The 104,674-nt window shown below is 39.3% G+C and overlaps 1 protein-coding gene across 6 annotated transcripts; it reads right to left on the bottom strand.

Annotated features, from left to right (window-relative positions):
• Nucleotides 1-9,198: 9,198 nt before the first annotated feature.
• Nucleotides 9,199-74,999, bottom strand: ZNF280C (zinc finger protein 280C). Of its 6 annotated transcripts, none has more exons than XM_027534172.1 (20): nt 74,872-74,988; nt 73,968-74,052; nt 66,453-66,498; nt 66,283-66,336; nt 54,543-54,686; nt 51,509-51,663; nt 45,826-45,940; nt 41,852-42,013; nt 41,599-41,708; nt 39,900-40,117; nt 34,153-34,310; nt 33,381-33,481; nt 32,462-32,608; nt 25,341-25,472; nt 20,796-21,109; nt 20,190-20,327; nt 13,514-13,576; nt 9,934-10,052; nt 9,457-9,492; nt 9,199-9,332 (listed from the first exon to the last, which is right to left on the bottom strand). In XM_027534172.1, the coding sequence occupies exons 4-20, from the start codon at nt 66,311-66,313 to the stop codon at nt 9,322-9,324; spliced, it is 2,154 nt and encodes a 717-aa protein (XP_027389973.1). In that variant the 5' UTR covers nt 66,314-66,336; nt 66,453-66,498; nt 73,968-74,052; nt 74,872-74,988; the 3' UTR covers nt 9,199-9,321. The 6 variants fall into 6 exon arrangements, with proteins under 6 accessions (XP_027389973.1, XP_027389975.1, XP_027389972.1 ...); XM_027534174.1 differs by having other exon boundaries at nt 66,283-66,329; XM_027534171.1 differs by lacking the exon at nt 73,968-74,052.
• Between the last annotated feature and the right edge of the window lie 29,675 nt (nt 75,000-104,674).

Genomic DNA, 104,674 nt, shown 5'->3' with positions numbered 1-104,674 from the left:
GGAAACCCTGGGATCCTTACTGGGATCCACCCAATAAGCAGAAACAACACTAACATTCATGGTATTAGGATAAGCAGCTGCGTTTATTGAGGGCCTACTGTTTTCCAGGCCCGTGCCAAATTATTTCTATATATGCCTTGCATATGCACACACACACACACACACACACACACACACACACACACACCTTTCACTGATGAGGAAGCTGAGGCACGACACATTTAGGTAATTCACTGGAGGCCACACAGCTGGCTAGGTTGAAACCCAGGATTTAAATCTAGGACTATCTTATTGCAAGGCTGAACTCCCTTCACACCACCATATAATCCACTGGTATGGATAAATAGATATTTTTCAGTATGAAGGATTAAAAACAGTAGAAGAGGAGCACAGTACGCTCTCCAAGTTGGTTGATGAAAGCAAGACTTTCCAGGTGGTCGAATACCAAAGAGACAGAAGTGAGGTTGTGGAACGACCTCAAAATCAGAGAATCGAGGTGTGTGAGTATGAGTATGAGGAGAACCTTGGTGTGATCAAGTACAAGGCAGTTTAATTTAGGGGAAATGCCCTAATACTATTTATAAAAGACAATTATGACCCAGACCTAGGAGTGTTCATACATGTTCCCTAAAAATAGAAGTCTGGTGTGTTTGAAACACTGAAAGCTAATGGTATGCCTACCTTCAGTACTGTATGCTTGAACAATGATTCTTGAGAAAGAATCATTGGGTACTAGGTTAGGGAAAAAAAGGTACTAGGTTAGGAAAAGGTACTTGGTACTGGATTAGGAAAAAGAAAGTTGACCAAAATGAGTTGCCAGTCCAGGTTCGATGCACAATGCTGGATGCTTGGGGCTGGTGCACTGGGACGACCCGGGGGGATCGTGTGGGGAGGGGGGGGAGGGTTCAGGGTGGGGAGCACATGTGTACCTGTGGTGGATTTGTTTCGGTGTTTGGCAGAACTAATACAATATTATAAAGTTTAGAAGTAGAATAAAATTAAAAATAAATAAATAAAAAAGAAAAAGAAAAAAAAAAGTGGTGTTGGAAGGTGGAAGTGAAAAATAGGGGGGAAGATTAGGGCCGTTCAATCTGAATAAAAGAAGGTAGAAATAAAATCAGGAATGGTAGTAATAGACTAACAATAATAGTAACAATGATGACTTACATTCCTGTATGCCAATCACTACTCTAAGTGCTATATACACATATTAACTCATTTAATTCCCTTAACTCTAGGAGTAGGTAGTGTTACTTGCATTTTACAAATGAAGAAACTGAAGCACAGAGCCCAAAGTAAAAACTAGTCGTTGGCTGGGCAGGAACTCCAATCTAGGCAGTCTGCTGCAGGCCCTGGGCTCTTAGCCACTCCACCAAACTGCCCCTTTAAGCTACAGGGAGGCTTTACTGTGGAGTTTGGGATTGAAGCTTATAATATTAGTATCAAGGAAAATCTCTTGAAGCTGTTTAAATAGGAAGTAAAATTTACAGAACAAGAAACTCAACAGATAAAAATCAGCTGAAGATAGAGTTTCAAGAACACACTTTCTGAATTCACTTTCTTCTAAGAACAAATTATATATAGGTATAACCAAAACAGAATAATAAAACCCAAGAACTTCAGAACAAGTTATTACCCACATTTTACAAATAGTACATCTGAAGTCAGGGATATAGCCATTTCCCTGGTGTCCTCACATCACTAGCCACTCCTCAGTCTCCTCTGCCGATTCCTTCTCATCTCTCTGCTTTATCTGTGGACTCTGTCTGTTCTCTACCTCTACTCTGTCCCTTGGAGATCTCACTCTTGTGACTTGAAAGATTTAAATGTTACTGATAGCCTGGACCTCTCCCCTAAACTCCAAGCTCACAGATGAGAATGTCCATGACCTCCCCAACTGGATATCTAATGGGCATCTCAAATTCAAACATGCCCCAAATCAAAGTCCCTACCTTCCCTCCCAAATCTGCTCCTCTTTCAGCCTTTTCCATTTCAGTTAATATCAACATTCTCTTCCCAGTTGCTTAGGCTACTGATTGTGCTCTTCCCCAAACACTTTCTCTCTCACATCTCACATCCTAAAACCATCAACAAATTCTGTTGGCTCAACTTTCACGATCTAGCCCCAATTGAACCACTTATAAACCTGTACTCTTACCATCCTAACCCAGATCCCTGTTATCTCCCACCTGGATTATTACAGTAGCTTCCAAGCTGATCTCCCTGATTCTGCCCTTGGTCCCCCACGTCCTATTCTCAAATCAGCAGTAGAGTGATCCTGTTGACTGTACTTAAGAATTTTTGTTTTTCATTGAGGTATAAAACACTCCTGTATTCATCTGGAAAGGGTGTGGGAAAGGGGAAGCCCTTCTATGCTGTTGGTAGGAATGTGAACTAACAACCAGTATGGAGATTCCTTAAAAAACTAAAAATAGAGTTACCATATGTTCTAGTAATCCCACTCCAGGGCATATATCTGGAGAAAAGTCTAACTCAAAAAGATACATGAACTTCAATTTTCATAGCAGCACTATTTACAGTAGTCAAGACATGGAAGCAACCTAAATGTCTATTGACAGATGAATGGATAATGTGGGGTACACACCCACACACAGACACAAACTTGGATATGACACAGCCATTAAAAAATTGAAATAATGCCATTTGCAGCAGCATGGATGGACCTAGAGATAACCATACTAAGTGAAGTAAGTTGGACAGAGAAAGACAAATATCATATCACTTATATGTGGAATCTTAAATGATACAAATGAACTTATTTACAAAACAGAAATAGACTCACAGACATAGAAAACAAATTTATGGCTATCAAAGGGGAAAGGAGGAGGGATGAATTTGGAATTTGAGATTACAGATACACACTACCATATATAAAATAGACAAACAAGGATTTACTGTATAGCACAGGAAACTATATTCAATATCCTATAATAACCTATAAAGCAAAAGGATATTAAAAAGAATATACACATAAACATATATGTATATATATAAGTGAATCACCTTGCTGTATCAACTACATTTCTCTGTTCAGTTCAGTTGCTCAGTAGTATCTGACTCTTTGCAACCCCATGGACTGCAGCACGCCAGGCTTCCCTGTCCATCACCAACTCCTGGAGCTTGCTCAAACTCATGTCCATCGAGTCGGTGATTCCATCCACCCATCTCTTCCTCTGTTGTCCCCTTCTCCTCCTGCCTTCAATCTTTCCCAGCATCAGGGTCTTTTCTAATGAGTCATTTCTTCCCATCAGGTGGCCAAGTATTGGAGCTTCAGCCTCAGCATCATTCCTTCCAATGAATATTCAGGACTGATTTCCTTTAGGATTGACTGATTTGATCACCTGGAAGTCCAAGGGACTCTCAAGAGTCTTCTCCAACACCACAGTTCAAAAGCATCAATTCTTTGGCACTCAGCTTTCTTTATGGTCCACCTCTCACATCCATACACGACTACTGGAAAAACCATATCTTTGACTATAATGGACATTTGTTGGCAAAGTAATGTTTCTGCTTTTTAATATGCTAAGTTTGTCATAGCTTTTCTTCCAAGAAGCGTCTTTTAATTTCATGGCTGCAGTCCCCATCTACATTAATTTTGGAGCCCAGAAAATAGTTTGTCACTGTTTCCCAATCTATTTGCCATGAAGTGATGAGCCGAAGAATTGATGCTTTTGAACTGTGGTGTTGGAGAAGACTCTTGAGAGTCCCTTGGACTGCAAGGAGATCCAACCAGTCCATTCTGAAGGAGATCGGTCCTGGGTGTTCTTTGGAAGGAATGATGCTAAAAGCTGAAACTCCAGTACTTTGGTCACCTCATGCAAAAAGTTGACTCATTGGAAAAGACTCTGATGCTGGGAAGGATTGGGGGCAGAAGGGGACGACAGATATTGAGATGGCTGGATGGCATCACTGACTTAGATGGACTTGAGTTTGAGTGAACTCTGGGAGTTGTTGATGGACAGAGAGGCCTGGCGTGCTGCAACTCATGGGGTTGCAGAGTCGGATACAACTGAGCGACTGAACTGAACTGATGAGACTGGATGCCATGATCTGAGTTTTCTGAATGTTGAGTTTTAAGCCAGCTTTTTCATACTTTTTATAAAAAACAAAAAACACAAAACAAAAACATTCCTTTGTTCAAAATCCACTGATGGCTTCCTACCCCAGAATAAAAATCAAATCTTCACAATTGCCTGTAAGGCTCTATAGTGCAACGTCACATCTCGGGCCCCATCTCCTACTACTGTTCTCCCTCCCCTCAACTCTACTGCAGCTCCGTTAGTCTTGCTGCTCTTCCTTGAGCCAGGCGTGATCCCGATTCAGGGCCCTTCTTTTTCTTCTTCTCATCATTATGCTAGCTATGTTTTTACTAGGTATACACTAGGTTAAGGTTTCATTCATATTCCTAGTTTGCTAAGATTTTTTTTAGAAGATTCACATACTGTAGAATTAACCATTCTAAAGTGAACAATTCAGTGGCATTCAGTACACTGACAATGTTGTGCAACCCTCATCTCTCTAGTGCCTGAACACTGTCATCACCCTGAAAAGAAAACCGTTACCATTGAGCAGTTCCTCCTGCTTCCCTCCTCCTCACAGCTCCTGGGAAACACCAATCTGCTGTCTCTCTGGATTTGCCTCTACTGTATGTATTTCATATAATTACATAACCGTCTATTTTTGATTTTTTTCACTTAGCATCATGTGTTTTGATGTAGCATGTATCATTACTTCATTCCTTTTTATGGCTAATAGTCCATTGTGTGAACATACAAAGGCTTCCCTCACAGCTTAGTTGGTAAAGAATCTCTGCCTGCCGTGCAGGAGATCTGGGTTCAATTCCTAGGTCAGGAAGACCCCCTGGAAAAGGAAATGGCAATCCACTCCAGTATTCTTGCCTGGAGAATCCCATGGACAGAGGAGCCTGGTAGGCTACAGCCCATGGGGTTGAAGAGTTGGACAGAACTTAGGGACTAAACCACCACCATGAATATTACCACCATCATGAATATAGAATTTATCCTTTCATCTGATGACATCTGGCCAGTTTCCCTCTTTGGGTTATTGGAAATAGTGCTAGCAACATGCATGTACGACTAAGTCACTGCTTTTGAGTCTTTTGGGTATACACCTAGGAGTGGAATTACTAGGTTGTACAGTAATTCTGTTTAGCTTTTTGAGCAACCACCAAACTGCCCAAACCATCTTGCATTACATCAGCAGTGAGGATTCCAATTTCCCCTTTGCTGTCCTCTCTCTGGAATGCTTTTCTGAGAGATACCCAAGTGGCTCACTTCCTCACCTCCACACCTTTAACTCAGTTGTCACCGTCATGAAGGCCTATCTGGGCCACCGATTTAAAATTGCAACCTCCCAACTACTAATCCTGGAGAAGGCAATGGCACCCCACTCCAGTACTCTTGCCTGGAAAATCCGATGGATGGAGGAGCCTGGTGGGCTGCAGTCCACAGGGTGGCTAGGAGTCGGAGACGACTGAGCAGCTTCACTTTCACTTGCATGCATTGGAGAAAGAAATGCAACCCATTCCAGTGTGCACTGGAGAAGGAAATTGAAACCCATTCCAGTTTTCTTGCCTGGAGAATCCCAGGGACGGGGGAGCCTGGTAGGCTGCAGTCTATGCGGTCACACAGAGTCGGACACAACTGAAGCAACTTAGCAGAAGCAGAAACTACTAATCCATACTATCCTCCTGTTCTTTTCTCAAGAGTACTGTTCATTATCTAACATACTATATACTTCTCTTATTTTCTGTTGTCTTCCAACACTGAAAAACTCCACAGGGGCAGAGATTTCAGTCTGTTTTACCAGCAGCACCTAGAATAGTGTCAGGCACAAAGTAAGTGCTCAGTAAACATTTGCTAAACCAATAAATGAGGCCCAAAGAGGTGTTTTGGCAAAGTTTTGAGGAAACAATAAGAAATTCAGTCTTTGTAGCTAAGTTCATTTTTCTAATAGTGATAAATAGAAACTAAGTCAATTACACCTTTTATTCAGCTGTAACCAAGAAACATTCATGTGTGAGATGGCTATTTCTGAATAAGGTTAAAGAACTATTAATAGCCTGAAAATAAAGGGATCAGACTGTCAAGCTAAAACTCATTAGCATCAATTAAAACCCATCTGACTATAATAAGCAAGCTTAGTACTGAGATATTTAAATGAAGTAAAAAAAAGCTATAGGACACAGAATTTTAAGAGCATTATACTTTTAAGAAAATGAACATATGTTGTGGAAATAGAATCCTATGGAAGAACACAAAGATGCAACCCTGAATAAAATAATTGCTATAGCAAGAATGTGGTTTTCATATTTGTAAACTATGATAGAGGCAGAGAAAATTTATAGAGAACCTACACTAAAACCATGTTATTCCTGGGCCAAAGTTTAAAACTTGGTGTAATTAACACATATATTATGCACTTGAAAATAAACTGGTAAATTTTGTTATATAATTTTACCATGATTTTTGAAAAGTAAAAAAAAAGTAGGTATTAAGATGGTAAGTGAAAACGTATCCTAAGATACAGATATGGAACTAAAGACTAGAATATCACCAAGTCCACTCATAAACAAGCAACTTTTGGAAATTTTGGAAAGTTATTTACAGCGGAAATCAGTCTGGAAAATTAAAAAGTCTTTTGACTATGAGTTACAAGGAGTAGACTACATAAGAAGTGATAATTAAAATTGGCTTTCAAAATGTTTCTGCTGTAGATTGAGTATTTGTGTCCCTTTTCCCAGCCAAATTCATATGTTGAAACCTAATCCCCAGTTGTGATGGTACTGGAGGTGGGGCCTCATTAGGTAATTAGGTCTAGAGGGTAGAGCCCAAGTCAATCAGATTAATGCCCTTGTTAACTGAGGCCCTAGAGAACTCTTGTCCTTTCCACCACGTGAGGACACAGCAAGAAGACAATTGTCTATGAACCAGGAAGGGGTCCTCAACAGACTGAATCTGCCAGCACCTTGTTCACTAACTTCCAACCTCCAGTATAGTGAGAAATAAATAAATTTCTATTGTTTACAAGACACCCAGTCTATGGTATTCTTATAACAGGTTAGTAGTATAGCAGCTCAAACAAAGTTTCAAAGTACAGTTCAAGAAGTTCCAATGTTTAGAGGGAAAAATAAAACTCACTCATGATTGAGTCAAACAACTTCTCAGCCTGTCCACGTGGCTTCATGGTTATTAAAATTATAAAGGGACTCTTGCCAGTCTTCAAAGTTCTCAAAATTACGGAAGTATACATGGATGGATGATGGATGCATGTGGGTGCTTGTGTGTGGCTCTTTGCAATCCCATGGACTGTTGCTCACACCCCACCAGGCTCCTCTGTCCATGGGATTCTCCAGGCAAGAATACTGGAGTGGGTTGCCATTTCCTTTTCCAGGGGGTCTTCCTGACCCAGGAATCGAAACTGCACATCCTGCATTGGCAGGTGGCTTCTTCACCACTAAGCTATCTGGGAATCCCTAAAGTATACATAGTGAGCTTTTAACTGTGCTGAAGGAAAAACTACAAGATAGATTGAATAAAGCACTCAGTCTGTAGGCCAAGTAATCAGGCTTCCATGTAAGAAGCAAAGAAACGCTCCTAGATGTATGGAAATCTACAGCTTTTAGTCGAAGTTCTTTATTAGAAAATAATTCCAGAGGCACTTTAACAATACAAATTTTATTAAAAAAATAAGTAATAACATCAAAACTGTTCAGCAAATCTATATTCAATGTAACCAAAATAAACAAACACCAAATTAAAAAAAATATACATCTATATATATATATGGGCAAGAAACAAGTGCATTTTTTGGTCCCAATACTTTCTGAATATATTATCTTTATCAAAGGAATTACACTAATGGCTAAGAAGATAGTATGCATTAGATGTACAGAAATGCAACGTTAAAACTCCTTTTAAGGTCTGTAGGAAGTGTTCTTTGCCAATTCTTCATGCCTTTGAACCCACAATCACTAAGATAACAATAGTTCCAAGATAGACAGTGGATGTAATAACGTCTAGTGGTCTGAATAATTACCAAATTAAGAAGCTGCCAATAGGTAGCTACATAAAATCTGTAGGGAATTCAAAGGATTTTTTTGAGTTATTAACGAAAGAAAATGAACACAAAACAAGTTTTAAAGAGAAGAAAGAAAAGAGGATATAACAAAACAGACATTAATAAATTTGGCAAAGACAACATAAAACAAAGATAACAAAATTAAATTAGACTAAAAAAATAAAAAAAATTGAATAGTAGTATTGCTGAATAAGTCTAATACTGGAAAAAACTTTAAACAACAACAGTAAAACTAACTGATTTTGGAACTGTAACTTCAGAAACTTCAAGAACATCAAAGTAAAAGTTACCTTGGTTCCCTATATAACCAGTTTTTATATTCCCTGGACTGCATGCACACTAGAGGAAGATAAAAGAGCAGCAGCCAGAATGATCCAACTTCAACTTGGATGTTGAAGCATTGATCTGATGGGCTTTTCTTGGTCAGAATCAACCCATGAGCTTAAGATCAAGAACCAAAGCCCCCAGCAGAAAGTTGTGCTCTATTTGGTGGGCCTTGAGGTCATCTCTGGCCAAATTAGCATCAGTCTTATAGGAGGCCAGTCATGAAGGAAGGGACTCTCCCTAAGATTTGATTTCTTAAGGCCAAAATCTAGAGGAGGTCTCACAGTCAAATAATTCACATTCCTTGGAAAGAGGACAGGCATCAGACGTGTCCATCGAAGGGGGACACGGACCAGGAATACCCTGGACTTTATTTGAAATTTCTGTGTTGCTTCTGCATCTGAAAGATATGAAAAATAGAACAATGACAGACAAGGAATGAAGAAAAAGATAACTATCTGACCTAAAAATGTAATGTAATCTCCTAAGAAACTAACTAAGAAACCAGACAAAACAGACAAAAAAGATGAACAGTCACATCATTTGGAATGCAGTATTCTGAAAGCAAGTATAGCGGAGAAAAACACGAATTATTTTAAGCAAAGCAAGAAAAGACCATAGCAACAAAAGTTATTTCTGAAGAGAGCCAACAGGAAAAAAGTTTATGTTAAGGTATGTTAACCTGACACAAAGATAAGGTGGAATAAGATTCTAGTGCCATCCGACAGCTGAAAAGAGCTGAATAACGAGAACTAGTGTCATGAACTTGGCTGTTTAATTGCTTTTTTATGAGAAAACACATCAGAACTTTGAACTTAGGAAATTCCAACTTTTCTTGCACCAGGTTGCACGAGCTCCATAGAGCAGGAATCTATTTCAACAAGAGGCTTTAAAAACAAAAACAAAAACAAAATATTTAATATTTTTCATTTCTATTAGTGATACATTCAATAAATGCAATACTGCTAAAATCCATCAAAGAAAAATGCACTGAATGAATATTAAACTTACGCAGAAATGGGTTCACAGCTGAGGTACCTTCAGGAACTGAAATTAGAAAAAGTTTTACATTTAAAATAGAATATATGAGGAATGAGAAGGGGAAAGGGAGGGAAAGGATAAATTAGGAGTTCGGGATTAGCAAATATAAACTACCATATACAAAATAGATAAAGAAGAAGGTTCCAACTGTATAGCACTGGGAACTATATTTATATCTTGCAATAAACTGTAATGAAAAGAATCTATTTATGTATAATTAAATCAATTATATATGTGTATGTATAATATATGTGTATATATACATATAATTAAATCACCAGACTAATATAACATTGTAAATTAACTATACTTCAATATAAAATAAAATGTTTTTAAAGAATGTATGAGGAATGAAACTATTAATATCTAAGAGCCTGTTCTGTGGTTGATCAAAACCACTGGAATAAGTATCAGAAATCTAAAGTTAACACAATTATATATACTTACGAGTCTCTATAATAACTTGGCAAGTGTGAGTTTTACGTTGACTTAAGTGTTTAGCCATACGATCCAGAGTAGAAGAATCAGCCAGGAAATCACATTTAAGGCACACTAGAGTAATGCCCCTATTAAAAAAAAAAAAAAGACAGAAAAGGTTTTTGTTTTAAAAAAAAATCCATACACAAATTCAATTATTATTTTTCCACATAATAACTTTTTTGTGTGTGTGTTGTGACCACCATTTCCAAATTTTGTTATATAAGCCCAATATATATGAAAGGGTATAAATATGTCTCTAGAAAATGGCATAGTCATGTCTATATTATGTGAACATTTAATGCTGTATATGCTGTTCCCTCTCCTCGCTGTTGTTTAGTCGCTCTGTTGTGTCCAACTCTTTGCAACCCTATGGACTGTAGCCCGCCAGGCTCCTCTGTCCATGGGATCTCCCAGCCAAGAGTACTGGAGTGGGTTGCCATTTCCTTCTCTAGTTCCCTCTCATGTGGTTTCTAAAAGCTATGAGTGAAGAGAGAACTAAAACCCAGTCAGGACTCCACTAACAACTTGTATAACTTGTGCAAGGCACAATCTTTCTCTGCCTTTGCCCATCAGCAAAGCAAGATTCATCCATTCACTATATTCACTGAGAACCTTCTTTACATACTCTGTACTACTAGAATGTATTTGTGTTACAAGTATAAGAGTGAACAAAAAAGGATACTCTGTGAAGCCTACAATCTAATGTCCTATTTAAATGATGATAAAATCAGAGAAGAAATGAGGTCTTAAAAATAAATTATGTAAACATAAATCATGCAATTATCAGCTTATTAACAAAGCATAAATATACTTTTGCAGTTCATTTTAAAATTAAATACTTTAAATTTTAAATACTTTAAAATTAAGTACTTTACCTGTATAGGAATAAATTCATAGCATAGTTTAGACTAACTTCTCCCTTGCAGCTTTACTCTTAACAGCCTGTTGGATATTTACACTGAGTTGTCACATTAGAAATGATCTTCATGAAACTCAAGTCGTGTACTTTCCTCCTTACCTGGGAAAAGTCATTCCTCCTGACTGGTCTCCTTAACGATGCCATGCCCCTGACATAAATGCTCAGAACTGTAGCTATTTCTGACTCTTTTTCCCTTAAGACAGTCACTATTTGAAAAATTTTATAATATTCAATATTAGCAATTTATTGAGCACTTACTCTGTGTAGGCTGAAGTTTTAGATATATCATCTCACCTATATTGTGTAACAACCCAAAGAGGTAGGTGCTATAATTTTAACTTTTTTTAAGAGAGGACAGGTTCAGGTTTAATAACTTACCAAGGTCAGGACCAGGTCTGAAACTGAACCTTTTGATTCTAGAGCCCATATTCTTAAATGTGGTGTGATACCACTTCAACCCAGATTATCTTATTAAATCAGTCTTAATCAGTCTATGTGCCTCATGTGGGCTTCCCAGGTGGCTTAGTGGTAAAGAATCTGCCTGGAAAGGCAGGAGACACAGGAGACTTGGGTTTGATCCCTGGGTGGGGAAGATCCATGGAGAAGGGAATGGCAACCCACTCCAGTACTCCTGCCTGGAAAATTCCGTGGACAGAGGAGCCTGGCAGGCCAATGGGGTTGTAAAGAGTTGGACATGACTGAGCGACTAAGAATGCACATGCCTCATGTAGCTACAACTCACCTTGTATACCCCTCCAAATTGATCTTCCTTTAGTATCCTTGATTCCACACGAAGCACCAATGGCTTTCCCAACATCTTCAAATTAAGTCCAAATTCCCTAGGCTTTTTCAAGGATTCCACAGTCTGGATCTATTCCCAGACTCTGAACTTAGTACTATGTTATATGAACTTCATGCTTCATCCCAACTGCACTACTTGTCATTCACTGTGCTTATCATTTGCTTTTTTCCTTTCTTAAATCTCATTCATGCTGTTTTTCCAACCAAAACGCCCCTGTGCCTGTTCTTAAAAGTGGAAACGTCTCTTTCTCTTCAAATCAGTAACTCTCATTACACTTATTACAAACCTCCCTGTATTAATTTTTGTAGTTACTTATGTTCACATCTTATAAATTGTACATTCCTTGAAGGTTGGTACCAAGCCTACTTCATCACTGTCATCTTCACAGAATTTGCTACCTTGTGTTATACATGATAGATGTACAATGAATTTAAAAACACACACTGAATTTTAATAAAATAACAATTATAAATTTACTATTCTTAAAATTTTAAGTATGAAAATTTCCATACACAGAAAATCACCAATTTTCTATTTAAATTTGAGACCCACCCTATGTGAGAAAAAAAGTCGTACAATTAAATCTAAGAACCAAGCACACAACTCAGTTTGACAATAGTGAGATAAAAATCAAATTAAATTCTCATCTTTAGAATTAATAAATCCTTTTCATTATTATAAAAATTTTTTAGTAAATGTTAACATCTAGATAAAGTTAATTGGTATTTCCTAATTCCTTGAATTTAGCAATAGTTTTAAAATTTCACTGATATATTTTTAAAAAATGGAATAAAACTTTCCTCTTCCTATGAGCTATTATTGGTCTATCATCTACACACTCCACATATGTCACTTTCAATATTAATTTACTCAGTAAATATTCACAGAAGCCTACCATATGCCAGGCCACTACTGAATGCCCAGCAAATGTCTGGCATAGCCAAATACCCAACTCATACACATTCTAGTGAGAAGATACAGACAGTAAACAAGTGGATGAAATATACAATCTATTGAACAGTAAAAAGTTGCCATGAAGTAAAAACAAAGCAAGAAAGGGAGATAGGGAGTGTCAGGAGTGGGCCTGGGGAAAGGATGGTATTTTAAATGGGGTGGTCAAGGAGAGATCTAAAGGAGGCGACAGAGCTAGCTACCCATGCAGGTATCTGGGGAAGAGCAAATGAGGCAGAAGAGATCAAAATACAAGATCCTGAGTCACAGCATCCCCTCTTCTCCTTTTCCACTAACCCAAAGCATTAAAACAAGTGTTGGCTAAACTTAAGTCTATGTCTTAGCCTGATGCTATCAATATAAAGACCTTGACACTGGTATCTCAAATAGCAATGATAGCAATAACAAAATAATTAACCAAAGGAAAATGGAGTGAAAAGGAATTAGAAGAATGTGAAAAAATGGTCCCTAGTGAATTCTGAGCTAATTGTGTGTAGTAGCACCAACATTAATGATCAATCCTTTCAGAAATGTTCACAATTCCTCGGAATAGTAAACAAGTTGTGTATTTTTATTTCAAAAATAAAAGTGTGTTAGTCACTTTGTCAACTATCTTAAAAGTCTTTTAAATATTCAAATATTGCTGGAGAGCCTTATTTTTAAATCTTATAATGCAAATTCATGAAAGTTTCATCTTAATGCCTAATATCACTGAAACAAAGTTTAGCTGGAGAATATTAGGTAATCCCCTCTTTGATCTAAGGGTATAATGAATAGAACTCTATTATGTCCAGTAGCAATCATTTTCCAAACTAGGCACTCTAGCATCAGGTTAAAAAGTTACTATAGAGAGAATTAAAAAAAAAATTACTTACCTGAGAGTTCTACAACGCTTCTTAAAAATAGAGACTCGTTTAGCTGGCTGGCTGGTATGAGAGCTAGAAAGACAAGAAACAAATGAAATTTTATTATACAGTAAGTCATTAATTAATTTTATGACAATTTTTCAAGCCTATGCTTAGTTTCCTAGTTTTGAATAAAAGACCACAATTTAAATTATAAAATTCTATTAGCATTTGTTTAATTCAAGATTTTTATCTTACATTTCATGTTATCATTGTATTTAAATATTTTTAACATATTTCCCTGAGAATAATCTTAAATTATACTTCCCTACTATAAAAAAAATAACGAGTTAAACATGCAAAGAGCATCAAATTAATTTTTTCACTTAATAAGAGTTGAGAACAATTTAAAAGTTACTTGCTAATGATATATTTTGCTGTAATATAAACTGTTAGGAATAATTATTATTACTTTCTAATCAATATACTTAGCCTGGGGACCCTGGAAGAAACTGTTTCTTAGGCCAAGTGACACTACCATCAGTAAAATTAAACACTTAAAGAATCTTCTGCAATTACTGGAAGAGCTTTTAAAGAACATCAATTAAAGGAAGCAGAACTCGAGTTAAAACAATACTTCCTCTATGCACAGAACAGAAAACCACTAACAAAATTTTGCAGTCAATGTTAACAGCTTCTATATTGCCTTTTAAGTTGATAAGGAAAGCTTTCCTGTATTAGAAAGTCAGGCAGAATTAGCCAGGATCCTTGGTGGCTCAGAAGGCAAAGAATCTGCCTGCAAATGCAGATCTGGGTTCGATCCCTGGGTCGGAAAGATCCCCTGGAGAAGGGAGTGGCTCCCCACCCTAGTATTTTTGCCTGGAGAAGTCCATAGACAGAGCCTGGTGGGCTACAATCCATGGGGTTGCTAAGAGTTGCACATGCCTAAGCGACTAACACTTTCATTTTCTTTTGGCATAGCACAGTATTACTCAAAGTGTGGTCCATAGGACCAGCAGCATCTGCATCACCTGGGAGCTTATTAGAAATACTGAATACAAAGTCTCAGCTCCCACTCCATACCTACTGAATTAATCTCTGGTGCTGGTGCCCAGAAATCAGTTTCAATAAGATTTTCAGATGATTCTTACACAAACTAATCATCTGAAAAACTTACTGAAACTGTACTAACCCTAGTTTGCACCGACAGACCCAAACTAGGCAACACATCAATTCAATGGATATCCTTAAACACATGTTAACTATCCATCAACATACCATGTATACATGGGAAAAGAATGACTACCTATCCCCCCCAAGAAAAAGTCCTCAGAATAGATGCCATGGTGAATACAAAGAACCACTCTCTCAGGTAGGTAAGACAGACACATATTTAATATGAGGCAGAATAGCTGAATAGTACAGAACTTAAAAAATAACAACTGATTCCTATGAGGGACCACAGTGATCAGATACTTCATAGAAAGTAAAATGAGAGGGAAGGAGAGAAGCACGCCAAACAACGAAGAATAAGAAAAAGTCACTCTATGGAATATGGGACAAACTATACACTGGGGAAGATCAATTATTTTGAGGGGCTTGACTTCTGAGGGGGCCCTGTATAAGGGGCCCATACAGAGTTGGTATGGGCTGAGAATAAAGGTACTTGACCTCTGAGAAAACGAAGCTTCTGTATGTACAGGGCTCAATCTTATGACAAAAGTCCACACTGAGTCAGAGTGAGGGTATCCAATTAAGGGGAGGTACTTGAGGCAACCAAGGAAGCAAGGCATGAATGAAGTAGGGGAAACACAGAGAGACTTACAAAGCCCTTAGAAGAGTAGAAGTGGACAATTTCAGTTCTATATGAGCCGAACGATGAGTAAGTGTCCCTGATGATAATGCAGTACAGGCTTGGGGCTCACTGGAAATTAGAAAGTTTATGAAGGAAGCCTAGGGCCAGTTGGGGATATTTTTGGGGTAGAATGGGGCCAGAGGTCCCACAATACAGTTGAGGACCCTATGGCAAATGGGAGAGGACAGAATGATCCATGAACTTAAGGAACACCAAAGGTAATTTTCAATTTAATCTCCTATAAATTCAGGGCAGAATTAAAGCCCTGTTGGAGCAGCCATGTGTTTGGCACAGAGTAAGAGACCAGCATTCCCCTCAGCAGTATACTCAGAGAAAGGGTGGCTGGAGTCTGGTTTGGAACAACTGAGGCATAGGTGCAGAACCACTGCAGTAGTTGTGAGGCAGAGTGGTAAATTACAGAAAGACAGATTTTCAGGAAGCCATGATGAATGGTGCCAGATCAGGAGAACACCATAGGCTTCAGAAACTTAAAAGTGTATTATTTCCAGGTGATGCTCCACATTTATGCAAATGATGCACTGAGACAGACTGAGCTTAAAGGGGAGGAGGTAATAATAGCTTGGATCCTAGACAGACAAAAATGTTTGACCATTTGTGTCCCATGATCTATCCAATAGTTTGAGATGAAGAGTTGGATCTCAGGAAAACTCAGCATTGAAATTGGAGGATTCACAGTTGAAAGGTAAAATATGAAACTCTCAGAGTGGTTAAGGTACCAAGAAAAGAAATGCAAAGAGGCAAGAAGAGCTGAAGAAAGAAAAGGTAATGAAATAGAGGAGCAGCAAAAAAGAAAAAAATTGTGGTAATCGTGTAGGAGAACTTGAGAAGAGTTTCAAAAGTGACTGATGAGAAGTATTAAATACTCAATGAAGTCATAGAAGAGTAAGAATGAAAAGCAGTGAATACATTTAGTGATTAGGACATGATTGATAATCTTGAAAGGGGCAGCTTGAACTGATTAAGATGGGGGTGATATGCAAATTACAAAGGGTAAAGAAATGACAACATAAGATATAAAAGAGTACGTTTTACAAATGTTGACAGTGAAAGGAAGACAAGAAAATATGCAAAATAAAGGCAACTCTCCCTCATACTAAAACAAAAACAAAAACAAAAACCCTGAAAATATTTGTAGGCAGAAGAAATGTGGTACAGAGAAAAAGATTAAATGAGGGTGCATAAGATTATGGAGAAAATGGAGGAGATGAGGGGCAAAACTAACTTTGAAAAAATGGACATGTCTTTTTCTGAGATTAATGTCTGGATGAAAGAGAAAAGATTTGAGGTAGAAAAAGGTTAACCTTGGGAAAAATGAAAAAGATGACCTCTGAGTAATTAGTAATTAAACCACTAGACCATTCAGATATGACCTAAATCAAATCCTTTATGATTATACAGTGGAAGTGAGAAATAGATTTAAGGGTCTAGATCTGATAGATAAGAGTGCCTGATGAACTATGGAATGAGGTTCGTGACATTGTACAGGAGACAGGGATCAAGACCATTCCCATGGAAAAGAGATGCAAAAAAGCAAAATGGCTGTCTGGGGAGGCTTTACAAATAGCTGTGAAAAAAAGAGAAGCAAAAAGCAAAGGAGAAAAGGAAAGATATAAGCATCTGAATGCAGAGTTCCAAAGAATAGCAAGGAGAGATAAGAAAGCCTTCCTCAGCGATCAATGCAAACAAATAGAGAAAAACAGAATGGGAAAGACTAGAGATCTCTTCAAGAAAACTAGAGATACCAAGGGAACATTTCATGCAAAGATGGGCTCGATAAAGGACAGAAATGGTATGGACCTAACAGAAGCAGAAGATATTAAGAAGAGGTGGCAAGAATATACAGAAGAACTGTACAAAAAAGATCTTCACAACCCAGATAATCATGATGGTGTGATCACTGACCTAGAGCCAGACATCCTGGAATGTGAAGTCAAGTGGGCCTTAGAAAACATCACTACTAACAAAGCTAGTGGAGGTGATGGAATTCCAGTTGAGCTATTTCAAATCCTGAAAGATGATGCTGTGAAAGTGCTGCACTCAATATGCCAGCACATTTGGAAAACTCAGCAGTGGCCATAGGACTGGAAAAGGTCAGTTTTCATTCCAATCCCAAAGAAAGGCAATGCCAAAGAATGTTCAAAGTACTGCACAATTGCACTCATCTCACATGCTAGTAATGCTCAAAATTCTCCAAGCCAGGCTTCAGCAATAGTGAACCGTGAACTTCCAGATGTTCAAGCTGGTTTTAGAAAAGGCAGAGGAACCAGAGATCAAATTGCCAACATCTGTTGGATCATGGAAAAAGTAAGAGAGTTCCAGAAAAACATCTATTTCTGCTTTATTGACTATGCCAAAGCCTTTGACTGTGTGGATCACAATAAACTGTGGACAATTCTTCAAGAGATGGGTATACCAGACCACCTGACCTGCCTCTTGAGAAACCTATATGTAGGTCAGGAAGCAACAGTTAGAACTAGACATGGAATAACAGACTGGTTCCAAATAGGAAAAGGAGTACTTAAGGCTGTATATTGTCATCCTGCTTATTTAACTTATATGCAGAGTACATCATGAGAAATGCTGGACTGGAAGCAGCACAAGCTGGAATCAAGATTGCTGGGAGAAATATCAATAACCTCAGATATGCAGATGACACCACCCTTATGGCAGAAAGTGAAAAGGAACTAAAAAGCCTCTTGATGAAAGTGAAAGAGGAGAGTGAAAAAGTTGGCTTAAAGCTCAACATTCAGAAAACGAAGGTCATGGCATCTGGTCCCATCACTTCATGGGAAATAGATGGGGAAACAGTGGAAACAGTGTCAGACTTTATTTTTTCGGCTCCAAAATCACTGCAGATGGTGATTGCAGCCATGAAATTAAAAGACTCTTACTCCTTGGAAGAAAAGTTATGACCAACCTAGACAGCATATTCAAAAGCAGAGACATTACTTTGCCAACAAAGGTCCGTCTAGTCAAGGCTATGGTTTTTCCTGTGGTCATGTATGGATGTGAGAGTTGGGACTGTGAAGGCGGCTGAGTGTTGAAGAATTGATGCTTTTGAACTGTGGTGTTGGAGAAGACTCTTCAGAGAGTCCCTTGAAGACTCCAAGGAGATCCAATCAGTCCATTCTGAAGGAGATCAGCCCTGGGATTTCTTTGGAGGCAATGATGCTAAAGGTGACACTCCAGTACTTTGGCCACCTCATGCCAAGAGTTGACTCATTGGAAAAGACTCTGATGCTGGGAGGTATTGGGGGCAGGAGGAGAAGGGGACGACAGAGGATGAAATGGCTGGATGGCATCACTGACTCGATGGACATGAGTCTGAGTGAACTCTGGGAGTTGGTGATGGACAGGGAGGCCTGGCGTGCTTCAATTCATGGAGTTGCAAAGAGTTGGACACGACTGAGCGACTTAACTGAACTGCACTGAACTGAAGGTTAACAACTGAGAGACTAGAATAAAATCCTGAAGGTACTGAAAAGCATCTACACAGATGTTGTAGACAAAACCAAGTAAGTATTCTTAAAAGAGACGACCACATTAAAATTAAAGGTCATAAATTCAAAGCTGACTAAATCAAGCACAGTCTAGAACTGAGCAAAGATCAAAGAGGGTAAGAGAGTCAAGGATAGCAAGGTAAGCATGGCTGTATATATGAAGGATTCTAGAAGAAAAAACAAAGCAAGATTCACAACAGATGACTTTGAGGCTGAAGTTAACTATAAGATTAGATTTGGTGATACTGGACTGAAAAGTGGAGCCAAGACTAAAAGTCTAGAAGTAATGAGATTTCAAAATGAATGAATATTTTATATGACAAGGTAACATTGGATGGTGGCATTTTTTAATGCCTTACAGGTGGATGTGAAGTGCTGGCATTAAAGTCAAGGTACAATAAAGTCGGGCTGGGGAATCATCAAGGGGAAAAAAACACTGAGAGTTAAGTGCTGAAGGCATTAAAAAATGTGGGCAAATTCTTGAAAGTGGTAGCTGTCTATGACCATAAAGTAAGACAGGCAGAGTAAAGGTACTTGACCTTTATTATAAGCTCCAAGAAACCACTTTTATTGGTTTTATCTTATTTCTGACTGAAAATAAATGGACCTACCTCCATTTGAATAATCAAATTAGCATATTTGTATCTGAACAATTTTTATTTAGAAAAATCCGTACTGAAGGAATAGAGTACCAATAAGATTCAAACGAAAGTAATGTGAGCTTTGAAGTCTTTCTCTAGCATAGAGTACATGGTAGGTGCTCAAATAATGTAAAATAATTGACATATGAAAAAGAATTCCAACAGTAATGTCATGACTGGACTATTCCTACAGTCTCATTTCACATTTCATCAAATGAATGAAAAGATGGAGGCCTTGAAAAACAAATGGACAGAGGGTTAGAGGGAGAATGAGAGATAAAGAACACGAGAGAGTGAGCATGTGAGCACTGATGATGTTCCTAGCATTTTTGACAAAGCTGAAGTCTCTAAAAGAGATTGCTTTGAAGTGGGGAACACCGCACAGTTATAGGCACTTATTTGATAAGATATTTTGGAACATTTGAAATTTTATGGATCACTTTTTGAAAGACTTAGAAAAATAACTTCCCTACCAAACCTATTCTAATTTCATTAGCCTAACTGTTTCTAAAAATTTTGTCCCACTAATTTCATGAGTTATTATGCTGGAAAATAGTATTGGGTAATATCCTAGAAGTTCCCTGTTGCTAGATCTTTTTAGATCCTTGATGTGACAAAGTGGCTTTGTTTTCAAAAACCAAGTTATCTTGAATGGTAGTTTTGACTGGCTGTGTACATGTTTAACTCACCTCAGCATATGATTAACAAAGGCTTTGTTACAGTTAGTGCTGTATTTGCAAAAATTACAGCGCGTAAATAATGAAAAGTGGCTTGCAAAATCTTTTATTTTGGTATGACATTCAATGCACGTGTATACTCCCCGACACCTTATGGAGACAGAAAAAAATGATTAAAATACATTGTAAAACCAAAAAATAAGGTAAAGACTTATTCATGTTGTATTAATTGGAGTCAAGACGTTTAAACTAAGTCTTTAAATACAGACTTGGAATTTGAAAATCTACTTTGAAACAATAAGCTAGAGTAAAAACTCTAATATCAGTTAACGTTTCCTTGGAATAAAAAGGATCACATAAACCAATTCAACTATCATAAGATATAAGCACAAATTATAAGATTAGTGTAGAAGATGGCAATTATAAAATAAGTATAGTAATTCAAGTTCTGTTCAGCACTAGTAAAAAGTATGTTTTTATTTATTTTCTTGGCCTTTATGCCAGATAAGTGATTATCATGTAAATGTGCATTATCTGGTGATATGGTAAGCTATACTAAAATAACCTTGAATATTTAATATTGAAATAGAAATGTATATCAGGAATAGAAGATATTACCTTAAGTTCTTCAAAGCTACGCTGATTTTATTTCTCCTGTTGCGCTTTTTCTTTGGCTTGTAAGAGGTTTTTGCTCTGCATTTAGCTGCACGTTCCTTACTTGTACTAGGCTTACTTTCAGTGGATGTAGTTGCACTAAACTCTCTTGTCTTATATTCATTTGCATTAGATCTTGGAGAACTTCCAGTAGTTGTAGTTTTAGACGTTGAAGGTGAGACCTGAAGACAAGTGCTTGAAGAAGTACTGGAAGATAGAATACTCTTGGAAGTTGATGGTCCTGAATGAAGAGATTCAATTGAAGCTCGGATAGTGACCTATAAAAATAAAGGTAATATATACTTTTAGAAAATTAATCATCACATTAATATTAAAAAATCACACTTTATGCAAAGCATAATTGGTTTTTGACAAGGGTGCCAAAATAATTCAAGGGGAAAACAATAGTCTTACCAACAAATGGTGCTAGGACAGCTGGATATCTACCTGCAAAACAATGAATTTGGACCCTACCTCATACTAAATACAAAAATTAATCCAAAATGTATCAAAGACCAGATGGTAAGAGCTAAAACTGCAAAACTCTTAGAAGAAAACATAGGAGTAAATCTTCATGACCTTGGGTTAGGCAATGATTTCTTAGGTATGATACTAAAAGCACAAGAAACCAAAGAAATAACAGATAAATGGACTTCACAAAAATGAAAACTTTTGTACTTCAAAGGACATTGTTAAGAAAATGAAAAGATGACCACAGAATGAGAGGAAATATTTGCAAATCATATCTCTAATAAGGGACATGTATACAGCATAACTTACAACTCAATAAAAGACAACCCAATTAACAAATGGGCAAATGATCTGAATAGGCATTTCTTCAAAGAAAATATACATATGAAACAAGCATGTGAAAAGATGCTCAACATCATTAGTCAGTAAGGAAATGGAAATCAAAACTCCAGTAATACATCACTTTAGACCAACTAAATGGCTATAATGAAAAAGACAGGTAGCAACATGTGCTGACAGGATGGTGGAGAAATTTCAGCCTTCATATATTGCTGGTGGGAATGTACAATGGTACAGTAGTTTTGGAAAACAGTTTGGCAGTTCTTTAAAAAATGTTAAACATAAGAATCATTATATAACCCTTAGGTATTCCACTCCTAGCAATTTCACTCAAGGGAAATGTCCATACAAAAATTTGCACATGAAATTTCCCGACAGCATTATTCATTATAGCCAAAAAACAGAGACAAGCCAAATGCTCACCAATTGATGAGTGAATAAATAAAATATGGTATATTCATACAATGGAATAATATTCAGCCATAAACGTACTGATACATAAGTACTAATACAGTCTTAAAAGAGAATGAAGCACTGATACAAGCTACAGGATGAACCTCATGGAGGAACCTCAGAAACATTATACTAAGTGAAAGAAATCAGCCATAAAGGATCACATATTGTAGATACTATATGGTTCCATTTATATGAAATGTCTAGAACAGGAAAATTCATAGGGACAGAAAACAGGTTAAAGTTTGTTGTTGTGGAGGGGAAATTGGGAGTGGGTGCTAATGGATATGGGGTGACAAAATGTTCTTAAATATATTGTAGTGATGTTTTCACAACTCTGTGAATATGCTAAAAACCAATGTACTGTATACTTTAAATGGGTAAATTGTATGCAAGGTATATGAATTACATGTTAACAAAGCTGTTACCAGAAAAAAAATCACTGCCATACAAAAAGTTAAATATCTAAGTATAAAGTGAAGTCGCTCAGTCGTGTCTGACTCTTTGCGACCCCATGGACTGTAGCCTACCAGGCTCCTCTCTCTGTCCGTGGGATTTTCCAGGCAATAGTACTAGAGTGGATTGCCATTTCCTTCCCAACCCAGGGATTGAACCCAGATCTCCCACATTGTAGACAGACACTTTACCGTCTGAGCCACCAGGGAAGTCCTATCTAAGTATAAACTACAATCAAAGAAGTCTCCCGTTCACTCTAAATTTTTGTTGTTGTTCAGTCACTGAATCCTGTCTGACTCTCTGCAACCCCATGGACTGCAGGATGCCAGGCTTCCCTGTCCTTCACTTATCTCCTGGAGTTTGCCCAAACTCATGTCCAATGATTTGATGATGTCATTCAACCATCTCCTCCTCTGTAGCCCCCTTCTCCTGCCCTCAATCTTTCCCAGCATCAGAGTCTTTTCCAATGAGTCAGCTCTTATTCTATAAATAGTCATACCAATTAAATGAAATTCACCTCAGTATTTATTTACTGCAGTAATACTGGTTTTGTATTGATGGCATTTATATGTTAACATAAATTTTATAGGTTAAAAGAGCTCATCCTATGGCTATTTTATGTTCTGATATAACTGAATAGCTAGAGGTCAAATTTTAAATCTCAAATCCTGAGATAACTCTGGAAAGGCCTGCATAACTCCTTGGTAACTATAAAACAGATCTCCACAATCACTATGTCACACTCCAAACATATAATATTGTACATCAATTATACTTCAATTAAAAAAAAAGTACCTACACCCCTCTAAAAACAAATGAACAGATCTCCAGTAAATGTGACCTGCTCTCTCTGGGAGTTCATCGAGCAGGATTTATGGTTCCAAAGGTTACTGTGGCAGTTACAGCAATTCATCATACAGCATGGTAATACTCAATTTTCTTAGAGGGAGCTAATAAAAAATTTATCATTTAATATTCAGAAAAATAAATGTTTGATTATACCCATTTGATTAATAGTGAAAAAGTTACCTATTAACATTTTCTTTAATAACTTGATTATACCACTGCCATGTACTTAAGGAACAGCAAATGAGGAAGGCCTATGAAATACTTGTGGCTTAGTATCATACAAAAAGCGCTGAAATAGGAGTCAAAAAACCTGAGCTTAACTTTCAATACTACCTCTTCCTAGCCATGTGACCTTGAGTAAGTAACTTATCCTAAGCCTCCTCATCTGTAATATGGGAATAATACCTGCCTTCTCTACCTCATTGGTTTGTTACAGGGATTAAATCATAGAATGAATGAAAAAGCACACTGAAAACGTAATTCTGAAGTGCTAACAAGTGGGGCACTGAAGAACTGATGCTTTTCATCTGTGGTGTTGGAGAAGACTCCTGAGAGTCCCTTGGACAGCAAGGAGATCCAAGCAGTCCATCCTAAAGGGAATCGGTCCTAAACATTCACTGGAAGGACTGATGCTGAAGCCGAAGCTCCAATACTTTGGCCACCTGATGTGAAGAACTGCCTCACTGAAAAAGACCCTGATGCTGGGAAAGACTGAAGGTGGGAGGAGAAGGAGACAACAGAGGATGAGATGATTGGATGGCATCACCGACTCGATGGACATGAGTTTGAGCAAGCTCCAGGAGTTGGTGATGGACAGGGAGGCCTGGCATGCTATAGTCCATGGGGTCACAAAGACTCGTACACTACTGAGTGACCAAACTGAACAATCATTTTTATTATTATTATACTATACTAATTATTACTATTATTATTAATAAGGGAAGATATGAGAGAGGATTTCACTGCTTATACTAATATTAGAATTCTGCATGTCTTCTTCCAGCATGGAATGAATGGCCTATAGGGAAAGATACTGGATAGCTTCTCTCCCTCTAGAGCTTCAGAGCTCTGCTTTCCATTATTTTAATGAACTCAAATAGCAGACATACTCACATTCAAAGGTTAGTACTCAAAATATGTAAGTGTTTGGGAATTATTTCACTTTGGATTATGTATCTCTCCACTGGAGCAAACAGTCAAAAGCTGACTTTATATAAAGAAGTGAGAGAAAACAGATATACATAAGGCAAATAGGGAAAATGAAATTTGTAGTCAGATGTATGTTTGCTCACTTAACACAGCAATGTTAATCAAGAGAACTTGCTTCTCTAAGAGTAGTTTCAGTAATACTAACTTCAACAAACCATGGCATTCCAGGCATTATAACAGATGTTGGAGACACAAAGATAAATTAAACATGATTCCTCCCCAGCTGAAGCAGACATATAAGCTGCCAACTGGAAAAGCTCAAAAACAGACTATAGAATATTGAAACAACACACTGACTCAGTCTACAGTTCATCTAGTTGCACTCACTACTAATGAATATGCTCCAATATAGCACATTTCAATCAACTCAAAAAACAATGGGTAGAAAATTTTCTAAGCATAAGAATGATAAAACCTAAAAAATTTTTTTCATGACAACCAGAAGTCAATTTTTAATATTATAAGGGGTTTATTTCTATTGTCATATAACGTTAGAATACAACCTATTTAAAATTCACTTTTGGGGGGATGCAGACATAGAGAACAGACTTGCAGACACGGGAGAAAGGAGAGCGTGGGACAAACGGAGAGAGCAGCATCTGTGGCTGATTCATGTTGATGTATGGCAGAAACCCACACAATACTGTAAAGCAATTATCCTTCAATTAAAAATAAAGAAGCCAAAAATAAACATAAAAAAAAGAATACCAGGGGGAAAAAAACACAACTCACTTTTGTACCAGGAGGCAATCCCTCCAGCTCTTTAGGCTTTATAAATGTCCGATGTTCGAGCTTGTGAACCAGTTTCTCCTTGTAGGTCAAAAATTGTAGTCTGCACTGTGAGCAACGATGAATTCCTTTCTTCTGTTTACAGAAAATATTAGAAATAATATTAGAAAGAATAATTTCTACCACCACAAATCCCAGGATCAGAAATTGCTCTTAATTCTAAGAGCTTAAGAATTTAAAAGCCAGAATTTTACCACCTCGTATCATAAATAATACCAAAACATTTCATTTTTAAAAAGTACTTCTTACATTAGTATTTGGGTTTCAAAGTATTTGTTATCATACAGGTAATCAATATAATTATATCAATTAGATTACAGTGGGACAAGTCCTATGCTATTTGTAGTATGAGTTTGTTTAAATATAAATGTGAAGTATAAACTATTCAAACATATGACATGTGAAAATGAGCTAGCTATATTACATTTTGTTTTTGAAAAGATCAATAATGTTATTTCCATTTGTTTTGCAAGTTGGTAAAATAAAGTGAACTTTCCAAAATTAAGCAAATTTAACCAGATAACTCCCCACAAAGTTATGTTATAGAAATGGTTGTATAAAGCAATGTTTGTCCAACAGGACTTTAAACAGTGATGACGTTTTACAGCTGCACTATCTGAAGTGGCATCCACTGCCACATGTGGTTATTGAGCACTTGAAATGTGGCAAGTGCAACAGAGAATGGAGTTTTACATTTTATTAAATTTTAATTTTAAAGTAATTTAAATAGACACATGTGGCTAGTGATATTGGACAGCATGGCTATAGAAGCATAAATCAAAACAACTGATCTGAATCTACTATTTGAGAACTCCTCGACCATGTTCCTTCTCAAAGCTGATCCTTTTATTTTTTTTACCAATAGGAAACAGGACCCGAGAGACATGTAAGACACTTGCTCATAGCTACTTAGTGGTTTTTCTACTACATATCAGCAACTGCAATTTTTATGTACATGCACTTGTCCATTAAAAGATGTATTTTATATTTATTTGTAAATTTGGAACAACCTAAAAATACAAAAGAATGTTTTCTCTAGAAGTGTGTTTCCACAGGCTCATCATTTCCACTTAAAACACAAGTAACCATTTAGGAAAATCCAATGAAATCACATATATGGAACTATCTAGACATTACTGGTGCATAACAGGCATTGGAGAAATGCAAATTCTTTACTAAGTTCAAAGCACTATGTAACTATAATGCATTTGTAGTACTATTTTGGTTTCATCTTATTTAGAAGTAATGTTAATTGGATCATATCACGGGTATAGCCAACATAAATTCACCTGTATGTGCTCAAGAAAGGGGAAAGAGGGAAAAAAAAGTCAAGAAGCAGATGGCAAGACAACATGACAGAAAATTGCTCAGATATAGCTGCCAGAAATCTCTTCTCTGCTTGTACTTATATCTCATCTAATTTCATGATTTCAAATAGCATTCATCCAACTGCCTACTCAACATCACTATTTGGTATCTAGCATGCATTTCATTCACATGGACAAAATTAAACTCCAGATTTTCCCCCATCCACCCTGCAAAAAATCTGTTCCTTCCCTAGTCTCTCCAATATCTCAATATATGGGAACGTCACTCTTTTGCAGCTGCTCAGGATGAAAGAAATTGGTCACTCAACTCTTTCTCTCATGCCCCACACCCACCCCATTGATAAAACCATAGTCTTTCCACTTTTCATCACCTCCTACCACTGCCACCAGATCAGTTCAAGTCACTCACCTGGACTCTCATGGCAGTCTCCTACCTTCTCCTGGTTTCTACTCTTTTCTCCCAACAATCTCTTCTCTCCACGGCTGCCAGAATGGTCTCTCATGTGCTTAAGCACTCTAATGGCTTTCCGTAACACTCCCAAATCCTGACCGTGGCTTCCAAGGACCTACAGTATCTTCCCCACTTTCTCTCGCTACAACCTCAGTTCCTACTACTCTTCCTCTCACTTGTTTACCATGTGCCAGACACACTGGCCTCCTTGTTGCTCCTTGAACATCTAGATATATGCTCACCTCACTGCCGACTGGTTCCTCTGCCTGCAACATTCACTTCCAGATGGCCACATGGCTTACTCCCTTATTTTCTCTGGAGAGACTTCTTTGACCACCCCATATATACATTAAAAAAAAAAAAAACCTGAGAAACTGCTCTTTCACCTCTTAAGCCCTGGCATTCCCTTGCCTCCTGTATTTCCTTCCTATGGTACTTATCACGTGCTTGAATACACATACATTCAGACATAATATGCATTCTCATTCTGTCTCTCTTTCCCCCCCATAATGCAAATTTCAGAAAGCACAAACTGTTTTGGTCACTTGTATAAAACAGTCCCTGGCATGTATTAGGCATTAAATAAATATCTGTTAAATAAACAGTGAGGTAGGCAGCAAGAGAATGACAGTACATATGAGAAGCAGGCACAATTAAACTAGTTTGAAATATCTGCCATTCCATTTATTGAGCATTTACTCAGAGCCCTGAGATGAGGACATTGATGATTCCCTTAGTTGGACTCAAGTCTTTCATATCTCTTATTACATGTATGCTTGTGATGTGCTAAGAATAATACAGTACATTTTTAAAATAACATGATGTTCAACCAAAAAATGGTGACCTATTCCAAGGAATACAGAAAAAACTGTATTGAACTTTTTGACAAAGATATTATATTGTCTGGGTGATCTGAGGGTCTTCAAGGCTAATTGTGGCTATCTGTAATACTTGCCTTTAGATCTAATGCCGGCTGGTGCACTGGGACGACCCAGAGGGATGGTGTGGGGAGGGAGGAGGGAGGAGGGTTCAGGATGGGGAACACATGTATGCCTGTGGCGGATTCATTTTGATATTTGGCAAAACTAATACAATTATGTAAAGTTTAAAAATAAAATAAAATTTAAAAAAAATAAATAAATAAAAAAATAAAAAGCAAAAAAAAGAATGACTCTTCAGTAAAAGTTTGGGACATGGGTCAATTTTTGGCTTTGCCAATTATTAGAGAATGTGACATTGGGCAAATTAACTTACTCTCTATAAAGCTTTGTTTCCTTATATGTGAAATGGAAATGATTACTTACTTGGTTCATAAAGTGGTTGTGAGGATTAAACAAGATAATCCAAGTAAAAGCACTAGTGACTATCGCACAGCAAGTGATATGTTAACTGCAAGTGATATATTAACCGCTTGTTATTACTATAAAGATCTAATGAGGCTATTTAACACAAGTGAAATCCTTCATTATTTCTTAAAAGTTGTACAAACTATTGCTAGCTCTAAAATCACTCAATACGTAACAACATATTAATTTAAGGAAAAGGTTACAACCAAAGTCTTCAAAAAGAACAAAATGACCCACATTTATATAAAGAATTCAACAATTTTTGTCTAAAATTGCCCTAATAGTATCTTAATTACAAGCTTATAAACTTGCTCAGCTATAATTTTCAAGTCCTTCATGAACAATTATACAAACTGCAAATACTTTGAAGGATGTCTGATGATCCTTCTTATTAATACTCTTTCCTCTACTGACTGCTGACCACCTACCTGGTAGGTATGCCAAACTTACAAAACAAATGGGCACCCGTGGTGTGTCAGTACTCCCTGGTTTGATGACTCAGTAGAAGGACTTATAGGGCTTGAAAGTTGTTATACTCACAGCTATGATTTTTTACAGTGACAGGATATAGAACAGGATTAATACACGAAAAAAGTGCATGAGGTGAAATCTGGTGGATACTGATACCAGTTTCCAAGTGCCCTCTCCCAGGAGAGTTGCACAGGACATGCTCATCAATCCCCCAGCAACCAATTGTAGTAACAAGTGTGAATTTTGGGGGGTTTTGTTTTGTTTTCTAAGGAAGATATTTTGAGTCTAAAAGTCCAGGTTTTTTATGAGCTTCAGTCACCAAATCTTCAGATTCCCAGAAGAAAAGCAGGAATTCACCACAATCATATTCTTGCACAAATGATCTAGAAAAGCTGGTACAACATGGCTCAAGGTTTCAGGCATGTAAAACACTTATCAGTTAATAACAAAGGCTCAGTTTCCAGGAGTTAGCCAAGGGCCAGTTATACAAGTAGGCCCTTCTGAAAATGTGCATGATTTGAGCAACTCAGACTTGCTGGATTAACACTTTCCTATTTACGTGGCAAGTTAAGACACACAACTCACACTATGAAGACTGATTACAGATCAGGTTAAACCACTTGGGAGAAATAGTCCACATAGCAGGCCCATCCATCTCTTTACCTTTCTAACTAAGCATCTATTACTCTTTTCACATCCACATCTCACTCTGGAGCTTAGTAAAGCACAAGAAAAAGAGTTATGTTAAAAGTTTTGCAAAAAAATAAAGCTACTGCTTTACATCTCTTTGTTGTTGAGTCTCTAAGTTGTTTTTGACTCCTTGAGACCCCATGGACTGCAGCACCCCAGGCTTTTGTGTCCTTCACTATCTCCCAGAATATGCTCAAACTCATGTTCATTAAGTCTTTCTTTCAAAATCAAAGGTCAAAAGATAAAATAGCACCAAGATCAGTGTTTCACAAGCTCTATTCCTCAAGAGATGTTAAAATGTATTGTGCAAACGAAGGATTTAATGGTTAAATAAGTTTTGGAAACAACATATACCGTATTCTTTGCTTGGAAATTTATGATCTTTTAAGTAGTTTTAGCACGTGAAAAGCTCTGAAAAATTCTATTAAAAATAAAAAGCTATTTTGTAAGTTCAGCCATTTACTGAATTTCTTTTTCCAGGAACAATTTTAGAGTAGACCATCTATCTACTTGGTATCTGATGGAACACTGCTGGGGAAACTTGAATAGAAAGATTTTGCTATAGGTTTGTAACAGTATTGGAATATATGTGTATATTCTATTATTTTAATTATTATTTGTGTGACAGTGTAACTGTCATTTGTCTGGGGTTAACCTTTGGTTTCTCTTTTTTGGATATTTATTTTAATCTAACTTAATGCCATAACAAAGCACCTGTTGTAACACTGTTCCTGGCCAGTGATCCAGCCCTGAGCCTTTCGAGTGGGAGCACTGACTCCAAGACCCTACACAACCAGAGAACTCCTAACCCTGCTGCTGCTGCTACTGCTAAGTCACGTCAGTCGTGTCCGACTCTGTGTGACCCCAGAGACAGTGGCCCACCAGGCTCCCATCCTTGGGATTCTCCAGGCAAGCATACTGGAGTGGGTTGCCATTTCCTTCTCCAGTGCAGGAAAGTGAAAAGTGAAAGTGAAGTCGCTCAGTCATGTCAGACTCTTCGCGACCCCATGGACTGTAGCCTACCAGTCTCCTCTGTCCATGGGATTTCCCAGGCAAGAGTACTGGAGTGGGGTGTCACTGCCTTCTCCACTCCTAACCCTAGGGAGTATCAAATAGTAAGAACTCACTCACACAAAGTAAACCACTTCAATACAAGACCTGGAATCACCCAACCACCAGTCACACCCAGTGTAGGACACCTTATCCAAACAGCAAATAATAGTGAGGTGAAATACCAGGACCAAAAAAAAAAAAAAACACAAAAAACCAAGCGTGTTGACAGAACAAAGGTGATCCTCAATGTATCTGGATACTCTGTTTTTATGATTTTTTTCCAATTAACACCTATAAGTTGATTTCATGATCATCTAATGACTGGAACTGAAAGCAACATTAGCACAAGTGCTGAAAAAAATGACCATGGATAATGCATTTGATAATAAGAAAATGTGATGAAGTGATCAGTGAGAAGACAAAACTTGATTATATTATCAGATTCAGTAAATTCACTGACTTCTGATTTTGGCAAATGTCTGACTGCTCTTTCAAACACTTAAGAATAGGCTCACTGTTTTATCAAAGTTTTCAGCCCACATAAAAGATAGTCTAATTGCGTCAGGAAAAAGAACCAGCAAGCATAAAATGAAAATTTAAGGGAAAGGAGCAAGCACTAGTACCTATATCCCAGAAATTACCCAACAGAAGTGTCCAAAGTCATCCAAGAAACAAGTTACAACCTAAACACAGTTCTTTGTCATAGTTCACATCTACAAATGTGTCACTGCTGTTTCCTTTGTCACTTGCTGCTGCAAGAGACCATTCTGGATCTCTGATGATAACCACATGTTTTCTCGTAATAAAAAATGGGTTAGAAAGTGGAAATGAAGTTTGAAAAGAGGAAAACAAAGTATTATGAATCCTCAATCTTACCTCAGTTAAAAACTTATCCTTTTCCTTGATCTTGATTGTGCTGTGCTTAATCGCTCAGTCATGTCTGACTCTTTGCAACCCCATGGACTATAGGCTGCCAGGCTCCTCTGTCCATGGGGTTCTCCAGTCCAAGAATACTGGAGCAGGTTGCCATGCCCTCCTCCAGGGGATCTTCCCAACCCAGGCATCGAACCCAGGTCTCTCACATTGCAGGTGGTGTCTCTACCATCTGAGCAACCAGGGAAGCCCGTGATCTTGATTAACTACCTTTAAAATAATTCCTATTCTTACTTTTTTTTTTTTTTTATTCTTACCATTCTTAAACCCTTGAAATATCCAACATAAATATTCCATTCATCTTTCCTCTTCCCCTCCACTTTAGGCTGCTTACTTCTACTTACCTTTTATAAATTTCACTATTAGTGAGCCTCATCACCACCAGGAAGCAGACAAGGAAAAGAAGTGGAAGCTTCACAAGTATTTCAGCATAAATTGTAAATTAATTCTGTTATTTGGAACAACTTTGCTTTCCTTCTGTTTCCCTGGTGGCTCAGACAGTAAAGAATCTTCCTGCAATTCAGGAGACCTGAGTTTGATCTCTGGGTTGGGAAGATTCCCTGGCGAAGGGAACCCACTCCAGTATTCTTGCCTGGAGAATCCCATGGACAGAGGAGCCTGGCAGCCTCTACAGTCCATGGGGTCGCAAAGAGTTGCCACCTGAGCGACTAACACTTTCACTTCACTTTCACTTGCTTTCCTTCTAGAATGAATCTAACCAATGTTCTAAGTTTTAGATATATAACCTTTTCACTAAGGCAAAATGAACAAATAAGAACTGCTGCATCTTACCTGATGCTTCATGTAATGATTCATGTAGGGAGTTGCCATCCTACTAACTTTGAGGCAAAATGGACACAGCAAGTTCTTAGTATTTTCATGGGACACTCTAAAATGAGTTTCTACATCAGTAAATGATGATGATCTAAACTGGCAAACCTAGAAATATAAAGAAGAGTTAATTTAACTTGAAAAATTATAAATGATATGCAATTATATAAAAGCAGGAACAATAACTCATTTGTTTAGAATAATATTATGTACTACAAATTCAGCTCTGCTGCTTATACAACCACGGATCCTGATACTACAAGTAATACAGATGATTTCTGAAACAGAAAAATTGTCTTGCAAAGTTTAGGGATATATTTCTAAACATCCATAGCTTCCCTCCTCCTTTTCAAATCTACTGTCCCCAGCTTGACTTGAATTTTCAAGCTCTGATACCCCTTGATCTATAAAGTTTTTCCTGTTAACATGAAATGGAGCACTCTCTTCTTTGGATTTTAAATAGCATACAGATTATAACACAGGCAGTTTATCTTTATCTTGCTATCTTATTGGGAACCACTTCAAATTTTGGAAAAATACTGGCCTAAAAGCCTTTACTTGAGTTTCTCATAACTAACAGTAATTCCTATTTCTCTACCATGTCCATAGTCTTCCCTACAGGGTAAGAAAGCCTATATGTTTGTCTTTCTCCAGCAGGGCTTTTTGTCTGCCTAGTACAGGGGTCAGCAAACTATGGTCCAACGATCAAATCCAACCCACCACCACACATACATGGGTTAAACCAAGAGTTTCAAATACTAAAGAGGTTCTTCATTTTGGTAACTCATTTTTATTTAAATGGTTTAAAAAAATCAAAAGAACAGTACTATTTCATGAAAATTAAACAAATAGCTAGATATACAATAAAATGTCTGTGTACCTGGCAAATATATGGCATTTCACCAGGTTTATGAGTGTCCTTCATATGTTGCAGAAGAATATGTTCAGTGTCAAATGATAATTCACAGATTTTACAAATAGCTGAAAGTGGAAGAACACACATTACACCGTTTTAAAGATGTATATAAATCAAAGATTCAATTTGTACATCCATAGCAACAACAAATAATAATAGTAGCGTTGACGGCGGTTCCAACAATTTTACAGTTGTTAACTTTGTGATGCTGTTCTAAGGACTTTACTTATTATTAGTTTGCTTTATTCTCATACCATCACTGAGAGCAGTACTGTTAACCTTATCCCCTTTTGTCAGATAAGGGACTTGAGGCCCAGAAAGATTAAGTAACTTGCCTGTCATCTCACAGCCGTTTTAAGAGGCAGAGCTGAGATTTGAATTCAATCTAAGTCCAGACTCTGTGATTTTAACTATTGCAATAGGCAGTTACTTTTCTTATTAGAATATAAATGAAAATCACCTATTTCATATCCCCACGAAGTAGGGGATCTGAGTTTTCTAATTTGCCACCTATGTACAATTCATGAGTTATGCCAAGGATATTACAAGTAGGACTTCAACTTCAGTAAGTAATTGTATTGAAAAGTTTTTACAAGTTAAAATATGCTTTCAAGCTTTCCCCAAATTACCAAATCTATTTCTTATTCTTATTTTTCCATCAGAATTCTTAAGGATGCCCGATAGGTTAGCTAATCAAAATCGTTCATGTTCAAGAGTTAATAAAACTGTGACTTACTAGAAAACTCAAGGGGAGTATGTGTACTCTCAATATGACACTGCAGTTGGAATGGCGTTGGGTACTGACGGTAGCAGTGCTGGCAGGTGGTGTGGTTTTCCCAACTCTCAGTGTTTTGCTTCTCAAGTTCCAAATGATGCTTCATGTGGTTCATAAACCTACACATGATAGTCAGCAGGTACAAATATTCAAATGTATAACCAAAGACAAATCTCACAAGTATCTGAACTTACATGCTAAAAATGCAGGTGCATTACTCAAAATAACACCTCCAAAGCCATCAATCCTCTCGATATTTTTTTCACACTTGCTATTCAAATTATTTGCTCTTTTACAATTCATAATTCCAAAAGCTTTACAATCTCACATTTTCTTGTTTTTTGATATAATGCTTTAGCAGTTCAATCAAGAGAGATCACATATGATTCAGCTCTTCCTTGAAGCTGGAACTCAAGCAATTTGTTTCCTCTAGAGCTGCTGGATATTTTCTACCCTTTATAACATCTGACTCCGATCTCTGTTAATTTGTAAGGGACCTTGGTTTTTGATCTCTCTGTTACATTCCACTGATTTGTGAGAGGCTCTCCCGGACTGCAGTCCCTTTGGCTTGGCCATGGTGGGTTTGCTTCGGAGCCTGACACCAGTGCTTTAACAGCCATCCTGTCGTTTATACTGGTAAACTGCAGGGACTCACTCATATTCATCACGAGTTAGTAATAACTTGCACTTGTTTCTGGTGGGCCACTAAGTTGGGGAGGGACAGAGCTCTCAGGTGGTACCCTGATTATCCTTCCAGCCTCGTAGTAAGACCTTCCTTTGGAAGATGTCAGAGGGCTCTGGGGACTCACTTCGAGTCTTCTCAAAAGCGTGCACTTCAAATAATCACTTTCATTAAGTGCATCAGTAAACAGTTTGCATCTTTTGTTTTAAAATAACCCCCTGAAACTCCAATACTTTGGCCATCTCATGCAAAGAGTTGACTCATTGGAAAAGACCCTGATGCTGGGAAGGATTGCGGGCAGGAGGAGAAGGGGACAACAGAGAATGAGATGGCTGGATGGCATCACCGACTCGACGGACGTGAGTTTGAGTGAACTCCGGGAGTTGATGATGGACAGGGAGACCTGGTGTGCTGCGATTCATGGGGTCGCCAAGAGTCGGACACAACTGAGTGACTGAACTGAACTGAACCACTAATTAGCTTCACCATTATTTCAGATTTAAATTTTTTTTGTAAAGAAAAACAGGCCTCTTTTCTGTACATGAAATACTATCTACATTTTAAAATAAATACTTAAAAGACGGAAACTTTACCACCAAAAGCAGCTACAAAATCATGAGATGGCCTCAGCAATATACAATAGCTTTCAGATGCTTAGAAGACAAATTATTAGTATTTTTATTTGTGTCTTGGTTTCTAAATGCATGTTAATAGCGATTTTAACACCTATAATTACAAGAATCTTTTTATTTAATGACACATTTACTGTTAGAACAAATGGTTCTTTCTAACTCGCAGATTGTTCCCTCTGTAGCACCTACTGTGCATTTTTCAGTTCTACATTCTGCTCTGTCAGATTCCCTAAAAGGTTTCTTATGACAACTATGACCTTCAATGGCACAGAGTACAATATAAACAGGCCTATCTATTTCAAAGGGCTTACTGAAATGTTTTGTTGAATTTCAAAGTAAAGTTATTTAATCAAAATTACAATCTTTAGTCTGGGTCAAATATTAACAGCTAGTCACCGAGTCCCCAAAGGAAATAATCATGAAATGAAGTAATGATGTCTGTAACCTAGACAATAATCATTATGGAGGTTTTAACATTTATCTCTTCACATCTATAAAACATCACTTCTGTTTAGAGTTGCTTATGGTTTGCTTTGAAGTATCGTTTAGTCCTCCTTTCATTTTAACATCATCTCTATTTAAATATTTTTAAAAAATCCTAGTCTTGCCTAAGAATTTACATTTAAAGATCATTAGCCATTAACTTTTCAGCTCATAACTTCAGTAAAATTTATTCGTATAAATAATGTTGGGAAGTCTCTGATGGTCCAGTGGTTAGGACTCTGACTTTCACTGCAGGGGGCACAGGTTCAATACTTGGTCAGGGAATTAAGATCTTGTTTCACAGCACACCCAGAAAAATAAATTCTGTTAATCAGTTAGCTATCCCTTAGTTATTACCCTGCCCTTATCAGCAGCTCACACTTCTTAAACCAGCAGGTGGAGATATGAAAAAAAGAAAACCCCTCAGGAGTCTATTCTCAGAATAAAATAGCTCTAGCTGGTTTTGGTGACACTCATTGTAGGAAAAAATATCCTACCATTTTTCGACAGGGCTGAGAAAATCTTGAGCTGTTAGCATCTACCATCTTTTAAAACCATCAATTTGCCATCCTAGTTTTTATCATTAAGGTAAATAATGTTACTTAATACATATAGCATCTTTGGTTATCCAGTGTTTACTGGTTCAGTTTCATTTACTAAAAGTATGTCCAAAATGCCACAACATTCCTAGGTTTTACAAAATATGCTTGGTTTAAAATTTCCAGATATTCTGATAATCTAGAAATCTGTAGTCAGTCTTTTGAAATGAAAATAAAAAAACAAAGCAAACTTCGTGTTAATATTAAATGGGCTAATCTCATTAAAGAAAAGCCAAAAAGCTAACGATGGAAGAACTTCTAATATCAGATACATAATATTTCAGCTTTGCAGGTGGCGCTAGTGATAAAGAATCCACCTGCAGAGCAGGAGGTGCAAGAGACACAGGTTCGATCCCTGGGTTGGAAAGATCCCCTGGAGAAGGAAATGGCAATCTGCTCCAGTATTCTTGCCTGGGAAATCCCATGGACAGAAGAAACTGGCAGGATCCAGGCCATGGGGCTGCAAAGAGCCAGACATGACTGAGTATACACATACACATAACAAGGAACTTAACTAGTGAACCACTTTTCTATGCATTTTGCCAAATCTACTAACATTATTTTCTAATGTATTTTACTATAAGAGTGATAATATGGAAGGAGGTCAGAAAGTTCTATCATAATATTGTTTCAGTGTTATATCTCAAACCACAACTTCTCTTCTATTAAAGCTACTGGGACCCTCAACAACTGACAGCTGGTACAGCTTGATAAAAGGAGGTAAAGAAGTATGAAAACACATATGAATAATATATGTCAAAGGTCTCTCAAAACTATAAAGTGCTATCATAAATGTTGCATTCACAATTGTTTTAGGCTTATATCCTGAAAGATGATGCTGTGAAAGTGCTGCACTCAATATGCCAGCAAATTTGGAAAACTCAGCAGTGGCCACAGGACTGGAAAAGGTCAGTTTTCATTCCAATCCCAAAGAAAGGCAATGCCAAAGAATGCTCAAACTACCACACAATTGCACTCATCTCACACACTAGTAATGCTCAAAATTCTCCAAGCCAGGCTTCAGCAATACGTGAACCGTGAACTTCCTGATGTTCAAGCTGGCTTTAGAAAAGGCAGAGGAAAAAAAAAAAAAAAAGAAAAGGCAAAGGAACCAGAGATCAAATTGCCAACATCCCCGCTGGATCATGGAAAAAGCAAGAGGGTTTCAGAAAAACATCTATTTCTGCTTTACTGACTATGCCAAAGCCTTTGACTGTGTGGATCACAATAAACTGTGGACAATTCTTCAAGAGATGGGAATACCAGACCACCTGACCTGCCTCTTGAGAAATCTGTATGCAGGTCAGGCAGCAAGTTAGAACTGGACATGGAACAACAGACTGGTTCCAAATAGGAAAAGGAGTACATCAAGGCTGTATATTGTCACCCTGCTTATTTAACTTATATGCAGAGTACATCATGAGAAACGCTGGACTGGAAGAAGCACAAGCTGGAATCAAGATTGCCGGGAGAAATATCAATAACCTCAGATATGCAGATGACACCACCCTTATGGCAGAAAGTGAAGAGGAACTCAAAAGCCTCTTGATGAAAGTGAAAGTGGAGAGTGAAAAAGTTGGCTTAAAGCTCAACATTCAGAAAATGAAGATCATGGCATCCGGTCCCATCACTTCATGGGGAATAGATGGGGAAACAGTGGAAACAGTGTCAGACTTTATTTTTCTGGGCTCCAAAATCACTGCAGATGGTGACTGCAGCCATGAAATTAAAAGATGCTTACTCCTTGGAAGGAAAGTTATGACCAACCTAGATAGCACATTCAAAAGCAGAGGCATTACTTTGCCAACAAAGGTCTGTCTAGTCAAGGCTATGGTTTTTCCTGTGGTCATGTATGCATATGAAAGTTGGACTGTGAAGAAGGCTGAGCACCGAAGAATTGATGCTTTTGAACTGTGGTGTTGGAGAAGACTCTTGAGAGTCCCTTGGACTGCAAGGAGATCCAACCAGTCCATTCTGAAGGAGATCAGCCCTGGGATTTCTTTGGAGGCAATGATGCTAAAGCTGAAACTCCAGTACTTTGGCCACCTCATGTGAAGAGTTGACTCATTGGAAAAGACTCTGATGCTGGGAGGGATTTGGGGCAGGAGGAGAAGGGGATGACAGAGGCTGAGATGGCTGGATGGCATCACTGACTCGATGCACGTGAGTCTGAGTGAACTCTGGGAGTTGGTGATGGACAGGGAGGCCTGGCGTGCTGTGATTCATGGGGTTGGAAGAGTCGGGACACAACTTAGCGACTGAACTGAACAGTGTATTCCAGTGTTTTTATAAGTACTTCATTTTGGACCCAAGAATTCAGCAGAAAATAAATGCTAGGCTTAGAAATTACCTACTTATAGAATACTTAGGGATGCTAGTTATAAATTATGGTTTTCAAGGGTAAATATTTTTAAAAGTTTATATGTGTGTGTTTCACAATAGAGGTACAGACATATGTATACATATATGCATCTCACCTAAGGGAAGTGCCTTGATGTCTGCAATTCACTCTGAAAATTATAAAAAATCAGATGGGTCTATGGATAAATAGATATGTAGCAATGTACATATAGTAAAATGTTAATGGCAGAATTGAGTTGGTAAATATACAGGTATGTTCACTAAAATTTTTTCCATTTTGCTATCTGAATTTTTTTATAATATTGGAAAAATGTCAGGATATATAGCCAATTAAAAATGCTAATCAATAAGCCTTGTTACTATCTCACTTAGGATAACAGATATGTAATATGCCATATAACTCAAAGACTGTTAAGTACAAGTTTCTAAAATTTAAAGCAAACATGTATAATTTCAGAATTCCATCCAGAGTTAAATCTCTACTTTTAAAATGTGTTAAATTATAAAATCAAAGCAGACATGCTGCTTAGAACTAGTACTTCTTTAAAGAAGATTTAAAAAAATCACTGTTTCTCAAGGCAAATGTACTAAAAATTATGAATTGTAAAATTAGAATATTAAATAAGACAGACATGGAGAGGTCAAGTTGGATAAAGTAGTTCTTCCTTTGATAGGAAAAGTAAGACCAGAAGCAGTTAAAAAATAAATAGCATTTCCCCTAGCTTAAAATAAATTTTGTCCTTTCTTAAGGTATCTGAAAGAAATACAACTAAATGGATCCAAGTGTCAAACTCCTAAACATGGAAAAAACGATGAGCTTTTCAACATGAAAATCTCCCTTTATTCTTAGTAAAAAGTTAAAATTGCTTTCCTAAGATGGCACAGAAAAGGAAATACAATATTTACATCTGTAGCACTCAATTTTCAAACTGAAATAGAATATTTACATACCTAATATTATTTTTAAGAACTTTCAAGCAACTGAAGCATTTAAAGGTTGTGTAAGTCTTTTCGTCATCATCAAAATTTCCTTCATGTCTTCCATAGTAAAAGTCACTAACTAACATAATCAATTTTCCTGTCTCTGCACCAGTCGTATTTTGTTCAATGTTTGAAAGCTCTACTTTAATCATTTCCATAAATACATCTACCATGTCTGGGCAACAAACCTGAAAGAGAAAAAAAAAAGCCTCATTTATATTTCTTTTAAAAGTGAGATACAGGCTTGCTCATGTGGAAATACAGTCTCCCATAGTTTTAATCATAAACAAACAAACAATAAATAAAAGCTGCAAGTTAGAGAATGTTTGCCACTTTCCCTAGGTGCAGAAGTATATATAATATGCTAGGATTTCTGTATAATAACAAATGAAAAATAAGAACATTCATGTGTGCCTGTATATGCAGAGAAAATCAAAGAAGATACAAAACAAGTTAATATTTCCTTTGTGAGTTGTACTGGGAACTAGGCATACAGGAGTCATGGGTGATGTTTTTCACTGTATTCCCTCTTATGCTTTTTGAATCATGTGACCATATTACTCCCAAATTAAATAAAGATAAAAAACTTCTTTTCTTTTCTCTCTCCATTTATTATGAAAAACATAAAAACACCAAGTGTCTCCACACAATATTGCATAAATAGAAAATCTGAAAACATGTAGAAGTTACTTCTTTACTTAAAATACCAAAGCCCAAAGTCCAGTTAACAAGTCATATTCAGGGAGTTAGAACAGTGGTAGAAACCAAATACAGTTCTGCCCAAGAATAAAGAGACTGTATTTGGAATTCTAGGATGTTTCTTTTCTACATTTTTTTGGCAAAATGTTGAATTTGAATGAAAAAAATGCCAATCTTTGAAATAGTGAGCAACAACTTTTCCTACATAGCTTCCTTTGCCTTACTTTCTTCTCGATTTTCTTTCCTGCATTATTTTCTACACTGCCATTTTTCTTCCTTCCTTTCCCGCTTCCTGCCATTTATACTGGGCATACAAAAAGAATACAGACTATCTTTGCACAGATGCGTAGAATGGTGCAGCATCTACTAAAATATTTAAATATTTTCATTAGCACTTTGAAAATTACCTAAAACTTAATTTCAAGAGCTTCTTACACCAATATAAAGCTAGAATTAATTTATAACACTACACAAACTGTAATCTGTGAGTTAAAGCTATCATTTCATATGAAATGCTCCACCATAAGGAGTTTATGGCTGAGTGCTCAAAGTCATACATATATCACCGTGGACAGAAAATAATGTAAAAAAAAAAAAAAGAATTAAATTACATGGAAGATTGAGCATCAATAAAAAGACTTGTTTTATAAGAAGTTTGAAGAATGGCACGATCTAATCAATAAAATATTCTGATTAATATATCTCATTAAAAATTAAACTATAGTATGTAGTATATATAAATCTAATTTTTAAAATTTAATTATTTGGAAGGATTTTTAAATCTCTTATAAAGGTATCATTATGAATATCAATTTTTACTTAAGTTATATGAAAATACCAGTGAGAAGGTTTCTTATCTAAATATCTGGACAAATTAGCATTTACTATACATCAATTCTTAATATTTTAATACTAAAATTTTCAGACATTTGTTAATATTTTTAAAAATAAAATTTCAAAAATTTTTTACCTTCATGTGGTATTTCAAAGGATCCAAAAGATTGAACTGAACATTGCACTTCGGACAAGCTCTTACAAAAAATGTTCCAGTTCTAGTGGCAGTTGATAAGGTATGTGTACCTAAAATAAAGGAGTTTTATGACTCAAATTCTTCTTTTTTAACCTTAAATCCAACCAATAACAGCAGTTTTAAAATTTATCATCATTTCTGAAATTTATGTATAAATAATACAGCTTCTTTTTTATGCTCGATTCATATTTACCTTTTGACCACATGAGATAAGAAGATGTTGCTGAAGAACAATTAGTTAAAGACAGTGAAGCACAAGGATTTATTTCAGAAACACTTTCGCTGGTCTTTGGATTAACAGTGATTATTTTAATAATGTCAGAATGTTTTATTTTAGGCAGAGTTTCATCTAGACCTATAATGATTAAAATAGTGGGAAAGATATTTGAAATTGGTTTAGAATACTGCTTACAACTACTACTAAAATGGCCTTACACTTAAAATTAAGTAAGAATACTTTGGAAATAAAGGTAATATAATTGAACTACGATATCATACAACTGAAAATAAAGAATGATCAAAATTTGTATGATCAATAGGTAGAAACTGCACAACAGCCATTATGGATTACACAGTTTGAACAATTCATGAGATAAACTTTTTATGCAAAAGAATTCTAAAAATGCTTTCAAATAAACTTATACTCTAATCTAAAAACATACAGAAACTCCTTAAGATACTTAGAAAAAGTCCCAAGATATCTAATGGAAAACGGAGTTGATTCTTTTCCCACTTAACAACCTGATGGGTAGTTTACACTATCTATATAATTCCTATGGGCAAAGTAGAACCAACTAATCTCAAGTATTTTGAATGTCGATACCTCAGTTATTCATATGAAAAGGTTTGGAGTTAGTATGATAGCTTTCAAACTATGTTTCTCTGAGCCTAATGGTTCCATTTTAGGGAATAGAGTGGGCACAGATAGAGACATTGTCCTCGTATTTTTTTTTTTTGTCCTCGTATTTTTTTAAATTAGATTTTTACACAAAAATTTTGTTTGAATAGAGATTTCATTGCTAAGAATAGCTTTGAGTTTGAAAACCATAACCTTAAAGGTTAAAGAATTAGGCGATTGAGGGTATTTGTAAAAGTGGGGCTATTTAGACTGTAACCAGATCCAGAAAAAGTCCCTTTTGAAAATACCACATAATTGGGCTTCCCAGGTGGAGCAGTAGTAAAGAATTCGCCTGCCAATGCAGGAGACACAGGTTCGATCCTTGGGTGGGGAAGATCTCCTGGGGTAGAAAGTGCCAACTCACTCCAGTATTCTTGCCTGGAAAATTCCATGGACAGAGGAGCTGGGTGGGCTACAGTCCATGGGGTCACAAAGAGTCCAACATGACGGAGCATACACAAACGTACTTTGTGATAAAGATTCTAAACCTGCATTTAACTTAATGCTTCCAACTCTATACTAATAACAGAAACAGAATAGATAATATGCAAGGAAAAGAGTATTGCATTAGTGGGTTCCTCTGTCAAAGCTACATTTCATTCTTTGAGATAACACAGAAATGATTCTTTCCCATCTTCAAACACATGATTACTGACGGTTTTATTGCAGGTACTTAGAACTAATTTCTGTGTAATCACACTAGCATTCTTCTCAGATGCTCAGGTTAACTGAACAACCAACGGGCACTGCTATTTGAACTAGGCAACTGTTATCCAACAGGCTGTTTTATATATAATAATTTTTACAGCATGCATAAATCGCCAAGTTAAACAAGATCGCTCTGAGCTCAAGCTTTAAATTCTGATTCAGCTTACTTATCTCTGTTGGCTTTGGCTTGTGCTATTCACTATCTTCAACAGAACCAATAAAAAATACTACTCTCCTCCTTCAAAATCAAGTTCAAATCCAGCCCTCTCCAAGAACGTATGGTCGTCCTAGACAGGGGTCCATTAAGCATGATTCTGAACACATAGTACACATTATCATAATTATCATTCCAAGGCAGGAGACAGATGGGCTCCAGGCTAGGCATTTATAACTGGTCCCCTGTTCACACTTCCTGGGGTGAGAAGATAATGAGCTCCAGGCTGGACATTCATTACTAGCCCTTATTTACATTTCCTGAAGCAAGAGACAAACAGGCTCTGGGACCACATATTTATAACTGGACTTCTATCTATACTTTGAATTCTAAATCATGATGTAAAAACCAGCAACAAGAAGAGGGTAAATAATCAGACACTGGCAGGGACAGAGTGGAACTAAACCCCATTAAAAGATCAGGAGGTCATATATTTCCCATCCTCCGGGCAAGGGAGACATCTCACATGTACAGAAAGGCTCCTTGGGGGTCAAAAAGGAGAGGGCACCACCCCACAGTATGTGATGCTAAGGGCGTCTGGGCCAGAAAGCATCTTGGGAAAAAGTTGCTAATGTACGTTGAGGAGGGCCCTAGGGGGTCAAGTGTGGAAAAAGAAACCAGATAACTGGCTAAAGGTAAACAAAGACCCAGAAGAACTGACCTATATAAATGACTTAACCTCCTCTTTACTGCGGTCCTCCTCCTTAGGGGGACACACTCATACTCTTTCTCTCTGGGTGTGCATCTCTGCCTTGCTTCCATCTCAACTAAACAAACTGTTTATCTATGTGCTCTCTGACTTATTTATGTACTGTCTCTAGTAATAAACTTTGTACCTGCATATTTTTGCCTCTGTCATAATTGCATTTTTCATTGTGGGACAAAGATCCAAGGAAAAATAGCTTCTAGCCTCTAGCCCTTGCTGGTCTGGTGGCTAGGATTCCTGGCTTTCAACCCAGGCTACCCAGGTTCAATTACTGGGCAGGGAATCCCAATCTCACTTCATGCCAACACTCACTGCTGCCTCACTGACATCAATTCTAACAATGTTTACTGTCTTTTAAAGCTTTAATACATTTCTCACTTTTCACTTATCTGAGCCTCAAAAAAGCCCTGAGATAAGTCGAGCAAGAATCAAAATTATATAGCTAAATGGTTGATTTCAGGTCTGGAGAATGAATGCATTATATGAGAAAATAAAAATATCTATTTTAATAATATGAGAGAATTGAGGTGTAAAGAGATTAGTTAGGTTACTTAATAAAGGCTACAAAAATACAGAGGCTCAAGCCTCTATCTTTCTAATCAACTATAACCCATTTACCACCTGGGCTAAGTTTCACTCTTGGAGTATGGTAACAGAGAGAGAGAGTAGAGGCTTTAAGAATTCAGAATTTTTTTTCTATGATTAAAGACTATGGTGCTTCATAAAACCAAATTCAGACATCTATTTCATCTCCTTATTTATTTTGGTCCTTGGCTATTTTACTAACTAGGTAAGTGATGCCTACATAAGTGAATATCAAACCAAGTATTGTCAAGGGAAAATATTTTTGGCACACATATTACTATAAATTCTTTCTATTTTGATTTGGCAAATATATACTAATTTGTTTATAAACAATTTAAACAGTCACAAAAATTTCTGTGTACCTTTCTCCACTTAGTGATATACGTCTAATTTGCTAACATAACTGCTTTGATAACAGGGAATTTTTTGACTAGGTAAAACTCCTTCATGGCATACTATTTCAGGTTAATGAAGAACTTTGTTATCGTATAAATCGAAGAACTGTAATTCTTCTTTAATTGAAATCAACTATAACCATGTGCTTTTTCTCACACTAATGGTCTTCCAAGTAATATATTTGCCAAAGTGCTCAAAGAATATATGTTAGCCGACTTAATAAAAAGAAAGAAAATATTCTATCATTAAATATGATTTTATAGAAAATCACTCAAGAAAGGCATTCAGGAACAGTTAAGAGTCCCTTCTGCATGCATATGTGCTCAGACTGTTTGTGACCCTATGGACTGCAGCCCATCAGGCTCCTCTGTCTATGGGATTCTCCAGGGAAGAATACTGGAGTGGGTTGCCATTTCCTCCTCCAGGGGATCTTCCTGACCCAGGAAGAGAACCCCGTGTCTCTGAACCCGTGTCTCTTGTGTCTCCTGCATTGAAGGAAGATTCTTTACCCACTGAGCCACCTGGGAAGCCCCAGATTCCATTTTACAATATGTGAAAAATGTAACATGAAGATATAGGCTTCAAAATAGAAACTCACTGTGTAGGTATATTCATCAAGTATCTTTTTTACTATGTTTACAAAAAGTGCCAAAACCAAACCTTCTATATAAATTGTTGATCCATCTTGGGACAGTGGTACTGTATTCTGGCTCCAGGAGAATGGTAAGTCTGAAGACTCATCTAACCCAACTTGTGATGAATTCTTTGCAAAATCCTGCAGTAAGTTATAAAGGTAAATTTAACTGTACATCAATACCGTAAATATACACTTAATGATTCAATTACTAATAAGTTATAAAATAAAAATAATTATTACTTGCTGTCACAGCCAGCATCTACTGAGTAAAGAGTACAAGAGAACTCTCTGGATTATATTTGTAATTTTTCTAGAAGTTAAGTTAGTTTTAGATAAACCATTAAAATGAAAAATAATATTACCAACAAAGTAAAGGTTATATATTGGTACAACTTTTCTGCAAGAAAATTTTGGCAGTTATCTACTGAGGGCTTTATAAGAGTTTATATCCTTTGAGCCAATCATTCTAAGTATTTCACTTCCAAGTATTTATACATGCTAAGAAAATGAAAATATTTAGTGGAGAATCATTTATAATTGTAAAAATTGAAAACCTTTATGTCCAACAATGGTGGAATGGTTACATAAATAAACTATCATGCAATATTATGATTTTCAGAAATAGCCAATGACAAAAAGAAATGTTTCCAATATAAAGTTTGGTGAAAAAAAAAGGTACAGATACCTGTATTTAAAATATAGTCCTGATTAACAGACTCTATATATCATACTAACCATCCATAGAAAACAAAATTTTCTTATTTCTTCTGAACCTCCTCCTCCGAACACCAAACCCCATACATATTACACCTTTATCGTGGGAATATAAGGATCTTGCTTGCATGTTTTGTGCTAACAAGTTGAGAGACAAATCAGGTATTAAGAATTTTACTTTGCTACTAAGTTTTCTGTTGACAAAGACTAACTATTAAGAAGTTATGGAGACATATCGAAGTTACATAAACCATTCCATTCCTAGAATTTGAGGCATAACACGCAGATTTCTGCATTTCAGCCTTAAAACCTATTATAGAAAATCAGTAATAGCCATATCACTTAATTGTAACCAAGCACAATCTTACTCCAAGGTATTTTCTCTAAATATTTGGAGAAATATGGAAAATATTCACCAGCAACTCCACAAATAGTTCTTTAATATTTCTTCCAAAGTTCATACTTTAAGTCCTTTCCTAGGTGATAATTCTGGTCAATTAAGCACCACCATTTCAGAGAGCAGATACATTCTTAAACCAACAAATAACTTGTTAAAATAATTCTCAGATTGGGATTTTTTTAACATCTCATAAAGCAGTTCAGAAAGATACCAAATACATCGGTAAGTACAAAACGTGATGGACTGGGATTCAGAAGACCTGTCCATTTATTTGACTGTGGAACCTTTGGCAAGTCACTTTTGAGATTCAAATTATTCTTCTGCAACTGAAATAAAAGTCACCAATTATTGTTAACTTAAAATATACTTGCCTCTTTCACAGTACAGACTGTCCCAGACCTACAATGGTTCAACCTACGATTTTCCGCATTGTGATGCTGTGACAGTGACAAACATTCAGCAGAAACCGTACTTCAAATTTTGATCTTTTCTCAGGCTAGTGACATGTGGTTTAATACTGGGCAGTGACAGCAAGCCACAGCTCCCAGTCAGCCACGTAATCATGAGGGCAAACAACCAATATACTTAAAACCATTTTGTTTTTCACTTTCAGTACAGTACTCAAAAAATTACATCAGATATTTAATACATTATTGCAACAGACTTTGTGTCAGATGATTTTGCCAAGCTGTAGGCAAATGTAAGTGTTCTGAGAAAATTTAACATAGGCTAGGCTTGGTAAGGTTAAGTGTATTAAATGCATTTTCAACTTGTGATGGGTTTATTAGGATGTAACCCCATCATAAGTCAAGGAAGATCTATACAAGTATTCTATTAAGCAGCTGTCATAGCAGTACTAATGAAGACCTAAAATGACCTCCTATATTTATATAAATATTTACATTTATTTATACAAATAAATAGGCAAATTAAAGTTAAGTATGGTTAAGTAAGGTTCCCAATACAACCCAGCTTGTTATTGATGAAGCTGGATTATAGAACCCAAGTTAGCCTTACTACAAAGTCTGTGCCTTTAACAATATCACACTTACTTTCTTTCTTACTTTTTTAATATAGGTAAATATAAAATACTTTTTATTATTTAAAAATTCTTTAAATAATTGGCTTCTGAAAGCAAAAATAATAACAATATATTGAACAGTTTATACTATATCACACTTTTTTTCACACTTACTTTAAAAGGAATAATAGTCTCCCCGCCTGCCCCAAAGAGTTACTGAGGTTAAAGACAGGTTTAAAAATTTCAGAGAAAATTCCCTTACACAGGATTCTCAATTCATTTGAGAATATATGTCATCCTCAACTGTGGCTACATAATCACCTGGAGAGGTTACTTTTTTTTAATCTATTATGCCCAGGTCTCACTCCAGACCAACTGACAAAAAATCTCTATTTCTAAAAAGCTCCCTAGGATTGTGAACCTGATTAAGGAACTCTGATTAAACAACTGTGTCCACAGAAACAAAAAATTCTGAGTTTGGATGAGCTCTAGTTTCTAACTTTTGTAACACAAAAGATACCCATGTCATATTATTCTTCCTCCCTGGGTCCAACAAAGGAATGATTTTCATATAACTGCATTTGTAGTTTTTTTTTTTTTTTTACAGATTTTTTTGGACATTTTTAAAATCTTTATTTAATTTTTTACAAGATTGCTTCTGTTTTATGTTTTGGTTTTTTGGCCTGGAGACATATGGGATCTTAGCTCCCCAACCAGGGATCAATTCAGCACCTTCTGAATTGGAAGGCAAAGTCTCAACCACTGGGCTGCCAGGAAAGTCTCTATCTGTATTTAAATAATAATGTTTCCTTATTTTTGTGTGTGTGTGTGTGGTTTGTTTTTCCTTGTTTTTTTCCTCTTTTTTTTTTTGGCCTTGTGCAGCTTATGGGATCTTAGTTCCCTGACCAGGGATTGAACCCAAGCTCATGGCAGTGAAAGCACCAAGTCCTAACCACTGGACTGCCAAAGAATTCCTTGATTTGTTTTCCCTAAATGCCAAGCTGCTTACTAGAGCATGAGAAAATTACCGAGTTCATCTGATTCTAGCTAAAATAAAATAATTTTTGCATTTCTTGTAGTCTGAAATCTTTAGGTACACCTATTCTTAAGAACAGTCTGTGGAGGGACTTCCCTGGTGGTTCAGTGATTAAGGTATGTCCTTCCAATGAAGGGTGAACGGGTTTGATTCCTGGTCCGGGAGCTAAGATCCCACAGGCCTCTCTGCCAAAACCAAGGCTTTTGCCCAAAATAAAACAAAAACAAATCTGTTAACAAATTCAAATAGTCCACGTTAAAAACAAAACAAAACAAAACAACAGCCTGTGGATACTTAGAGGATCCAAGTTTGAGATCCAGTGGTCTGGGTAAAGGTTCTTATTTTAGAAATGAAGAAAGTGAGGCTCACAGAGGTTGTGACAATGCTCTACTTAGGAACAAAGAATCAGCATTAGAGTTTCATTCTCAATCCAGGTTCCTTGGAATATTAGTCCAGGGCTCATATTATTACTGATGATAATTTCAGAATAAAGATACTAGTTTTCAGAAAATGATTTTTTCTTGCTTGCAAGACCAAATTTAATCACTGGCAAGAATACTATCAGTTTTCTTCCATGAGAGGCAGGTTTTGTGTATTTCTGAGTACTGGAACACCGTGTGTGCCAAACATCTTAAAGGTGGCCTCCATGATTTCCTCCTGATATTTATACACTTGTCTAATTTCCCCTTGAGTGTGGGTAGGACCTGTGGTTGCTTCTCACCAAGAGAATTTGGCCAAAGCAACAGGATGTACATGATTATGTTATAAAGCCCATCTTTGCCTTGCTGGCTTTGAGGAAGCAACCAAGTCATGCTAGGAAGGCTTACACAGCAAGAAACTGAGGACAGTCTCCAGTTGACAGCAGCAAGAATTGATGCCTTCAGTCTGACAACCCACAAAGAACTGGATACTGCCAACAACCATGTGAGCCTGGAAGCAGTATTAAATGATACTCCAGCTCTCTCTACCTGACACACTGATTGCAGCCGGCCCCAGCAGAGGACCCAGTTAGGCCATACCCTAATTACTGACTCACAGAAACCATGAAATAAATATATATCACTTTAAGCTGCTAAGTTTGTGGTGCTATTGTTATGCAGCAGTAACTCACTCCATGGTGCTTTGTCAGTCATCCTTTCAAGTAAAAGTTGAATTCTACTTAAAAAAAAAAACCAGCCAGTTCAGTTTGTGATTCATTCTCACAAGTGCTTTTCCTCAAGGGAAACTTCATACTGCAGATATAGAAATGCTTGATGCATACTACCCATTTCATCACACAGAATATTTAAAAAAGAAGTATATTCAAAGGTCAAAAGTTAATAAAATTAGAAACAATTGATTACTTCTTCAAGGATATTAAGTGAAAGTGAAATTTTTCTATTGTGAGTGCCTGGTGATCACCAATCTGAAAACTACTAGTACCGTTGGGTATCACTGCCTTGATCCATATTAAGCCACCAGCAGTTTCAGGTGCATTGCCTTTACACCACTAGCACAAATGTTGACAGAGTAAAAAGGGCAAAGGTCTTAGTGTTACTAAGACAACGGTTTTGACCTCATAGGCCCCCTGAAAGAGTCCCGGGGAACCCCAGTGGTCTGTGAAATACATCACTGCTCTAAGATGATGCTTCTGTTTTTAAAAGCATATACTTAAATGTACGTATGAAAGTAGAAGTGTTAGTTGCGCAGTTGGGTCTGACCCTCTGTGATCCCGTGGACTGTATCCCACCAGGCTCCTCTGTCCACAGAATTCTCTAGGCAAGAATAGTGGAGTTGGTTGCCATTCCCTTCTCCAGGGGATCTTTCCAACCAAGGGATGGAACTCGGGTCTCCTGCATTACAGGCAGATTCTTTACTGTTTGAGGCACCAGTATATATTTAAATGCATGTATGGATGTGCATATTTTAAAAACTTTGGGTTAACCTGGATTGAAATCCCAGATCCATCATTATCGGCCATGATGCATCATTTAGACTCTCTGAGCCTCAGTTTCAACTATAAAATGGGAGAAATAACTGTGCTTACCTCATAAGGAAGTCGTAAGAATTAAAACAGATTAATTTATATACAGCATTTAGAACTAAGACTTAACCATACTGACAGACTAACAAATGGTAAATATTACCATTATCGATTATTTCAGTTAAAAGTTTAAAAACATATCCAAGTATGTTTTCAAAATAAACAGCAATAACGACCTTGGAAAAATCTTCCCAATTAAGAATACCCAGTTCATCTATCTTAAGAACTTTGCCATTATGCAATATTCATTACTGATTATACTTTTAGATAGCATAGTTTTCAATATTATACCAATTTAAGCATACTATGTGATTTATTGACAGGTTGAATAGTTAGTTCCTGACGCTATTATTTTGGGTATCAGTTGCACTATCATAAAAATGGTGACATTTTCTGACAGTGATTATGTTTCTATTGGGATGATAACTAGCTATGATAGTCCACAATTCTAACTGGGTATTATAACATCTAATGTGTCCCTGTGCTAATTGTGTAGTTTTAAAAACACTTACAGGTTTAGACACGTTCTGAGCCATATCAGAGTTATATGAAGACCTAGACTCAGGATGAAATCTAGGAAAGGCAGCCTCTGGACTTGAAGATTGAGACTCAGGATGAAATCTAGGAAAGGCAGCCTCTGGACTTGAAGAGTCTTCATCGAGTTCACCTAAAGGCATGAAAGCATCAGCAATACCTGTATTTTAAAATTACACAAATACTATTTTTCTACACAACAATTCTACCATGATATTTTACTTTAATTTTAAAGTAATACAACAATACTATACCTTGACTCTGTCTCATTCTTTATTTCCTTTGCAGATGAGCTGGGATTACCCCTGTTCACAATATCTATGACAATTATCTTTATTTAAAAACTTATTTCAGTGAAAGTATATATTATGATAGTAGAAAAACTTTCCCCCCAAAATCTATATATAAGCAATACTTGAAGCATATTGCTTTCTTTTAATGGTTGACAAGGTTGTATACAGACTTGGGTTACTGTGACTTGAAATCAAGCCCTTTCCCAAACTCCATGTCACATTCACACCCCTAAAAGCCTGCAAGTTTCATCATGGGCAAGCTGATGGATTATCTGTACCACTGCTCTTGACTACTGACAGGGATACCATCAGAGACTAAAGTGAATCTAGAGTTTATAAAAGTATCTCATATCTACTCACTACACCAAAAGTCAATTTGAGCCTGACATGATCTTCTGGATCAGTCTAAGATTGCTCACTGTTGTATGCATGTGAACCCATAACTTCTAGGTTATTGAGGAATCAAATGAAAATTTGGAAGAATAGAGATTTACCTAAAATTGCTAGTCAAGAAAAGGTACAAAGCAGAAAAAAAATCCCATTAAGACATCAAAAAATTTCCCTTTTCCACTCCTAGTATAAAATAACTAGATCTCATAAAATAATTGTATAGTCACACCAAAGTAGGGCTGTTTTATCATATGAAGTGCTCTATGAGTAAGCACTACAAAAGTCTTTTAGAAGAAAAATCTGTTCATTCAAATAAGTTGGTATTGTTTTCATTTAGAAATTCAAGATACATGTATTTATCCAAGCCATTAAACAATTTCTATAGTACTTTTTGGTGACTGCAGTCCATCAAACACAAGTTTTTATTCCCCTTTTATAGTAGTTTCTTTTAAAATATTTAGCTCATTTCCATATGCTAAAATATTTTATGACTCACACACAAGACACTAACAGAATCATTTAAATTCTGGGTTATTTAGAAAAGAAATTTCACCAGGGTCAAATTTCTTTTTGACAGAATCACTACTAATACATATTATCTCATACACATTATTCTAGCTGAGTAATAGTTATTTCCAACTGATATATATCCAATGTCAATAAGATGATTTGAATAACTTTTAACTATGGTTAATACTTCAATATAAAAATCATCACAGTGACTATGGAAACATTACGATAATTTAATATTCTGCTCCTCTATCAGCAGCAAATATATCAACATGCCTACTTCACTGAAGTGGCACTCCACTTAGCATCTCTCAGTTTGCCACAGGAAATGATACTAAGAATTAAACTAAATTATTCTACCTTTGATAACTGAATAGAAGTGCTATTCCAAGTTTAGAGACAGGGAAACAAGAACTAGGCTTTCAGAAAATTAATCTTTCTCTAAACCACACTAATATGCACAGCCATAATAAAATATTGGTATGATGGCTACATTCTTCGGTAAATTCTCCTGGCTTAACAGAAATACATATAATGAGAAAGACTCTGTTCCTTCATTTGCCACTAAAACTAAATATGTTGTTCCTCTGAATTTTACACAATCCTAATTGGACTTTTTGTTGTTAGTTTTAGCATTAGCCACTCAGTTGTGTCCTACTCTTTGTGGTGACCCCATGGACTCTGTTTGGACTTCCCTGGTGGCTCAGATGGTAAAGTATCTGCCTACAGTGTGGGAGACCGGGGTTCAATCCCCGGTCAGGAAGATCTCCTGCAGAAGGAAATGGCAACCCACTCCAGTATTCTTGCCTGGAAAATCCCATGGATGAAGGAACCTGGTAGGTTACAGTCCATGGGGTAGCAAAGAGTTGGACAAGACCAACTTCACTCACTCACTCATAGACTGTATCCCACCAGGCTCCTCTTTCCATGGAATTCTCTGGACAGGAATACTGGAGTAGTGGATTGCCATTCCCTTCTCCAGGAGAATCTATCTTCCTAACCCAAGGACCAAATCCAGGTTTCCTGCATTGCAGGCAGATTCTTTACTTTCTGAGCCACCAGGGAATTGATTGGACATTTAACAAGTGTCATTAATATCTTCACTTTTACATTATAACAACATCAAATCTAATTAACAGAAATCCACAAAGGTATCTGACATTCTCCCAGAGCCATGAGGATTAAGTGTGCTAACTGCCTGCATCATCCTAGTATACTGGCTGAAAATCAAGCCACTGTATATTCATGAATATAATCAGAACTTGCTGAAAAGATGGGTGTGGCCAGAAGCTACTACTCATGTTGATATACAAACCAGAGCCTTTATATTTTGTAGACATGAATCAAGAAAACACTGATGAGGCAGTTGACTGGGTGTCAGAAACTCCATCAGAGACTAACACAAACTTATTTAGTAGTCTGATGTTTTAAACAAAGCATTCCAATACTTCCTTTTCTAGGTACATTTAGGCTTAAGGGAAAAAAGAAATATTAACAAATAAACAGGTAAATAGATGACTTGGCTCCAATAAAATTATTATTTCTAATCTCAAAAGGTCTACAATGCTGTTAGGCAATCTTAACGTTTAGGTAACTCAGTTAACATTTTCCTTTTCTCTCACATATTTTTACCTCTCACACCTCCTTTTTTAAGTTCCTAACCATATTCTCCTTCTGATTCTCACAAACTGTTACTGACCACTATACTCTCCTCTCACATCCAGCACCTTATAGTATACCAAGGACATATAAGACAGTCCCACGTTTTCCAGTAGAAACAACATGTTAAAACTTTGCTTCACTGAAAGTAAATGCTTACTTGAAGTGGGTGATTTTGAACCTGGTACCGCTCCAACAAAGATCAGCTCATCATCCTCTTCCTGTGGTGTTTCTACTTTCTTCTGCCACGGTTCCAACTCCTCTTCTTCACATTCCATAAACAGTTCTGCCATTTTGGAACTATCTAATTTTAAAAAAGAGAATCCAATTTTATTTTTCTAAATATTTTCTTGTAATCCATAGTATGATATTTAAGATGTTCTTTACTAAATCTAATAGCAATTATTGAACTGACATTTTAAAAGTCAGAAATGGTAACAAAAGTATGAAACTCAGAACCCAATCTCTAAGATCTAAAACTAGTAAAATTAAGCTAGCTAGGAAGATAATAGATGACAGTAGTTATTTAGTGGCTAATAAATTTTAGAAACAATCAAATCCAGTCAAACTGAGTTTTAATTTTATTGCTAGAATACAATTATATTCACAAAAGAGGGTACCTAACTCTTATCTCAAAAAAAAACCCCAGACACTTCTGTAGGTCTTGGCCCTGTGCCTAGTATCCTTGAATCTGGTTCAGTTTTCCTATTATCTCTCTCACCTGTTGCTGCTGCTTCTCAGTTTATCTCCCTTTTGTTACTATAATACAGAAGACCTACCAGGAGGCACCTTAGTGTCTCATTTTTAAATATTGGACAGACACCCAATAAGCACCAGAAGTATGATTAAAATCTCCAATGTGAAAGACCAAAGCAATAAAACAGATCAAAGGATATTAAAACACAGGTAATACTGAAAACAAAAAATATTAGAGATTATAACTAACATTTTAAAGGTGTAAGACAGGAATGCTATGAAAATTAATAGTCACAAAGCTAAAAGATTAAAAACAAAATAGCCAAAATTCAGTGAAGAAAAATAAAGTGCCAAAATTGAGTAAATATCCCATGCCATCAGCACACGCACACACAGTGCAGTGCTAAATCGCTTCAATCATGTCCGACTCTTTGTGACCCTATGGACAGTAGCCTCCCAGGTTCCTCTGTCCCAGGGATGCTCCCGGCAAGAATACTGGAGGGGGTTGCCTTGCCCTCCTCCAGGGTATCTCTCCAGCGGCTCCCACAGTGTAGGCGGATTCTTCACTGCTGAGCCACCCGGGAAGCCCCAAATATCCCATAAGTGGAACTAAAAGACAACAAATATACCTATACTAAGTAAATAAGAAAAATTGCGATAAATCATTTCAAAACTACAACTCACCTAATAGAAGTCCCAGAAAAGAAAAGAAAAAGGACAGGGAACATAATAAAAGGAAAAATACAAGAAAAAAATTCCCAGTTCTAAAGGACATAAATTCTCCAAATATAAGGACCCACTAGCACCTAGCACAATAATCAAGAAAAAACCTACAGTAGATGGACAAGTCATGAAATTTCAAAATGCTGGAGATAAACAGAATATCCTAAAATCTGAGAGAGGAAAACGTTAGAAAAGTGATTTCAAAAATCTTAGTGAAAATAATTTTTCAATTTAGCATTCTATACCCAGACACAATTTTTGTCAAGCATAAAATTATATACTCTTTCATCAAGAATAAAAAAAAAAAATAAATAAAGATTAGCAACGAGGAGTCGCTCTGCTCCGTCCCGGCAGGAAGCGACATATTGGTGTCTCAGGTCTTGCTGATGCAGCACGAGATTCCCGTGATGAACCTGTTGGACAGCAAGGCCTACTACATCATCCTGTCGCTGTCCGTGTGTAACCTGGTCTCCGACAAACAGGACTCACTGCGCCAGTGCGCAGACTTCAGGAGCTGCCTGCCGGCCCTGGACGCCATGCTGTGCTACCAACCATTAGCCACAGGCCAGGGCCGCGCCTCCACCTGCTGGGGAGTCAGGCGGCCTAGCTCTTCTCCATGCCTTACATGGGGCTTTAAGAGACCACCCTAGCCTACCTGGACAGTCAGGTCACAGGTGCACTAATCCTTTGCTCCACCCATAAGTACCGCCACTAGCTCTGTTAAGCACAGTATGTCCTCTCACGCGGTACCACCTCTACAATTGGTTCCCGCTCTCGCACAGTACGTTCTCTCTCGCGCTACCCCTCCCCCACCTCGTGCTTCCCCCCCACCGCCCCGCAATAGCACCACTGACCTATGCGCACGATGTCCTCACATGGTACTGCCTCTACACGTGGTACCGCTGTCGCGCAGTACATCCTCTCTCGCTATACCTACCTCTCTCACAGTACACCCCTTTTCTGTGGTACCGCCACTGGCCCTGCTATGCGCAGTATGTCCTCTCACGTGGTACCGCCTCTACAATTGGTTCCCGCTCTCGCACGGTACGTTCTCTCGCGATATTTCCTCTCACCACCCCCCCCCATCTCGCGCTACCCCTCCCTGCCTCGTGGTCATCCCCCCACCCCACAATACCGCCACTGACCTATGGGCAGGATGTCCTCACACGGTACTGCCTCTACACGCGGTACCGCTGTCTCGTGGTACATCCTCTTTTGCTATACCCACCTCTCTCACAGTATACCCCTCTTTTGCAGTACCGCCACTGGCCCTGCTATGTGCAGTATGTCCTCTCACGCGGTACCGCCTCTACAATTGGTTCCCGCTCTCGCACGGTACATTCTCTCGCGATATTTCCTCTCACCCCACCCCCCCCCCAATCTCGCGCTACCCCTCCCTGCCTCGTGGTCACCCCCCCACCCCGCAATACCACCACTGACCTATGGGCAGGATGTCCTCACACGGTACTGCCTCTACACGCGGTACCGCTGTCTCGTGGTACATCCTCTTTCGCTATACCCACCTCTCTCACAGTATACCCCTTTTTTGCGGTACCGCCACTGGCCCTGCTATGCGCAGTATGTCCTCTCACGCGGTACCGCCTCTACAATTGGTTCCCGCTCTCGCACGGTACATTCTCTCGCGATATTTCCTCTCACCCCCACCCCCATCTCGCGCTACCCCTCCCTGCCTCGTGGTCCCCCCCCATCCCGCAATACCGCCACTGACCTATGGGCAGGATGTCCTCACACGGTACTGCCTCAACACGCGGTACCGCTGTCTCGTGGTACATCCTCTTTCGCTATACCCACCTCTCTCACAGTATACCCCTTTTTTGCGGTACCGCCACTGGCCCTGCTATGCGCAGTATGTCCTCTCACGCGGTACCGCCTCTACAATTGGTTCCCGCTCTCGCACGGTACATTCTCTCGCGATATTTCCTCTCACCCCCACCCCCATCTCGCGCTACCCCTCCCTGCCTCGTGGTCACCCCCCCCACCCCGCAATACCGCCACTGACCTATGGGCAGGATGTCCTCACACGGTACTGCCTCTACACGTGGTACCGCTGTCTCGTGGTACATCCTCTTTCGCTATACCCACGTCTCTCACAGTATACCCCTCTTTTGCAGTACCGCCACTGGCCCTGCTATGCCCAGTATGTCCTCTCACGCGGTACCGCCTCTACAATTGGTTCCCGCTCTCGCACGGTACGTTCTCTCGCGATGTTTCCTCTCACCCCCCCCCCCCCCATCTCGCGCTACCCCTCCCTGCCTCGTGGTCACCCCCCCACCCCGCAATACCGCCACTGACCTATGGGCAGGATGTCCTCACACGGTACTGCCTCTACACGCGGTACCGCTCTCTCGCGGTACATCCTCTTTCGCTATACCCACCTCTCTCACAGTATACCCCTCTTTTGCGGTACCGCCACTGGCCCTGCTATGCGCAGTATGTCCTCTCACACGGTACCGCCTCTACAATTGGTTCCCGCTCTCGCACGGTACATTCTCTCGCGATATTTCCTCTCACCCCCACCCCCATCTCGCGCTACCCCTCCCTGCCTCGTGGTCATCCCCGCACCCCACAATACCGCCACTGACCTATGGGCAGGATGTCCTCACACGGTACTGCCTCTACACGGGGTACCGCTGTCTCGTGGTACATCCTCTTTTGCTATACCCACCTCTCTCACAGTATACCCCTCTTTTGCGGTACCGCCACTGGCCCTGCTATGTGCAGTATGTCCTCTCACGCGGTACTGCCTCTACAATTGGTTCCCGCTCTCGCACGGTACATTCTCTTGCGATATTTCCTCTCACCCCACCCCCCCAATCTCGCGCTACCCCTCCCTGCCTCGTGGTCACCCCCCCACCCCGCAATACCACCACTGACCTATGGGCAGGATGTCCTCACACGGTACTGCCTCTACACGCGGTACCGCTGTCTCGTGGTACATCCTCTTTCGCTATACCCACCTCTCTCACAGTATACCCCTTTTTTGCGGTACCGCCACTGGCCCTGCTATGCGCAGTATGTCCTCTCACGCGGTACCGCCTCTACAATTGGTTCCCGCTCTCGCACGGTACATTCTCTCGCGGTATTTCCTCTCACCCCCCCCCCCCTCCATCTCACGCTACCCCTCCCTGCCTCGTGGTCCCCCCCATCCCGCAATACCGCCACTGACCTATGGGCAGGATGTCCTCACACGGTACTGCCCCTACACACGGTACCGCTGTCTCGTGGTACATCCTCTTCCACTATACCCACCTCTCTCACAGTATACCCCTCTTTTGAGGTACCGCCACTGGCCCTGCTATGTGCAGTATGTCCGCTCATGCGGTACCGCCTCTACAATTGGTTCCCGCTCTCGCACGGTACGTTCTCTCGTGATATCTCCTCTCACGCTACACCTCCCCCACCTCGTGCTACCCCTCCCTGCCTCGTGGTCCCCCCCCCTCCCCGCCCCGCAATAGCACCACTGACCTATGTGCAGGATGTCCTCTCACACGGTACTGCCTCTACACGCTGTACCGCTGTCGCACAGTACATCCTCTTTCGCTATACCCACCTCTCTCACAGCATACCCCTCTTTTGCGGTACCGCCACTGGCCCTGCTATGCACAGTATGTCCTCTCACGCGGTACCGCCTCTACAATTGGTTCCCGCTCTCGCACGGTACATTCTCTCGCGATATTTCCTCTCACCCCCCCCCCCATCTCGCGCTACCCCTCCCTGCCTCGTGGTCATCCCCCCACCCCACAATACCGCCACTGACCTATGGGCAGGATGTCCTCACACGGTACTGCCTCTACACGCGGTACCGCTGTCTCGTGGTACATCCTCTTTCGCTATACCCACCTCTCTCACAGTATACCCCTCTTTTGCAGTACCGCCACTGGCCCTGCTATGCGCAGTATGTCCTCTCACGCGGTACCGCCTCTACAATTGGTTCCCGCTCTCGCACGGTACGTTCTCTCGCGATGTTTCCTCTCACCCCCCCCCCCATCTCGCGCTACCCCTCCCTGCCTCGTGGTCACCCCCCCACCCCGCAATACCGCCACTGACCTATGGGCAGGATGTCCTCACACGGTACTGCCTCTACACGCGGTACCGCTCTCTCGCGGTACATCCTCTTTCGCTATACCCACCTCTCTCACAGTATACCCCTCTTTTGCGGTACCGCCACTGGCCCTGCTATGCGCAGTATGTCCTCTCACGCGGTACCGCCTCTACAATTGGTTCCCGCTCTCGCACGGTACATTCTCTCGCGATATTTCCTCTCACCCCCACCCCCATCTCGCGCTACCCCTCCCTGCCTCGTGGTCACCGCCCCACCCCACAATACCGCCACTGACCTATGGGCAGGATGTCCTCACACGGTACTGCCTCTACACGCGGTACCGCTGTCTCGTGGTACATCCTCTTTTGCTATACCCACCTCTCTCACAGTATACCCCTCTTTTGCAGTACCGCCACTGGCCCTGCTATGTGCAGTATGTCCTCTCACGCGGTACCGCCTCTACAATTGGTTCCCGCTCTCGCACGGTACATTCTCTCGCGATATTTCCTCTCACCCCACCCCCCCCCCATCTCGCGCTACCCCTCCCTGCCTCGTGGTCACCCCCCCACCCCGCAATACCACCACTGACCTATGGGCAGGATGTCCTCACACGGTACTGCCTCTACACGCGGTACCGCTGTCTCGTGGTACATCCTCTTTCGCTATACCCACCTCTCTCACAGTATACCCCTTTTTTGCGGTACCGCCACTGGCCCTGCTATGCGCAGTATGTCCTCTCACGCGGTACCGCCTCTACAATTGGTTCCCGCTCTCGCACGGTACATTCTCTCGCGATATTTCCTCTCACCCCCCCCCCCCATCTCGCGCTACCCCTCCCTGCCTCGTGGTCACCCCCCCACCCGCAATACCGCCACTGACCTATGGGCAGGATGTCCTCACACGGTACTGCCTCTACACGCGGTACCGCTCTCTCGCGGTACATCCTCTTTCGCTATACCCACCTCTCTCACAGTATACCCCTCTTTTGCGGTACCGCCACTGGCCCTGCTATGCGCAGTATGTCCTCTCACACGGTACCGCCTCTACAATTGGTTCCCGCTCTCGCACGGTACATTCTCTCGCGATATTTCCTCTCACCCCCACCCCCATCTCGCGCTACCCCTCCCTGCCTCGTGGTCATCCCCGCACCCCACAATACCGCCACTGACCTATGGGCAGGATGTCCTCACACGGTACTGCCTCTACACGGGGTACCGCTGTCTCGTGGTACATCCTCTTTTGCTATACCCACCTCTCTCACAGTATACCCCTCTTTTGCGGTACCGCCACTGGCCCTGCTATGTGCAGTATGTCCTCTCACGCGGTACCGCCTCTACAATTGGTTCCCGCTCTCGCACGGTACATTCTCTCGCGATATTTCCTCTCACCCCACCCCCCCCAATCTCGCGCTACCCCTCCCTGCCTCGTGGTCACCCCCCCACCCCGCAATACCACCACTGACCTATGGGCAGGATGTCCTCACACGGTACTGCCTCTACACGCGGTACCGCTGTCTCGTGGTACATCCTCTTTCGCTATACCCACCTCTCTCACAGTATACCCCTTTTTGCGGTACCGCCACTGGCCCTGCTATGCGCAGTATGTCCTCTCACGCGGTACCGCCTCTACAATTGGTTCCCGCTCTCGCACGGTACATTCTCTCGCGATATTTCCTCTCACCCCCCCCCCCCCCCCCTCCATCTCACGCTACCCCTCCCTGCCTCGTGGTCCCCCCCCATCCCGCAATACCGCCACTGACCTATGGGCAGGATGTCCTCACACGGTACTGCCTCTACACACGGTACCGCTGTCTCGTGGTACATCCTCTTCCACTATACCCACCTCTCTCACAGTATACCCCTCTTTTGAGGTACCGCCACTGGCCCTGCTATGTGCAGTATGTCCACTCATGCGGTACCGCCTCTACAATTGGTTCCCGCTCTCGCACGGTACGTTCTCTCGTGATATCTCCTCTCACGCTACCCCTCCCCCACCTCGTGCTACCCCTCCCTGCCTCGTGGTCCCCCCCCCTCCCCGCCCCGCAATAGCACCACTGACCTATGTGCAGGATGTCCTCTCACACGGTACTGCCTCTACACGCTGTACCGCTGTCGCACAGTACATCCTCTTTCGCTATACCTACCTCTCTCACAGTACACCCCTCTAATGTGGTACCGCCACTGGCTCTGCTATGCGCAGTATGTCCTCTCACGCAGTACTGCCTCTACAATTGGTTCCCACTCTCGCACAGTGTGTTCTCTCTCGCGATATCTCCTCTCGCCCTACCCCTCCCCCCGCAATAGCACCACTGGCCTATGCGCAGGATGTCCTCTCACACGGTACTGCCTCTACACGCAGTACCACTGTTGCACAGTACATCCTCTCTCGCTATACCCACCTCTCTCGCAGTACACCCCTCTTTTGCGGTACCGCCACTGGGTCTGCTATGCGCAGTATGTCCTCTCACGCGGTACCACCTCTACAATTGGTTTCCACTCTCGCACGGTGCGTTCTCTCTCGTGATATCTCCTCTCCCCCTCCCCCTCCCCCACCTCACACTACCCCTCCCCCACCTCATGCTTACTCTCTCTCTTGCAGTAGCACCACCGGCCTATGCGCACTATGTCCTCTCACACGGTACTGTCTCTACACGTGGTACCCACTCTTGCGCAGTACATCCTCTCACAGTACCCACCTCTCTCACGGTACCCACCTCTCTCGCAGTACACCCCTCTTATGGTACCGCCACTCGCTCCGCTATGCAGTTATGTCCTCTCATATAGTACCGCCTCTACACGTGGTTCCTGCTCTCGCACCGTACGTTCTCTCTCGTGGTTATCTCCTCTCTCGTGATACCCCTCCCCCCTTCTCGTGGTACCCCCTCTCTCACAGTACCTCCTCTTGTGCACATTACCTCGTGAACAAAGGGTTTGAATACCAACTCCCGGAAATAGTGCAAGGACTTACTGGGGCTGGATCACAGTTCCACTGAAGTCAGTGGGAGTCCACAGAACTTCTGCTTCTAGCACCTGTTCACTGAGTGCCAGGAGAAGCTCAATCTCCTTACGGACAATTAGCCTGCCCACTTCCTCCGTGCACACAGAGGGCAGGGCTGTACTGGCCACCAAGGCCACAGGAGGTGGGCTGTCCTGCACAGAGCCCCTGTCCTAGGCAGCTCTGCTCACAACTCTTCCCTCCTTCCAGGGCTTGGAGTGGAGTTGGGTCTCTACCCTGCTTCCCCCAGACCAGTGATGCATGCCCAGGCCTGCTGTCTTCAGCATGGGCCCAGGCAGACCCAGCCCAGACACCATCAGGGGTGCCAGACTGCTTCAGCTATGATGAATGAGCCATTTGTGAAGAAAAAAAACCCGAGACATTAGGGGATTATGTACACTAACCTGAGGCCTATGTAAGTGAAAGTCAAAGTCGCTCAGTTGTGTCTGACTCTTTGCAACCCCACAGACTGTACAGTCCATGGGATTCTCCAGGCCAGAATACTGGAGTGGGTAGCCTATTCCTTCTCCAGGGGATCTTCCTGACCCAGGAATCTAACCGGTGTCTCCTGCACTGCAGGCAGATTGTTTACCAACTGAGCTATCAGGGAAGTCCCTATGTAAAAGGAAAGCCTATTCCAGCACACAGGCTATTTTTGTACTAGAATTTGCTAACTTGTAATCAGGATTTCCCTATAAGTCACTTGGACATTGGGCTTCCCTGGTGGCTCAGATGCTAAGAATCCACATACAATGTGGGAGGCCCAGGTTCAATCCCTGGGTTGGGAAGATCCCCTGGAGGAGGGCATGGCAACCCACTCCAGTATTCTTGCCTGGAGAATCCTCAGGGACAGAGAAGCCTGGTGGGCTACAGTCCATGGTGTCACAAAGAGTCGGACTGGACTGAGCAACTAAGCACAGCACTTGGACATTGGTCACTTGTAAGAAATTTAAACTCTAATTATGACAGCTTCATTAAAAATAATTGTACTGAAATTAACTTGTCTATCTTCATTTGGTTTTAGTTTTTAAGTGTTTGTAAAAAGAGACTGTTTTGGGGGGATGGGGCAGAGGGTGGGTGATTTCTTTTGTAATTGTAAAATAAATGGATGTGCATTAGATAGCAAAAAAAAAAAAAGAATAAAGGCCAGTAACATAACACAAAATTTACCTCCCATTCACCCTTATTTTCTTAGGAAGACCATATCAAAATATGAGACTTAAGGAGGAAGACAACGGAATGCAGAAAACATGACATTCAACACAATCAAAGACAAAGAAAGTCCCAGGGCAATAGCTTTTTCAAGTGTAGAGAGCAACCAGCCAGAGTAGAATTGAACATTACTCCCAGGAGGAATGTCTCTAGGAGACCAAACACATGCACGCACACACACACACAATCAAATTGTTAGATTATCTGACAAGTTTTACCATGTAGAAAATCAAGAGGTGCCAGAAGGGTGTGAGAGGACTTGGCTATAGATTCTAGTAAAACTTAGTGAATTTTAAAAACCAAAAAAATTTAATTTGGTGGATATATCAGCAAACAATGTTTGTTATGTGGGCATCACAATAAAGACATCAAATATGATTTAACTAGAAATTGAGAAATAACTACATTGGGAGATGCTTGCTGCTGCTGCTAAGTCGCTTCAGTCGTGTCCGACTCTGTGCGATCCCATAGATGGCAGCCCACCAGGCTCCGCTGTCCCTGAAATTCTCCAGGCAAGAACACTGGAGTGGGTTGCCATTTCCTTCTCCAATACATGAAAGTGAAAAGTGAAAGTGAAGTCGCTCAGTCATGTCCGACTCTTAGCGACCCCATGGACTGGAGTCTACCAGGCTCCTCCGTCCATGGGACCCTCCAGGCAAGAGTACTGGAGTGGGGTGCTATTGGGAGATGCTTAGGTGGTGGTTAAGTGTAAGAAAATTAAAATCCTGCTATTCCTTGAGATGGAAAAATCATTAGATAATGGCAAAAACTGATGATTCAAGAGACAGTGGTATTTCAAAATTTTAGAAACATGGAATTAATTATTTCTAACAACTATTGAAAAGTGGATGTTGTGAGAAAAAAAAAAAAACAGGGAGTACAGAGGCCCAGTATGCACACCTCCTCTATTGCTTGCTCTCTCACTCTTAGCTAGATATATGAAGTGAGATGTGGATGGGGTGACAACTCTGAAAAGATAAAAACAAAACAAACTAATAACTCCAGGGTTCTGACTTAGATGATGAGATCCTTTTTTTACATTAGATAATGCTATTTAAAATTTATCTTTCATTTATTTTTTAATCTAATCGATTTTATTTATTTGGCTGTGCTGGGTCTTCATTGTTGCACATGGGCTTTCTCTAGTTGTGGTGAGCAGGCTTCTCATTTTGGTGGCTTCACTTGTGGCAGATCATGGGCTCTAGAGGGCCCAGGCTTCAACAGTTTGGGTGAGCCGTCTTAGCTGTCCCCATTTTCCTGGACCAGGGATCGAACCTGTGTCCCCTGCATTGGCAAGTTGATTCTTAACTACTGGACCACCAGGGAAGTCCCTCGCTGTTTCTTTTTTTAAATTTATTTATTTTTAATTGAAGGATAATTGCTTTATAATATTGGTTTCTTTTCTGCCATATATCATTGTACATGTCTAACTCCAAAGTAAGCTCCTTGGTAGTAAAGAACATAGTTTCTTCTTCCTTTACGTTTCCTCCTACAAACAGCAGTCTATTGGATATGCAGTAAGCACTTAACATATGGTAATATAAGGGGTAAGAAACTAGGCAAAGTCAGGGAATGCCAAATTTAAAAAAAATGAGAGACCCATGTATACTGATAATAAAAAAAATTATATCTGTGTTAATACCATGGTCTTAATATATAGATACATAAGTCTTCCACATTTTTATTAACTGGGTACTGACACTATCACTATATTCAAGATAGATTGATGAGTAAAAAATTTTAAGGGCATGTAATAGTATATATAGTATGATCTTATTTAGAAATAATTTATATTTGTGTCTACACATAGAAAAAAGTTTGTGATTATGTATACCAAACATATATAATAGTTAACTCTGGAGATGAGGAAGAAACACCTCATTCCTATTTTATTGACATTTTTATTGTATGTAGTTCTTTTTTTTACTATAGTATTACTACAATCCTGGAAGAGGACATGGCAACCCACTCCAGTATTCTTGTCTGGAGAATCCCATGGACCAGGGAGCCTGGCAGGCTACAGTCCACGGGGTTGCAAAGAGTCAAACACGACTTAGCAACTACACAGAGTACTACAATAAATTTAAGAGGTTTTTTGTGTTTTTTTTTTTTTTTCAATATGCCCACCTCCGTCTCTCACATTTTCTCATGAAGCAAGGTTATCAATACAAGAGCCAAGAATACTAGTATCACTTGCAGCAGCAATACTTACCTTTTGGTTGAAAAGAGGTGTCGTCGTCCATCAAGTTGCAGAGTCACCTAAGCACTAACACATGACATCAATCAATTTTATGAATTACTTTAAGTAACACCAAATATACTGAAACATGATATTCAGGTTTCAAAAATCTTTGGGTATAATTTCAATTTCCAGAAACTCACCATGTGACTCCAGACAAGGTAGCAAGTTAGGTCTTAGTTTTCTGCCCTATAAAGTAAAGATACTTACTATTAGGGTGGATTTGTTACATGTTCACACATTAAATATTTTTCTCTATAAACAGTCTACCTTTTGAGTTTGATATATACATACTACTCAGTTTTCATAACTGGTTCATTCCTGAATGAATGAAAAATTTTTAAATAAAATCCTGAATGTAAATAGCATTTATTACTTGAAGAACTCTGACAAAGTATTTAATTACAAATAATTTTTGAAAGGCATCCTATAAAAATGAGTATTCACCCTATAATACATGTTTTAGTAAATCTGAGTTTGAAATGGTAAGTAACATTAATTTTTAACTATTATTCTTCACACTTCAGAAATAATATTATTTTTAAAATGCATTCAAAAGAAACTTTTAGGCCTTTTTTTGGTCTCTTACCAATGCTAACTGAAAGGAACAGAAAACTAGTTGGACACATTTTATTATCATAGATTAATTCGTTAAAAAATTACTCATTGCCTTCTGCACTCAATATAATGTGCTCAATTCAAGGGGAAATATTGATAGATAAATCATAGTACTTACTTTCACAAGTTTATGACCTAATGTCTATGTTTCTTTTGGCTTTTTAAAATATTTAAACATTTTCAAAAAACATTTAAACTGGTTTTTTAAAACAGTAACTTCTGTTCTGAAATCTCATGCACATACCATATTTTTTACATACAAGGTAAGATGCTTAAAAATTTTTCAGCTATTTAAAAAAGTTAAAACTTAAACATCAATAATCTAAAGTATTAAGATAAACAGTTAACCGAGTCTCCACATATTTCTTTATCCTCAGACTAGCAAAAGCAAGCTTTCTTGCTTCTTCCAATTCCAAATCATTTCCTTTAATCATTAGATCAAAGGAAAAAAAAACTAACTCCAGAAGAAGTAACTGGTAGAAATGTCTGAATTACCATTATAAAATCCTCTAGTGAATCCCTAGTTCTGAGGTGTGGCTACTGAAACCCCTGAACTCAATTATTTGAATAGTTATTGCTTGTCCCTAAACTAGAATTAAGGTTAATGCATATGTCAAGTAGATAGATTCATGACAATTCTTGCTCAGCATTAAGGACCTACTGCTATGAAGAATAGAAAGTATTTTTTAAGAGTCACCACTGTACAGCATTTGAAATTCAAACAGAACCCTTTTATTAAACGATCATAAACAACATTGTTTGGTACAAAAGGTCTACATTAGTACTAAATGTACAAGTAGTCTATATAAACAAGTCATATCTACTGCCTATGACTACAGAGATAGTTTTTGAGGCCAATAGCAGCCACCAAGGAGCCTCAATCAGTATGTTCATAAACACTCTCAGATGCCATTAGAATCATAACTTTAGTCTAAAGCTACGTTACCCAATAAAGCAGTTAAGCCTCCCCAAAACGATTACCACAAAAAACTCTCAGATCATCACTTCAGAGCTTTGGTGGCAAGGCAAAGAATGCTATGAGAAATTAAGTCATTTGTTAGAGAAATGGAATATCTAGCAAAATATGTAAGGAGTATCTTAGCATTCATATAATAGCAACTCCAAATGGTCTCCCTGTTCTGCAACCCAGAGTTTTTTTTTGCAACCCAGAGTTGACACCAAAATAAGCAGAAGAGAACTCTCCACCTCAGCTACTGACTCAGGTAGGGATGCTGCTGCTGCTGCTGCTAAGTTGCTTCAGTCGTATCCGACTCTGTGCGACCCCATAGATGGCAGCCCACCAGATTCCCCATCCCTGGGATTCTTCAGGCAAGAACACTGGAGTGGGTTGCCATTTCCTTCTCCAAGGCATGAAAGTGAAAAGTGAAAGTGAAGTCGCTCAGTCGTGTCTGATTCCTAGCGACCCCATGGACTGCAGCCTACCAGGCTCCTCCACCCATGGGATTTTCCAGGCAAGAGTACTGGAGTGGGTTGCCATTGCCTTTTCCGTCAGGTAGGGATACTATGCCCAAATTCAATAGACTGGTCTTATGTGGGGGAAAATTAATTTCAAGTAACTGACTAATGAAAGACCTCTTGGAGCATAATCCATTCAGTTTCTGGAGACTGCATGTATAAATAATTATAATATATATATATATACATATATATATATATATTTCTTGTTTCAGCTCTTATACATCTGAAATTCAGCTATCTTTTAAGAGTTAATTCTACAAAAATTAAAAAAAATCTGTGGATTTAAAGAATTACAATAGTAAATTATATGTTATGTGCATTTTATAAGATGAAATACTTGAAAATATTAAGATGCCATTTCATACTCACTAGGATGGTTGTAACTAAAAAGAACAGATTAATTAACGTGTTGGCCAGCATATGGAGAAACTGGAACCTTCATATATTGCTGGTAAGAATATAAAATGATGCAGACACTGTGGAAAAAACTTTGGCAGTCACAAACTTAAGACTTAAAATTAACATTTGTTCTTGTTTCCTTAGCTAAGTCGTGTCCAACTTTTTGCGACAACATGGACTGTAGCACAACAGGCTTCCCTGTCCTTCACTATCTCCCGGAGTTTGCTCAAATCCATGTCCACTGAATCAGTGATGCTATCTAACCATCTCATCCTCTGCTGCCCTCTTCTCCCTTTTCCCCCTAAACAGTATGAAGAGGCAAAAAGTTAACACATAACCCAGCAATTCCACTCCTAGCAAGAGAGAATTGAACACGTTTGTCCATGCAAAAACATGTAGATGAACATTCATAGCAGTACTATTGGTAACAGCAAAAAAGTGAATGACACAAATGCCTGATTAAAGGAGAAACAAAATGTGATATACCTATACAAGGGAATAATATGGTCATAGAAAGAATGAAGTACTGGTACATACTACAAAATGGATGGATGGATGGATCTTGAGATTATACTAACTGAAAGAAGCTAGTGAGAAAGACTACATATTGTATGATTTCATTTATATGAAATCTCCAGAAATGGAAAATTCATAAAAACAGAAAGTGAAGTAGTGGTTGCTTACAGCTGGGAGGATTGGGGGGTAAATGAGTGACTCCTAATGGATATGAGGTTTCTTCACAGGGTGATGAAAATGTTTTAAAATTGACTGTGGTGATAATTGCACAGCACTGTGGATGTACTAAAATCATTGAATTGCACACTTCAAATGGGTGAATTGTACACTATGTGAATTATAGCTGAATAAAGCTGTTAGGCATATAATAAGCTGATAGGATATAAGCCTGGTGGTGATGGAAATCACTACATGGAGAAAGACTACCTAAGAAAGACACCAACAAAGAATAGCAAAGCCATAAGATTACAGAGTAGAGAAAAAGAAGGTAGAACAGGGAGACATTCAAGTTCTGATGTGACACGTGTATATATTGCAAAATGATCACCAGAGTTAAGTCTAACTAACATCTATCACTACAGTTGTTGTGAGTGTGTGTGTGTGTGATGAGATCTTTTAAGAGCTACTCTCTTGCAGTAGCACGTGTGCTCAGTTGTTTCTGATTCTTTTCAACCCCATGGACTGTAGCCTGCCAGCCTCCTCTGTCATGGAATTTTTCAGGCAAGAATACAGGAATTGGTTGCCACTTCCTACTCCAGGGGATCTTCTCCACTCACTGACTGAACCTGCATCTCCTGCATTGGCAGGAGGATTCTTTTACCACTGGGAAGCCCCCTGCTCTCTTAGCAACTTTCAAATACCCAGCACAGTCTTATTAATTATAGTCACACCACACTATATTACATCCCCAGGACTTATTCTGTAATTAGAAGTTTGTACCTTTTGACCACCTCCACCCAATTTTGTCCTCCCCTCCCCCAATCTGTGTTCTGTATCTATGAAGTGTGTGTATGTTTTAAAGATTCCACATACAAGGGAGATCACAAGTTATTTTTCTTTGTCTGACTTAGCATAATTCCCTAAAGGTCCATTCATGTTGTTGCAAATGGCAGGATTTCCTTCATTTTAATAGCTGAATAATATTCCATATTTTCTCTATTCATTCATCCAAAGACGGACACTTAGATTTTTCCATGTCTTGGTTATTACAATAATAACATTATAATAATGCTGCAGTGAACATGGGGGTGCAGATATCTTTTTGAGTTAGTGTTTTTGTGTCCTCTGGGTAAACACTCAGAGTTGAATTGGTTTATTGTATCAGTACTCATGTTTTTGTCTATATTTACTACTGCATTGTCATCAAGTACTATTACTTTTACTGCTGGTACCTAATAAAAGAACAGAGAGAAAGAATATCTAAATGATGTATTTGTACTAAATAAAAGGAAAAATAACAGTTTGTACAGAGAAATGAAGGTACTGAAAAAGTTTAAATACAAAAATCTTGCTACTGCCTAGATAGATAGGAATTATGGGTGTGAAAAACTCAATTGAAGTAGTCAGTGACATTGTTTCATCAAAGTGTATTATTCAATGTTGTAAGGTTGATTTGAATAGCACTGATTTTGCAGTCCCTATTATTTTATGGCTGTACAAGAATTCTAAGATTTTTTAAATATTTTAAGTAAGAGGGTATCTGTGAAAATGTTTTCCTTATAATAGGAATTAATTGGTACTGTACTCAAATCCAAGAAACACTGTATTATACCTTGGTTTATTAGACAACTTCACTGGCACCTAGAAACAATTCAAACTCTCAAACCAGGTCTTAGGAACAAATCATATATAATTTAGAAGAAAAACATAGACTCATCATCTTGTCTTTGTCCAAGTTTTTATATTGTGGAAGTTATTTTTTGAAAGCCTGAACACAGGTATATTTTGAGTCTATGTACATTTTTGAGCAGATCTTTAATAATTTTTTTTTTGATCTTTAATAATTTTAATATTTCTTCCCTAATTTAAGTTTTCAACTTTTGTCTCAGTTTACTTTCATAATTCATCTATATGTAGAAAACAGCTACTTGACATTAAGATTTAAAATCATTAGCATAATATTTTGCAAAGCTTGTTTATATTTTAAAACATTTTAACATTAGCTTTTGAGATGGACCACCATTCTAATAAAATATACTTTCTGCAAAGTAATTTTTATATCATATTCAGAGTAAAGATTTTATCTCTAAGGAGATGTTTTTATCGCAATTCATATGTAAAAGATACAACCTGGAGAAAAGACTAGTGCACAGTGGACCTTTCAAAGCCAAATTATGTAACAAATACTTCATTGAAGTTTCATAAGATATTCTATAATCACTGATTTCTAAAGTAACCTCAAGAAGTATATATTGTTGATTCATATTTTATAGGAGTAAAAGTAAACCACTAGGGAAAATATCAAGTAAAGATACGGAGCACAATTATGGGAACACTAGACATAGGAGCTGAACAACTGAGAGGGAATTTGAAGTCTACCACTTTCTGGTTGTCAAACCTATAGGATATTTAATTGATTTCTTTGAACTTAGTTCTTCTATCTGTAAAATGAAAACAGTAATACCTTTCTTGCAGCACTACTAGAAGATTAAATAAAGCACATGAAAAATTATTATACAGTAATTTGCCTTATTTTGCTCAACATTTCCTTCTTTACTAAAAGTCATACAAGTTGATGAATATAAACACTAAAAAGAAACAAAAATTCTAGTTCATGTATAGAACTGATAAAATATTGTCACAAATAAAGAACGCCAGATTAGTAGTTCTCTAAGTTTTTATCTCAGGCCCACTCTTCATTCTTAAAAGTTACTGACAACTCCAATGAGCTTTTTGTTTATGTGGATTATATCTATTTATACTTACCATATTAGAAACTGAAACTGAGGAAAAAATTAAATATATATTAACTTATTTAAAGTAACAAAAAGCCCATCACATGCCCATATAAATACTTTTAATGAAAAATAACTATTTTCAAAAACAAAAAATCTAATAACACCGATTTACATTTTTGCAAATGTCTTTAGGATCTGTCCTAGTAAAAACACAATTGGATACTTTTAGCAATTTCTGAAATGTTTTTTTGTTTTTCTAAGAACATACAAAGGAGTACACCATGTCTTATTAATACTTATCTAATAAAACTGGTTTCACTATTTTTTATTCTTATGCTATTATTTCTAAAATGACTTAAAATACAAAAGATGAAAGAAAAATAGTCCATTGGACCCAGATGGTATGTAGGGATGGCTACTTTTCTTGATATACGGTTATTAAAAACACTTCTTAAAAGAAAACTACTTTGCAAGGAATGAATTAAAAAGGCCTAGATACACTTTTGATACAAATCATGGAGAAAACCAAGTCCTTCTTGAGTCACTATTTAAAACAACCTGACTGAAAATCATGTATATTTTAAGTCCTTCTCTGAAGCAAAAAGAAAAATATTCAGGGTTACATATTTAGTGAATATGTGAAATACTTCTGACCTTCAAAAAAGCACTTTTGAAATAAAACATTTTCAATATAAATATCCAATAAATATCTTATCTGTCACTAAAACTATGGGTTATTTTCTATTTACAAAAATTGTTAATCATTTAGGTATTTTCCCTGTATAATAAGAACAACAGAAATACTTGGGTATGGTTCTAAATGCTCTCTTGAATAAAGAAAACAAATTGAAGAGAAGAGGAGGTACAGAAATAGACATCCATTCCCCTACTCTTTTTCCACTAAAAAAGCTGTTGCCAAGGAGTAAAACCCTAGGCTGAAAAAATTAGATTGGACTAGAAAACTGAACTGATGAAAATGGGTTGAAGAGGAGAAGCTGAAATTTGGACCCCTTCAACACAGAACTTTTTTCAAATTTTCAACATACTTGGAAATAATACTATTTTAATACTAAGAAGTTGAAAAGATATTCTTTTTTTCAAATTTTTACTGAAGTATAACTGATTTACAATGTTGTTTTGGTATGAAGTCTTAAATATTTTAAATATAAAGGAGAAGAAAATGGAAAAATGCTACCTATATGTTTTAGGTGAGTCTACTTGCTTTTCCTCCTTAACCACTCTCACAAAAAGTGGATCATAATACAGTGGACTGAGCATTGGCTAAGAAGTCAGAAGACCTAGGTTCAAGAATTGGTTCTATCACTCTTAACCACAGGACTAAGGGTAAAATCTCCTTGAGGTTGTTTCCTCAACTTCAAAACAGTTCTATCAACACCCCGCAGCCCACCTCAAAGGAGGTGATGGCAATGAAATGTATAAATGCAAGACACAACTGTAGTGGGATTTGTCCCAATGTTAACACATCAAGGGCCTTGATTTTATAAGCAAATGGGTGTCTTCATAGGCTTAGTAAAGTTTCTGCTTAAGGAGACAGTTTGAATTTTCACTGTAACCCCCCAAAGCAGGACACATCACAAATGCTAAGACGAGAATTTTGTGGTTAAAACTCTACCTCTCAGTTTTAATTTTATGTTTAATGGCACTAAAAGACATTAAAAATCACTGTTCAAACCTAAAAATAATAAAAGCAAAATTTAAGTTCACAGATTTAAAAAAGAAAAAACAAACCTAAAAAATCCTTGCAAACAAAGAGAACTCCTTGGATGTAGAAGAAGCTAGTTCGTTCACTTGACACTTTCTTCTCCGATCTCTCCTTTTAAAATAGCATTAAAACTTGAGATAAGTTAAGAGGAACTCCCTCCGTGTCTAGAGAAAGATAAAACCTCAGAATGAGATAATTTTTTCCATCTCATTAAGTAAAACCTGCAACGATCACAGTTAAAAAACTGTGTCTCTAACTCCACGTTTCTCCTCAGGGCTCTTCTCCTCTAGACAATAACGGAATGGAGCACGATTTCTACGACGGAGGAGAGAGGTTCCTTTGCCAAGAACAAGGGTGTAAGCACTGAATGACCAGTAACCTGGGTGGGGGGAATCAGCACAGAAAGGAGGGGCCCAAGGGGGCCAGGAGCCAGAAAGTTCGGGACCCTCTCTCCCCTCTATTCCCAACACTGAAGAGCCTTGAGGGTGGGCGGGTCTCGCCAAACATCGGCATCATATGTACAAAAGACCAAAGGGAGTTGCCTCCAGAAAGAAAAGCCAAAACCAGGCTGGGACAGACCGACACTTAGGCCCCCGAAGGTGAGGAGGGAGCAGCAGCAACCCGCGCGGCTCCGACCCGAGGGTGACCAAACGCTGTCGGCCTGAGGGTGGCCAAACGCTGCCGCCAAGCAACTACCTTTCCGAGATGCCTCCCCCGCCGGGCTGGCGCAAGATGGTGGCCCACCCGCCACCGCGCCAAGTCCGTCCCCTCCCCCGCACCCTGGGGCAGCCTGGCGACCTATGCCAGCATCCAGACCCTCGACCCAGTCCTCATAGCCGGGCCACCTAAACTGCCCTCAGAGCAAAGTGGCCACAGCCTCGCGGGAGAGCCCCTGCCTGCTTCCGCGCGGCGCAGGCGGGGGACACTTACCGCGAGCGGGGCAGGTCAGCCTGACTGGGACTCGGAGGAGGAGAAAGAGGAGGAGGGAAGGGAGGAGCGCGAAAACATTAGGCGGCGACTGCAGCCACAGCGACGGCCCGCGGCGACTCTCAGAGCGGAATGAGTGCCTCAGAAGAGGGCAGAAGTATATAACTAAGCGCGCTGCCTCATGGGTAGACGCCAGCTTCTCCCCCCGCCCCCCAAACATCCGGGTTTCTTTTCTAATTGACCAGGGAGGGCGGGCGTAGACATGTGCAAGGCTTTACACATTCTCGAAGTCAACGGTCCGCTGCTTGTGGGTGGTGGGCTGTGGGTCACAAGCCGTGGGTCAGGGCGAGGGTCTGGGGCTGAAGCAGATCACCTCGGTCAGCCCACTGTCCAACCCGCATTGCAAACCGGAAATCAGGGCTGCGCATCAAATCTGAGCACGTGGAAACGTGAATTCTAGGTCTTCCCAGTGTGTAGGAGCTGGACGCTCCAGTTTGAAAAATACTGTACCCAAGGGGTGAAGACATCAACCAGTTGGGTAAGAGGAATATTTATTTAAATAATTGATTAAATATGTTTTTAAAATATGATTTTGGTTGCATCTCTCAGTTATTCCTAACTCTGTCATATAGATGTCTATGATAATTAAAATGTTAAGAAAAACACTTGCCAAGATTCTGCTTGCAGAAACATATTCTAAACAATGTATAACAGTATATAAAGTTTCCTCTCCCGATTTTCCTCATAAGGTCTATGGCACTAGTGGTCATCCTCACAAGAGTTACCAAGACTTAAAACCTTGCCTCAATAGTTAAGGAACTACTATGCATGTTAAGTTCAATCAGCCACTGAACTGTACCAATTCTATTTGAGCAAATGTCTTCTTTCTCACCTATACTGCTGTTTGCTACTGGTTCTGATAATAAGCTTTACAAGGAAAGACAGAAAATAATCAAAATAACCAACATGGAAAGTTTAAAGTTCCAGAATCTTAAAGTATTCGTAGGTTGTTCCCACCTCTATTTTTTTTTTTAAACTTTAAATTTATTTTTTAATTGAGGGATAATTGCTTTACAGAATTTTTTGGTTTCTGCCAAATATCAACATGAATTAGCCATGGGCTTCCCTGGTGACTCAGCTGGTAAAGAATACGCCTTCAATGTGGGAGACCTGGATTCGATCCCTGGGTTGGGAAGATTGCCTGGAGAGGGGAAAGGCCAGCCACTCTGCCTGGAGAATTCCATGGACTGTATAGTCCATGGGGTCTCAAACAGTCGGACAGGACTGAGCAACTTTCACTTCACTCCCTGGTGACTCAAACAGTAAACAATCTGCCTGCAGTACAGGAGACCTGGAAGATCCCCTGGAGAAGGGAATGGCAACTCACAGCAGTATTCTTGCCTGGAGAATTCCCATGAACAGAGGAGCCTGGTGGGCTCCTGTAGACTGGCAGGCTACAGTCCTTGGGGTCACAGAGTCAAACCTGACTGAGTAACACTTTCACTTTCATACAGGTGGCCCCTCCTTCTTGATGGGCTGATAAGAAAGCTCAGTGCCCTCTCCTTTGTTGTCAGCAGGAAATTTAAAACTAGGAAGTTTACAGTCATGGTACGTTCTCTTTCAGTGCGGGTGGGAAATTTCAAACTCACAACTCTCCAGCCCTCTGCTTCTTCCTTTGGTGCAAGAGGGAAATTTAAAACTTGCAAATCTACAGCTAATGAGTCCCACCCCTTAGAGACAGTAAAGGCCTAATGCACTCACTCTGCCTCTCAAGAAAGTCCTGACCATTTTGGCCCCTGTGTTTTCCGTGAGGGTCCCTTGAATAATGAAGTTTTCTCAAATTCTGTATAAGTGTCTGAGCCTGCACATCTAAACTAAAATTAGGAGGAAGGAGAGTCAATCTGCCTCAGAGGGATGAACCAAACCAAAATTCTAATCCAATTTATCCTTTATTTTATTGAAAAATATAATAGCAAAGAAGATTGGGAAACTCTGGTCAGCAAATTTTCTTTCAAAAGGAAATGTACATAAGAAACCAAATTATAATAAAAAAAGATGCCTGGTGAGAATGGAATAAGCACTTGGGAAATTATTTGGATGATTTTGACTAGTCTGTCCTTAAAACTCCTCTCCAGGCTTCTGGTTCTTTTGACTAACTGTCCCCATGTTCCTTTATTTCACCCAGGACTACCATTAATCTTTTGAACTTTGGTGTTGGAGAAGACTCTTGAGAGTCCCTTGGACTGCAAGGAGATCCAACCAGTCCATTCTGAAGGAGATCAGCCCTGAGATTTCTTTGGAAGGAATGATGCTAAAAGCTGAAACTCCAGTACTTTGGCCACCTCATGCGAAGAGTTGACTCATTGGAAAAGACTCTGATGCTGGGAGGGATTGGGGGCAGGAGGAGAAGGGGACGACAGAGGATGAGATGGCTGGATGACATCACTGACTCGATGGACGTGAGTCTGAGTGAATTCCGGGAGCTGGTGATGGACAGGGAGGCCTGGCGTGCTACGATTCATGGGGTTGCAAAGAGTCAGACACGACTGAGTGACTGAACTAAACTGAACTGAACCATTAATCAGGATTCACTCCTGTATAGCCTTTTTGGGGGCAGTTTTTAAACTGAGATAAACTAACGTAAAAATTCACCATTTTAAAGTGTATAGTACAGTGATCTCTAATATACTCACAATATTGTATAGTTATCTCCATTGTCTAATAAGAAAATTTCCATCATCCCCCAAAAGAAATCCCATACTTGTTAATAGCCACTCCCAAGTCCCTTCTACCCACATCCCCAGGAACAATTGTGTGTCTCTGCAGATCTACCTATTCTGGACATTGCACATAGATGGGATCACAGTATGTAGCTCTTTGTGTCTAGCTTCTTTTACTTACCATAAGTTTTTGAGGTAGGTTCATCATGTAGTACCCTGTATCAGTAGTCCATTCCTTTTTAATGACTGCATAATATTTTACTGTATAGACGTACCATTTTTTGTTTATCCACTCTTCAGCTGATGGATATTTGGGTTGTTTCCACTTTTGGTCTATTATTATTAATGCAGCTATGAACATTGGTGTATAAGACTTTTTAAAAAAACAACTTTATTGAGATACAGTTCACATATACAATTCATTTATTTAAAGTGTACAATTCAGTTTTTGAATCATAATCACAGATATCAATGACCATCACCATGGTCAATTTCCAGAAATCCTCTACATATAAACTACCATGCATAGTTAAAAAGTAGACTAGTGGTAGCCTAGGACTGTGGTGAGGGGTAGTGGGTGGGTAGGGACATGGTAGTTAATATGTATATGTAATATGTAATTACCCTCTCCTATAAAGAGGGTCATTGGAGAAGGAAATGGCAGCCCACTCCAGTGTTCTTGCCTGGAGAATCCCAGGGACAGGGGAGCCTGGTGGGCTGCCGTCTATGGGGCCACACAGAGTCGGACACGACTGAAGTGACTTAGCAATAGCAATAGCAATAAAGAGGGTCGGAGAAGGCAATGGCAACCCACTCCAGTACTTTTGCCTGGAAAATCCCATGGACAGAGGGGCCTGCTGGGCTGCAGTCCATGGGATCGCTAGGAGTCGGACAAGACTGAGCGACTTCACTTTCACTTTTCACTTTCATGCACTGGAGAAGGAAATGGCAGCCCACTCCAGTGTTCTTGCCTGGAGAATCCCAAGGACGGGGGAGCCTGGTAGGCTGCCGTCTGTGGGGTCGCACAGAGTCGGACACGACTGAAGCGACTTAGCAGCAGTAGCATAAAGAGGGTAATTTGAGTCTGAATAAAGTCACTGATTGCAATAAATAAATAAAGCTTTAACACTTAAGCATTGTCCCACTTGCCTCATTTCTCTGTTCCCTTCCCAGGTGGTGCTAGTAATAAAGAATCCTCCTGCCAATGGAGGAGACGTAAGAGACACGGGTTCAATCCCTGGGTCAGAAAGATCCTCTGGAGAAGGGCACTCCAGTATTCAGGCCTGGAGAATCCCATGGACAGAGGAACTTGGTGGGCTACAGTTCAAAGGGTTGCAATGAGTCAGACACAACTGACATGACTTAGCACATACTCTCAATGTCCTGATATCAATAACTTTATTGAGCAACTACAGCCTCAGTATAAGAGTACTGATGGTTTATACCTAAATCACCTAATCCACAGCTTCATGGATATCTTTATACCTTTCATTGAGTTTGTCTACAAAAACAAACTTTCTTTCTAAAAAATAAATTTATTGAGTCATTTAAAGTAACTATTCATGGTTTGCTTGCTTTAAAAAAAATATTTATTTATTTATTTTTGGCTGCTCTGGATCTTCATTGTTGCACATGGGCTTTCTCTAGTTTTGATGCATCAGCTTCTCATTGCGGTGGCTTCTCTTATGGAGTATGGGCTGTAGAGCACTTGAGCTTCAGCAGCTGTGATGCACCTGCTTAGTTGCCATGGCATGTAGAATATTTCCGGACGGGGGATGGAACCCATGTCTCCTTCATTGGCAGGTGGACACCTATCCAGTGGACCACCAGGGAAGTCTGAGACATCCTTTCAATCTCACATTACTCTCCTTCCTATACTAAGAAGTGCCAAGTGAGCAGTTGAGTTTCCATTTATATATAGGAGAGGCTTACTCAACACTATTAGTTGGAAGTAGATTTTAGATTTTGCACTCTACACAAAAAAGAGAAAAGGTCAGTTGTCAATACAAATGGAGGAGTAGCTACTAATAGGCAGGCTGATGGAGATTATGGAAAAATTAAATATAAAATTGAAAAATAATGGTTGATAACATGAATCAGGGCTTCAGCAAGTAATTGAATAGCAAAGCAGGAGAAGAAAACTAGTTACTCAACTTCTCCTGAGTCATGTCATATTTACTTTCAAGAGAACTCCTACAACATATATTCAAATGTAAATTAAAAAAATCCAAATTCAAGTAGAAAAACATTTGAATGTTGCATCTTTTGTGGGATACCCTTGATTCCATTTTCCCTCCACTAGTTAAAAAAGGCCATTTCCAAGCAAAATGGTGACATTGTGAAAGAAGTTTGTCTGCAATGCCTTTTTCTTCTTCCCTTTCCATGTCTCTTCCCCTACTGCCAACACACTCCAGTATCCTGGAAATTCATGATGCTTTTGTGTGTTTATGACACGTCCCCGAGTTTGCATTCTCCAGAGACCGTCTCTTTCTATGTCTTTTTATTCTTACCTCAATGGCACCCCACTCCAGTACTCTTGCCTGGAAAATCCCATGGACGGAGGAGCCTGGTAGGCTGCAGTCCATGGGGTCGCTGAGAGTTGGACACGACTGAGCGACTTCACTTTCACTTTTCCCTTTCATGCATTGGAGAAGGAAATGGCAACCCACTCCAGTGTTCTTGCCTGGAGAATCCCAGGGATGGGGGAGCCTGGTGGGCTGCTGTCTATGGGGTTGCATAGAGTTGGACACGACTGAAACAGCTTAGCAGCTTGCCCTTATTTTTCTCTGAAATTTCACCTACCTCTAGCATAACCTTCAGAGACTTGCTCTTTGCTAGGTAGGTATTGTAATTAGCTGACCTGGGCTCATGAACTGGTTTTATTCCTAAAGAGTGTTTGTTTGCACACAGTAGAGCATGGCAATTCTTATGCCTTGAAGGTTGGTTATGGTAGGAAAATTACTGATCAAGGTTTACTTTCTCTAGGAGAACTGATTTGCTAGCACAACACTGATTCAATTCTGTGCTTCCAGTGCCTATGGCCCAATGCTTAACTAACAGGTGTCTCTGGAAGCTCTTCATCTTCTCTTTAACTAAAGCAGCAACTCCATGTTTATATTTTGACCTCCTATCTAATATTTATGTGAAAAAAGTTTCCACTGATACAAATAAATAATAAACGTTTGGAAACTATTGTTCTAGACCAACTAACTAATTTTAAAAATGAGTCAATGGAAAATTGCTGCTATCCAGTCACTCAGTCATGTCCAGCTCTTTGCAACACCATGGACTGCAGCACGTCAGGCTTCCCTGTCCTTCATAATCTCCCAGAGTTTGCCCAAAGTCATGTCCATTGAGTCAGTAATGCCATCCAACCATCTCATCTTCTGTTGTCCCCTTCTCTTCCTGCCTTCAATCTTCCCCAGCATTAGGATCTTTACCAATGAGTTGGCTCTTCACATCAGGTGGCCAAAGTATTGGAGCTTCAGCATCAGCCCTTCCTTCAGGACCAATTTCCTTTACGATTGACTGGTTTGATTGCCTTGCTGATCAAGGGACTCTCAAGAGTCTTCTCCAGCACCACAGTTCAAAAGCATCAATTCTTCAGCACTCAACCTTTTTATGGTCCAACTCTCACATCCATACATGACTACTGGAAAAACCATAGCTTTGACTAGATGGACTTTTGTCAGCAAAGTGATGTCTCTGCTTTTGAATACACTATCTAGGTTTGTCATAGCTTTTCTTCCAATGAGCAAGTGTCTTTTAATTTCATGGCTGCAGTCACCATCTGCAGTGATTTTGGAGCCCAAGAAAATAAAGTCTGTTACTATTTCCACTTTTCCCCCATCTATTTGTCATGATTGATGGGACCAGATGCCATGATCTTAGTTTTTTTAATGTTGAGTTTTAAACCAGCTTTTTCAGTCTCCTCTTTCACTTTCATCAAGAGGTTCTTATTTCCTCTTCGCTTTCTGCCATAAGGGTAGTGTCATCTGCATATCTGAGGTTATTGATGTTTCTCCCAGAAATCTTGATTCCAGCTTGAGCTTCATCCAGCACGTCATTTTGTATGATGTACTCTGCATATAAGTTAAATAAGCAAGGTGACAATACATAGCCTTGATGTACTCCTTTCCCAATTTTGAAGCAGTTTGTTCCATGTTCGGTTCTAACTGTTGCTTCTTTTAACGGAAAATTGAAAAGATTAAAAAGAGTTGTCCAATATCGCACAAAGGGCAGAGAAAAATGACAGGACAAGTACTAGAACCGAGGTCTCCTTATTTCCATACACTCATTGTGGCTCAAATGGTAAAAATCTGCCTGCAATGCAGGACACCCTGGTTCGATCCCTGGGTTAGGAAGATCCCCTGGAGAAAGGAATGGCAACTCACTCCAGTATTCTTGCCTGGTGAATTTCATGGACAGAGGAGCCTGGCAGGGTACAGTCCACGGGGTCACAAAGAGTCAGAAACAACTGAGAGACTAAAACTTTCACATTTCTTATTTCCAATCTAATTAATACTCTTCCTATTTGTACTCAATGGTCACACATTAAAATTTTCCTGTTCTGTTTCTCATTGTATGAAGAAAAACAAAGATATCAAGTAGTACATCTGATTGAGTAACCAAAGTTCCCAATAATGTATGCTGACTATGAGAGAGGGGCCTTCTAGAGAAAATATCCTCTCAGAACATTTTAGTGAATGGAAGAAGTTGTATGCAAGAAGAAGGGAGAAGCAGCAGTAAAGATAGTGGGTATATAGTAATGATTACAATTGTAATAGTTTATATAACTAAAAATTATATATAGCACTTGTTTTGTGCCAACACTGTTCTCAGCAATTTATAATATTGATTATTCAATACAATGTATGTATTCTTTTTTATTATCCCATTTACAGATGGCACAAAGATGCTAAGTACTTTGTTTGCATTCACACAACTAGGAAGTGATAAAGCCAGGATTTGAACCCAGACATTCTGGTTCTAGTATCTGGAACCTTAGCCATTATACTGACCTATCTCTTCAGATGTTCAGCAAATATATGTTGAATGAATTAATGACTGAATAGATCGTATATCCTGGGATCGGAGATTCTTGGGGGCATATTAAATAACAGAGGAATATCAAACAATGCTACCTACATGTAGAAGAAGTGTAATAGAGTAATTAGAATGAATCTCTCATTAAGAAAAAAATCAAAAGAAGAATGGAACTGGAGGAATCAACCTGCCTGACTTCAGGCTCTACTACAAAGCCACATTCATCAAGACAGTATGGTACTGGCACAAAGACAGAAATATAGATCAATGGAACAAAATAGAAAGTCCAGAGATAAATCCACGCACCTATGGACACCTTATCTTTGACAAAGGAGGCAAGAATATACAATGGATTAAAGACAATCTCTTTAACAAGTGGTGCTGGGAAAACTGGTCAACCACTTGTAAAAGAATGAAACTAGAGCACTTTCTAACACCATACACAAAAATAAACTCAAAATGGATTAAAGATCTAAACGTAAGAACATAAACTATAAAACTCCTAGAGGAAAACATAGGCAAAACACTCTCCAACATATATCAGAGCAGGATCCTCTATGACCCACCTCCCAGAATACTGGAAATAAAAGCAAAAAGAAACAAATGGGACCTAATTAAACTTAAAAGCTTCTGCACAACAAAGGAAACTATAAGCAAGGTGAGAAGACAGCCTTCCGAATGGGAGAAAATAATAGCAAATGAAGCAACTGACAAACAACTAATCTCAAAAATATACAAGCAACTCCTACAGCTCAATTCCAGAAAAATAAATGACCCAATCAAAAAATGGGCCAAAGAACTAAATAGACATTTCTCCAAAGAAGACATAAAGATGGCTAACAAACACATGAAAAGATGCTCAACATCACTCATTATCAGAGAAATGCAAATCAAAACCACTATGAGGTACCATTTCATGCCAGTCAGACTGGCTGCGATCCAAAAGTCTACAAGCAATAAATGCTGGACAGGGTGTGGAGAAAACGGAACCCTCTTACACTGTTGGTGGGAATGCAAACTAGTACAGCCACTATGGAGAACAGTGTGGAGATTCCTTAAAAAACTGGAAATAGAACTGCCTTATGATCCAGCAATCCCACTGCTGGGCATACACGCTGAGGAAACTAGAATTGAAAGAGACATGTGTACCCCAATGTTCATCACAGCACTGTTTACAATAGCCAGGACATGGAAGCAACCTAGATGTCCATTGGCAGATGAATGGATAAGAAAGCTGTGGTACATATACCCAATGGAGTATTACTCAGCCATTAAAAAGAATACATTTGAATCAGTTCTAATGAGGTGGATGAAACTGGAGCCTATTATACAGAGTGAAGTAAGCCAGAAAGAAAAACACCAATACAGTATACTAACGCATATATATGGAATTTAGAAAGATGGTAACAATAACCGTGTATACGAGACAGCAAAAGAGACACTGATGTATAGAACAGTCTTTTGGACTCTGTGGGAGAGGGAGAGGTTGGGATGATTTGGGAGAATGGCATTGAAATATGTATAATATCATATATGAAATGAGTCGCCAGTCCAGGTTCGATGCACAATACTGGATGCTTGGGGCTGGTGCACTGGGACGACCCAGAAGGATGGGATGGGGAGGGAGGAAGGAGGAGGGTTCAGGATGGGGAACACATGTATACCTGTGGCGGATTCATTTTGATATATGGCAAAACCAACACAATATTGTAAAGTTAAATAAAATAAAATTTTAAAAAAATTAAAAAAGAAAAAAATCATTCTTGTCAGATAAATTTTGGTGGGAAAAATATAATTACGTAGGCCTCTAAGATCTCAGCGGAGAAGACAATGGCACCCCACTCCAGTACTCTTGCCTGGAAAATCCCATGGACGGAGGAGCCTGGTAGGCTGCAGTCCATGGGGTCGCTAAGAGTTGGACACGACTGAGCGACTTCCCTTTCACTTTTCACTTTCATACATTGGAGAAGGAAATGGCAACCCATTCCAGTGTTCTTGCCTGGAGAATCCCAAGGATGGGGAGACTGGTGGGCTGCGGTCTATGGGGTCGCACAGAGTCGGACACGACTGAAGCGACTTAGCAGCAGCAGCAGCTAAGATCTCAGTTAAGTGTTTCTGTGTCCTTCACGTTTCTGATCGAACCTCTTGGCAGTAGAGGGCTCTTGAACAAGTTTCAAGGATGGTCAACCCACTTATATACAGTAATTTCTAGGAAAAGAGAGTTTCACACTCCTCTGGTAACTGTATGCAGACACTGACTTTGTTGAAAGGTTTAAAATTTTGTACTCAGTACTTTGCATTATGCTCTATATTAAAGGGAGGATAGGGAAGGGGGGATACAACATAGACCCTTCTCTTATGGTATTACCATCCAATTGGCAAACTAGGTTCAAAACCCCAGAAATAATTAGTGAGCAATGCAAGAGCTCTTTGATCACGTATATGGTTCAGACTGTCAAGTACAGTGAGAATTCAGAGAATAGGAAACTAGAGCAGATGGAAATAGATGTGAAAGACCCGGTCTTAAGCTGAGTTTAGACAAAGCACAGTCTTACAGGATGAACAGAACTCAATAAGACAGAGAAGAGAATTAGGTAAGATGAGAGACATGAAGGAAAACAAGGAGACATAAACAAAAATAATGCTTCCATGACTCAATCAATGGACCAGTTTGCTTAGAGCAGATATGCATCGGGGTAAGAGAACTGAGTTTGGGTATTTATTTATTCATTTACTCATTCATTCATGGAACAAATGCTAAGTGAGCACAAGGTCATGTGTTGGGAATATTGTGAAAAATGGGACACATTCCTTGCCTTCAAGTTGCTTGTGTTCGAGTAGTAGAAACAGATGCATAAGTATAATAGTGCTATAATAGAACTATGCTCCAAGAGGGCTCCTGACACAGCCTGGGTGTGTCAGGGAAGGCTTCCTGAAGGACCTGATGGCTCAGCTTAAATTATAGTAGTAGAGAGAAGAATGGACAAATCCTATAGGAATAAGATCATGTAGCAGTCACATCAATAGTCCGCTCAGATCTCGCTGTGAGAGAACCTGCTTTGGAGATCATTGATGACCGACAGACTCTAGCTATAGTACCTTTGAGTCCATTGCAGCTTTTCCACCAGGCCATGCTTCCCCCTGGGGAATTCTCAGAATATGACTGGGCACAGCATGGTTACTAGTACCAGTCCATTCCTGCCTATTATGAGATTCTTTTAATGTGAAATTTTTGCTTGAGTACTCCGCATCCACCTTGTCCAAGACTTTCTTAGAACTGCATCGCATTATAAGGCTCTTCCTACTTGATCTTTCCTCTTTTCTTTTACAAGTGTCAGACTTGTAACATGGTTTCTAAGCTCTTCCCACCTCTTCTTGCTTGCTCCCTTTTTATGCTTTAAAAATGGTTCTTCCAATAAATATTTTGCACGTCCAGTCCCATCTGACATCTGCTTTTCCAAGGGATTAAACTGACACAAAGCCGCAAAATATATTCAAGAGAATGAGAAATCACACAGTATTACTTATGAGTAAGGGCCAGTGGAGGGAAATTAGATGAAGACGTAGATGGGGGTGAGGGAGGGGTAGATGAACCAGGGCATTGAATACCTTGCACAGGAACTTGGACTTTAACCCTGTGGACAGACATAGGGAGCCATTGAAAATTTTTATGGAAGAATGAAGTGCAGATTTGTGATTTACTTTGATCTCGCTGGACTCAAAGTGGAAGAGAGACTTGAAGGAATTAAGGCTATATGCATCAACCAGAGACCTGATTTTAAATTAGACCTCTCCTATTTATTATCCATATCTGTAAAATAGTAGTATTTGTAAGTAATTTACTCTGAGTCTTTGTTTCCTCATTTTTAAAATAGGGGAAAAGATCTACTCCACAGGACCGTTTTTAAATAACATATGGTAATATAGGTAATATGTGCCTAGCACAGTACCTGATAAAGTGTAGAAACTCAGTAACTGATATCTTTCTTTTCCCTTTTGCTATTATTTTACACTTGTAACTTAAAAAAAATTAAAGTATTGGTTAAGATAGCAGAAAAAAGTCTAGATGCTTGGAGACTAATTAGGATACCTTTGTGGTGGTATAGAAGGAAATAAAAAGGACAGTGACAATAGGATGGCAGAAAAGAAGAACTTAAGTAACATTTAGGCAGAAAAACTGAGAGGATTTGGTGACTGCCTGGTTGTGGGGATTAAGTATGAAGATGGAACCTAAGATGAGGCCCAACCACTGGCGGCCGAGCTTAGGCCGGCCTCGCAATCCCAACACGCATCATCAGCATCTCAGCCCACGGCGCTGGGAGGATGCTTCGCCTCGCTCTCAGGAGCACAGTTGTCTGTTTTTGAACCTCTCTCTGTGTTTGGACCCAATGGGCTACCTCCCCCGTGGTGTGCTCCTCCCAAAATCAAACTGGTATTCTGGGGCTCTGCTGCTGCTGCTAAGTCGCTTCAGTCATGTCTGACTCTGTGCGACCCCATAGGCTGCAGCCTACCAGGTTTCCCCGTCCCTGGGATTCTCCAGGCAAGAACACTGGAGTGGGTTGCCATTTCCTTCTGCAATACATGAAAGGAAAAGTGAGAGTGAAGTCGCTCAGTTGTGTCTGAGTCTTAGCGACACCATGGAATGTGGCCTACCAGGCTCCTCCAACCATGGGGTTTTCCAGGCGAGAGTACTGGAGTGGGTTGCCATTGCCTTCTCCTCCTGGCGCCCAAGATGTTTGAAATACAAAGATGAGATTCTTTTTGTTGTTGTTGTTGTTTTTCCTGGCAGCCCCCTCAGTTCCTCCCCCGAGTGCCCAACACTTTCCAGTTATATGTGTTTCCTGGATGCGTCCTTCCAGTTCTTGACAGCCAGCTCAGAGGGTGTGCTAATTCTCAGTTACGGTTTTCCTTTTTGCCTTCTTGTTCTAGTCACAAGGAAATTTATGAGAAAATAAGCTTTGACCTTTTTTTTTTTCTTTAGATTTTAAGTGGAAACTTGAATGCTCACTTTTGCTAAGAAGGGGGAATGGATAGTGTACAATGAAGCCAGACGTACCCAAGAGGAAGACATTTTAAACATACCGATATTTGGCAAAACTAATACAATTATGTAAAGTTTAAAAATAAAATAAAATTTAAAAAAAAAGAAAGAAAAATAAAAATCACCTGCCATCTCAAAAAAAAAAAAAAAAAAAAAAGATGAGGCCCAGTTCTCTAGTGTGGGCTTCTGGGTAGAGAATATGGGAAGAATAGCCAGTTTCAAGTTCCATTTAAGATATGTTTGGGTTGTTGTGCTGTGGATCATGAATGGGACATTGAGATGTCCAGCAATTTGTCATACATAGAAGTCTAATACTCAAGAGATAATTCTGAGTTGGAGAAAAAGATTTGGGACAGATTAGCGTGTGTATGCGGAGAAGGCAATGGCACCCCACACCAGTACTCTTGCCTGGAAAATCCCATAGACGGAGGGGCCTGCTGGGCTGCAGTCCATGGGGTCGCTAGGAGTCGGACACGACTGAACGACTTCACTTTCACTTTTCACTTTCGTGCACTGGAGAAGGAAATGGCAACCCACTCCAGTGTTCTTGCCTGGAGAATCCCAGGGATGGGGGAGCCTGGTGGGCTGCCATCTATGGGGTCGCACAGAGTCGGACACGACTGAAGCAACTTAGCAGCAGCAGCAGCAGCAGCAGCTTGTGTATGAACTCACTAAGGGGAATGTGTCAAGTAAGAAGAGCAATGAGCTGAAGATGAATTTAAAACTGACACCCTTTGCATAAATATGTGTTACAGAATATTATCTTTGAAATATATTCAAATGAATCTGATTTCAACAGAGTTTTATATTCACCACTATCCATTTAAAAATACTAATACCAGGAGACCTAGCCATTCCACTTTTAGATATCTAAGAGCAATGAGTATATACATCCACCCTGAGATATATACAAAAATACCCATCGTATTTTGTTTGTAATAACCAAAACCTCTAGAAAAACCAATTGTCCATCAGCCATAGAATAGATAGATAAATAATGGCACATAGAGACATTGGAATATTATATACATCAGTGGTTTTCAGAAGCCCTTTGCAACCTTAAAAAATTTAACTGAAGACACCAAGGAGTTTTTGTTTATTTAAGTTACTTATAACATTTTTATATTAAGATTTTTAAAATATTTATATACTAGTTAATTTTAACAATAATAAATCTATCACATGTTATCATACATTGCATAATGCATATATAGTAATGACAATTACAGCTAAAGGTTGTCACCATAGAGTCTACAGTGGTTAAAGGATAATAAGAAAACGTTGTGAATGACATTATGTCAACATATTCAACATGGATGAAAAGGACAAATTTATTGAAAAATATAGTTTACCAAAATAGATACAAGAAGCAGAAAGTCTGAGTATCCCTCTATCTATTAAACAAGTTGAATTTGTTACTAAAAAACTTTTCCAAAAGAAAAGTGCATGGCTTCATCACTGAATAGCACCAATTTTACAAACACATTCCAGAAAACAGGAAGAGGGAATACCGTCTAGCTCATTTTGTAAGGCTAGCATAGCCTTAACACCAAGACATGTGAAAGATACTGTAAAAATAAAATTACATATCAATATCCTTCATATATATAGGCACAAAAATCCTTAACAAAACATTACTAAATAAAGAATCATACTTCAAGACTCTGCTTGCAGGCATGCTCAATCCCTCAGTTGTGTCCCGCTCTTTGTGACCACATGGACTGTACCCCATCAACCACCTCTGGACTAAGTAGGGTTTATTCCAGAATGCAAGGTTAATTTAACATTCAAAAATCCATCAATGTAATTCACCACATTAACAGGATAAAAAAGGAAATCCACACAATCATTTCAATAGATGTAGAAAGAGCATAAGACAAAATCCAATGTCCACTCATCACTAAAATTTTCAGAAAATTAGAAATAGTAAAAAAAAAATACTTCCTCAAATGAATAAAGAGCATCTATGAAACACCAATAGCTAGCATCATAATTGATGGCAAAAGATTGAATTGTTCTTTCTTAAGATGGGAACAAGGCAAGGATGCTACTATCTTCTCTTGTATTCAACATGGTATTGAAGGTCCCAGGCATTGAAAAGAAAGAAAGAAATTGAAAGCACTGAGATTTTTTAAATCCCTATTTGTAGATGATACGATTATTAATGTAGAAAATCCGAGAATCTAGAAAACAAATGTTAGAACTAATAAGTGAACTTAGCAAGGTCACAGAATACAGGGTTAATGTAGAAAATCAGTTGCATCCTTATATACCAACTTTTGCAAAAAAGGTCAGTCTAGTCCTATGGCTTTTCTATTAGTCATGTATGGATGTGAGAGGTGGACTATAAAGAAAGCTGAGCACTGAAGAATTGATGGTTTTGAACTGTGGTATTAGAGAAGACTCTTGAGAGTTCTTTGGACAGCAAGGAGATCCAACCAGTCCATCCTAAAGGAACTCAGTCCTGAATATTCATTGGAAGGACTGATGCTGAAGCTGAAACTCCAATGCTTTGGCCACCTGATGCAAAGAACTGACTCATTGGAAAAGACCCTGATGCTGGGAAAGATTGAAGGTGGGAGGAGAAGGGGATGACAGAGGATGAGATGGTTGGATGGCATCTCACCGACTCAATGGACATGAGTTTGAGTAAGCTCCAGGAGTTGGTAATGGACAGGGAAGCCTAGCGTGCTGCAGTCCATGGAGTCGCAGAGAGTTGGACACGAATGAGTGACTGAATTGAACTGATACCAACTCTAATGGCAGAAAGCAAAAGGAACTAAAGAGCTTCTTGATGAGGGTTAAAGAGGAGAGTGAAAAAGCTGGTTTAAAACTCAACAGTCAAACAACTAAAATTATGGCATCCGGTCCCATCACTTCATGGCAAATAGATGGGGAAAAAGTGGAAACAGTGACAGATTTTATTTTCTTGGGCTCCAAAATTACTGTGTACAGTGACAGAAACCACTAAATTAAAAGACTCCTGCTGCTTGGAAGAAAAGCTATGACAAACCTAGACAGTGTATTCAAAAGCAGAGACATCACTTTGCTGACAAAGGTCCATTTAGTCAGAGCTATGGTTTTTCCAGTAGTCATGTATGGATGTGAGAGTTGGACCATAAAGAAAGCTGGGCGCTGAAGAATGGATGCTTTCGAATTGTGGTGCTGGAGAAGACTCTTGAGAGTCCCTTGGACTGCAAGGAGATCAAACCAGTCAATTGTAAAGGAAATTGGTCCTGACTATTCATTGGAAGGACTGATGTTGAAGTTGAAGCTCCAATACTTTGGCCACCAGTTGTGAAAAGCCAACTCATTGGAAAAGCCCCTGATGCTGGGAAAGGTTGAGGGCATTAGGAGAAGGGGGAAACAGAGGATGAGCTGTTCAGATGGCATCACCGACTCAGTGGACATGAGTTTGAGCAAACTCTGGGAGATAGTAAAAGAAGGGAGGCCTGGCATGCTGCACTCCATGGGATCATCAGTCAGACATGACTTAGCAACTGAACAACAGCAACAATACCAAGAACAAACAATTGGAAATGAAACTCAAAAAACAAATCTATTCACAATAGCACTAAATGTAAAATATTTATAAATAAATCTGATTGAATTTCTCTACTTGGAAATTGCAAAACAAAACTGAGGGAAATTAAAAAGTACAGAAATGTACCATGATTCAATAATGTTAAGTGACAATTCTCCCCAAATCTATAGGTATAACACAAATGCAAAACTCCAGTAAGTTTTTTTTTTTTTTTAAATGCACCATTGAGAAAAAGAAAAGGCAAGCCAGATACTGGGAAAAATATTCACAATACATATATCAAACAAAGAAAATATCCAGAATATGCACACACACAGTCAATAATAATAAGATAAAATAACAATGCAAAAAATATTTCAACATACATTTCACAAAAAGAAGAGAGAAATGGCCAATAAGGTCATGAAAAAATACTTGAAGTCATTAGTCTTGGGGGAAAGCAAATAAAAAGCCACATTGAGATACCACCACATACCCATTAGAATAGACAAAAATTTAAAAACTGACCATATCAAGTGTTAGCAAGGATGTGCAGCAACTGGAAATCTCATACTCTGCTTGTGGAAATGTACCATGGTTACGACCAATTTGGAAAGCATTTTGACAGTTTCTGAAAAACTTTAACATAAGCCTACAATATGATCCAGCTATTCCACTTCCAGATATGCATCTGTGAGAAATGAAAACATATGTTCAAATTGACTTGTATGCAAATGTTCGTAGCAATTCTGTTTGTAAGAGCCCAAACTGGGAACAACCCAAATGTGTATCAACAGATGAATGGATAAACAAATTGTGGTATCCAATGGAAATTGGGGTATATCCTCAAAACAGAAAGCATCAATAAAAAGGAACAATTATTAATGCATGAAACAATATAAATGCATCTTAAAACCACCATGCTTACTGAAAGAAGTCATTAGAAAAATACATAGAGTGTGACTCCATTTGGTTAAAATCCCAGAATGCAAACGAATCTGTAATGACAGAATGCACAGATCAATGAGTACCTGTACTTGAGCTGGGGATGGAAGGAGAGATTCAAAAGGTTGAGGCATGAGGAAATTTTGGGGAATGATGGAAATGTTTTATATTTTTCTTTCTTCCTTTTGAACTTACATTTTCATTCCATTTCTCTACAGAATTTTATCCTCATGAAATACATTTCTATTTTTGAAAGTCTTTAAACATCCTCAAATATTTCTCTGTGATAAAATCATAGGCATATTCTTAAGCTGGTAAATTTTAGGGAAGGAATCAAAATGAAGTTGAGAATCTGGAAATTCTAGTTTGAAGATGATGGATGATAACATTCATTTGGCGTTTACTATGTTAAATGACTAAATAACATTATCTATGAATGTCTTATTTGGCTACATAATTACTAAATAGTTCATTGAAGGCAGGAATGTATCTCAGGTGCCTGGCACATAGTAGATGGCTCATTGATTTATTTTCTCATTCATACATGCAATAAAGATTTCTTGAGCATTTATATGTAAAGTGCTTACCAGGACTTGGGCATATAATGAAGGATGTATCCAGGGCTCCATAAATTTCTCTTGATAATTGATTGACAATTATTAGGCACATTTCAGAAATAGTGTGATTCTCCTTTCTCCTATAAGTATAGGTGCATTTTGGTCCTACTAACCCTGTTGTAAAATCAAAGACACTATGACACAGAGATTAAGTGACTCACTTGGGGTTGTGCACTTTGTTGTGAGTGAAGCAATCATTAAGACCCTTACAGATTTTTTCCTGAAGCAAGGTGCTAGAGGAATTCATTCAGATTGACTGTGGTTTATATTTTCATTTAAACGTTCTCATTTCACTTCTGCTGCATCCACCTTCTCAGACTCATATTTCTGAATTGCTTTACTTCCACTTTAGACACTGTCAGGATAAATTAGACACCAAGGGTCCATGATATTATCTGGAGCAGAAATACTATAAGTACAAAATACAACAAAGCAGTTTTTTATTTCTATATAATGTAGTCCTTTTTTTTTTTTCCCCTGGAGATTGTTTCCCTAAGAGCAAAAACGGAAATGATAACTCGGTGAATGTTGAAGCATAAAAAAAGAAAACAAACTTTTATTTTACTATATATCCTCCATCAAGTGTAGCCAAAGGAGGGTGGGTAATAGTAAATATTTTATTGCCTGATGATGCATCTACAAATCATTCTGCTGAATAATCTGGTAGATTCCTGACTATGAGCAGATAAAGGGTAATGACTCTGATTATACATAAACTTGGATCACATACAGGCAACATTTTTGCTGTAATCACCCATCCATGGCCTAGCCCACTCAGATGACATGGCATATTGTTAATAAAGCATTAGTACCACAAGTACCACCTTCCCAGGTGGGACTAGTGGTAAAGAACCTACCTACCAATACAGGAGATGTAAGAGACACAGGTTCGATTCCTGGGTTGGGAAGATCCCCGGACAAGGGCGTGGCAACACACTCCAATATTCTTGGAGCATTATATATGTGAATTATATCTGAATTATATCATATCACATTTTTCACTGAGGCCATTGTTTCAGACAATTATGGTTTCCAACAAGATAAATGTAGTGTCAGACAATGTACTTGTGATGTGTGCATGCTAAGTCACTTCAGTTGTGCCTGACTCTGTGTGACCCTATGGACTGTAGCCTACCAGGCTCCTCTGTCCATGCAATTCTCTAGGCAAGAATACTGGTGTGGATGCCATGCCCTCCTTCAGGTGATCTTCCTGATCCAGGAATTGAACCCTAGTCTGTTATGCCACCTGAATTATATCAAGATCAAAATAATTTAGACTAATAATAGTAGCTGTTCATAAAGGATTAAAATATGGGTTTTTACTGTATAGAGTTTATGACTCACCATTGCTGTTAGGTTCTGTCTCCATTCTGGTCTCTCTGAGAGAGCCATGATTATTAAGTCAAGTCTTTTTTAAAAATTATTTAATTTATTTTAATTGGAGGCTAATTACTTTGCAATATTGTGGTTTTTGCCATACATTCACATGAATCAGCCACGGGTGTACATGTGTTCCCAATCTGGACCCTCCCTCCTACCTCCCTCCCCATCCCAGCCCCCAGAGTCATCCCAGTGCACCAGCCCTGAGCACCTTGTCTCATGCATTGAACCTGGACTAGCTTCACATATGATAATATACAAATTTCAATGCTACCCTCTCAAATCATCCCACCCTCGCCTTCTCCCAGAGTCCAAAAGACTGTTTTTTACATCTGTGTCTCTTTTGTTGTCTCGCATATAGGGTCATCGTTACCATCTTTTTAAATTCCATATATATGCGTTAGTATACTGTATTGGTGTTTTTCTTTCTGACTTACTTCACTCTGTATAATAGGCTCCGGTTTCATCCACCTCATAAGAACACATTCAAATGCATTATTTTTATGGCTGAGTAATACTCCATTGTGTATATGTACCACAGCTTTCTTATCCATTTGTCTGCCAATGGACATCTAGGTTGCTTCCATGTCCTGGCTATTATAAACAGTGCTGCAATGAACATTGGGGTACACATGTCTCTTTCAATTTTGGTTTCCTTGGTGTGTATGCCCAGCCATGGGATTGCTGGATCATATGGCAGTTCTATTTCCAGTTTTTTAAGGAATTTCCACACTGTTCTCCATAGTGGCTGTACTAGTTTTCATTCCCACCAACAGTGTAAGAGGGTTCCTTTTTTTCCACACCTTCTCCAGCATTTATTGTTTGTAGATCAAGTCAAGTCTTGTGGGAGAAACAAAGTTCCCCCACCAGAATGTGAAGTGCATGCAGGTGTGGAACCTGATTGAATTAGCAGTGTCTTCCTAGTATATTGTTCTTAGAATGTGCATGCACGCTCAGTTGCTAAGCCTTGTCTGACTCTTTGTGACCCTATGGACTGTAGCCTGCCAGGCTCTTCTGTCCATAAGATTTCCCAGGCAAGAATACTGGAGTGGGTTATCCATTTAAAATATAGCAGTGTGTACATGCCCATCCCAAACTCCCTAACTATCCCTTCGCCCTATCCTTCCCCCCAGCAACATAAGCTTGTTCTTGAAATCTGTGAGTCTGTTTCTGTTTTGTAAGTAAGTTAGGTTTTGTATCATTTCTTTTTAGATTCCACATATAAGGGATGTCATACTTCCCCTTCTCTGTCTGACTTACTTCACTCAGTATGACACTCTTTAGGTCCATCCATGTTCCTGCAAATGGCATTATTTTATTCTTTTTAATGGCTGAGTAATATTCCATTGTATATATGTACCACATCTTCTTTATCCAGTCCTCTGTTGATGGACATTTAGGTTGCTTCTGCTGCTGCTGTTAAGTTGCTTCAGTTGTATCTGACTCTGTGCGACCCCATAGATGGCAGCCCATCAGGCTCCCCCGTCCCTGGGATTCTCCAGGCAAGAACACTGGAGTGGGTTGCCATTTCCTTCTCCAACGCATGAAAGTGAAAAGTGAAAAGAAAAAAAAAAGAAAAGTGAAAGTGAAGCCGCTCAGTCGTGTCCAACTCTTTGTGACCCCATGGTTGCTTCTATGTCCTGGTTATTGCAAATAGTGCTGCAATGAACTTTGGGGTGCATGTATCTTTTTGAATTATTATTTTCTCTGGATATATGCAAAGGACTGATATTGCTAGATTATATGGTAGTTCTATTTTTAGTTTCTTAAGGAACCTCCATACTAGTCTCCATAGTGGTTGTACCAGCACTTTCTCCACACCCTTTCCACCATTTATTGTTTGTAGACTTTTTTGGTTTTTGTGTAGACTTTTTTGATGATGGCCATTCTGACTGGTGTGAGGTGATACCACATTGCAGTTTTGATTTGCATTTATCTAATAATTAGCTACGTTGAACATCTTTTCATGTGCTTTTTGGCCATCTGCACATCTTTGAAGAAATGTCTATTCAGATCTTCTGCCCATTTTTGTTGGGTTAATTTCTTTTTTTTTTTTGACACAGAGCTGCCTGAGCTACCGTATATTTTGGAGATTAATTCCTTGTTAGCTTCTGTTTGCAAATATTTTCTCCCATTCTATGGGTTGTCTTTTAGTTTTGTTTATAGTTTCCCTTGCTGTGCAAAAGCTTTTAAATTTAATTAGGTCCCATTTGTTTATTTTTGTTTTTATTTCCATTACTCTAGGAAGTGGATCAAAAAATATCTTGCCGAGATTTACGTCAAAGACTGTTCTGCCTATGTTTCCTCTAAGAGGCTAGCCTTACATTTAGGTCTTTGTACCTACTTGTTTTGATAGCACTTTCTTTATTCCCTCTTATTAGGCTGCTAATTACCCATACCAATGGCATGGGCCTACAGGTAAGCCACAGTCTCAGGAGAACATAATGCAAGTGAGAAAACAAGGCACAGTTTAGTGTTTGCCTCCTTCAAATGTGTATATCAATTGCCTCATAGGTCTGCAAATGTGTGCAAGAGGTGATAGTGCTGTTTTTCCCCCCTCAGATATTAAAAAAACAAGATATCAAATGTTCTGAATGAACCACAGCCGAAAACCAAGTGAGGAATTTACCAATTTAAGACTCTCTTAAAAGAGAACACTCAAGAATGTTGAAAGAGTCCACGGAGTCTCTAAAGAATTATGAAGGGTACAGTCTTTTTCCTCAACGAGAAGTGTCCATGGCACCGCTTTACATGCGGTCTGTTAGGAAAGCCTGGACGGTGGTGGAATGCTTAGTGTAAACCTTGACAAACATGCTAATTACTATATTAACGAACACTGTTTTTGCTCATTCATCTTCACTTTAGAGAGAATTATAAATGTGTTTAGAAGACAGGGTCAACAACTGGAGAAGGTTCAAAGGAGAATCGGTGAGGAAGTTAGAAAGAAAAACAGAAAAAGAGAGAAAGGAAAAAAGGCAAGCAAACAAGCTGGTGGGAAGGGGAGTGTCCATGGGGGTTGAGGCTGCTCGTATGAGACGATTCTGGATTAGCCCTATGCTGATCTCCTGCTTCCCTGGTAGCTCAGACGGTAAAGCGTCTACCTACAATGTGGGAGACCCAGGTTCGATCCTTGGGTCGGGAAGATCCCCTGGAGAAGGAAATAGCAACCCACTCCAGTATTCATGCCTGGAAAATCCCATGGACCGAGGAGCCTGCGGGGCTACAGTCCATGGGGTCGCAGAGTCGGACACGACTGAGCGACTTCACTTTCACTCTCCTGCCAGTCTTTCCGGCAGACAACTGGGCTGGGGCCCCAGACCCTCATACCTCCGGCTGCGCAGGACCAGGCGGAAGGACAAGTAGTCCCGCTTTACGGGCCGGTCGTTCTCCGAGAGGCTAGGGCAAAGGGAGGCGAGTGGACTGGACCGCAGCTTCTCTCCTAGTGCCACAGTCTTCCTGGGTGGATTCCGCGACCCCGGGGAAAGCATTCATTCTTCTATGGTTAAGTATGCTGTTCTGTCACTGTGAAGCATAATGTTAGCTGTAGGTTTTTGTAGATATTCTTTACCAAACTGAGAAAGTTCCTCTCTATTCCTTTTTATATGAATGGGGGTTAAATTTGGCCAAATGCTTTGCTATGTCAATTGACATGCTCATTGGATTTTTCTTCTTTAACCTATTGATGTGGTTGATTATGGGGCTTCCCAGGTGGCTCAGTGGTAAAGAATCCTGCCCATGCAGGAGATGTGGGTTCGATCCCTGGGTCGGAAAGAATCCCTGGCGAAGGAAATGGCGACCCACTCCAGTATTCTTGCCTGGAAAATTCCATGCACAGAGGAACCTGATGGTCTACAGTCCCGTGGGGTTGCGAATAGTAGAACAGGAGTGAGGGACTGATCACATGGCTGGTTACACTGAATGATCTTTAAATGTTTAACCAGCCTTTTGTACATGGAATAAAGCCCACATGGTTGTAATTTGTTTCATAATTTTTTAGTCTATTGTTGGAAGATTTTGTTGAAGATTTTTGTGTCTAAATTCATGGGAGATATTGGTCTGTAGTTTCTGTTTTGTGCTTGTTGTCTGGTTTTGGTATTAGGGTAATACCAGCCTCATAAAATAAGTTGAGAAGTGTTAGCTCCTGTTTTCTTTTCTGGAGGAGGTTGCATAGAAATGGTATTTTCACTTAAATGTTTGGTATGATTATTCAGTTCCCAACCCAGGGATCGAACCCTGGCAGACAGATTCTTTACTGTCTGAGCCACAAGGGAAGCCCCCGTAATTACTCAGTAAAACTATCTGAGCCTGGAATTTCTTTTTGAGAAGGTTTTAAATTATGAATTAACATTCTTTTTCTTTTTTTTTTGAATTAACATTCTTTCGTAGTTATAGGAGTATTCACAGTAACTTTTTTGTCCTTAATGAGTTTCGTTTGTGATTTTCAAGCAATTGGGCTATTTCACCTAAACTCTAGAATTGCTTGCAATATTTGCTTTCTCTCCTTTTGATGTCTGCAGGATCTGTAGTGATAACTACCTGCTTCATTCCTGATATTGGTAATTGTGTCTTTTCTTTGTCAGACTTGGTAGAGGTTTGTGAATTTGATCGATCTTTTAAAAGACCCAGCTCTTTGTTTCATGGATTTTCTTTATTGTTTTCCTGTTTTCAGTTTTACTGATTTCTGTCCTTAGATACAGGCCTTTTGGAAACTGGTTGTAGAGCAGAAAAACCTTGTGTAACAAATAATTATGACTGTATGGTTCTATTTATTTAAAATGGCCAGAAAAAGCAAATCTATAGACACAGAAAATAAATTAGTGGTTGCTCAGCCCTGAGGGTGAATATGGGGATGAACTAACTGTAAATAGGCCTGAGGGACCTTATTGGGGAGACGAAATGTTCTAAAACTAGGTTATGGTGATGGTTGAACAATTTGGTAAATTTACTAAAAGTCATTCAATTGTACACTTGAAATTGGTGAATTTTATTTATAGTTTAAAAAAACTTTTTATTTTATATTGGAGTATAGCCAATTAACAATGTTGTGATAGTTTCAGTTGGACAGCAAAGGGACTCGGCCATACATATACATGTATCCATTCTCCCATAAATTCCCCTTGAAATGGGTGAATTTTAGAATATGCAATTTGTATCTCAATAAGGTTGTAAAAATAATTATGAAGTAATGTGAATAAGTGAATAATCAGATAATCTTGTCCTCCTTTAACAGTCAAGGAAATGGAGACTAAGTGATTTGCCCCAAATCACATAACTAACTAGTTAGTGACAGAGTTAGCGTGTGAATGAATCTAGTTCTATTAAACCAAGACCAGTCATCACCAGCGTACGTGTGTGCTAAATTGCTGTGTGTTAAGGCTCCCCTGTTTATGGGATTCTCCAGGCAAGAATACTGGAGTGGATTGCCATGCCCTCCTCTAGGGGATTTTCCTGACCAGGGATCGAACCCAAGTCTCCTGTGTTGGCAGGTGGGTTCTTTACCACTAGCGCCACCTAGGAAGTCCAGCCATCACCAGAGGTACTAATAAAAGAAGGGACAGAGACGTGTATGTCAGGAAATAGATACCCTATCACAAGTGGAGGTTGCCCCTCTCTCAGAAATGTCTTCACTCTGTGAAGCAAAGATCTCACTGAGTGGTGACCTAGACCTCATCTCACATGCCAGTTGGTGGGGCTGTGCAAGCCAGCTAGCCTCTGGCATAGCCTTTGACTTGATCAGAGTGCTTAGTTTCAAGCAACAAATACCAATTCTGAGTGATTAAGGTAAGAAAAGGAAATGAACAGCTTACAGAATCATTATGAGGATTAGGAAGTAAGCTCAGAGCTGGGCAGCTAGGAACAATGCTCAAAATCACACTGCAGATTCCACCCAATGGGAAGACTGCTGTTCCTGATGTTCCCAGGTATCCTGGACTCTGCCCCTTCCTTTATCACCACTGCCACCTTGGGTTTACAATTTGACCAGTTCGCAACTGGGGCTGTTGCAAGAGAGAAAACTCACTACTTTCATAGTTAATATGTTACTAGTTCTTGACTCAAATTCCTATGTAGGTGCTTCTGATTGGCCCCATGTTTTCGTTGTTCAGTTGCTCAGTCGTGTCTGACTCTTTGCAACCCCATAGATTGCAGCACGTCAGGCTTCCCTGTCCTTTACTATCTTCCAGATTTTTGTGTCCATTAAGTCGATGATGCCATCCAACCATCTCATCCTCTGTCACTCCCTTCTCCTCCTGCCTTCAATTTTTCCCAGCATCAGGGTCTTTTCAAATGAGTTGGCTGTTCACATCAGGTGGCCAAAGTATTGGAGCTTCAGCTTCAGCATCAGTCCTTCCAATGAATATTCAGGACTGATTTCCTTTACGATTGGCTGGTTTGATCTCCTTACTGTCCAAGGGACTCTCAAGAGCCTTCTCCAGCACCACAGTTCGAAGCATCAATTCTTCGGCGCTCAGCTTTCTTTATAGTCCAGCTATTACATCCATACATAACTATTGGAAACACAATAGCTTTGACTAGACAGACTTTTGTCCTCAAAGTGATGTCTTTGTTTTTGAATACACGTCTAGATTTGCCATAGCTTTTCTTCCAAGGAGCAAGTGTCTTTTAATTTCATGGTTGCAGTCACTGTCTGCAGTGATTTTGGAGACCAAGAAAATAAAATCTGCCACTATCTCCATTTTTTCGCCCATCTATTTGCCATGAAGTGATGGGACCGGATACCATGATCTTCATTTTTTGAATGTTAAGTTTCAAACCAGCTTTTTCATTCTTCTCTTTCACCTTCATCACAAGGCACTTTAGTTCCTCTTCACGTTCTGCCATTAGGGTTGTATCATCTGCATATTTGAGGTTATTGACATTTCTCCCAGCAATCGTGATTCTAGCTTCTGCTTCATCCAGTCCGGCATTTTGCATGATGTACTCTGCATAAAAGTTAAAAAGCAGGATGACAATATACAGCCTTGACGTACTCCTTTTCCTATTGGGAACCAGTCCATTGTTACATGTCCAGTTATAACTGTTGCTTCTTGACCTGCATGCAGATTTCTCAGGAAGCAGGTCAGGTGGTCTGGTATTCCCATCTCTTTAAGAATTTTCCAAAGTTTGTTGTGATCCACACAGTCAAAGGCTTTGGCATGGTCAATAAACAGAAGTAGATGTTTTTCTGGAATTCTATTGCTTTTTCTATGATCCAACAGATGTTGGCAATTTGATCGCTGATTCCTCTGCCTTTTCTAAATCTAGCTTGAACATCTGGAAGTTCTCAGTTCATGTACTGTTGAAGCCTAGCTTGAAGGATTTTGAGCATTACTTTGCTAGCGTGTGAGATGAGTGCATATGTGTGGTAGTTTGAACATTCTTTGGCATTTGCTCTTCTTTGGGTTTGGAATGAAAGCTGACTTTTTACAGTCCTGTGGCCACTGCTGAGTTTTCCAAATTTGCTGGCATGTTGAGTGCAGCACTTCCACAGCATCATATTTTAGGATTTGAAATAGTTCAGCTGGAATTCCATCACCTCCACTAGCTTTGTTCATAGTGATGCTTCCTATGGCCCACTTGCCTTCACACTCCAGAATGTCTGGCTCTAGATAAGTGACCACACCATTGTGCTTATCTGGATCATCAAGACCTTTTTTTTTACAGTTCTTCTGTGTATTCTTGCCACCTCTTCGTAATCTCTTCTGCTTCTCTTTCATTCATACTATTCCTGTCCTTTATTGTGCCCATCTTTGCATGGAATGCTGCCTTGGTATCTCTAATTTTCTTGAAAAAAATCTCTAGTCTTTCCCATTCTATTGTTTTCCGGTCCCATCACTTCATGGCGAATAGATGGGGAAACAGTGTCAGACTTTATTTTTCTGGGCTCCAAAATCACTGCGGATGGTGATTGCAGCCATGAAATTAAAAGACGCTTACTCCTTGGAAGGAAAGTTATGACCAACCTAGACAGCATATTTAAAAAGCAGAGACATTACTTTGTCAACAAAGGTCCGTCTGGTCAAGGCTATGGTTTTTCCAGTGGTCATGTATGGATGTGAGAGTTGGACTATAAAGAAAGCTGAGTGCCGAAGAATTGATGCTTTTGAACTGTGGTGTTGGTGAAGACTCTTGAGAGTCCCTTGGACTGCAAGGGGATCCAACCAGTCCATCCTAAAGGAAATCAGTCCTGAATATTCATTTGAAGGACTGATGCAGAAGCTGAGACTCCAATACTTTGGCCACCTGATGTGAAGAGCTGACTCATTGAAGAAGACTCTGATGCTGGGAAAGATTGAGGGCAGCAGGAGAAGGAGACGACAGGGGATGAGATGGTTGGATGGCATCACCAACTCAATGGACATGGGTTTGGGTGGACTCCAGGAGTTGGTGATGGACAGGAAGGCCTGGCGTGCTGTGGTTCATGGGGTGCCAAAGAGTTGGACACGACTTAGTGACTGAACTGAACTGCATTCAGTTGGGTATATCTTTTCCTTTCTCCTTTGCCTTTTGCTTTGTGTATATCATGGAACTAAATCCCCGTGTAGATTATGGAACTAAATCCAGGCTGCAAAGCAGTCTGGTAAAATGAGTATTTGACATCTTCCTTCTGCTTTCATAGTAAGAGCCAGGCTCCACATTCCTTCAAGAATTATGTTGGTGAATTCCTTATGCTCAGAAAGGAAGTTCATATGCTGGGCAGCCAAAACACGTGCACACACACACACACGTGCACACACACACACACTCACACACTCAAATTTCCATTAGAGCCTTGCTCAAACTGTAGTCCGGAAACCAGCATCATTGGCATCAACTGTTAGAAATTCAGATTCTGCTGCAGATCCTCAGAATCAGAATCTGTTTTTCAACGAGCATTCCAGATAATACATATGTACACTCTATTAAAGTTTTAGAAGTGCTACGCTACCTTGTACAATATGTAGTCCTTTTTAACTTCCCGAGATTAGTCACTGTTACTCTCTACTGATCCTTAGGGTTGTCAGATTTAACCAATAAAAACACAAGACTCTCAGTTAAATTTGAATTTCAAGATAAACAATGACTCCTTTTTTTAGTATGAGTATGTCCTGTATTTTATCTGGCAACTCTGCTCATCCACATGCCCCTCTCTCTGCAGTTAAGAAAATGAACAAAAAGGAAAATGAACATAATGGCTGAGAGGAATACATGTACAACAGTTTTGACATGGTAGATAAAAATTGCGTAACAGCAGAACATGTAAACTCTACACAGTTTCCAGCACGCTGAGTTCTGTGCAAGCATTCCAAGCCTTTATAATTTATAATTCCAAGGTCTTTATAATTTGAGGGGTGAGTGGCTTTCTCTTTTAACTATAGAATAAAGTCTTTTTTCCCCTAATAGACCTATGAATTGCAACTACTTATACTTAATTAACTTTGACCAACACCTTTAACCCATAGAATCGGACTTGCGTTCCTTTCAAAATACGGATTAAACAAATCTTAAATAAAGAAATACATAATAAAAAGAAAATTTGAAAATATGTGCTGGCTTTCCTCTGGAGAGTACTTCAAGTATAAGACAGCTTAATTCACTCTAACATTTCAGCCAATACACCTACTGCCAAGCAACCAAATAAGGAATTTGGCATGGTTGGGAGAGAGTGCTTTCTGTTTATAATTCTTAAGAATAAGGGGTAAGTTTCCTAGGTAAAAGCTTCTTGCATAGGTGAACAAGAAGTGAGCTCCCTGCAATAAAGGTTAACAAAAAACACCTTTCAGTTATATTCCTACCCAGTGTTATCCTCTACTGTACTCATTTTTGCATGGTTTCTTTCACTCAACACTTACTTTGAAATTCACTCAATCTTATGCATGTATCAGTAGTTCTTCCTTCCTGCTGCTGAATAGTATTCTGCTAGACACTTCAGTTGTTCCAGTTTTAAGCTATTACAAATAGAGCTGCTTGGGACAGTTGTATACAAATCTTTGTGTAGATATATGGTTTCATTTATGTTTGGTAAATACATAGGGTAGAATAGCTGGCTCATATGGTAGTAATATGTTTCACTTCAAAAAATATTACACTGCACCAGGTCTTAGCTGCGACATGTGGAATCTCCGATCTTTGTTGAGGCATGTGAGATCTTTAGTTCGGGCATGTGGGATCTAGTTCCCTGACCAGGGATGGAACCTGGCCCCTCGCATTGGGAGCACAGAGTCTTAGCCACTGGACCACCAAGGAAGTCCCCCTGTTTCACTTTTAAAGAAACTACCAAACTATTTTCCACAATGGTTGAGTGATTTTACACTCTCTTCAACAATGTATGAGAGCTCCTCCACAACTTCACTAGCACTTGGTACAATCAGTTTTTCAATGTTAGACCTTCTTATAGCATGTAGTGGGCTTCCCAGGTGGCACTAGTTGTAAAGAATCCACCTGCCAATGGAGAAGACATAAAGAAATCTGGGTTTGATCCCTGGGTGTGGAAGATCCCCTGGAGGAGGAAATGGCAACCCACTCCAGTATTCTTACCTGGAAAATTCCACGGACA

This window comes from Bos indicus x Bos taurus, chromosome X, assembly GCF_003369695.1.
Source record: "Bos indicus x Bos taurus breed Angus x Brahman F1 hybrid chromosome X, Bos_hybrid_MaternalHap_v2.0, whole genome shotgun sequence".
Classification (NCBI taxonomy): domain Eukaryota; kingdom Metazoa; phylum Chordata; class Mammalia; order Artiodactyla; family Bovidae; genus Bos; species Bos indicus x Bos taurus.
The sequence above is the reverse complement of the archived record's forward strand: the minus strand, read 5'-3'. Positions and strand labels throughout refer to the sequence as shown.

What these genes read in the sequence shown, in the direction of transcription:
- ZNF280C (XM_027534172.1), bottom strand. Translation starts at nt 66,313, where the DNA reads ATGGACGACGACACCTCTTTTCAACCAAAAG. An exon ending in ATCAACAATTTATATAGAAG is followed by an intron (nt 42,014 to 45,825) that starts GTTTGGTTTTGG and finishes TAATCATTATAG; the next exon opens with GTCTAGATGAAACTCTGCCT. An exon ending in ATCATTACATGAAGCATCAG is followed by an intron (nt 25,473 to 32,461) that starts GTAAGATGCAGC and finishes TTCTGTAAACAG; the next exon opens with AAGAAAGGAATTCATCGTTG.